Source organism: Procambarus clarkii, chromosome 13, assembly GCF_040958095.1.
Source record: "Procambarus clarkii isolate CNS0578487 chromosome 13, FALCON_Pclarkii_2.0, whole genome shotgun sequence".
NCBI classification, from domain to species: Eukaryota; Metazoa; Arthropoda; class Malacostraca; order Decapoda; family Cambaridae; genus Procambarus; species Procambarus clarkii.
Window position 1 is genome coordinate 18406035 of NC_091162.1, and position 137833 is coordinate 18543867.

At 40.9% G+C, this 137833-nt stretch overlaps 4 protein-coding genes across 5 annotated transcripts in view; 1 reads left to right on the forward strand and 3 right to left on the reverse strand.

The window, feature by feature from the left end:
- The window catches only part of LOC123757227 (ankyrin repeat and SOCS box protein 14), a 32061-nt gene extending 10368 nt beyond the window's left edge, over positions 1-21693 (reverse strand). Inside the window, exons 1-10 of the mRNA XM_045740718.2 lie at positions 21418-21693; positions 19411-19525; positions 17799-17960; positions 17247-17356; positions 14595-14764; positions 13858-14037; positions 12286-12432; positions 10533-10641; positions 6445-6556; positions 2161-2311 (exon numbers count right to left, since the gene is read on the reverse strand). Of these exons, the coding sequence (XP_045596674.2) occupies positions 2161-2311; positions 6445-6556; positions 10533-10641; positions 12286-12432; positions 13858-14037; positions 14595-14764; positions 17247-17356; positions 17799-17960; positions 19411-19525; positions 21418-21498 (1337 nt within the window). The 5' untranslated portion in view covers positions 21499-21693. The remainder of the gene's footprint in view (positions 1-2160; positions 2312-6444; positions 6557-10532; positions 10642-12285; positions 12433-13857; positions 14038-14594; positions 14765-17246; positions 17357-17798; positions 17961-19410; positions 19526-21417) is intronic.
- A 7929-nt stretch (positions 21694-29622) lies between these two features.
- LOC123757226 (uncharacterized) lies at positions 29623-50122 on the reverse strand. The gene is made up of 5 exons (XM_045740717.2): positions 49929-50122; positions 48622-48704; positions 36099-36231; positions 32782-32937; positions 29623-30717 (listed from the first exon to the last, which is right to left on the reverse strand). Exons 1-5 carry the CDS (start codon positions 49995-49997, stop codon positions 30613-30615), a joined length of 546 nt encoding a protein of 181 aa, XP_045596673.1. The 5' UTR covers positions 49998-50122; the 3' UTR covers positions 29623-30612.
- Positions 50123-54489: 4367 nt separating this feature from the next.
- Positions 54490-100122, reverse strand: LOC123757225 (uncharacterized). 2 transcript variants are annotated; one of them, XM_045740716.2, is made up of 10 exons: positions 99465-100122; positions 96309-96421; positions 92100-92277; positions 90443-90593; positions 78983-79065; positions 74153-74354; positions 69887-70006; positions 66624-66915; positions 63138-66086; positions 54490-58027 (listed from the first exon to the last, which is right to left on the reverse strand). In XM_045740716.2, exons 1-10 carry the CDS (start codon positions 99764-99766, stop codon positions 57969-57971), a joined length of 4449 nt encoding a protein of 1482 aa, XP_045596672.2. In that variant the 5' UTR covers positions 99767-100122; the 3' UTR covers positions 54490-57968. The 2 variants fall into 2 exon arrangements, with proteins under 2 accessions (XP_045596672.2, XP_069179856.1); XM_069323755.1 differs by lacking the exon at positions 99465-100122 and adding an exon at positions 99325-99401.
- A 12145-nt stretch (positions 100123-112267) lies between these two features.
- Tim8 (translocase of inner membrane 8) lies at positions 112268-121304 on the forward strand. The gene is made up of 3 exons (XM_045740715.2): positions 112268-112566; positions 113882-113982; positions 120654-121304. Exons 1-3 carry the CDS (start codon positions 112401-112403, stop codon positions 120822-120824), a joined length of 438 nt encoding a protein of 145 aa, XP_045596671.1. The 5' UTR covers positions 112268-112400; the 3' UTR covers positions 120825-121304.
- The last annotated feature ends 16529 nt before the right edge of the window (positions 121305-137833 follow it).

Consider the following 137833-nt stretch of genomic DNA (forward strand, 5'->3'; position numbering starts at 1 on the left):
TGCAAATGCCTGCGATGAGTCACAATAATGTGGCTGAAGATATGATGACCAAACCATGCACCAGAAAATGAGGAGACGACAACATTTCAACCCGTTCTGGACCAATATCAAGTCGATTGTGATGGGAGCGAGGTGGTTGTTGTTTAAGATTCAGCTACTGGGAACTAAAAGTTCCAAGTAGCACGGGCTATGGTGAGCCCGTGATGGACTTACCTGGCACAGGAGCGGGGCTGAAAACCAGGGAGCGAGGGAGGCACAGGCATTAAGTAAGGCAAGAGTAAGGTGAAGAGCAGGTAAGAGGAGGTAATTCCTAGAAGGAGGTAAGAGCAAGGTGAAAGGTAAGAATAAGAAGAAAGGTATGGATGGGATGAGTGTAATATGGGATGATGGAAGAATGGGAACGTAAGAATAAGAGAAGAAAGAAAAAGAGAAAAAGGGGGGGTAGGCATATGTAAGGTCACGTCTGTTATAAAGGTTATAGCATTTCAGTGTGTAATGTATAAGAGAAGAGCCAACAGCAACAAAGCCAGGACTAAGGTTCATGTTGCGTATGTGGTGTATCGGAGCCGATTCGACAAGACGGTGTCTGGGAAGAGTAGAGGCAGGAAAGATTATTTTAGAAGGAGGGGAAGGGAACCATAAGGAGAAAGCACCAAGTCATTACAACTAAACATTTTAAAAGAAGACCAATCAATAGGATGATTAAAATCCCTAACATGACAGAAGAGAGCATTGTGTCTACACAATGCTGTAAAGAGTTAAACGTTTCTCATATACATTCTACTAAAATAAATCTCTGGTAATGTTCTTATCTAGCAATTACTGTAATTTTAATACATGCTATCCTAATTAAACCTGTTAATTTTCCAATACTGTACTACAGTATGTCTTTAACCTTTCATGGAATTAATTTTCAAAACCTTATTACCTACTAAACTAGATCTTTTCATATATATAAATAGCTATATCTAAAACATTTGCAGAACATGACATCCCCTCCCCCCATCCCCCTTCTCCCCGTGTCCTCCCCCCCCCCTTCTCCCCGTGTCCTCCCCCCCCCCTTCTCCCCGTGTCCTCCCCCCCCCTTCTCCCCGTGTCCTCCCCCCCCCTTCTCCCCGTGTCCTTCCCCCCCCCCTTCACATACATGGATTGAATACTGATAAGCTCCTAATTGCTTATCTTATTATAAACTCCACACACACACACACAACACCGACAAGCTCTTATTTCCTGCATTAACAGTACAAAAATAAGAGCCAATCCTCATGTTTAGACAGTAGTTATAGTAACCATGTGGACTATCATATATATATTGAAATAGTGGACAATTACAAAGTAGAGTATGGTACTGTTGAATTTGAACAAACTGGAAACGGTTTTGTATTTGCGTTGCTAACAATAAAACCTAACCTACCATAACCTAACCATCCTATGCCTGATACACGTTACATTAGGTCTAATATAGTGCATAAATGTGCTATACTAGGCCTAGGAAAATAGTAGTTAGGTTTTAAGTTTTAGATTTCCACTTTTATAAAGTGAATAATACTAAATTCTACTATCTGATTGTCCATTACATCAATATATATGTACGATTGTCCACCTAGTTCAATCAGAAGGACTATGTCAGAAGGACACAGCTGCTCTGGAGAAGGTGCAACACCGGGCAACAAAAGTAATTCCAGAGCTAAGTCAATTCTCATATCAGGAATACTTGAAGGCCACAGGGCTAACAAGACTGTAAACCGGGCACAACAGGTGGATCTCACTGAACTTTTAAAATACTGAACAAGTTAAAAGATGTTGATCCAGATAATGTCTTCAGAAGGTCAGATGTAACACAAACAAGGAGCAACGGATTCAAGCTCAACAAGCCACAATGTAGGACTGAGAACAAGAGATGCTTTTTCACCTACAGGGGTTATTAACCCATGGAACCACCAACCTACCAAAACCATAACTGCAAAAACTGTGTTGAATTTCAAAATATACCTGGAAAAGATCATCAAGGCAAATGAGGGGGACCTTCAACAAGCCGCCAGCTTCCTGTCCTCGTTGAGGCCACCAGGGTTAGTAGCCCTCAGGTAAATCAGGTAAAAAGCCCTCAGGTCTAAACAGGACAAGTTGTAAAATAAATAAAATATAAATAAGGTACTGTACCTTATTTTGTACATAACATCTGCCCCATGATCTAGTAAATACTGGACGATCTCCGAGCCCAGACAACCCTCACTGTAGGAGATGCGCTGATGCTTGACAGCTGCCGCTAGGGGCGGGAGGCACTCGCTGTTCACTGCATTGACACAGCTCCCTATATTACAAAAAATAAGGAGAAATGAGAACATTAGTAAACCAATACATATATGAACAACAGTATAGACAACCGAGCAGCTCTCGTTCCCTAAAGCTGTTCAGACTGAATTTACAATACTGTAACTACAACAATAATATGTCCCCCAAATAAATTTGATGGAAAAAAACATGACACCAAAGGGAACCACAATACATTATTTTATTTAGTTCATTCCTCATTAACATCACTATTTGTGCAATTTTTAACAATTCACAATCAGGACTAAAACCCACAGCAAAAGTTTCCTGCTATGCTACTGATTTAGTTTAGCTTGCACCTGTCAAAGATATACTGTACTGAAAATCAATGCAGTATTCTATGTGGAAATATGCTGCTACATACAGCCTAACTTTCAGTCCAAGTAAATATACTTGGCATTATTTAACACAAGTTTTGGATTTTCCGGGCTTGAAATTTCAAAGGTACTACATGGCTGGAATATGCATAGACAATTTTTTTACATGCCCGATGTTATTTTTCTGTGTGGAGCCCCTTCAGTTCCCTGGAGCTATCAGACTGATATGCGATATATTAGTCTGGGACATCAGTCAATTGGAGTTCAGTCTACCGGGGACCACGAGCCAGAACCTGGCCCCCCCCCCCCTTAGAGAGGCAGCGGGAGCAATGGCTCATGGAAACCCCCTTATACTTAGAATGCCCCTATGTCTGCCATCAACTGGGGTCAGCACCCAGAAAGGTAAGCATAACAAAACAAACCCCACATGGTAAGAAAATTGCAACTGAAGACCGAACAGAGGCAGAACTCCCCCAACCTAAAGAACAAGCAAATGTCACACCCCACTGCCGAGTCGCTTGTCCGCGCAGCCCTTCCTTCTCCTTCCCAGGAGAGGGAAAGCCCTGGACCTCCCCATGCCAGCTACTCAATACATCATCAAAACATCATGGCTGAGCATCAAAAACGTTGACTGAGCATCATGACGTTGGCTGAGCATCAAGACAATGCAAAAACTGCCGACCGGAGGGAGGGAAGTGTGCCAAGGAGCCTCTGAGGGCTCACCCAGAAAATGGCATTTAATTACATTCAACGCTGGTTTTCTATGGGGGAGCCCCTTCAGCTCCCTGGAGCTACCTAACCAAAGACAAGAAAAAGAGTGACTTACTCGGAAGGCGGCCGCCACTTGCTCCTCAACTCGAAGTCGAGACAACTGGCCGAGTTCCTGCGACCCAAAGCCACACACACAAACAACCAAGACCAGGAATGTTGACAAAATAACAAGCGACCAGGACCCTGTTAGATCTCCAAAATCCCCGAGCCCGAATGTCAGCCCAAGACATGATGCCAAAGACGGCAGTTAAAGCAGCAAACTTATGAACGTCATGGGCACGATGATAGTCTGCAGGCTGACTAGACCTAATAACCTGGTGGATGAGCTGGAAGGCCCGAGCCCTAGAACATGGAACGATGGAAACTGGATCAACTCAAAGCACGTCCCAGGCCACCGAAGCCGAGGCACGCAAATAACACCGAAGAGCTGCAACCGGACACAACACATGATGCACCCCCGCCTTACCAATCATCAATGACCCAAGGGCCCCTGAAAGCTGCCATCTTCTTCGCCAGAAAAGATGGAGACAGCTGCAACTGAACGAACTAACCACCAGGTATGAAGGAGTAGAAACCAAAGCCAGAGGAGAGCATGAAGCTCACCAACTCAACCCCCAGAGGCCAATGCCAACAGAAAAAGAGCCTTGGAAAAACAATCTTGAACCGAATGGGCCACCACAAGCCGAGAAGAGAAAAAAGGAAGCACCCTGTCCAAGGACCAGGACGGCTCAGGCAGCGCATGAGCAGGCCGGAGGTGAAACAAAGCATGAGAAAGCTTATGGAACAGGCTCTGCCAGCGCTGCACGACATGAGGTGACAGTATTAGGCATCAAATGACGGTCCTGAAAAAGCCAAGAAAGAAAATACAAGACAACCCAATCAGAAATAGAAGACAACCAATGTACAGTAGAGACAGAAAATGGCGAAAAGAATTGCCAAATCATTGACCCAGCAGGCAGCATGACAGAGGCAAAACAGGTAACTGTCATCCTGAGACATGGTCACAGAGCAGCCTTACCAAAGCTCAAAAGTTTGAGTTTTTTGAACTCAAAAGACGCATCCATTGGTCAAATGAGTACCAATGGGGATTTCCAGGGCTTGTAGGCTGACTGCTACAGGAAGCCCAGGTAAGGTACTGCAAAACCAGTTAGGCCCAAACTAACAAGGGAAAACTGCTAAAGCTGAACCCTTGCAACGTATGCAATCACGAGGGCCTAGAGGAGATTATCTTAAGAGGTTATCTCGAGATGATTTCGGGGCTTAGCGTCCCTGCGGCCCGGACCTCAACTAGGCCTCCTTTTTGTTACACACCCCTAGTAAACAGGCCGTAGCAGCTGTCTAACTCCCCGGTACCTATTTACTGCTAGGTGAACAGGAGCATCAGAGTGAAAGAAACTCTGCCCATTTATTTCCGCCTCCACCGGGGAGGCCAAAGAGGGCCACCAAAATAACAGAAGTGGACCAATAGCCGAACAAGGCAGACCCCCCCCTCCAGGCAAGGAAAACAAAGAAAATAAAACCCCGCAAAAGTACTACGTCCCCAGAAGGAACAGAAACTTGCCGCCGTGTAGGTAGGCAACCTGCGCAGTACATTGCGCCCCACCAGCAAACGATACCACCTCCTACCCCAAGGCCTAACAAAGGCCATGAAAACCCCAGCTGGCCCCAAGAGCGGTGTAATTACCAAGCAGCAAAGACCCCTATGGAAGTGTTTCCCGAAAGCTCTATGGAAGAGAAGCTAGAACTCAAGGATAGTACCTACACGGCACATAGGGAAGATAGCCCTAAGCGTATGCAACCACAGTACAGTACTCTCAAATTTCTCCTGGCTGCCGCACCACAAACAGCAGAACACACAGGGGGAACACTTCGGGACCAAAGAGCCAAAGCTCAACCCCTGCAAGCACAACTAGGTGAGTAGACCACTAAGGTACACAACTGCCAAGAATCTGAGGCCAGAGTCAACGACCACCCCAGATCGCATCAGCCAACAAACTGGAGGTGTTGAGAAGCCAGCGTGGAGAGTCTGGGGCTCTCCCCCTCGGACAAGCGGCGTGGCGGTGGGGTGTGACGTTTGCTTGTGTTTTAGGTTGGGAGAGTTTAACCTCTCTGTTCGGTCTTCGGTTGCAATTTTCTTACCATGTGGGATCTGTATTGTTATGCTTACCTTTATGGGTGCTAACCCCAGTCGATGGCAGACATGGAATACCCCCAAATATAGGGAGATTTCCAAAGGCCATTGCTCACTTTGCCTCTCTGAGGGGGCCAGGTTCTGGCTTGTGGTCCCCGGTAGGCTGAACTCCAATTGACTGATGCCCCAAACTAATATATCGCATATCAGTCTGACAGCTCCAGGGAATCAAAGGGGCTCCACACAGAAAAATAACATCGGGCATGAAAAAAAATTGTCTATGCATATTCTAGCCATCAGCCATCCTGTCTATGTATCAACATGTTGTATATTGGATGATAAAGTAGTAATTCTAGAAGAGATTCTGGTTTAGTCTGTCTTAGCCTCCTTGTGATTCAATTACCATGTTCCAAGGTTTCAGTACACACTTGAGAGATGGGTGTCAAGTTATCTGTGAAATACAATGTTTCCACCATGGTTGATACCTGGTTAACCTGGTTGATGGGGTTCTGGGAGTTCTTCTACTCCCCAACTACTTCTACTCCTTCTACTCTAGGCTGGTGGTTAACTTTCTGAACTGATACAATTCCAAATGTATACTATCCAAATTTCATTTCTTTTCACTACAGGTATTATGCGATAATCCTAAGCCATGAATATTTTACAATACTGAACATTTGAGAAAGTCAGTCCACAGGGAAAGGAGGGAGAATGAAAGAAATTTAATAAAAAGACAATCCATAGTAGATTATCACACAGGCCTGTGTAAGAAAGAAAGAAAGAAAGAAAGAAAGAAAGAAAGAAAAAAAAAAAAAAAAAAAAAAAAAAAAAAAAAAAAAAAAAAAAAAAAAAAGGCAACTCAATTGTTAAACTTTGACTACCATTACTACCAACCTCTGTCGATCATAAACTTTGCTGTGTCCACTCTCTCTCTTGTTAATGGCTTGGAAAGGAGAAAACCAAGTGGGGTATCAACTCTTGTTCCCAAATGTAGCACCAGAGGTACCTACAAAGAATTGTATACAAAAATTATGTTAGGAATTACTTTTTCCCATAGCCAAAACATCATCTCCTACTTTCTCATGGGCATATTATTCATCGTGGAAGTGCATAAAATCAGAGCTTAAGTATTTTTTAATGCATGGTCCACATACCTGCCTGGATTACCCAGTAGGAGTATGAATCTCTGTACACGCACACACACACATACAAATCTCCAATAAGCAGCCCGTAGCAGCTGTGTAATCTTATGTACCTATTTACTGCTAGGTGAACAGGCCCATCAGGTGAAATAAACTCTGCCTTGCCAGAAGAGAGCACGAAGCACCTCGACCCGACCCCTAGAGGTCAACGCCAACAAGAAAAAGAGCTCTGAAAACAATCCAGAACCGAAAGGGGCCACAACAAACCGAGAAGAGAAAAGAGCACCCAATCCAAAAACCCAGACGGCTCAAGCGGCGCAAGAGCAGGCCGGAGGTAAACCACGCCAGAGGCAGTTCGCAAATTAGTACAGAGGGAACACCAAAACCGAAGCAACCCAGAGGGGCTACGCCAGTGCCGCACAAGACAAGGCAACAGTATGTGGCAAGATGACAGCCCGGAATCTCCACAAGAGAAGGACAAGACGACGCCAACAAAATGTAACAAACCTATGAAGGGACAAAAAGAAAAAGGAAGGACCGCGAAAAAAACTACACCGCTGCCGAAACGAAGCACGCAGGTGGAACACCATCAACGAAGCCACCTGAACCCTAACAGATGGTGAGAGTCTTGAGGCAGAACCAAACCAGCCCCACCAAAGGCCGACCAAGAATGGGAAGAGGCGGAGCCGCAGGAAAACCTTGGGTGCGAACACCGAGCAAGCAGAGCCGGAAACCCAAGCTGGCAAGAAACGAGATGGAACGTCTGCCGTACAAAAAACTTCCCAATGCTAGCGAGCTTGTCAGGTGATCGGAGACACTGTGGTTCCAACGCGAGACTCATGAGAAGTGACCCCCCGAGATCAGGAACGCGCCAACTGGCAGGGTAAGCCAGGAAACCAGGAACCCAAACCCGGCAAGCTGGGAAAGAACCAACCCTGCGAGCAGACACGCACCATCCGGGAGGAACTCCCTGGGACCCCAGAAGGACCAACAAGTCCGACAATGAATGACAACTAGAAGGTGCCAACTAAAATGCCGAACTGCAGACGCCGCAAACAGCAAGGACAATTATGTTACAAAAAACCAGGGCCCAGGCCTAGGCCAACGAGGAAGCGAGCACCACGAGCCGAAATGTAAAGCGAAAAACAGGGACGCCGCATCCTGCAGGAGCGGCGAACGCAACCCCAGCAGGGCAGAACGAAGCACGCGATGCCGAGGAAGGCATTAGGAGAACTAACCAGGAGGTGAACAGCACGAAAACAAAAATGCACCGCCCGAAGAGAACACAAAGAAAAAGGCCGGAGCCAGGGCCTGAAACCCAGCACCTCCAGGCCCAACAAAAGAAACTGCAGGGGCAGGAGAGGAAGAATGGAAGCCACATCCTCCAGCATACAGGGCAACCCAGATGCTGGAAGTACCAAACAAGGAGAAGATGAAAATTCAGGACCATAACCGAACACAGGGGCGGGTCAAAAGCAGGGAATTGAACATGGACAAAGACCAACCTAGCATGAACATGAGTAGAGCCAAGAAGCACATACGAAAAAACACCAATGTGTAGTAGAGAATTTGAAAAACAGAAAACGCAAGAAAAAGACCAGAAAGACATTCCTAGCTGCTTGTGCTTTGACTAAGTATGTAGAAGCAAAATGAGAAACGAAGAAGACAGGCAGCAATCGGGAACGAAATGGACATGACCCACTACACAGAGAATCCAATGCAAACGGAAGGACTCAGCTAGGCACTGCACGATGGTCAAGGAACGAGTCATGAGGCAATAAAGGACCCAGGCACGGAAAGACTAAAGAATGACCCCAAAAAAATGGGGCCGTGCCCCACCGTGTAACGAACAACACAGACAGACAAGGAAGGTCACGGGAAGAAGCACACAACGAGTCAAACAAAACGCCACAACCAATCCCCAACACTCATCCAAAAACCACAAACCAGCACTTGGCTGAAAGACGCCAGACTGCATAAGCTCACCTGCAGAGTATAGGCACTATCGTGTCACGACACATCGTAGCCGAGAATATTCCAGGAGCATTGCTAATGGAATAAGGCCAGAGCCGCAGGTGCAGGAGAAGAGTATGGTAGAGACGGATGCGGCGCCACACATCCATATGCAGAGAAAAGAACTAGGCGTCCCCCATATAGTAGTAATCCAGAACACCCCCAGTATCTCTCAGACTGGAGAGATAAGAGGAGCGAGAGCGGCGAATCACCTGAGAGAAAAAGTATGTGGGACACCAACACTTGTGTACACCGTCCATAAACAAAAACTCCCACGGCGCATGCGCAGGACGCATAAGGTCCGACCACACAACCCGCCCGGCGGGGAGGGCATCAACTTGGAGTATATAAGGAACATTATCAATGCCGAGACAGAGCATGGAGAGAAAATTTAAGTACAAAAGAATGAGATATTACCGAAAACTAAGAAGAAGCACGAAAGAGGACCAACGAGTCCAAGAAAGGACTGGAGGTAAGCCTCACAGGAAGACGACAGACGTTCCAATAACACGGGAAGTATAGAAGACCTTCCCGAACCTTCGAGATCCTACAGAAGCAAACACAAAATCACAAAGGCTCAAAAAGGCACAGTCGCACCCGAGACCAAAAGTCATGCAGGATGCTGATACGAGGAGAACATGACCTCGACATGACGGAGAATCCATGTCCCAGAGAAGAAGGGCGAGAAAATGGAGAAGAGTACTCACCGACAGGACGGAACCGACAGACCCGAAGGGACAAGGAACCGAACCCAGGGAGGGGTCGACGCCCAACTACTCGTACGCAGAGGGGGAAAGGAAAAGCCCCACTCCCCGTAACTGCAAGCCTTGCCCAAAGGGTAGAAAAAGCCAGGCGGGGTCCAACGGGACCCAAGGCCCCCAAGTCAGCCCCTCCCCAGTCCCGGGAACCTCCATGGCAGGACCCGGGACTGAGCTGTACCCCCAAAGCCCCAGCCTCACAAGAAAAAGCCGGGGCAGCCAGAGAAATACTAAGGAAGGGAGCCGACTGGTAGACCCATACGTCACGGCTGGAGGAACAGGCTCGAATGCCTCCATCGCTATCCCAGAAGGGGGAAATCCCCGAGACCATCCGAGTTTCAAGACCATTGAGACCCCGTCCCGACCCTGAACCCACAGACAGTGCAGATCCGGATGCAGGGAGGAAGGGTGGGGAGGGGAAGGGGGGGGGGGACAGACTCAACCACAACAGGGAAAAGACAAGGGGGCGTGGACGGAAACAAAACTGAAGCGACCAACACCCCCATGCCCCAGGCACAACAACCAAACCAGGCAGCCTTGGGGCTTCCAGGGAGCCCCAGGCAGTGCAGTGACGTGGCGACGTCATGCTCGTTAGCGCGTTTTTATTTTGGGAGTTTTGTCCACTAGTTCAGCTCTCAGTAGCAATTTCTTAACCAGAATAGGGGTTTGTTTTGGGATGCTTACCTTTATGGGTGATTGACCCGGTCAATGGCAGACAGAAAGCTTCCAACGACATGGGGTTTCTATAGGCCAGTGCTCCTCGTGCCTCTCTGAGGAGGGCCAGGTTCTGGCTCGTGGTCCCCGGTAGGCCTAAAGAACTCCATACACACATGACTGATGCCAAAGTCTGACATTAGCAATACTGTATCCGTCTGGATAGCTCCGAGGAGTCGACGGGACTTCCCCAGAAAATAACAAATTCAGCCCAAAAGTACCAAAAGGATGTAACCAATTTAAGTTTACCAATCATCAAATGAAATTTTCCAATTTTGTTGTATTGCTAGGATGGATGCTCTGCTCAGACAAGTATATTACACCATACTAGATTACAAATTAAGAGGTAGCTAACCTGACGAAAGAGATTGACATCAACTTCATCAAGTGCAGCATTGCTACACTCCTGTAGGAACCTGTCCGGTGGCACTCCAGCCTCTACCAGAGTCCTCAAGCTGTTGAACCTGATGAATTATATCTTGATTAATGCTCACCTCAAATAAATAACTTTTTACATAACTGTTAACCACCTGAGAGTGGCTATCAAAACAATTGACATCTCACCTATGCATTCAAGAAAATTGTTCTTACAAAATACTGTAAACCTGTACATACAGTAAACCTGTACATACAGTAAACCTGTACATAAGTACATACAGTAAAACCTGTAAATACTGTAATATATTTTGCATAAAAAAAGGCCAAGTCCTTTCTGTCTTATACACAATCAGAGAAATCTCAGACTGAGTTTTAATGTATTTACAATTACACTTTGCAATCTTTTATAATTGTAATATTCATCTCTTGTTCCTCTAGACCTCATGTTATGGGCAATATTACATGGGGAAACAATTATTAAAATACCTATGCACAAATTATTTATATAACTGCTGCATTTTGATGTCCTTCTGTTACATCAATGATTTTGTCACAGTGATCAACAACTGCACTTGTATGCACTTGTTGCTGTAACTAATGTATATGATGCCTCATAATTTTAGGATTCATTTACACAAATATTTGTGTAAATAAACAGAATTTTACTATTTACTCTTATTATTATGGAACTAAATATTAATGAAGCAGGAAAGAAATAAGAATAGTAATTGGAGTGCGAGTTAACTCTCCCATGGGTTAACAATCGCAGGATTGAAAGCTGTCAAACATGGCATCAAATCCCGATTCAACATCATACCTTACTGGCCTCACAAAAGATCCACTGTAATTTCTCCATTTTAAGTTCATCTAAATCATCTTGTAGCAATTTTGAGTCTTCTAATAGATTTCCTACCATAAAATATTCATCAGTACATCAATATTCCATAAAATATTAGACCAGTAGTGCGAGTATACGGTATACAGGTGATTTCAGGTTAATAGTGTGGTTCATCCACTTTCAACTTTTTTGTAGGGCTGGTATTCAATCCCTGATGGTCCAAGTGGATTGGCACCATTCCTTCATTGTGATGACCAGTCATTATCAAGTCGCGTGTTGTCAACATAACTTGATAATGGTCCAGGACGGACCGAAACGTCGTTTTTTCATCTTCTGATGGGTGGTTTGGTCCTCATATCTTCAGGCCCATTATTGTGACTCATCTTCTGCATTCCTTCCTCGAGTCCTTGTACCCCTTTCCAAGTACGTACTGTCTAGCAATACTGGTTTAGCACGGAAAACAAAACAGAACTAGGCAATGAATTAAATATGTTATCCTAAGGCTAGTGATGCTCAATCCACTTAACATGACTTTTGACTATTTGCCTGCTTACTTTCCCACCTCCCTCTCTCTAAGTGTTCATATGAGTGGTGAAGCTGACTGATCCCAGCATGCTATCCCCTACTGATATCATTTGTAATTATTTACTTTATACCTTTGGAGTATAAGATGTAGGATTATTGACAGTTGTGAGTGATAGTGTATCTGTTCAAAAACCACGTAAACCTATTCCACAAAGCTCACTATATGGAGTGTTACCTATCCAACATAACATTAAGAGAGAGTTGCCATAACTGTATACTAAAGTTAGGCATCTCTATTCCCAGTCACACAAAAAATAAGCATACAGTATCTCTCCCACACCACAACCAGAGGACACAATTACTGTACCTATTCCACTCTACAGCCAAGTGGTAGAGGCTATACTTGAGAGTTTCTGTTGACTTGGGAACAAGAAGCTCCATGGAGGTGAGCCCGAGGAGCTTTTCTAAAAGATCGCTGCACCCTCGGTCAGCACTGGTCTCTCTCTCTTCTTCACTGCAACAATAATTTGGTTACAAATTATAACTGATAATAGTACTTATTCACTGCAAATTTAGCAAGATATACGTAATATATAAGAGAAATATTACAACGGGTAAACAAATATTTCCATTTACCTTAATATCCTACTTGTCAAAACTACAGTATACACTGTATATAAATATTATTGTATACACAGAATGCCTAAATAAGCTTAAATCTTACAACTGCACATAGCACACATTTTCCCTGTAAATATATATGCATGGCAATCACACTATTGTTAAAGTTCAATGGCTCCTAGTATGGCTGCCCTGCACATTCTAACACTGGATAATGTGCCAGACATGGCCCTAAATCTGCTTATTAAGGCCCTTGAAGGAAAGCAAGAGACTTGGGACTTTTTTTCAAGATGGGAGGACGGTTACTGGAGGCCTGAGGAAGCAAATGTGAGCCCCTTGTGTGTGTGTGTATGGGGGTTTTAAATTTTATGATAGGCCTAATTTTATGATAGGCCTAAAACAACGCTGGTTGTGGTGTGCATATTAATGAAACCGCCCTTGTTATGATGAGCAGTTGCAAGGTTAAGGACAAGGAGTTGGAGCTCCACAAAAAAATAAAACAGTCAGATGACCTTCAGGAGTACCTTGATGACAAGCAGCAGAGAGACAAGGTTAAGTCAACTGTATGGGAAGCATGGATAAACCATCCAGCATGAAGGCTCACTTAGAAGGTGTTGGTAAATTCAATACAAATCTTACAATATTGTCACAATCAAGTGTTAGTCATGATGAAATGTAACAAATTTAAATTTCTTCCCATTTGGCTGAGCACCTTCTTTGTGGACATGTTGCCTTTTGTCATCGTTGAACACAATTCTTGGAGAACTCTGTCATCCCCCGTGTCGATAGCCAACACTTAATATCTAGGCAGGCATTTACCAGATGTATCAAAATGAAGTACATTTTGATTGGCACATCCATATACAGTACTTTGGTTGATGAAAATTTTCAAAAAGTAATATTGCAGAGACTTACTTTCAGGCTAAAACTCCACAAAAGCAACATATTTTAAATCTGTAATTCCAAACTTTTTTGTTTGTTTTTTAACTTTTTAATTTTGTTTCCACTCGAAATAAATATTTTAAGGTTAGACAAGAAAAGGCAGCATGTGAAGGATGTCCTCAATTCTGGTTTCTACTATGGCAGACATTTCGAGTGCCCACAGGTACGTAGTTTAAATTTTATTTAAGTTACTTATTACTTCAATCAAAAAGTGAATGAGTATTTTAAACAAATCCTTTCAATGCTGTTAAAATATAAATTAGAATACAGATACAGTACTACATTCCAATTCAAAAAATATTTCCAGTATTGCTAAGCAAATCTACAAGGAAGGGGAAAAAAATTAATTTAATTCTAGACAAAAGGTAGAACTAACCTAAAACTGCACAACTGCTGTTCACTGTAATCCACACAAAATTCAATGGCAAAATGTAGTGCCAACACACCGTCATTTTTCATTATATTTACATCAGCACCAAGCTCTAGCAGCTTGTTTACCCCTTCCTTCCAATTGCTCTGAACAGCCAGCATGAGTGGTGTTGTGCCGTCCTGCATTCTAAAAGAAGGATAGTACAAAATACATTAATTGTTGGGTATTTAAAAATTTGTATCTGCTATGATACTCAAGTCCTGAAATAACATGGACTACTTTACATCAATCAATTAGTTTTCCAATTTAAGCAATTTTTCTACAATAAATGTTAAAGACAAATGAGAGTACATAATAAAGATTTCACATAGCACGAGTTTACTCAGGACATCCATGTTTAACAAATCTACTCTCATTCTTTTCTAGCAAATTTGAAAGTCAATGATGGAAAAGATTGCAACATTATATACAAGTATTTAGAGTTTAGTAAAGCCTTTGATGCTGTCCCTCACGAGAGGTGGATTAAGAAAGTCAAGGTGCATAGTAAAGGGAGAGATATTAAATTAGATTACGGCATATTTATCTCAAAGGAAACCGACAATCACCATAAAAGCAGTCTTGTTTCAGATAAGTGCCATCCATGGCTCTAACCCGAGACTTATATTGTTTAGTATGTTAAAATTTATTTATTAGGAGTCAGACTTCTCCACAAATAACCTACAATTAAAGATAAAATTAATTACCTTGCATTTACATTACTGCCTTTTTCCAAAAGCAGCTCAAGAACTTTTAGGGCATTTACATCTTTATTCTGATTGTATGTGAGCACGTGTAAAGCTGTCCGCTGAGAGTCGTCAAACTTGTTTACATCTGCACCTTTCTCCAAAAGCAACTCAACAATGTCCAATAAGCCCTGAGTAATGAAGAAGGTATATTATTATAAATTATATGCAGAAGATGATGAATTTTGCCAATGGGAAAGAAGATTAATGGACATTAACCAATGAAGTGCAACTATCTTAAAAATTGCCACCCTACCCTTGAGCAAAAAATCAGCTTTGAATGTAATGAAACGCCATTTTCTGGGGCGAGTCTCGGAGGCTCCCTGGAGCTATCCAGGCTGAATGGATATGTACAACTTTCTGGCATGAGTCAAAGTGCTTGGAATTCTTGCCTACCGGGGACCACGAGCCAGAACCTGGCCCCCCCCTCAGAGAGGCACGAGGAGCAATGGCCTATAGAAACCACCTAGTTGGGAGCATTTTGTGTCTGCCATCGACTGGGATAGGCACCCAGAAAGGTAGGTGCCCCAAAACAAACCCCTATTCTGGTGAAAATATTGATACCAAAAGCTGAACAAGTGAACAGAACTCCCTAAACAAAATTATCAAACTAGCATGACGTCATCACGTCGCCGCACCACCGTCTGTGCAACCCCCCCCTCCTCTCCCCTCCCTGGGAGGGGGAAGCGGGAGCCCCAGAACAACACCCAAGACAGCAAGGGGAACAGAACAGAAGGAACAGCAACACGGAATGCAAGCTGGAACGCCCCCCACCAGCGCCACCCAAGACGAGGCGACAGAACACGGCACCAGACGACGGTCTCGGAACAATCCCAAAAGGAAAGACAAGACAACCTTATCAGAGACCGTAGAACCCTTCGCAGTGATAGGAAACCGGAAGGACCGCGAGGAAACTACACACTGCCGCCGAGACGAAGGACACAGTTGGGAGACCAACAACGAAGTCACCAGTGCCCACACAAGCGACGAGACACTCGAGACAAAAACCCGAGACGCGAAGACTTGAGGGGAAGAACGAACCAGCCTCGTACAGAGCTGGACCGATCCGCAAAAAGAGGCGGAGCCGCAGGAAGACCCTCAGGATTGGAAACCGAGAAAAACAGCGCCCCCAACCAAGGCCGACAAAGAACCAGAAGGAACGGCCGCCAGGAAACTAGGAACCCAATCCCGGCGAAACGGAAAGGAACCAACCCGGGCGAGCAGACACACACACTGTCCGGGAGGAATTTCCCCCCTCCTTCCCCAGGATCCCTGAAAGACCAACAAGGCCAAACACCAAAGAGCCAGGTCACAGGTAGAGATCAATGAGGAAAATGAGCACCACGAACTAAAGCATGAGACGCGAAGCGAAAAACAGCGACCCCACAACCCAAAGGAGCAGCGCAACCAGCTCCAGCTGGGAAGAACGACACACGCGTCTCCGAGGTATACATGAGGAGAACAACGCCAGACATGTAACGCAGAAAAACAAAAATGTACGTCCAGAAAATGGAACAAGAAAAGCCGTAGTCAGGACCGGAATCCTAGCTACCCGTCGCAAGCCGTTGCAAGAAAAGGAACCAGGAGGGCAAGAACGGATGAACGGAAGGCCACAACCCGCAGGCATTGTAACACAGGTAGGCAAGAACTCCAAGCATATTGACTGATGCCAGAAAGTTATACATATCCATTCAGCCTGGATAGCTCCGGGGAGCCGACAGAACTCCCCCAGAAAATATATAACAAAATAAATAAATTAAATACTGTACATGCAAATTTATTCTCACTTGACCTGTACTTAGGAGAACTGATGGTGTATGTGGAAGGTGGTGAGGAAGGGAATGAGCGAGAAGAGAGTCCCCCATCCATAAAAAGGGGGGGGGGGACTCCCATTATGGACTTGCAGGGGAGTCCCCCATTCATAAAACTTCAAGAAATTGTGCTTCTGGGGTTCTTTTTCTGTTTTTTCCATTTCCCTCTTGAAGATCAAAGGATGCTTTTCTTACAAGAATACAGTGGAACCTCGAGTGACGAGCGGCATTACGCGCATTTCAAGTAACGAGCGAGTCACTCGCTGAAAATGTGTCTCGACTGACAAGCTTTCCCTCGATTAATGAGCATTCCCCCTGGTTCTCGGATACCTCCGACGACAGTTTTGTTGATGTTTCACAAGACGAGTTTTCCACATGACAAGCTCGGTGCCGAAACGGATTAAACTCATGAATCGAGGCGCCACTGTACAAGCATACCAAACACAGTAGTAAGAACAAACACCCAGGCACCACTTTCAGATTTTGCCAAGAGTTCTTTCTTCCATCTCTAACTGTTCTATTTCATTTTCTTTTTGTTTGGCTCTTATCACTAACCTAGTTAGGCGCCATTGTGACTAATTTATGCCAATGAGTACAAAGATATCGAAGGAAACACAAGAAATTTTACAGAGGATTTTAGTGGGGGGTGTGCACTGAACAACAGCTATTGGGAAACTGACCCATGTATATGTTCAAGTGCCATTCAAATGGCCAACTACCAAGGGTTTTTGGTCTCAAAATGTTAAAGTACTGAAAGTATGCTGAGCAAGTAACAGTATCACTGAAAACAACAATCACAAACCTTCGAAGCAGCAACATGAAGTGGCACACCGGAGTCGTAGTCTTCACGATTGGGGTCAGCTCCTCCATCCAGCAGATACCGAACTGTGACCAAATTCTCGTTTGCAACAGCTGAAGTACACAATGTAATCAATTTTTAAGCACAGAAAAAAAATATATTTTTAAAAATATAAGAGACCCTTTTACTTTTTTATAATGAAAAGAATCCATAAAACACACCTCATAATCTGAGGGAAATCAGTATATACATACATACCATTATATTTTTAATATCATGAACCTAATAAATATATTGGAAGATCATGAGAACAAAGGTAATCAATTGACACAGGAAAATATTACCCTTGATAAAATAAATAAAACAGTATGATCAAGTGGACAAAAGCAACACCTTTGCTGAAGAGTAGCAAAGATATGAAAACAAGTATTACAGTGCTGTATTTTGACTGTATTACAGTACTGTATTTTCTTTCTAATTTGATCTTTAATATATTAATTCAAGAGCAGTTATATGCAACATATTATTAATTCAATAGAACTCTTGAAAACACACCTGTGGGCAGTGGCAATGCCCAGTTATCTCCCCCTTTCATGTTGGCATCAGCACCCGCACTAAGCAGCAACTTCACTACTTCGCAGTAGCAGGGCTGTGGCTTACATGCTAACCGAAGGGCACTTGTACCATCATGTGATAGGGCATCAACATCCACATCATCTGAAAATATTTAATGTTTTATAAGTCAATCCTCCTCTTCATAAATTCATAGATGTGATTCAGAGAGAAACTTGCTGGAATGGCCCTCAGGTATATTTAGCAAAAGACTGTCCAGTGCAGCAGCATACTCACTGCATTACCTTGGTTGACCCTTGATGGGGGTTCTAAGAGTTCTTCTACTCCTCCCAAGCCTGGCCCAAGGCCAGGCTTGTGAGAGCTTAGTCCAACACGCTGTTGCACGGAGTGGCCCACAGGCCCACATATCCACCTGCAGATATTCAGACCTTTTGTACGATTACTTGACTCTGATATGCCTAGTTTTGCAGGCAGGTTCCTGAAAGGTGTCCCTGAATCTCCAGGATACCTATTGAAATATCTCGTTTCATCTGAGGTTCAGGGGACTGGTTGGGAATTTTTGTAGTCATGCTTTTTACTTTTTTGGGGGGAGGGGGTCTCCTTGTTCGCTTGAATCTGGCTACTTATATCTTTACCAAGTTAGCACAGATGGTTGTGACCTGGCTACATCTTTTGGGGGATTCGTTTCTTGGCTTATGTCAAGACTAGCTGGTTTGGGTTCCCAGCCAGTTCACGTGTCTGCAAGCAAGGAAGCTGGTCCTTTCCAAGCTTGTCTGTTTCAAGTTACTGGTAATCTGGAGAAAGCCCTGGTTGGTTTCATCTCAGGTTTGGACTTCACTAGGTCTTGTCTGGGATTCCTGGTCAGCTTCCCTTACCCTGCCATCTACAACATCTGCTTCGCCTGTAGATTCCTTTTCATCATCCTTCCTTAAAAAATACTGAAGAAATTGTTCACAACCTTTGTGAGACCAAAGCTGGAATATGCAGCGGTTGTATCATGTACATATTTTAAGAAGTACAACAAACTGATAAAGATGCAAACACATGTAACTAGATGGCTCCCGGAACTGAAAGACAAGAGGTACGTGGAGGCATTAAATATGCCAAAACTAGAAGATAGAAGAAAAAGGAGATATGGTCACTAAAAGAGTAATGGGACAAAATAGTAACGGGAATCAACAAAATTAATAGGGAAGAATTCCTGAGACCTGGAACTTCAAGAACAAAAGGTTATAGATTTAAACTAACTAAACAAAACTGCCAAAGAAATAGAAGAAAATTCATTTTTGCAAACAGTGGTAGATAGTTGGAACAAGTTAAATGAAAAGATGGTGGAGACCGAAACTGTTAGTGGTTTCAAAGCATTACTGTACCGTATATGACAGAGAGTACGGGGAAGACAAGATACCACAAGCTTAGCTCTCATCCTGTAACTACACTTAGGTAATTACACACAGGAAAATTCCACTGGATTATGGACTGTATCCAAAATGATTATTATACCAACACAGAAAAAGAAGTCCATGAGAGAAACTACTTTCTCTGTTCAAAGAAACTATGATTACATTTTAAATTGTTTTGATGTATCACTTACCTGCCAAAAGCAATAAACGAACACAATCAACATGACCACCAGCGGCCGCCTCATGCAGGGGTCGCCACCCTCGGTTGTCATGGCCATTAGTGGGACGACCAGCTTGCAGCAGCTCCTAAAACGTGTAGAGTAATGCATCACATTTTTATTTGAACAGTAAATTTGAAAGATAACTAAAGCCGAAGCCAAGAGGCACATCACATCACATGTCACTAATTAGTAATTACTGTACAAATGGTGACAAAGTATCCTAATAATAGGCACTCTCAACCGGTTGTTAGAATCTGGAGGATATTGATGCAGACCACTTCTTAAGATGCTTTTTCACCAGATGCTTTTTCACCCATGGGTTTTATAAACCTCATGGAATCGCCTACACGCTGAAGTCATAAATAATGTACCAAAATGGCTGAATTTCAAAATCCATCTAGATAAAATCATTGACAAATGTGAGTGCCTTTGACAAGCTGCCAGCTTCCTGTCCTCACTGAGGTAAATTTAGGCAAATTCAGATCCCATGCCCTTAGGCGGGGTTTCAATTGTTAAAATGGAATGCCTGTTATGCTTATCGAGGTTAGCAGATACTAGTCACTATGTACCCAAGACAGTTCGTCAACAAATTATAAAATTTACCAAACCTTATGTACCCTAACCCTGCCTAATCCAACCAAACCTATCCCAACCTATGCTAACACAGCCTGACAATATATATATATAATTTTTACAATTAGACATTCAAGAAAAATGAGGAGACCTTCGACAATCTGCCAGCTTCCTGTCCTCATCAAGGCCACTAGTGTTAGTGACTATCAGGTAAACTCAGGTATCTTGAGCTTTGCAGAAATACCTGTATGATTTGACCATATCCCAGGACATTTTAGCAGCACCAGGTGATGATGTCGGTGTTGTCACCTCAAATCAAATCGGTGTTGTCACCGATGGTCAAATCATATCATGGAATTTTGGTAAAGCTAGTTTTTAATTATCAGAAGCATGTACTGTATATCTTAGGATGAGTAAGCTTAGGTTAGGCTGTGTTAAGCTTGGTTTCTATTGTATTCCATAAGATAAAAGGTTAAGTAGATTTTAAAATCCATCTTGTGTTAGACGTGACTTATATCCGGTCACCAAACCAGTGTCTGGCCTAGCCAAACTACACTTGACCAATCGATTCAACACATAATCCACTATACTGTACCCAATTATTGGGCAAGCATATGGTTTACAAATAATAATAATAATAATAATTGAATTCATAAAATTGCTGTGAAAAATAAAATTCATATTTTATTCACAAAAAGTATGCATACAAAGAACTTAGTACAGAGGTATATTTGAAAGTATAGGGGTTGCACACTAAGTGAACCACAGGGGGGTTGCACACCGAGTGAACCACATGGAGGTTGCACACTGAGTGAACCACAGGGGGGGTTTCACACCGAGTGAACCACAGGGGGGTTGCACACCGAGTGCAACGTGACGTGACTTATATCCGGTCACCAAACCAGTGTCTGGCCTAGCCAAACTACACTTGACCAATCGATTCAACACATAATCCACTATACTGTACCCAATTATTGGGCAAGCATATGGTTTACAAATAATAATAATAATAATAATTGAATTCATAAAATTGCTGTGAAAAATAAAATTCATATTTTATTCACAAAAAGTATGCATACAAAGAACTTAGTACAGAGGTATATTTGAAAGTATAGGGGTTGCACACTAAGTGAACCACAGGGGGGTTGCACACCGAGTGAACCACATGGAGGTTGCACACTGAGTGAACCACAGGGGGGGTTTCACACCGAGTGAACCACAGGGAGGTTGCACACTGAGTGAAGCCACAGGGGTTCCACACTATGTGAAGCCACAGGGGGTTGCACACCGAGTGAAGCCACAGGGGTTGCACACTGATTGAAGCCACAGGGGTTGCACACTGATTGAAGCCACAACCACTTAAGACGTGCCGAGCCATAATAACTTCAATAACCTCAAACTCACCTTGAGTAGCCTGGCGTCCCCGAGACGAGCAGCTAGGCCCACCGAGGTGTTGGTGTCGTCATAGGCCTCGGTAAAGTCCATTATAGCACCCTCAGCCGCCGCCTTCACTTCCCCCTCCCCCCCAGGAGACGGCGAAGACCAGCGGTAATGGTTGTTGTTGTTGAAGATAAGGGTTGTTAGTGTAGGTTACCGTATGAACTACATTGTTCACCCCCGCCTGAGGACAGGCGGCTCCCTCCACACACAAGTGCCACTGTAAACAAGGGACCGCTTTTTCGTACACTTGGATTTCGTACACTACTAATCCGTCCTCTATATTTCGACTAATAGAACTATTCCGTAGTAATAGTAATGTAATGTAAAAAAAAAATGTAAATAATAGTGTAAAATAGTAATAGCACCCTGTAGTAATGTTGAATTTATCTTCTACTACTCTATAGTAGTCAGTGACTACTATAGAGTCACTGACTCTATAGTAGCCTAATGAGCTCGACAGGAAGACGGCGGTTTCGCTGCATGATGCAAGGAGGACGTGTTGCTCCGCATCTTCGTGTTTGCACGTGGCTGCTGCAGCTAGATGTTGTGAATTTGTTCTCGACTGTTGCAGTGATACAGTGCCTTTGTGTATCGAGGAAATGGCTGAGGCGGTCTGCCTAGGTGATGGAAGATCCTGTACTGGGCCTGGAGAGTGTGACAGTGGGGATGGCAGACAGGATGATACTAGGCCGTATCAAGCAGTAGTAAACAGATATAAACGGAGAAATATTCAAAGACAGCGAGACGAAGACAGTGAGGAGGAAATAACAAAGAGACCAAAAAATGAAGACATGCTCAGCAGGACGCGGGAGATGCAGACTAATGGAAGGAAGAGGCTGTTGTTCCCTACAGCATGTCAACTGAATTTCCATCAAAAGCTGGAGTGGACGGTTCGTTTGGCTAAGGAGTTTTTTGAATATGAACCACTATTCAAGGAGGGTCTTCACCGGCCCTATATAACAGTTGGGACAGAGGAGGCCGTGGAACACCTAACGAAGGATGGGTTTGAGAATATTGTGATGGTTACTCCGGAAAAAGGTATGATGTACACCAAGGTCATAGTGTTTAAGTATCCAACTTATTTGGATCCTGATTATCTATTGCTCAACAATGATAGTGTTGTTTGGGCAAAGAGGAACAGTGTTCGTGGTGAAAAACAAAGCCAGGTTGTTGCCTTGGTAAAGGGTGAGGCTCCAGAAAGAATTTTTGTGCAAGGACTAGGCTACAGGAAAGTTGTAAAATACATTGAGGAGCCCATATTATGCATGAAGTGTTCTCGTTGGGGACATATGGCTTGGAAATGCCAGTTTGACTCCAGGTGTCGGTACTGTGGTAAGAAACACGACTCTCGAGAGTGTAGAGTCAAGATTAAAAACGGTGAAAAAATCGTCCCATCTTGTTGCAATTGTCGAGGAAGCCACAATGCTGGTTCCTATCTATGTCGCATGAAGCCTCATCTGAGAGACTCGAGGACGGGTGCTACAAGCAGGATAGATGTATCCTCGAAGGAAGGAAAGATTGTGCAGCAGGAACATGGAGGAAACAGTTGGAAGCCAATGACAGCGCCTATGAACAATGTGTGGGAGAAAGGAACAGAGACAATTAAGGCGAGCCTAGGGAAAGTAGGAAATGCAGCTGAAAAAATTAAACCTTGTGGAAACAAGGTTCAGGTCAATATAGTGAACTCTGAGGTTGGTACTCAAATATTGGAATATCTAAAAAAACTAGAAAAGAGGATTGAGGCATTAGAAAAATTAACTATGGGGGGTAGACGGGGTGAAGATGGTGGTGAAACAGGACGTGAAGTGGAAAGTGAAACAGGACGTGAAATGGAAAGTGAAACAGGACGTGAAATGGAAAGTGAAACAGGACGTGAAATGGAAAGCCAAACAGGACGTGAAATGGAAAGCCAAACAGGACGTGAAATGGAAAGCCAAACAGGACGTGAAATGAAAAGCCAAACAGGACGTGAAATGGAAAGTGAAACAGGACGTGAAATGGAAAGTGAAACAGGACGTGAAATGGAAAGTCAAACAGGACGTGAAATGGAAAGTGAAATAGGACGTGAAATGGAAAGTCAAACAGGACGTGAAATGGAAAGTGAAATAGGACGTGAAGTGGAAAGTGAAACAGGACGTGAAATGTGCGTTGAAGAAAGTAAGGAAGAACATGACGTATTGATGATAGAGGATAGTCAGGAAAATGAACTTTCTAGTAGTGTTAGCGTTCAACCTTCTGTAGTGACAAATGTCGAAACAAAGGTTAAAGTAAAACGGTATAGAGAAATAAGAAAGAAATTAGATATGAATAAGATCACCTTTGATGCTAGTAGCTGTTGTGCAAATGAGGAGAAAGCAGAAATGTTACAGTGTTGGGAGAGTCTGTCTGAGAAAATCTCGTATCTCATGGAATGTGACAGACAGGGCAAAGGTAGTTTTATTAAATCATGGATGAAAGTAGAGTGAGAATATTATCTTGGAGCGTTAATGGGTTAAAATCTAGTGCGGTGGATGTACACTATTATACTCTTAGATAGTACTATATTAACCTGATATGTTACATGGGATTCTTGTATTTGTACTCACTGAATTTGTGCGCCCCTTGAGGGACTTGAAGTATGGGAAGGGGTAGAAATAGCCTAAGCTAATCTTTGATTTTTTTTTTGTTTGTTTTTTTAACTTGTCTCAATAAACCTACTAGCTTGAACTTGGAAGACCATTATGTATTAAAGTGTCAAATTATGGATAACCATAGAAATAAGGAAATAAGTAGTGTACCACTTCAAATTGTTTGGATGTGTGATAATGATATGATAGACAGAATACTTAGGAACTACAAGAATTTTGCCCCAATGATTGTAACACTTACTATATTAATATGCAATGTTAAATGTTGTATTGTGATTTGTGTATCTGTACTCACTGAATTTGTGCGCCCCTTGAGGGACTTGAAGTAGAGGGGGGTAGAAATAGCCTAAGCTACTCTATCCCTTTGAGATGTATTTTTTTCTTGTCTCAATAAACATACTTGAACTTGAACTTGAACTTGACGGCGGTTTCTCGAAGGCCTAGCTAAATTGTCGGGTTCCCAAGTACGCTCCTTTTGTCTTCTACCACCTCCGTTGTGCTTGTATTTATTTTATTTTCAAAACTTTATTCTACAAATTGGGTTACAACGTTGGTTACATATACAGGGTACAAAGTTGTCACAGGCAGTTGAGTTCCTTAAGCTCCTCGGATTATAACGGGAAAGCAGAAGCTATGAATATAGTGCCCGAAACGCTGTGCGTATTAATGGCTTTACAAGAATGTAAAAACATCAATGCTATGTACTCTCATAAACCCAATGTACCTTCTTGTATTCAAATAAATAAATAGTGTGCGTTTCCCCTCTATCACCGCACAGAGGGGCTCGTAAAGCAATGTCGGACTCCTGGTTCAATCTTGAAGCCGAGCGGACGTCTGGGACACCGCTCCTTCGCCTGGGAGCCGCCTGATCACAATCTTGTTTTCGCTTTGCTACTCCCGTTTGGCATCGCTTTTCAGCGGTCCGATTGTACGACGCCTGGCGCACATATCGCCTTGGTTCACAGGATTGTTGATAGATTTTTTCTGACGTATTGTGGCTAGTTCTCCCGGCGGGGTGAAGGGGTTCGGGGGCCGGCTTGGCCGAGAGGTGCCGGGGGTTGGTGGGTCTTGGTGGGCTCCTGGTGTGCCCTCAGTCGTGGTGGGCGGCAGGCTTCTGCTCTGCCGGAGGACACTGGATGACTTTTGCGTTTTAGTTGGGGGCCGAGTTTTGGTTTTGCTACCTGGTGTTCTCTGTGTGGGGCGGGGCCGGTGCTTGTCACCCTGAGGGACTCCTGGGACTCCCCAATCATCTGCCCGTCTGTGCGTTTATTTGCCGTATGGCATATTAGTTTCTAGTGATTGGCGTCACTCGTTTTGCGATTTGGCTTGGCGTTTCACCTTTCCTGGCTTCGTGATTCACCCTAACGGGTGTGCCGGGGCGCAGCCGATCCCACGATCGTCGTCGCCCCTAAATCAACAACAACAACATAAAGGAATGTCTCCTAAATTCAATAGTAATGGAAATATTTTATTTATACGCAATATTACAAGGGGGTTTCATGTACTATAAGTTCCTCTTCTTAAGGAACTTATAGTAGTTAACACTTATTACGCATTTACTTCTATTTACAGGTTCGCCTACTTTTATTTATTTTTACTTTTTACACCTACTACACCTACTTTTTATTAAAAAGGAGGTGACACACCTATATACTACCAAGATACCTTCACATGCAACAGTGTCATTAGTGATAGAGATGACTACTGTGAATTTACTTTTGTTCAATTTTAAATTAAATCCCTTAAAACCCCCCTTGACTATTGGAGCCATTTATAGATTTCCCAATACTAACATAGCTGCATTCACAGATAACTTGAGGAATCTTATCATAAACCACATTATATTTATTTTATTGTGCACCCCACAATAAAGACAATAAATAAAATGTTGTTGTTGTTTATGATAAGATTCCTCAAGTTATCTGTGAATGCAGCTAAACAACAACCTCGACAAAAATCACATAGTTCTGGGGAGGGGGTGACTTCAATATTGACCTAGTTCTGGGGAGGGGGTGACTTCAATATTGACCTAGTTCTGGGGAGGGGGTGACTTCAATATTGACCTAGTTCTGGGGAGGGGGTGACTTCAATATTGACCTAGGGCGACAAAATGGCCCTCAAGTCGACAATTTCCTTGACGGCATGAATTCCTGTATGCTCATCCCCCGTAATCCACCCGATTCACTCAAACATCCGCTACTACCTTGGATCACCTATGGACCAACATAACAGCTCCCCTCACATCTGGTATTATCACTGACAGAACAACTGACCACTATCCTACCTTCCTTGTAGCGAACATGGCCATAACACCACCAGCTAACAAGAAAATTACCTTTAGGTTAAATAGTGAAGTATCAATAGACAATCTCACAAATGCTCTCCTCAATATAAACTGGGAATCTGAATTTAATAATACACAGGATATAAATTCCTTAACTAGCCTCTTTCTTTCCAAAATTCTAAGCCTTTACAATACTTATTGTCCTCTCCTCACCAAGCAAGTAACTGGCAAAAGATTAGATAATCCCTGGCTCACTAATGACATACTCAATGCAATCAACAGGAAACATGAATATGAGAAAAAACTTAGGATTGGCCTAGTTGCAAAGGAAGTAGTTAAGAGGTACGCGTTAGTGCTTACCAGTATAATAAGAAGAGCAAAGCATTCCTATTATGAGAATAAATTCAAAGAAGCAAAAGGCAACATGAAAAGCACATGAAGAGCCATCTCTAACATCCTAGGAGCTAAACAACATTCACATAACAAGATAAAAATCTCCAAGGATGGTTCTACACCTGCAACAGACCTTGAAACAGCAACTAAATTTAATAGCTTCTTTTCATCGATTGGTGCTAACCCTGCCCGAAATATCCCACAGACCCAGACACATGTTTCCACATATCTCTCAGGTAGCTATCCAAACTCTCTTCTCCTCTCACCAATCAGCCCTTCAGATGTTGTGTCCATCATTTACTCACTAAAATCCAAAGCTGGGAACATTAGTGAAATACCATCGATGGTATACAAGAGCGCCTCCCATGCCCTTGCACCACCATAGCTTTGCTGTTCAATAAATCTCTAGTGTCATACCTTCCCTGATATCCTTAAAAAAGCAAGAGTAACGCCAGTTCACGAAGGAGGTAACACGGCAGACATAAATAATTACAGACCCCATATAAAATCTACCTTTATTATCAAAAATATTTGAAAAAATTATTTACAAACAGCTCTACTCCAATCTCGTAAAATTCAAAATACTAAGTCCCTGTCAGTTTGGCTTCCGTTCCCAAAAAAGAGTACCACTGATGCAATTGTTAGTCTGCTTGACTTAATCTACTCAGCCCTTGACAGAAGTGAGTTTCCGATTGGACTCTTCATTGACCTGAGAAAGGTTTTTGATACTGTTAACCATACTACCTCTTACTTAAACTCCAACATTATGGAATCCGTGGCCTTGCCCTGAACTTTATCCGATCCTATCTTAGTGACAGACACCAATATGTAGCCATCAATGATATAACCTCTCCTACTCTACCACTAACCGTAGGGGTGATACAGGGCAGCATCCTAGGACACCCTCCTGTTTCTTATATACATCAGTGATCTGCCTAATGTCTCTAACATGCTTAAACCTATTTTGTTTGCTATTGATACTACTCTCATCTTCTCTGACCCCATCCCACTCATCTTAAATAATGTTGTGAACAATGAATTAAAAAAAAAAGTCCACTTATGGATGTCAACCAACAAACTCACACTAAATATAGAAAAGACTTATTACATCTTATTTGGAAGCAAATCAACAAATGTAATTCAGCTTCAGATGGATAATGTAAACATTAGCAATAAAAATGACGGAAAGTTCCTTGGCTTATACCTAGACAAGAGACTCAACTTCAGCACCTACATTCAACACATAACTAAAAAGGTTTCTAAAACAGTTGGTATACTCTCTAAGATCAGATATTATGTACCCTACTCTGCTCTCCTCTCACTCTATTATGCATTTATCTATCCCTATCTTACTTATGGTATCTGTGCTTGGGGTTCAACCTTTGCAAACTACCTCAAGTCCATCATCACCCAGCAGAAATAACGTGGCTGAAAATATGATGGCCAAACCACACATCAGAATTTTAAGAAACTGCGACGTTTCCATTATCAAGTCCAGGACGGGCCGAAACGTCGTCATTTCTTAATTTTCTTATGTGTGATTTAGTCATTAGGTTACATAATAATAATAATAGTTCATTTTGTCAGAAGCAGGCAGCCCTGTGTATATACACATGTTAGGCTAATATCGAGGTCAATCATATATTCGCACACCGTGCATGCTAACGATATTCAAAAATTTACTGACATCTGTGCCACCATAATAATCAATAAATGTCTAAGTATTTTTTTCAAAATCCGACCTCTCATCTAAAAATATTATATACAGCAAAACTCGTCGGAACGTACAAATATTGTTGTACAAAAGTACAACTCTTATAATATTATTAACTCACTAGAGGCAACGAGAATGATACAACAAAGCCTAGGTCTAATATGGCACGCGTATATACTCAATTATTCCTAAGATTACGTATATTAGGCCTAGGATTTATTATATAGGCCTAGGACAGGTTATTTTAGGTTGTAAAGTTACTGTGCCATTCTTGTGGAATGTTGTTTGGGGTAATTCGATATTATAAAACGTGAACCTTTTTTACAACAGTTCATTTTGTCCGTTCCACAAATATAATTTCTATAGGTACTGTACTATAATTTTTCGACGATGTGTTGATTTATATATTACTCAAAATCTTAGCCAAATATCGCCCAACCACTTGGGTTGGACGGTAGAGCGACGGGTCTCGCTTCATGCAGGTCGGCGTTCAATTCCCGACCGTCCAGGTGGGCACCATTCCTTTCCCCCTGTCCCATCCCAAATCCTGATCCCTTCCAAGTACTATATAGTCGTAATGGCTTGGCGCTTCCGCCTAATAGTTCCCTTCCCTTAGCCAAATATCTTAAATTTATTTTCTTTTAATCCAGTATTTCAGAAGCACAGCAAAAGTTTATCATTGCATTTGTATATATACTTTTTAAATTCATGTGACTAACCTTTCTGCCTCCTCTCACTACATATGACTATGATGTGGATGATAGAAAATCAAAATGTAATGTAACTCTTTGAACACAAGTGTATATTTCTTATTAGCTTGAATACCATGTGTCGGTCCAATTCATGGGAGCTGGTCGGCCGAGCGGACAGCACGCTGGACTTGTGATGTGATCCTGTGGTCTCGAGTTCGATCCCAGGCGCCGGCGAGAAACAATGGGCAGAGTTTCTTTCACCCTATGCCCCTGTTACCTAGCAGTAAAATAGGTACCTGGGTGTTAGCTGTCACGGGCTGCTTCCTGGGGGTGGAGGGCTGGTTGAGGACCGGGCCGCGGGGACACTAAAGCCCCGAAATCATCTCAAGATAACCTCAAGAAGATGAACCAGCTCTCAATATGGGTAAGGGGCTCCATAATAAACCAATGAAACTCGTATTAAATGCAATATTAATGTCTAATTGTATACACTGTCTATAATATGTTTACAAATTGTATTAGTAAAAGCAATAACTATAATTTTCATAAATTGTCAAAATTAGCTCAATACTGATTTGTTATCAGTCTAAACAGAAACCGATGACAAGATATTATTTAAATTAACTAACAATGGAAACTTACACAACTCTAGTTTGCATTTTTAAGTGAAACTATATATATAAAAAAGTAAATTTTTACAAGAATAAGTTTTCACATAAATCAACCTTCAGTGATGTTATTAATATATGACCTATAAAGTTAACAATATTTAATTTGCTTAATAAAGGTTGATCTTGTTAAATGTATTCAATCTATTTAAAAATAGTTAATAGTTGACCTAATTAATTGGGCCAGTTGACCTAGTTAACATTGATTGATCCGATCAACTAGCTGACCTATACTTATCAATCACTTACCCCGGTTTACAATTAAGGGTGTACATTTTTATTTAGTCAACGGTTTATATATAGTTAACGTTAGTTGAATTACTTAACAATGATTAACTTCAAATAATTAGCAATCTTATATCCTGTTATTAATAGCTAATCTAGTATTCTAGTTAATTTTGGATCTTGTTAGCAATAGTTGTCCCTAATTCTCCATGGTTGACCCCAGTTAGCTACGAATGACCTAGTTAACAACTGGTTAATCAATTAACAGCGAATGGCATGATACACACAATGATTAATTTAGTTAAATTCAAATTTAAGATTGGGCTAGATGAAGCCGGAAGAGGTTGCAGGGATTGGGGTCAGACGGGGCTTGGAGAGGGTGGATAGGGCTGGGATGGGTAGTGGTAGAGTTTTTTTTTTTTTTTTTTTTTTTTTTTTTTTTTTTTTTTTTTTTTTTTTTTTTTTTTTAAGCAGGGCTATTCCATGTGGTAGAGAGGTTAGATACTGACTGCATGGGGGTTGGGGCGGTGAGGTTAGACAGCGCTAAGGGCTAGACTCAGGGGCACCAGGGTGGCCTGGTTGAGGCGGCGCAGTTGTCGTTAGGATGGAAGAATGTGTAGGGGCCAACGATGCACTTCCAGCAGCACAGCTTACCCAGATACTGCAAAAAACAATATCTTTCTTATTACAATATAATACAATATGCCGCTTAATGCTTATATTAGAGAGAGAGAGAGAGAGAGAGAGAGAGAGAGAGAGAGAGAGAGAGAGAGAGAGAGAGAGAGAGAGAGAGAGAGAGAGAGAGAGAGAGAGAGAGAGAGAGAGCTCAGGCCTATGCTGTACCCTAACGATTGCATATGGAAAAAATAAGAAACACCAACTGCTACGAGGGTCATTAATCAACAACTTTCAGCAATATCATCCTGGGGGTTGGCGATATCAGGTCACATATGTGGCTGAGAATACATCGGCGATGATGATAACATGATAGCATGATATTGCAACTTGGACATAGACGAATGAGTGGCAGAAACATTGTGTTCACTGATGAACTTGACAGTTTGGAAATGAAGTTTGAGTCCTCTATGACAATGAAGAGCAACGTACGTAGCCTAGCAAGCATGGCAGCCAAGAAATGTACAAGCCTCTTGACAGCTGGAGCTGTACATCCTATATGAAACAAGTTTGCTCTCATCTCCAGTATGTACTGCTCTCCTGGCCGGCCTGCTCCTCATCTATTCGAATAATTTAATAATAATATTAATAATTCATTGTGTCGCGGGACAGGCAGCCAATTTATACATACAGTACATGTTTGGATTATATCGAGGTTTCTCTCCCAGGGTCGAATTACTGATCCTCCTCAGAATGTAACCCCACAACAATTATGCTAACTATAAGTGGTTGCAGTCGAGCTAAGCTCCTGGTCCCGCCTTCTGATCGTTCTTAGATTAATGCAATGACTCATTTATATATAACTGCTGGGTACCTATTTACTGCTAGGTGGACAGGGGCATTAGGTGATAAGAAACGTGCCAAACTATTTCTGTCCTACCTGGGATACGAACCCGGAATTCTCGGTTGAGTCGAGAACGATCCCGACTGTACTACCGGGACCCTCAATTCTGGTCAATGTGGAGAACCACGCGAGAAGGCTCATCTCTATAGTCTTAACCTGGCCTTCAGTACCAGAGAATACTGGCTGGCGGACTTAATGTTATGTACAAGGCCAATATTCTTAAGGTTCCCCATATGGCCCAACTTCGTGGACAACATATAGATGGAACCACGACACAAGGCGCTCAGCAATCAACAGCCTCATGCTGGATATGCCTTTCTCAACATCACTCAGTCAGCGGTCATTCTTCAGAGGCTGACTCACATTTGGAACATGTTCACTCAACATTTAGATATGCGGGAAGTCAAATCAATAGATCATATGAAGACCCTGGTGCTTCGCTTCTATGTCCAAAGGGTTTGGAAAAAGCGGGAAAAAGGAAGACTCAGTTGGTTCCTGGTTCATCCTGTACTTTACACGAAAGTAACTTAGCATTAAATTAATTTATTCCTATTGGAAACCTAATAATATCCGTAACACATACGTGAGTTTCTAGGGGTGAAATGAGCTGTTGGAGGATAACAACTTGCAGTTTCATTAGGAACTTAAGCCCCACTCCTAGTGAACCCTAGTTTTAGTTAAGAAAAATGAGAAAGGGAGACTTACACCCGCTAAGGAACATTCCGTAAGCGATTATTCATGTGGTTGTCTAGTCCCCCCAAAAAAAATATTTAAAAAAATTAAGCCAATTGGCCATCTACAATAGGAAGAGGGACCTTTGACAAGCCACCGGCTCCCTGTCCTCGTCGAGACCACTAGAGAGATGGTGGTCCTCAGGATAATTCAGGTAAAAACTTCTTAGTATCTTTGTAGCCTAATATTAAATAAAATATTCACATTGAAAATAAAACTTACTATAGATCATTTTACACAGACTCAAGACTTACCAAGAACACAAAGCGCGGTTGTGACTTTGCAAAGAACGTAATGTATACATCACCATTGTTACAACGGACTGGTTACAGGACCTACTGCACTTTCTCGCGTTTAAACAAATAAATTAAATGAGAATTTCCATTGAAACAATTTTGCCAATCCTAGTTTCAGTTTGAAAATTAGAGAGAGAAAGTGAGGGGTTAAAGAGTGTGTGTGTGGTAGTGAGCTGACCGTAGAGCCTTCCTTGTCGCAGCCGCTAGCGATGTAGTGAGCGTGGACCTCTCCTGAGACACTAGGTGGCAGGTCCATCCCGAACAGTTCACAGAGCTTGACGGAGGTGTTGCCAGTGATGGGGATTAAATTATCACCGAAGAGTTTCTTGGCATGCTGAAAAATCAAATTACAGAAATGAATTCAAATATAGGAATGCAAGTCTGAAGCAGCTTCCAGTACTCACCAATCATTATGCCGCCCGGGGAATTCTTCAAGTTATTTAATCCTCCTGGTCATATTTACTGAAAGTTTACTTTTAAACGTCATTGAGACTTTAAGCCTATCACGAAATCCAAGCAGACTTTTATACGTCTCGAGCATTTCTCCTGCCAGGCCTCGTACCCTTTCTCCAGCTCCAACAACCACGGAACAACCACCTATAAACGTTACAGGTACGCTGTTCCGGACAAAGGTGTATCTCGTCATTTTGCATGGAGGCAACGTCTTCTCGTGTCGCCTTTGTGTAATTCTTAGTGTAGTGTACCGACGTCTGTCAGACGTTGTTCCGTAATATTTATGCTTCTCTTATATCTGCATAAGTATATAATTTACTCAGCTCTTGACAAAAATGAGTTTCCAATTGGACTCTTCATTGACCTGAGAAAAGCCTTTGATACTGTTAATCACGATTACCTCTTAAGTAAACTCCATCATTATGGAATCCGAGGCCATGCACTGGACTATATCCAATCCTATCTTAGTGATAGACACCAATGTGTAGCCATCAATAATATAATCTCTCCCATTCTACCAATAACTGTTGGAGTGCCACAGGGCAGCATCTTGGGACCCCTTCTTTTTCTTATATACATTAATGATCTGCCTAATGTCTCTAACATTCTGAAACCTATTTTGTTTGCTGATGATACTACCCTCATCTACTCCAACCCCAACCCACATACACTAAATGGTGTTGTTAATAATGAACTAAAAAAAGTCCACTTATGGATGTCAACCAACAAACTAACACTTAACATAGAAAAGACCTACTACATCCTATTTGGAAGCAAATCTACAAATGCAATTCAGCTTCAGATTGACAATGTAAACATTAGCAATAAAAATGATGGAAAGTTTCTTGGCATATTCCTAGACAAGAGACTCAACTTCAGTACCCACATACAACACATAACTAAGAAAGTCTCTAAAACAGTTGGTATACTCTCCAAAATCAGATATTATGTTCCTAACTCTGCTCTCATCTCTCTATATTATGCAGTAATCTATCCCTATCTCAACTATGGTATCTGTGCATGGGGTTCAACCACTGCAAACCACCTCAAGTCCATCATCACCCAGCAAAAATCTGCTATCAGAATAATATAAAATTCTGCTTTCAGACAACACACAGCCCCCTTGTTTAACTCCCTAAACATGCTAAACATAATCTCACTCCACAAATTCTCTTGTGTCAACTACATTTACAAAACCCTGTTCTTAAATGCAAATCCTTGTCTGAAACTCTTCTTGGACAGATGTAATAGGACCCATTATCACCACACCAGAAATAAATATCTCTTTGATATCCCCAGAGTTAAACTTAATCTGTGTAAACACTCTATGCAAATAAAGGGACCCAGTTTATGGAACTCACTCCCTACTGAATTGAAAAGCTGTCCAACTTTTACATCATTCAAAATCAATACTAAAAAAGTACCTAATCTCATCTTCATAGTTTTTCACTTTTTGCCTTAAAATTGCACTGTATCAATTGCTACCCAATCTCCCAACCTTTATGTTCCCAATTTGAACATCTTTACCATTGTGATCATTGCTGTTTTCTTATATGTGCTGCCAATCTGTTGTATGATGTTTATAAATCTTGTTTATCTGTATCTTTTGCTACCCAGTCTCCCAATCTTTATGTACCCAATCTGAACATCTTTACCATTGTGATCATTGCTGTCTTATATGTGCTGTCAATCTGCTGTATGGTGTCTATTAACCTTGTTTAAATTACTAATCAAGCTGTCAATTTAATTAATCAGAGCTTTAATATAACAATGTGCTTTAATATACCTACTTATCTCTCTCATCTCATTTTTCTCTTGTAATGTATCTTTATCATTTATCAATTCTGATTGAAATTACCTACTTAAAATTATCTGCTAGATTAAGGACCTGCCCGAAACGCTGTGCGTACTAGTGGCTTTACAAGAATGTAAATACTGTACTATCCAATGTATTCTCACAAACCCAATGTACCTTCTTGTATATATATAAATAAATAAATAAATAAATAAATAAGTAGGTCTATATAGTCTAAGTCATCCTTCTAATATTTCAGCCCATTCTCCTGTTTTGATAGTACTTATAGGAAGGATGAGGACTATAGTACATATACCGACGTATAACGCAATTAGAAATTACAAATCGGTACTATTGAATTTGAACAAACTGAAAAACTGTTTTCTACTTATGTTGCAAAGACAAACTAAACTAACCTACCCTGACCTTCCTAGGCCTAATACACGCTATCTGAGGCCTAGTATAGTACATGTGTGCTATTCTAGGCCTAGGAATATTAAGTTTGTTTTTTATTTTCAGTTTTTCGGACACTATAAAGTGAATAGTACAAAGTTCTACAATCTAATAGCTTAGAAAGTCAATCTTTGTACTATGATGCAAATAGTTACAAAAACTACTATCTAAACAGGAGAATGGGTTAAATATTTAGCTATATGTTTTTCCAATATATTTCACCACTAACCGTATGCCATATATTATTACTCCTTTCAGAATCAAGTTATTTATGACTGTACACCTGTTCAGTCCAGGCAGCACTGTGAAGATTTATGTAAATATTCACCAATTAAACTTCTAATCAATGTTGGTAATGCATATATATATATTAGTCAGGGTTGGTCGTAGAAACGTCAATGGCGTCGATATTTACCGTGTGTTTCAGTATCTCTCAAGGTCTGTGGTAGAAAGTAAACTAAAAAAAAAAAGTCCCTTTTTAAAGTGATATTAACACACAAAAGTCAATGGTGTCACCCACTTCCGTAATGAATAAAGACATCAATTTAAAGGGGAGGGAGCGATTAATAACATACAATATAATTAAACGTATCGACATGGATGAAAAAAAAATACAAGTTTTTCGAAAAGTTTAGGAAGTTACCGCACCAGGCTATAACAGTTCAGAGGCGGACCTAGGAGAAATAGCCTAAGCTACTCTATCCCTTTGAGATGTATTTTCTTGTTTCAATAAACATAGAATATTTAAGATACATACTTGAATAGGTGAACACAGACAGCCAGTCGGCACTCACCCCCAGGAGGCCAGCAGGACAGTCTCGCCTGGCTGTCTGGCAGGTGGCCCAGGGGATGCCTTTCACCGTGAAGTCGGGCACGTCCTTCGTCACCTTCCCGCTGGTCGTGGTGAGGATCACGTCCACGAAGCACCTGGAGAAGGGGAGCGGGAAAGTGCTCGATAAATTAGGTTTCAGTTTTTATTCTTGCCCTGATAAGCACATATTCCTTCTTAGCAGTTCTTCGCTAACACTAGTAGGAAAGAGCATCGGCTCGTTGGATGTATCTTTAAAGCTGTTAGTCATTTGATTATGATTCCTGTTGTTGGGGACAGGAGGGCTGTACTTCGGCTTATCGAGAACCCCTAAGCCGACCTTCACTAGTATGCAACACAACTGTTGCCAAACTCCCGCCTATACCTACTAAACTGCTAGATTAATTGAGTTTATTTATTTATTTATATATACAGGAATTCTTACATTCTTGCAAAGCCACTTGCACGCATAGCGTTTAACAGAGGCACGAGGTGAAAGGGAACGTGCCCAACTGTTTCTGTCCTGCCCGGGATTAAATCCGGGTCCCTCTGGTGCAGCCGAGGACGTAGACCACTGAGCAATAACTCCCATCCACGTTGTTGTTTAAGATTCAGCTACTGGGAACAAAAAGTTGCAAGTAGCTCGGGCTATGGTGAGCCCGAAGTGGACTTACACGGCACAGGAGCAGGGCTGTAACTGTCTCCAAAGGATACCTGATCAACCAGGCTGTGACTCATACGTCAGGCTGCGAGCAGCCGCGTCCAACAGCCTGGTTGATCAGTCCGGCAACCAGGAGGCCTGGTCGACGACCGGGCCGCGGGGACACTAAGCCCCGGAAGCACCTCAAGGTAAGGTAACCTCAAGGTTACCTTACCTCCATCTCATCAAAGGGCCTGACAGCTGAGTAGACAGCGTTTCGGATTCGTAGTCCTGAAATTCCGAGTTCGATCCCCGGTGGAGGCGGAAACAAATGGGCAGAATTTCTTTCACCCCGATGCCCCCTGTTTCCTAGCAGTAAATAGGTACCTAGGAGTATAGACAGCTGCTACGGGCTGCTTCCTTGGGGAGTGTAACAAAAAGGAGGCCTGGTCGAGGACTGGGCCGCGGGGACGCTAAGCCCCGAAATCATCTCAAGATCTCAAGATAGATCCCCATCGTTCATTTCTTATTTCCTGTTATAACTGTGGTTCCCCCCCCCCCTGTAATTTATCCTTGTGATTTATTTCTTATTTTTGTGATTCATTAACTAATTCATTTCTTATTCACATCTTCGCATCTAGATTCCATGCTTGTATTATTGCTGCTCAACCTAAACATTTTAGCTGTCTTCCTATATTGAAATACTACTCAATATTTGATATATCTGAATCATAACACCTTTGGTTACACAGGTAAATCACATTAACGTGATATATCAATGAGAAAATCCACAGGAGCTGTGATGAGGATTCGAACCTATATGTGCTAGGTGTTCCCAGATGCACACGCTAGACACAACGCCACGACATTGTCAAAAGAATTGCAGCCTTGGGAACTACTGTGCCCTCGAGGGTTCCCAAGGCTTCCGCTGAAGCCGAACCAGGGTCTCACGCAACCCCCCCCCCCCCTCCATGCACTCTGGTTCTGTCGTCCTCGAGACAGTTGAACAATATATATATATATATATATATATATATATATATATATCCCCCCATGCACTCTGGTTCTGTCGTCCTCGAGACAGTTGAACAATATATATATATATATATATATATATATATATATATATATATATATATATATATATATATATATATATATATATATATATATATATATATATATTAAATATTTTCAGTGTTAAAGAGTGACTTTGTTAGTAGCCAGGAGCATGTGGACTTTGGTTGAGTTAAGTATTTTGTATATTAATATAACCAAGTTAGTGGTTCAGAAAATCAGCAGAAGCACTGTTGATAATCAGGGCGACGGATTTTTTTTTTTAGTGAGGGTGGGTGGGGGGGGGGATAATTACAAAAGCCTATTCTTGCACACAACACTAGCGTGTTGGAAGGTGGTACACCAAGCGTGGCTGATGATGTAGCGTGACAGTCAAGGCCACGGAGGTAACAGTCTGTTGCCTGGATTAATTAGGCATATAGAGGCCACCCCAAGGCCAGCTATAAACTTCCCCCCCCCCCCAGGATACAACTAGGCTAACAGATGCGCCAGATGAAAAGTGCGAGACCGTCTCTGTCCTGCCGCGTGAATCGAATCCGGGATTACCAAAAAGCGTTTGACAGTGTTTCGCGCAAGAGGTTTCTGTATACACGTAAATATCAAATATAAGAGCAACTCAGTTACAGCCCCTGCTCCTGTACCAGGTAAGTTCACTACGGGCTTGTAGCGAGTAAATTATGTAAACAATTTACTCGCTCCAAACTCATTAGCTAAATGAGAGAAGCAAACGTTTCATTAGCAATAATGACTTCAATCAGATCTATTCCCTAATTACAGGTAACATTTCTTCCATCCTATTGGAGGAAGCTGAGGTGTAGTCCAATAAAATAAGCAGTCAAGAAGCGAGTTAGCATCACTGTAATTTCCACAGTGATTCAGTTAACTTCAGTGCAGATGCTCAGGGGTTACCACACCTCTTCAACCTCAGGATTGTAGCACTCGGCGTATGCAGTTCTAATCGACCCCAAGACGCTCCAGCATCGACACAGAGCAGACAGCAGACTACGACCCCATCGAGTTTAGACACTCACCACCACATCGAGTTTAGACACTCATAATTCCCAATCGAGCCGCCACGCTCACCCGCATCGAGCTCTGCGACTCCGGCCTCACTCAGCTCTCTGCTCTACTTCAGGTTCCGTCTCAACGTCTACGACACTGCTGTATCCAAGACTACTAAATAAATAAGAAAACCCACTAAACACTGTGTATCTAATCTACCCAACAACGTAACATAATCGTACGTTACATTGGTGACCCCAGAGAATGTCGACAATACCAAGCCCGGACGATCTACATCATGGCCTCTCACTGGACCTCTATTGCTGCTGCCTGCTGCGGACCACTGCCACCTGTCATAGAACACTGCCTGGAATCTCACTAGAGCTATGATTTTCACCGCGATTATCTCTGCATGCTCATCTGCTACACCTTGTTGCATCACGATCGTTACTTATTCATCTGACAGCCTCATCAGTAAATACATCATGCAGGATCTACAGCCTGGCCTGCCGACTCTCCGTCGCTGCCAGGACGCTGCTGGTCCTACAGGGACTCCCACCACAGCTGCTCTTCAACAGATTCATCGACATGTTTACTGCATTCTGATACTCTGCCGACTCAAGCCCTTTCCTTGCGCAGTACATGACCTACAGCTTGCGTTTCCCATTCTTCGTCGCCGCCAGGACACTTCAGCTCTAACAGTTATTCCCTCGTTGTCCTAACTACGTGCCTACATTACCTCCTAAGGTCAAGGTGCCTGAGCCCATCCGGCCCGGATCTAAATGCTCCACCGGCAGAGACCAAGGACGCAACAATCGTGCATATCCTTCTCACCTGCTACACCAAGCTTGTCCACACAATGCTTGCGTGTCTTGGTACCGGATTATATGCTCCACAACGACCCAGGGAACACCAGCCTCTTATTTTTGTTGTATTGCTTTTCTTTCATTCCCTGGCAGGGGGAGTTCTGTAGCCAGTAAATTATGTAAACAATTTACTCGCTCCAAACTCATTAGCTAAATGAGAGAAGCAAACGTTTCATTAGCAATAATGGCTTCAATCAAATCTATTCCCTAATTACAGGTAACATTTCTTCCATCCTATTGGAGGAAGCTGAGGTGTAGTCCAATAAAATAAGCAGTCAAGTAGCGAGTTAGCATCACTGTAATTTCCATAGTGATTCAGTTAACTTTAGTGCAGATGCTCAGGGGTTACCACACCTCGTCAACCTCAGGATTGTAGCACTCGGCGTATGCAGTTCTAATCGACCCCAAGACGCTCCAGCATCGACACAGAGCAGACAGCAGACTACGACCACATCGAGTTTAGACACTCATAATTCCCAATCGAGTCGCCATGCTCACCCGCATCGAGCTACATCCCCCTTTCTCCCCCCCCCCCATTCGAATTTCCCGTTCTTTACTCCCTCTCTCTTTTCCATCTCATCTCCCCCACCTTTTCCCCCCTTTCTCCCGACCATCCCCCTATTTCCCTACCCTTCCCTCCATCCTTGAACAGACTTTTCCATTTATATAAAAGGGGTACCCCTTCCCACCCCCTTCCCCACACTTCACCCCATTGACCTCATCCCCATCTCCTAGCCTCCTCCCCCCCCTCTTCGCCCCTTCCCTTGGTCTCCCCTTCTCAGAGAGTATATATTATTAAGAAGCCTTGAGTCTCAAAATGCTATCATCTTGAGTCTTCAAAATGAGAATCTAGCGAACCGCGCGAATCTCCATCATCAACAACAGGAAATAGCCCTCCCCCGCGAGGACATTAGAAACTTTAAGGCTAGCCAAGATCAACTCCAGTATGACTTGAATGATCTCCGTGAGGAAAACAATCTTCTGAAAACTGATGAAGCCATAAAAAAACAGGAGGAAGCTCTCAACAAAATGACTGCATGTATCAGTACATTATCCGCCCAACGTTCCGTCTCCCAGGAAGAACAAAATCAGCAAAAGCTGCTAGACTCTGTTATTGTGTCGTCCCAAGATATACCTGTGGAACGTGAAGGTGAAAAGTGTGTCGAAATAGCTCAGGCTCTCATAAAAAACGAATTGCAGGTCATTCTAAACAAAACTGACATTACTGCTGCCTACAGAGTAGGCAAAAAGAATCCATCAGGACAAAACCAGCGGAAAATTCGCCTGAAGCTGACTTCCCAGTCCATGAAATCGCATCTTGTCCGGACAGCTGCATCCCAACGGAAGGGATTATACATCAACGAGTGCTTGACAAGGAACAGACAGCAACGCCTCTACCGCCTGCGTCAAATCCGTCATCAAAACCCACATGTGATTCATCAGTGCTTCGTTAGAGATGGATTGATTAAGGTGCGAAAGACTGCAGGGGGTAAAATGTTCACAATTGCTAATGAAGAGAACCTCAACACTTTCCTCTCCCAATGTGGTTTGTCTCACCTTATTATCACTCTCAATGAATCAAGTTAATTAACCCCCTTGTCACCTAGTGGGGCTAGGTATCCTAAGTCTCCTTGTTTCACTTTTTAACTTAATTTTTAATTTACTCTTTACTAGTCATTTACTGGACTTAATTAATTGAGTGCATTAATATTTCCTTAGGTCTTATTAATTATACAGTCATAATTGAACTATTTATAGTTAATAATCATTAGCTTAAATTTGCCTATGTTTATTATTCAACTTTTTTCTTTGATTTCATTTATGTTTCAAGTTAGGTTTCATTTATGTTTACAAGCAGCTTTACTCTTATCTAGCCAAACACAATATACTTAGCTCTTGCCAATATGGCTTCAGACCCAAAAAAACACTAACGATGCACTTATTAGTATGCTTAACTCGATTCATACAGCTCTTGATAAAAATGAGTTCCCTGTTGGGTTATTTATGGACCTGCGTAAGGCTTTTGAGACTGTCTACCACCAAAACCTTCTTCTTAAATTACATCATTATGGAGTCAGAGGACACTCCCTGCAATACCTCAAATCCTACCTTACTGACAGGCTCCAGTATGTTTCTGTGAATAATTCAATTTCTCCCACCCTGCCCATCAACATTGGTGTTCCTCAGGGCAGCATACTTGGCCCTCTCCTCTTTCTCATCTACATTAATGACCTTCCAAATGCCTCCCAACACCTGAAACCAATTCTATTTGCTGACGACACAACCTTCATTTACTCCAGTCCTGACCCTCTTGCTCTAAATGCCACAGTAAATACTGAGCTAAATAAAGTCCATCTTTGGCTAACTGCCAACAAACTCACCCTTAACATTGACAAAACTTTCTATATTCTGTTTGGCAATAAATCCTCTAATCAAATAAATCTCAAAATGAACAATACCCAAATTTGTAATAAATTAGATGGCAAATTCCTTGGCATTCTCATTGGCCACAAGCTGAATTTCCAGGGACACATTCTAAATATATAAAAAAAAGTGTCAAAAACTGTTGGCATTCTTTCTAAGATCAGATATTATGTACCCCGCCCTGCCCTGGTGACTCTCTATTACTCCCTCATCTATCCATATCTCAACTATGGTATTTGTGCTTGGGGCTCTACTACCCAAAATCATTTACGTCCTCTAATTACTCAACACAAAGCTGCTATTAGGACAATATCCAACTCTGGCCCCAGACATCACTCGGTACCCCTACTCAAATCTCTGAATATGTTAGATATTAAGTCACTGCACATTCTCTCATGTGTATTATACATATATAAAACTCTGAACTGTAATGCCAATCCTGACCTCAAAAGCTTCATAGAAGGTTGTAACAGAACCCATGAGCACCACACCAGAAATAATACAGTTTTGATATTCCTAAAGTACGACTTAATCAAACTAGAAATGCTCTTCAAATCAAGGGACCCAGAATGTGGAATGACCTTCCCAACCATGTTAAAGACTGTACCTCTCTCAACCAGTTTAAGATAAAAACGAAGCACTACCTAATAAATTCTCTGTAACCTACCTTACCCCTCTATTGTCAACCTATGTCTGTTTTTTTAAATGACGCTGTTTGTCGACCGAATTGTATTTGTGCTGCTTTTTCAGCCATGTTCCCCCCTTCTTATCTCTTTTTTTTTATTTGTTCTCAACTCATTTTATCCTTTATGCTCAATTAGTATTAAGCTTTAGTCATTTAAGTTTTTCATGCCCGAAACGCTTTGCGTAATAGTGGCTTTAGGCATTGTATGTACTAGCTCTATCTATAAATCCATCACTCTTTGTAAAATCTCTTGTATGTATGTACCTTACCTAAATAAACATTTGATTTGATGTGATTTGAAGCATCGAAACAACTGTATGGGTATCAGATATACATTTTTTTCATTTTTCAATTTTCTTGTATTTGTATCTTTTCTCTTTTTCTTTTTCTTTTTCCTCCCCCCCCCCCCCCCCCCTTCCTCCTTTTCCCTCTGCTTCCACTCTCTTCCCCTTTCTCTCAGAAAACGTATTATTATGATCACTAAAATCTCCGTGGGAATTACACCATATATATCACACTTAGGAAAATGGCCCGGGGGGGTGTCTATAATTGATAATAGCTCTTAAAGCATTTAAAGTTGGGCCTACTACGACCAGCCTGTGTCTGTCCTTTACCCCAGACCATTCCCCCTGCACATTTGGGAACGGCTAACCCCAAGTGTTTGGTTTCCAACTTTGGACAGACAAGCAGGCATGCTCTCTTATAGGTATAGATTTATAGAACCATTATGTTACTCTGTCTGAGCCTTTGTTATATATTAGCAGTGTATAACCTAATTTTAAGGCAATAACAATGCATAGCAATGTATTTTAAGGCAAGTAGCATAACATACATGTTGAAATAGTTCCATCTAGATATATCTGTTTAGAAAAAAGTACTGCTATAACTAGAGAATTTGTGAACACCGAATTTGAACATTTTTACTCCACACATGTGGTTTCCGTCCGCACACCTGCAAGCTGCACACACCTGAGGCAACTGCTGACGGTTCTCCACTAACCAGCCTTCGTCTCTGTACGAGACGCTAGCGTCTCGTACAGTTCAGGCTTGTTCGCATTTGTGTTCCTCACGTGTGCCCCAAAGAATGAGGTGATTTGATAAAATACTATGCCCAAGATTACCATCTGGGTGCCGGCGGGGGGTGGCTCAAATAGCTTCGGCTATCACCTCCTTTGTCCGGTCGTGATGGTCAAGTGGATTAAGGCGTTCTGTACATACCAGTTGCGTTGCTCCTGGCACTATGGGTTCGAGTCACTTCTGGGGTGTGAGTTTTCAGCTATATATATATATATATATATATATATATATATATATATATATATATATATATATATATATATATATATATATATAATTTGAGTATTTTATTAATCAAACAGATGTCAGTGTAAACAATACCCAAAATACAGAGCAGAGCTGAAGGGAAATTTTGAGGTTTAGTTCCTGAGCCCATTATATCAACCTGTGTTACTCTCTTCCACTACTACTGACACCATGGGTAATTGGGTGTGGATTGTATAATAAATTAACTAAACTGCAACAAAATACTCGCCTTGTGTATACTCACGTGGGCATTATTTTTGTTATCCTGTACTTCAAAAGTACAGCAGTATTGTTAGTTTTACTTTGACTATTCAACTGCCAATTTATTTAATAGGAATTAACGTGTTAAGAGGTAGCCAATCCTTACGAACCGGAATTGGGCTGCGTCTATCATTGTTACAGTGTCAGTTTGAAAGTAATTTCTCAACTGCTTGATCTAATTACAGTTGAGTAAATAGTGTTTGAAGGAATGTTCATTTGGTCTTTTACAATATTTGGAGCTCTTTCTTCAGTGTTGCGCCTAATCTTCCAAGCGTATGGATAAACAGTCTCCGTGGTGTAGTGGTAAGACACTCGCCTGGCGTTCCGCGAGCGCTATGTCATGGGTTCGTATCCTGGCCGGGGAGGATTTACTGGGCGCAATTCCTTAACTGTAGCCTCTGTTTAACGCAACAGTAAAATGTGTACTTGGATGAAAAAACGATTCTTCGCGGCAGGGGATCGTATTCCAGGGACTTGCCCGAAACGCTACGCGTACTAGTGGCTCTACAAGAATGTAACAACTCTTGTATATATCTCAAAAAAAAAAAAAAAATCTAATCACAGTCTGGTTTAACGTAGATCATCCTTGGTAGTGTACTGAAGGTGCTTGTGCCTTGTACCCGGTAACCTCTCTACATCAGGCAGTTGATGGCCGGGGTTGTGTGTTGTTCTAGCAGGCATCGTTGTTTCCAAACTAGTTTGATAGCTCTTTGTATCCCTCTGCATCAGGCAGTTGATGGGGTTGTGTTTCAGAGAGCTGTGTGTTGTTCTAGCAGGCATCGTTGTTTCCAAACTAGTTTGATATCTGGTGCTGGCTGGAATATTGACTTCTACATTATCTGGACGTGTTCCCTCTCAAACTAATTTATTAGCAATTTCGATTTCATAGCTCATTTACATGATTTGTGACCCAGGTACAATTACAACTTTCGTTCCTTGTATATAAAGATTCTGGAGGAGGAGGAGGACTGTATAGTTTATAAGTTTACACTGTTTGTACCGTTAGGGTTCCTTAGGGCTTGAATTGCTGTTTCCAAGTTAGTGTTTATCCGGGCATTGGGTAAATACTGGTTCGGTAACAGGGTTCTTGGTTTGTGGAACCAATTACTGCGTAACGTGGTGGAGGTGGGGTCCCTCGATTGTTTCAAGCGCGGGTTGGACATGTATATGAGTGGGATTGGGTGGTTATAAATAGGAGCTGCCTCGTATGGGCCAATAGGCCTTCTGCAGTTACCTTTGTTCTTATGTTCTTTATCATTACATTGTTACGATGGTTGTCATATGCATGCCCGTGGGACTGTTTGTTATCGAACATTTCCACCTGCAATGTGGAAATACTGTTTATCACTCTGGCTATTAGAAGATGAACACAGTCTCCGTGGTGTAGTGGTAAGACACTCGCCTGGCGTTCCGCGAGCGCTTTGTCATGGGTTCGTATCCTGGCCGGGGAGGATTTACTGGGCGCAAATCCTTAACTGTAGCCTCTGTTTAACTCAACAGTAAAATGTGTACTTGGTTGTAACAACGATTCTTCGCGGCGGGGATCGTATTCCAGGGACCTGCCCTTGTACAGTGGCTGTACAAGAATGTAACAACTCTTGTATATATATCTCAAAAAAAAAAAAAAAAAAAGATGAAGACAGAAAGCTGCTGGTGCTTGAGTAGTCTGTTGATCTACCGTCTTGTGGGTTATATCACGTGCGGTGTACTCACCTAGTTGTGCTTGCGGGGGTTGAGCTGCGGCTCTATGGTCCCGCCACTCAACTGGTGTACAGATTCTTTAGCTTATTGAGCTCTTATCATATCTACATTTGAAACTGTGAATTATCAGTCTCCACCACGTCACTGCATAATGCATTTCATTTGTTAACTACTCTGACACTGAAAAAATTTTCTGCCTCTGTGGCTCATTTGGGTACTAAGTTTTCACCTGTGTCCCCTTGTTCGCGTTCCACCCATTCTAAATAGTTTGTCTTTGTCCACCCTGTCAATTTCGCTGAGAATTTTGTAGGTGGTTATCATGTCACCCCATACTTTTCTGTCTTCCAGGGACGTGAGGTCCAGCTCCCGTAGCCTTTCCTCGTAGCTCATTCCTTTCAGCTCTGGGGCTAGTCTGGTGGCATACCTCTGAATCTTCTCTAACTTTGTCTCGTACACCCTCCGTCACTATGTGATGGAGTGAGAAAAGATTCATGAATTCAGAGAGAATTCTATAACCAATGTTCCAGCGATGTGTAAATATTTAATTCAAAATGATCTGCTACCAGAAATTTTAGCCAAATATCCCCAGTTTCTTAACTGTAGGTAGTAACTGAGTGATTGTAACCTATCCACCGCTGCCCACTGGATGGGGGGCGGTGTGCAGGACAAACATATCAATTGTAACACTAGCTCTCCACATATGTCAGTTGATTAATTTAGAAACTGTACTTGAGGTCGATCTCGAACCCATTGATGATGTGACGACTTATATTGAATTTTGTAACTAACTCATCAAGATTGTAACTTGCTTAGCTAAATGAATTGTGGGGTTCAGTCCCTGAGCCCATTATGTGCCTCTGTAACCCTTTCCACTGCCGCCCACAAGATAGGTATGGGGTGCATAATAAATGAACTAAACTAAAAAACTTTAAATATAACTGGGTATGGATTCCAGGCTGGAGCTGCATACTCCAGGATTGGTCTAACATAAGTGGTATACAAGGTTCTGAATGATTTCTTACGCAAGTTTCTAAAGGCAGTTCTTATGTTGGCCAACCTACCATATGTCGCTGATGATATCCTTTTGATGTGGGCCTCTGGGGACAGGTTCGGTGTGATATCAACCCTCAGATCTTTCTCTCTATTTGACTCTTGCAGGATTTCGCCTCCCAGATGGTACCTCGTGTTCAGCCTCCTGCTCCCGTCACCTAATTTCATTACTTTACACTTTCCTGAGTTAAACTTTAGTAGCCATTTTCTAGATCATTCCTCCAGTTCATCCTGTAGTCTCTGTATATCTTCATCTGTCTTGATTTTTCTCAAAATTTTTGTATCATCAGCAAACATTGAGAGGAATGAGTCTATACCTTCTGGAAGATCGTTTACATATATCAAAAACAAGATGGGAAAACAAGATATTTACATATATCAAAAACAAATGCGAACAAGCCTGAATGAAACAAGCCCATTCAGGCTTGTTCGCATTTGTGTTCTTCACGTATGCCCCAAAGAATGAGGTGATTTGATAAAATAGTATGCCCAAGATTACCATCAGAGTGCCGGCGGGATGATGGGGAATTAGCTTCGGCTACCATCATCTTTTGTCCGGTCGTGATGGTTGAGTGGTTAAGGTGTCCTGTACACCAGTTGTACTGGTGTACCACAGTACACTACTCTGCACCACAGAGTTTGTGTTTGTGTAATTTACGCGCAGTGGGTAGTGTTGTGTCTGAATTATGCGCAATGCGTAGTGTTGTATTTGTGTACTAACGCGCAGTGCGTGGTGTTGAGTATGTGTACTCACGCCCAGGGCATGGTGTTGAGTATGGGTACTCACACCCAGGGCATGGTGTAGGGTATGTGTACTCACACCCAGGGCATGGTGTTGAGTATGTGTACTCACACCCAGGGCATGGTGTTGAGTATGGGTACTCACACCCAGGGCATGGTGTTGAGTATGGGTACTCACACCCAGGGCATGGTGTTGAGTATGTGTACTCACACCCAGGGCATGGTGTTGAGTATGTGTACTCACACCCAGGGCATGGTGTTGAGTACGGGTACTCACACCCAGGGCATGGTGTTGAGTACGGGTACTCACACCCAGGGCATGGTGTTGAGTATGGGTACTCACACCCAGGGCATGGTGTTGAGTACGGGTACTCACACCCAGGGCATGGTGTTGAGTATGTGTACTCACGTGCGGGGCATGGTGTTGAGTATGGGTACTCACACCCAGGGCATGGTGTTGAGTACGGGTACTCACACCCAGGGCATGGTGTTGAGTATGTGTACTCACGTGCGGGGCATGGTGTTGAGTATGGGTACTCACACCCAGGGCATGGTGTTGAGTACGGGTACTCACACCCAGGGCATGGTGTTGAGTATGTGTACTCACGTGCGGGGCATGGTGTTGAGTATGGGTACTCACACCCAGGGCATGGTGTTGAGTATGTGTACTCACACCCAGGGCATGGTGATGAGTATGGGTACTCACACCCAGGGCATGGTGTTGAGTACGTGTACTCACGTGCGGGGTTCCGCTGCTGCACGAAGCGCCATCGTCATCAGAACTGGTAACAACAGCAGCATTTTCAAACACCTTGGCCCGGCCTGTTGGTGTACAAGTTAGTTAAGAATATTAAGAGTTATTTCCTGTTCAACTTTTATAGTCAATATTCTTGTTCTCCGCGAATTCTAAATGTTCTTCACAACACTGTTCTTAAAGAAATCTGAACTTTATTCAGTACCAAAAGTACCGAGACTATACTGAACGTTCCTGGTGAGAGATGGAACAAGACCGGGCCAGATTCACGAAAGCAGTTACGCAAGTACTTAAGAACGTGTATATCTTTCCTCAATCTTTGACGGCTTTGGTTACATTTATTAAACAGTTAACAAGCATGAAAACTTCCCATTCAACTGTTGTTATTGTTATAAACATCTTCCTGGTGCTTCGGAGCTCATTAACTGTTTGATAATTGTAAACAAAGCCGCCAAAGATTGAGAAAAGATGTACAGATTCGTAAGTGCTTTCGTGAATCTGGCCCCTGAACTTTTCTCTATTTAGGCGAAAATTAAATTTGATCTTTTCTGCCACTCTTTCCCAATCTCCTCTCCTCTACATCCTCTTTCCATCTTTCTTATAACTAATGATTATTTGATGTATAGTAACTCGATTTATTATATTTATTAAGTAATATACTGTAACAGAGAGATGTCCAGTATTGATGGTCATAGAGGGTAATGAGTAAAGCCTAATTTCCGTAAATTAGTATAATGAAAATTTTTATATTTAAGAGGTATTTTCCACTTCCTCAGTTCTTGCTTAAGTGAAGGCCACGGTCAGGACACGACAAGGATTTACGAAACCTGTACATCTTTCCTTAATCTTGGCGGTTTTCTTTACATTTATTTTAAACAGGTTACCAGCTTTCAAATTTGACAGTGCAAGGTTAGTATTGTTATGAACAACCTTGGTAGTTCTTCGCTGTTCATAAATGCGTTTAATAATGTACCTTAATATACTTTCTATAACATACATCAAAATTTTGATTTTCGCTTCATTATGTGAGTAAAGTGATACCTGCCGTTAAAACAATTATCACACAGTAGTATGCTAACCATTCCATAGTATAGTATATAATTATTTATTAACTATAGATAATTATTTTTAGATAAAAAAAATATTTTTAGATAATTATTAACATTCGTTAAAAACTTTTGTTGCAAATTAGTTTTATTACTTATTTTCTACTTAAATGCTAATTTTTTTTTACCTTGATTTTTTCTTTTGGTGTGTGACACACTGAACATACACACACAAGACTGACTTACTGGAATCATGTTGTCAGAGTAAGAGACGCGTGGTGCTCCCTCACTGGTGGCTGGACGTGTACTGAGCATGTCTTGCTGGCCGCCGCCGGCTACACTACTCGCCCTCTGGAACACGACATATAACAACCTCTCGACTCCTGGTTCAACCTTGAAGCCGAGCGGACGTCTGGACACCTCTTCCACCTGGGAGCCGCCTGATCACGTCTTGTTTTCGCGTTTTGGCTTTGTTACTGCCGTTTGTCATCCCTCTTTAACGGTCCGATTGTACGACGCCTGGCGCACATATCGCCTTGGGTCACGAGATTGTTGATAGATTTTTTTGACGTGTTGTGGCTGGTTCTCCAGGCGGGGTGACGGTGTTCGGGGGCCGGCTTGGCCGAGAGGTGCCGGGGGTTGGCGGGTCTTGGAGCCTGTGCCCTCAGTCGTGGTGGGCGGCAGGCTTCTGCTCTGCCGGAGGACACTGGATGACTTTTTGCGTTTTAGTTGGGGGCCGAGTTTTGGTTTTGCTACCTGGTGTTCTGTGTGTGGGGCGGGGCCGGTGCTTGTCACCCTGCGGGACTCCTGTGGGGCTCCCCAATCATCTGCCTGACTGTGCGTTTATTTGTTTATTTGCGGTATGGCATATTAGTTTCTAGTGATTGGCGTCACTCGTTTTGCTATTTGGCTTGGCGTTCCACCTTTCCTTGTTTCGGGATTAACGGGTGCGCCGGGGCGCATCAGATCCCACGATTGTCGTCGCCCTTAAATCAACAACAACGGCATAACAACCTCTCCACAAAATTTTTTGATAATTAAAGAAATAAAAAAGATCATAATTTGTGATACTGGGAAATTTATAAAAATAACAAATTAGTAATACAAAGCATGGGAAGGAAAACGACAATGACTAAACAAGAATGTTTTGATTAATGTTTGTTTTGTTACAAAAATTAACTTGGGTCTAGTAAAATTATAATACATTAATTACTAATTTATTTAGGTCTAGTTTTGCCTATGTAGAGCAGAGTTAATGAATATTAAGCATCTTTAGATTATGTCAGTCACCAAAATTATGCTCATAAACGAGCCTTGAATTATTTAAATTTTCGAATTGTGCATTGTATTATATTTCAGACGAGAGTTCCATAAATCACTGAAGTCCAGGACAACATGAGAGGAAGACCCGCCATGAAGACCTGTTGGACTTGACTCAGGGTCTTGTAGTTCAGTTGGCTTCGTTCTCGTCTCGTAATCCAGAATCCCATGTTCGATTCCTGTGCGCTACTGAAATAACTGGCCACGTTTCCTTGCACCTACTGCTTCTGTTCACCTAGTAGTAAATAGGAACCCCGACGAATTAGGTAATTTTTGTGGGGTTGCATCCTGGGGAAGGTCAGTAGTCTGACATTGGGGGAATATATCAGCCTCGAATAAGGCCTAAAGGACATATGCCTCAAATATATACACACACACAGGCTTCTTGTCCCTGACAAAAAGGAATGTTGAAGGTTGGATTGGCTTGGATAGACACAACCACAGTGATAGTGTGATTGTTCTACATTCCATTTTAAGCTGACATTGGGGCAGAGAGCAAGCCACAGCAACACTGTACAAAGACCTATTCTGGCTGAATTAAGTCAAGAAAACAAAACAAAAATTGTAGCCCGCTGGAGATAATACACGTAACAAATAGAGAGTCTGTGTTGTCTAAAATCATGAATCAAACAGGGCTGCAACCAGGGAAACCGGTAGCCTTAAACAGGGCTGCAACCAGGGAAACCGGTAGCCTTAAACAGGGCTGCAACCAGGGAAACCGGTAGCCTTAAACAGGGCTGCAACCAGGGAAACCGGTAGCCTTAAACAGGGCTGCAACCAGGGAAACCGGTAGCCTTAAACAGGGCTGCAACCAGGGAAACCGGTAGCCTTAAACAGGGCTGCAACCAGGGAAACCGGTAGCCCAGAGACTACGGGCTCACCACAGCCCGTGCTGCACGGGGTTTTACCTCTTGTGTTATCTTGAGATGATTTTGGGGCTTTAGTGTCCCTCTAGGTAACAGGGGCATAGGGTGAAAGAAACTCTGCCCATTGTTTCTCGCCCGCGCCCGGGATCGAACCCGGGACTACAGGATCACAAGTCCAGCGTGCTGTCCGCTCGGCCGACCGGCTCTTTAGCTGAATCTAGAACAACGGTAGCCCCGAAAAGCCGAAACCGAAACCCAGTACCCATTCCAAAATACAAGGGAAACAATCAGGAAATGCAGGCCTCCCCCCCCCCCAAGTCTCTGTCACAATCGGCAGCTAACCCCATTATTTAATACAAACATAAGAATAAAAAGAAACTGTAAAAAGACCCATTGGCCCATACGAGGCACCTCCCATTTATATCCACTCATTCATGTCTAACTTACACTTGGAGCAAATGTAGTAATCCCACATCTATCACTTTACCCAGCAATTTCCAAACCAGTATTTACCCAGGTCTTTCCTAAATCTAAACTTATCCAATTTCTATCCACCATTTCATGTTCTATTATGTGCTTATTGATTTTAAACCTTATTTATATCTCTTCTTTTTCACTTATATCCGTTCATATTCTTCAATTGTCACCCTTTACTTGTTATCTAAAGAGCTTAAACTCTGCATTTTTAATCTCTTCATAGGGAAGATGTACGAAACCTGAACATCTTTCTTCAATCATGGTGGCTTTGCTTATAAATATAAAAACAGTTTTCGAGCTTCAAAACGTCACAACCGAAGGTTATTATTATTATAAACAGCCTCATTGTGCTTCACAACTCAAAATCGTTTAATAAATGAAAACGAAGCTACTATGATTGATGAAAGATAAACAGGTTGCGTAAATGTTTGGCGAATCCTGGCCCCTAGTTTCTAATGTCTGGGATTATCTTTGTTGCCAAATTACCTCATTTAAAAACCACCTTAGTAAAGTCCAGGAATGTAGTACAGGTATACCATATAAATTGATTAGGTCAAATAGCAATCGGCCAAAATGCACTGGCACTGCGCTACACTACCAAATAAATTAACCAACCAACCGTAGTTGTGTCAGAAAGAAAACACACGTTACACAAAACATCTTTTTATTAATATTCATGATTGACTCTCCATAAACATCCTAACAAACCAACTATTTATCATTTGAAAACCTTTGTTAAAAAAATACTACTCAACAATGACCCCTGACTATCACAGATAAAAACTTGAAGAGGGACTTCAGACTGGGACTTGGAAAAAGCACAGTAAACTGAAAAAGGCATCTTTAATGTGAGTTTTGTGTGTGTGTGTGTGTGTGTTCCGTATGTTATTTTGTGTTTTGCGCGCGTGTGTGTAGAATGTTCTTAATTTTGCCATTGTAACAAATGACCAAAGAATAGCAATATTTAAATAAACAAGTGTACTGTAATCTATACATTTCAGCCATGTTTGGGGAAAATTTTGGTTTTTGGAGGTTCACAATGTTTGCTGCTGATTAAGATATTGAAAACAAAGAACAGATAAGTACCAAACACATACAAAACCAAATACTCTAGTGATGCTCCTTGTTTGAGAGGAAGTTACTTTGTTGGTGGCTGAGCGGCAGCAACCAACTTGTCACAAGTACAAAATTACACATCATTAAGGGCGAATTCAACCAATAAAATTAAACTACTGTACTTGAATCCATACAGATACATTTAAAATTTCCTTGTATAAATCTTAAAAAAAAAAAAGCATATATTTATGTATATGTACAGATTAATATAAAAAAATTAAGCTATTGTTTATACAGCACCAAAGAACATTCAATGTAAAATATCGGAACACTTGCACACACGCATAAACGTACTGGAAAGTTTGATTACTATCTTATATATATATCCTACGCCCAGGTGCCTTTGTTGCCCCCCTTCAAGATCATACAACATCAATGGAGACTCAAACATATTGGGTCTTTGCTTTGGGACTGATTATTAAGCTTTCAGTTATAAGCTAATATTTGGAACAAATTCACCCCTATGAAAATAGCTATAAAATATGTAACACTGCCAACCCAACAAGTCTCCAACAGATTATCTTTAGTGACTATCAGGTGGCATCATTACATTCACCTTGAGAAACACTTGTGCACAGGTCTCTGAAGATTTCTCAAAACAAAGCCCACTGATACAGGTATAATACAAAGAAACCTTGCCCATATCACGCAGTGAGTAAACGTATCTGGCCATAAATACACCCACTAGCAAGCTCGCTCAAAACAACCTGTACCTCCGAGTGACAAAATTACAATTGTTTGGTACCATGCAATAAACTATTTCCATTTACACAAACATGTACCTAAACCAATACATTAAATGGCAAAAGGTAAAACACTGGACTTGATACTTTCAGTTTAATTGTATTTGCAAAGACCACGTTACAAATGGTATCATATGCAGGTCCACATATTTTAGCTACAGAAAGTCAAGTGGGTCAAATTTTTTTTATTTTTTAATGTGATAAAATACTATAGAATTGTCCAACTGTAAAATATGCACATATTCATAATACAAATACAGATCAGGATAATGCTATAGTGCATTATTTTTCTATCATTTGTCTTCGAACATTTTGTAATTCAGTGAACGATTAAAAATGAGCTCAAATATACATTATATGCACATTTACAAACTCGTTCATCTTGGTCAAAAACCATTGTGTGATCAGTCATATTAGATTCAACAATATGATGAATTGAAAACGTATTATTTATATCCATCCCAGGCTATGTACAGTACTGTATAATATTGGTTGAGAAGTTTGTGGTCACAAGGTGGAAGCAAGCAAGTCACATGGTACCAAAACAATCATTAAATCACACTTCATTTGCCTTAATAATCTTGCTAAAAATGTGAGAAAAGGAATAATTATAAATTTTAAATACAAACATTAGAGGCCAGTAAAAAAAAAAATTAACCTTTTTGTTTAAAGTGCTCTCCTATTGTTTTGGGTAAGGCAGGATTGGGCAGTCAAAGCATTAGCATTAGGTGACTAGCTCTGTGCTGTGTGAAGCTTGAAACACTAATCCCACTTTTCCCAAAAATCTCATTTAATAAACATACATTCTTCCGACTCCAAAATAATATTCCTCCTGCTCTCTGGTTAAAACTTTGTCATTGTCCCAAGATGTAATCTTGGCTAATCCCGTTACACTTAGTGGTGCTTTATACATAATGTACATAAATTAATCTTCAACAAATACAAATATGATACTCACTGCATGATGTTAAGACCAAGTGGCACAAAATAATAGAGCAAGATATACAATCAATTTTTCCCTACTTACTATATATTTAAGTGTAAAGAACCATATGGAATCAAGACAGTCAATGAAATTTCCTTGCTATAATGATCCAGCTAGTTCATTGTTACACTGTTTATATTTGCTACATGTTAACTGGACAAACATTGATATCATTCAGCACAGCCATTGAACAATTAACATTATTAGTTAGACATTTTCTTAAAATATATAACCAAACGAGGGGTCCAGTTTTCATATAGTTTATAATTATTAGTGACAGAACTCCGAAGATCTACTAAAGGTATGAAAGCTTCCACGCACCAATGATGAAATATTTAGCAAGAAATAGTCTTCTTGTATACTTTACAAGGCCAAATAATTTCTGTCCTAACTTTGACATACGAATCAGTTGCCCAGATCATCACATCCTGAGAGCCTTCTAAGTTTACTTTATGATGACATGTCTTCTTATACACAAGATCTCCAAATAAGACAGGAACGCCTTGGCTCACTTTACACTAGTTCACAGTACTGTATGACTATGAGGGGCGAAGGCACGTGTATCTTAAGCACGGAAAATTCCATAATACTTCATTTAATAAGTATAAATAAATTTCAAAAGCTTAACTACTACTGTAACCACATTGGCCTTATATAGATTAAGGGTATTTGATCATGGGGAGGAGAGAGCATATTAAATCATTTGACAGCCTGGAGTTTCATATGTTACACTTTAAAGTTCAGACGTTAACATAAATATAATACACATGAAGGTTCTGGATTCTAAAGTGCATTATTTGATGGAAACACTATAAATAACATTCACTGTCTATGTTAGGTAGTAGGAAATTGATCCTGGTAGTATGAACCGAGATTAAGTATAACAAAAAATTTAAAGATATACGATGACTTGACCTATTACCCATGGAACAACTCTACAATGATTCATTTCTTTGGCTACTCTTTAAATGCCAAAATCTTATTATGTGGCAAACATTCACAAACTCTACAATACCTTGCAGACTTTTTTTTTTCCAATCATTAACTTTCAACCTACTCTCTAATTTTCGTTGTTTTGTTTACAGTGTCTTTTTTACATCATATTGTGTATACTTCCTAAGGCAATTATATTTTTGATGTTGCAGTATAACATACCACTCCACTGACGTCCATAGCACGGCATAGGAAACGAGAGCATGTGATGGCTGGAAGAAAGGAATAAATAGCCGCAGAAAATGAAGAGGATAAAAGGGATGGAGAGAATAAAAATTGACATTTTATATCATATAACAATCTTAAATCCAATACAATATTGATAACCTCAGAGGAAATTTACACTGTCATATGACTGCTTCATTGTCCAAGCGTCCAATCTAACATGTCGAGTTTTGTGGTTAAAGATTGCAGGCACTGCTGTTGAGCCATGGATACACAAAGCTGTGAGGAGATTTGCAGGAGAAAAAAAAATAAAATAAGAGAAAGATTTTGCATGTTTCACTGTCACATGGTAATAACAACACACAAACAGCTTTTTAACTAATCTTGTGCTTCCATTGCATACACTTATTTGTTTCCATTATTAATGTTATTTATATACATAAGTCTTACTTGTGTTATTTACAGAATATAGTAATATGACAGAATATGACTTACATGTCATTAATAAATATCATACAAACAATACCATGATGATAATTCAGAAAAAAAAACACGTACAAGTTTCTCAGTGAGAATGTACAAGCATTTCTTTTTCATGTCTGACCACAGTATCATAAACAACTCCTACATAAAATGAAAGATAGCTGCAGGATAAAAACCTGAAAGCAATTTACCACAGTTTTGTGCATTATTTCAAAATTTAGCTTAAAATGACCACAGATTTTTTGAAAGAACTGTTCAAGCTCATAAATGAGCAAAGCAATAACTAAATGGCTCCACCTTTGTAAAACTAAAAAAATATAACAATTCCAATAATCCAAAGTTAATGTTCTTGGCTTGAAGTAAAACGAGAAAAATATTCTACTTTATGTGCAACAACTCGATTTCAAATGGTATATGTTTGTGTGCGCTCACTTTATAGAGTTCAGTACTGTATTAAGGTACAGATATCTAGAGAATAATGCAAGGGAGAATACTGCAGATGAAAAGACACTAAGTGGAAATACATTTAATGAGGGAGCACAACCAAGACAGGTCTAGAAATGAAATATTTGCATGGGGATAGGGAGGGGGGGGGGGGGAAGAGCTATTGTCACATGTAGATCATCTTGCCTGACCCCCTTTCTGTACAGAAAAAGATGTCATATCTGGATAAAAAAATTTCTTAACCCTTAAATGGTTCTAATCAGCTCCAATTAGCTGATTGGAGCTAATTAAATGGCTCCAGTTAGCTTAGCCATTTATAGGGTAGTAAGACAGCTGACCATAAGATGATATATTTTATACTAAAAGCCAAGATCACAATTATTTCAAAATATGTACCTAAGATTGATCAGCAAACAATTTTCATGGCACCAACCTGTAGTAATGATCTGCATCACCTTACAGTATGACTGTAGATTACACATTAAATACAGATCTTAATATATGTCTTAATTTAAAAGGTGCTAATAGCTATGTACAGAATATCAACATCTGATTGGCATCTTATACAATGGCACCAACCAGAAGTTCATGGGTTTAAGAAGCTATATAATCGAAGATAAATAAGCCCTTTTTTTTTCTTTCTAATCTTATAATCATTCTGATCTAGAGTTTCAATGTAGAAAGTTTGCACTCATTAACGATGATGCCGCCTCGGAGCACGAGCTCTGGGTCTCCTAGTATTTGCGGTGTTACCTGAAATAAAAAGCATATTGATAATTACTACCCTACAATGATTAAAACTTATTGACATAATATTGAAAACAAAATAAAGTTATGGTTAACAGAAAAATACATTTACAGTGGTTTTGAAAATTAGCTAAGAAAAAACACTAAAGATTATTTTATAAAACTAGCGTTGAATGTAATGAAACGCCATTTTCTGGGTGAGTCCCGGAGGCTCCCCGGAGCTATCCAGGCTGATAGGGATAGTCCTAACTTTTGGCATCAGTCTATGTGAGTGGAGTTCTAGGCCTACTGGGGACCACGGCCAGAACCTGGCCCCCTCAGAGAGGCACAAGGAACAATGGCCCATTGAAATGCACATGTGATGTTGGAGCATTCTATATCTGCTATCGACTGGGACAGGCACCCAGAAAGGTAAGCCGCCTCAAAACAAACCCCTATTCTGGTGAAACCAACAAAAATAACAAAACAAGTAGACAGAACTTCCTCAATTAACCCATTAACTGTGTAACACATCATATGATGTGTTCAGTGACTTGCAGTAACTTGCGCTCCACATCATATGATGTATTGGAGTACTACGCAAGATTTAAACGGCCCACAGATACACGGGGTTCACCACACCTTCATCAGGGCTCTTGTAAACAGACACCATTAAAAAAAAAATCGTGGGCCAAATTCCTGGGTGTGAGGGGCCTCAGTATTGAGTGAGCTACCAAGCCTGACGCATGCAGCATGAGCTCACAGTACTGCTGTTCAGCTTGTGACCACAGCATCGCCTAAAAATGCCATAATATACATTTTCATGTTATTATTTAGCGATGGTATTATTACAGAAGACCCCTGACTGTGATAAAAATGACCAGGATTCTGATAATAGCATGATTGTTGTGATAATTAGCGCTGTAGATTTGTTCACATCTATATAAATAAAAATGGAAATGTTCGTTTGTGTATAACCGCTAATCTCAGAAAGTTCTTCACCGATTGCTTTGAAACTTTCACACAACGTTCCATTCGCATCTGGCCAGGTTTTTATATACATACTACTGTATATAGATGTCACGTCTGTGACGGTAAAAGTAAGTAAGTAATTATCAAAAGAAGGCACCAAACCGGGAAGGCTATGTAGCACCATCAAATACGCAAAATAATCAGAGGGCGCTAAATATCACCAAGGATGCCAATACGAGAACAAAAACGCATAAGGCGAACGATATCAAAAGTATCCGAGTCACCAAGAATTCTATCGAGGGACAGGTGACCGCGAGGGGCGGTCGGAAAGCAAGACACACGCTCGTCCTGGAAGTCAGGACATTCAAGAAGGACATGCACGACCGTAAGAGGGACAATGCAACTAGGACAATAAGGAGCAGGGCGGCGCTCCAACAAGTGACCATGGGTTAAGCGAGTATGGCCAATACGCAATCTCGCCAGAGCAGTTTCCCACCGCCGGTTACGGTGGAAGGAGGACGGCCACGAGGAAACACAACATTTAAGAGTACGTAGCTTGTTACCAGTAAGAGACAACCAAGAAGCCTGCCAACGGGTAAGGACTGAGGAATGGATAACCGGGTAAAAGTCGGAATACGGAACGCCTTTACGAGAGATGGGACAAGAGCGGACAGCTTCCTTGGCGGCAGCATCCGCACGCTCATTTAAAGACACACCAATATGGCTGGGAACCCAACAAAACTCAACCGACTTAAATTTACTGTGAACAAGAAACAGCCAATGCTGGATCTCGACAACTACTGGATGAACCGGATTAAAGGACCCGAGAGCCATGAGGGCACTACGAGAGTCAACAACAACTACAAAGGAGGACTGACAACGAGAAAGCAGGAGACGAAGAGCAGAGAGAATAGCATAGAGTTCCGCTGTAAAGATGCTAGTCTCCGGAGGTAAACAACACATATAAGTGCGATCAGGAAAAACAACAGAGTAGCCAACACCGTCCGCCGACTTAGACCCATCGGTGAAGACAGAAACGGAGCGGGAGTGAGAAGAAAAGTGCTCAAGGAAAGTATAAGTATAGATGCCACACCTGTGACAGGTAAAAGTATGTTTTTCTTGAAAAACAGCCCCATCTATTGCATGTAAGAGCAACACATATGCTATACTAAATATGTTACAATTCCATTTTAATGTTTCTGATTGCATTGATAAATTAAATTTTCATAGATTTTGATTTATTTTCATTTTGATTTAATTATTTTGTGTGAATTCCGTTGGAATTGAGCTGTGTTGTTTACCATACCGGTCATTTCGTGAGTATAGTTTATTTTTTAATTTTTTCATATTTTCATTCTTTTTAACTTTTTCTTATAGTTCAGTGATGGGAACATCAAGTGATCTGATATTCCCATCAGACCATTTGGGAAGGTATCGGACGAGGGAGTGGGGAATGGTGGGGATGACGAGGGGACGGAAGTGAGAGATGGTGGGTAGGACGAGGGGGTAATGGTGGGGAAAAACGAGGGGACGGGGGAGTTTGGGATGGTGGGGACAAGGGGATAGGGGAATGGAGAATGGTGGGGAGGACAAAGGGACAGGGGAGTGGGGCATGGTGGGGAGGACGAGGGGACGGTGGAGTGAGGAAAGGTGGGGAGGATGAGGGGATGGAGGAGTAGGGAATGGTTGGGAGGCCGAGGAGACTGGTGAGGGGGGAATGGTGGGGAGGACTGGGGGACAAGGAAGGCTCAGCAACACACACGCGTTGCTGAGCCACAGCAATGTGTGACTGGGTAATGCTAGTTTTCTATAAAAAATATAAAATAAAATGAAATAAAAGAAATTTAAAAAATTTGAAAAAATAAAAAATGTCTAAAAGGTTCACTTTAATGTCTAAAAGGAACAAAAGGTGGATGTCATGTAGTCTGCTCCATTTTCAAAAAAAAAAAAATAAAAAAAAAAATAAAAATAAAAAAAAATAAAAATTTGAAAACAAAAAAAATTCTAAAAGTTCATTCAGTGGATGTCAAGTAGGATGCTCCATTTTCTATAAAAAAAAATAAAAAAAAAAATAAAAAATTGAAAAAATTTGAAAAAAGAAAAAATCATTGCCTGATGTTATAATGGAAGGGGACTCTCCATCCAAACATTAACACCTCTCCTCCTCCTCAGTCTTCCATACGCCAACAAGAGTCATCAATAAAGATAAGCAATAACTTGTACATACGTTAATATAGTACTAAAGATTTGGGTGAATTAGGTATAAAATTTACTTTGAAGTCAGATAAATTTTTTGGAGTGTGGAATGGATTAATTTAATTCCCATTATTTCTCATGGGAAAATTAGTTTCGACTTACGATACGTCTCTGGGAACGGATTACCATCGTAAGTGGAGGCCCCACTGTACAATGACGAAGAGTCAAAAAGAAACAGAAGGACCACCAGGAAACTTCACACTGCTGCAGGTGGGACACCATCAATGAAGCCACATGATCACAATACAAATAGTGATAAACTCGAGTCAAAAATACCAAACACGAAGACTCGAGGAGAAGAGTGAACCAGTCTCGTAACAGACTGGGCTGATCTTCTGAAAGAGGCGGAGCCGCGGAAAAACCTCCGGGTTCGGACACGGGGCAAGCAGAGCCTGAAACCACAGCTGGGCCGGCCACCACGGGGCCAAGAGGACTACTCGTCCCTGGTAAATCTCCTAGCGAGCCAGGACCTGGAGCAACAGCTGAACTGGAGGGAAGAGGTACAGGAACCCCCACCTCGACCAGTCCTGCCAATAGGCATCGATCCCGACAGCCTCGCAGTCTGGGAAGGGCACCACATACCGGAAGACGCCTCGACCTCGCCGACGCATAGAGGTCCACCTTTGGGCACCCAAACTTTAGACAGAGCGAACTGAATGAGTCGCCATCGACAGGGGAATGAACCGGGATAGGGAGTCCCTCAGGACGTTGGACACCCGCCCGGATGTGAACCGCCAGGAGAGCCAAACCCTGAGAACTCAGCAGATGAGTCACCCGAAGTGACCAACCCCAGAGCCAAGGACTACATCAAACCCCCATCAGCCGAGAAACTGAGGCATGGATCGCCTGTGTGGGGTTCTGGGGCTTCCCCTTTCCCCTCCCGGGGGGGGGGGCTGCGCAGACATGCAGCACAACTCGTGTGACGTCATGCTCATTTTCAATTGGGGAGGTCTGTCCACTTATTTCCTTATGGTTTTACCAGAATAGGGGTTTGTTTTGAGGTGCTTACCTTTCTGGGTGCTTGTCCCGGTTGATGGCAGATATAGAATGCTCCAATATCACATATGCATTTCTATGGGCCATTGCTCCTCGTGCCACTCTGAGGGGGTCAGGTTCTGGCCGTTGTCCCCGGTAGGCCTAGAACTCCACCCACATCGACTGATGCCCAAAAGTTAGGACTATCCCTACCAGCCTGGATAGCTCCGGGGAGCCGTAGGGGCTCCCCCCAGAAAAGTTGTTGTTCAATTACTTGAGGGCAAGGTTATTGATCAGAAAACAGTGTCTTCATTTTAGCATTTTGTTGGTACAAGCTATACGAAAGACTGGGAATGTATTTTTGAATGGGAAGGTGTGATGGTGAATGGACTTGGCAGGTGGTGTGTTTTAGTGGCAAATACTTGCCTTTGTATTGTATTGTATGTATCATTAAAACATGATATATATATAAGAAATTCTTTGAAGCAGGATGGTGAAATTGAACTTGCATCCTAGGTCATCTCATACATTCATTAAAAACCAAGCTTGAAATAGATGTGAGGCAAGTGTGGGGTTTGCAAGAGACAGTCCAGAGTTGTTTTTTTTTTACCTACTGCATGCCATCTCATTTTCTCCAGATGTCGACAAACGACAGCAGCTACCAGATCCAAACTTGTCTTCCTTTCTATAGCATATGGACGACTATAATAGAATGTATAAGCTTTTTTTCCTAGCTACCTATACTTGGATCCTGTTTTGAAAATTTGGATACAATCCCATTAAGTGACCTGAAATGCTTTCCACAGCAAAGGGGTGAATAATCTTCTCTTGCACTCATTAAACAAATATTCCACTATCACTATTCTGACACTGAAAATGCCTTTAACAGTTGCCAATGTATGAAAGGACAAATGAAAAATGTATTGCCACCAACCTGCATTGAACGATGGAGGATTTGTTGTACCAAACTGAAATACTGGACCACCTGGAGCACCAGTAGCAGACGCTCCAGAACCAAATGCTGTGGGGCTTGTAGCTCCACCAAATGATAGTGGACTGGCAGCCCCTCCAAAGGTTGGGGGACTTGTAGCTCCTCCAAAGGTTGGGGGACTTGTAGCAAATGATGGAGTACTATTAGCCCCTTGACCAAACTGGAAAGCTGATCCTTTATCAGCAACATTTTTATCATTACCAAAGGTTGGTGTTCCAAATGAGGACGTTTGTGATGAACCAAATCCGCCAGTTGTGCTTGAACTACCAAAGCTTGGAGCCTGGACTGGCTTATTAGTGGCTGCAAATATTGGCGCAGCACCCTGCATTCCTGTGGCTGCAAATGATGGTGTCGCAGCTCCTGGTACACCAAAAGGATTACCGCCACTATTGTTCGTCTTGTTGACATTAGGTGTAGATCCAAAGCTGGGAGTAAATGATGAATTTGGGGAACTTGCCCCAAAAGCATTAGATGATCCAAATGGAGATGCAGGGTTAACTGTTGAAGTTCCAAAACTTGGGGTTGATGTTGCAAATGTTGAAGTACTTGTTGTTTGAGCACCAAAGCCTTGATTTGGCACAGTTCCAAAAGATTGGGCATTAGGAGTACTTCCTCCAAAGCTAAATGGAGAGGCAGAGCTAGCACCAAAACTGGGGGTCTTACCAGTACTGTTGCCAAACAGATATGGGCCACTGGATTTTATATTATTTGAGGGAGATGTAGCTGATTGGGCAAACTGAAATCCAGCAGATGGTGTAGAAGTTGGAGGACCAAACGTGAAACCTGTTGATGGTGCAGATGTCGTGGTTGCAGCTGGCACTGAAGAAAAGTTGAAACTAGATGGCGCTGCAACTTTAGCAGATGTATCTGTAGTGGCACCAAATGTTGGAGTTGTTGTGTTAGTTTTTGGAGGGCCAAAAGTAAATGATGGAGTAGAAGTTGCAGCTATTGGTACAACTGAAGCTGCTGTGTTTGTTCCACTTGTATCAAAAGCAAACAAGGGAGAAGTAGCTGTTGAGCTTTGTGTGCTTGCTACAGAAGGGGCAAATGGCTGAGGAGGTACAACTGTAGTAGTTGGTGCAGCTGCTCTGCCAAACTGAAAGAGAGGGGCTGATGTTCCTGAAGCTACTTGTGTAGTTGCAGACCCAAATGCAAAGGGTGAAGTAGTTGCAGTTGTGGTTGATGGAGATGCCATGGTCTGTCCAAAGGTAAATGAAGAAGCCTGAGTTGTCACAGCTGCAACAGTAGCAGGACCAGCAGTAGCAGTAGTAGTACTAGTGGTAGTTGTCGTTGTTGAACTAAATGTAGGATGAGCAGCAACACCTGATGTTGTACCAAAAGGTGATGAGCCTGAAACGGATGTAGATAAACTAAAGGCTGTTGGTGCTGTAGCAGTTGTTGTTCCCATTTGACTGCCAAAATTTAAGGTGCTTCCATAACTTGTTGATGACAAAGATGGGGTTACTTGCGTGGTTCCAATAGATCCAAATGGCAGTGTTGCCGAGGAGGAAGTCTGGGAGTTACTAAATGAAAACCCAAGAGAAGGAACTGCACTCCCAGTAGTTAAATCATTTGAAAAAGTGGACTTCTTAGAATCTAAAAAGAGGAAAGGAGCCTGCTGAATATTAAAGGCATTAATGCCACTACCAAAAGCAAATACTCCAGCTGTAGAGTTGGATGAGGATTCAGCAGCAGATCCTATGGTGGAAGTATTCACTGGTGCAGATCCAACTTGTGTTGTGATTGTTGATGCATAAGGAGGAGGAGCAGCACTGTTACTGTAGAAGCCACTTGACATAACACTTCCTGTTGAAGTAATACTACTACTACTTGAGACAACACCAAAATTATGCCGAAGACTGTCGGCAGGCATACTCGTATAACCAGATTCAGACATTGCTGCTGAAGCATCATTTTCAACTGTGTTTGATAAATTTTTTATTAAATTTGTTGTACATGGTGCACTGAAACTAAATGTATTTGCAACAGAGCTTACAGCTTGGGGGTATTTTAGTGACAACGTCGTTGGAGAAAAAGCAGAGGAATACATTGACAAAGGCGAGGCTGAAGTTTGGGGTGATGAAAATGTTTGGGGTGGTGGCCCTGCACTTCCTGGGCTAACAGCTCTAGCAGATGGAGGAGTAAGTGGTGAAGTTCTAGGAAACTGGCTTGGCTCAGAAACAGTTGCAGATGTTGTCGTTGTAGATGCTTTGTTTTCTAAAGGAGAATTTCCGCATAAAGACAAGGTAGGAACTGTCCCATTCTTTGCCGATGAGGTTGCTTTCAAGAACTCTACTAGTGATGAAGATGTAGGTGCATCTGAAGATACTTTTTTGGAGTGAGAAAATAAATTAGTTACATTTTCTTTATTATTCTTATTGGCATTTTCTGCATTAGCTTTTTCCTTATCCTTAACATCATCTGCATTATCGTTGGCAGCCAAAGGAAGCTTTAGCATTGCAGTAATTGTCACATCACTTTCCTTATCACTTTCTCTTATTTTTACATTATCTTTATTGCCAGAGTTGTCATCTTTGCTGGTTGTTACCGAGATCCTAGACGGTTTGAGAGAGACGGTAAAGCAAGCAGAAACATCATTATTAGTTCCTTCAGAGGAGGAGGTTTGAGCAACAGTGTTGGATGTTGAAGTGTTCTCTTCAGTTGCATTATTCTTCAGTGATGAATTAGATGATAAAACTGTTCCAAGCCCTCCAGTCACTGTGGTAGCAATTGAAGGTTCTGAGGTTACAGAGGAACTCGTAAGGTTTGAATTCCATGTAAGTGATGGAGCTAAACTTGCAGAAGTTGATGCAGGTACGACCAGTGTAAAAGCAGAGCCTGAAGCACTTGGAGTTGACTCGCCGGATTTGGATGTTTGAGGCTCTTCACCCTCTGCAAACAACAACTTATATTATCTTTTTGAAACAAGCTTGATCAAATTAAACTACATCTTAAATTTATTGTCTATATACAGTAATTGTGAATTTGTTCAATGTAAACAAGACTTTTTGTGTACAAATGAATAAAAATTTGACCTTTGCAATTCAGTATGAAAATTGCTACTTTTAAAGCTGTGAAAATTTTAATTTATACAATACAGTAGAACCCTGCTTGAATAAAACTGACCAAGAGAAGTCCAAATGCAACTGCATGATTTAATTCTAGTGCAAATACTTGGTAAAAAAAATAGTTGTAACATTAGTGATAAGCATAGTGGTGTAGTCGTTAGACCAGCCTGTCATGCCACAAATGTATTGTTTCAAAGTTATTTTGGCATCAAAATATGCACAAATAGTTATTCTTTTATTTGCATTAATACAAGTCATAATAAAAAACATGAATAATAACTTATGATTGAATTGTTCTATTCAAACAGGATGTAACTGCATAGGATACAAGTAGAGGCATAAACCAACACACAAATAACACCTTTAACATGGAAGAGCATCCCCAACATCTTCTTTAGTCTCTGTTGACCCTTTGCCTTTTCAGCTTTATATGCCTCTAAGGATATTACATGCGTGGGTCTGGGTGGGGTAGGGTTCCTTGGGGTTGAGGTGCGGGAGGTGTTGGCCGTGCCTCCATTTCCTACAGCTCCACTACTATTGGAACTATCGCCACGAGTGCTCTGAGGAGTGTGAGACCCTGAACGGTCCGAAGGGTCTCCATCGGATGGTCCTGGGCTGATGATACACGACTCTCCTCCGGTAGCCTCACTTGTCTGCAGGTGTCAGAAAGCCATTAATTGTGAGCTGGCTGGTGGTATGAAAGCTGCATCAATGAAGTGATGACTCTCTTTACCCTACAGAATACATATACACAAGATGTGGTAGAATATATGACTGAAATGAGTGGTGATGCATTGTAAGAGGTTAAGGAATTTTAAAACCTGGCATCAACTACATGCAAACATGGACCAATGAGGATGATACATGAAAAAAGTGAGACTAGAGCCATAGGCAGGATTAAGAAATGAAGAAATTATACTATGGATGTGAAAAAGGACTCGGTGACAATATATATACCTTCAAACCCTGACCTATGGAGGTGAAACAGCCATGCACTTAGACATGTGTCTAATTCAGGCTTATATAATTACCAATCTAAACTTGTTTACATTTAATTAAATTTAGTATTACGTGGTAAACCTTGTTGTCGTGTAACTTTTGCCAGACTTGTGTGTACAATGAACTTCCTGCATGCCACGTAATGTCATGGGTTCGTATCCTGGCCGGGGAGGATTTACTGGGCGCAATTCCTTAACTGTAGCCTCTGTTTAACGCAACAGTAAAATGTGTACTTGGATGAAAAAACGATTCTTCGCGGCAGGGGATCGTATTCCAGGGACCATAGGTTTAAGGACTTGCCCGAAACGCTACGCGTACTAGTGGCTGTACAAGAATGTAACAACTCTTGTATATATCTCAAAAAAAAAAATGTACTGTGCCATTTTTGTAGATAAATAAAAACAGAAACCAATGACAAACCTCTTAAAAATGTTCATGAGCAGTATTAAATAAATGTAACTAATCTCCTAAAAAGTCAAATTCCATTATATGAAATGAATGCTAAAGATAATCAAAATTATGAGTCCCAACATTGGCACATGTGAAAGCAACAAACTTAGGAATAACTTTCAAGAAAATGAATAAGAATTAAATCACAGCATTATACACCACCTAGGAAGTACAGTACAGTATGCAGCACCAGTATGAAACACACACACACACACACACACACACACAAGGCTGTACAAGAATGTAACAACTCTTGTATATATCTCAAAAAAAAAAATGTACTGTGCCATTTTTGTAGATAAATAAAAACAGAAACCAATGACAAACCTCTTAAAAATGTTCATGAGCAGTATTAAATAAATGTAACTAATCTCCTAAAAAGTCAAATTCCATTATATGAAATGAATGCTAAAGATAATCAAAATTATGAGTCCCAACATTGGCACATGTGAAAGCAACAAACTTAGGAATAACTTTCAAGAAAATGAATAAGAATTAAATCACAGCATTATACACCACCTAGGAAGTACAGTACAGTATGCAGCACCAGTATGAAACACACACACACACACACACACACACACACACACACACACACACACACACACACACACACACACACACACACAGTCGTGCCAAAAAACTTAAACATTTCTAAATTTGCCCAGATATAGTACCATAACCAAGACAGCGCCTTTATATGCTTAACATTTATAAGGATAAACTGAAGGAATTCAATCTTACAACACTGAAAAGAGAAGAACTAGAAGAAGCTTGATCACAATATACAACACAGTAAATAAAAAAATTAAATAAAATGAAATGTTTTTTCAGGTAAAAGTACATACCTGTACATACAAAATGAGTTACAAACAAAATGTCCAACCCGTTCTCGCACTTTCATATAGTCAATATTGACTTATTAAATACGAGCCTATGTGACATACTAATTTATTGTGAATATTTTAGTTTACCTTGAAAAGGTTCATAGAAAACACCGACCTTACCTAACCTTCTTAGTATGTTAAGATAAGCATCTTATTGCTTCGTAATTACAATTATTACTTAACCTATTATAGGTATAGGTTAAGTAATAATTGTAATTACGAAGCAATAAGCACTTTCTTACAGTCAATATTGACTGTAAGAAAGTGCGAGAATGGGTTGAAATGTTGGATTTCTAGATAGAGCTAATACACACTATGCCTAAAGCCACTAATACGCACAGCATTTCGGGCAAATTATAATTATAAAACAATGTGCACAACACAGATACAGAATACTGTACAGAGAAGTAGAACGAGATGACAATTGGGAACTGAAAGCACAGACAAGTCAAAGGGACTCGGAAAAGTATTCCTTTAATGAACAAGTAGTGAACTACTGGAATGAACTACACGAGGGTGGGGAAGCACAAGAGGCGGGAGTTGTTGCACTAGACAAAATGGAGAGTTCAAAGCCAAAGTATTAGGAGCAGAAGCTTGGTCCAGAAAAAAAAAAAAAATACTTTAAAATTGTGTATGGTGAGGATGAATACATGTATATACCAAATTAAAATCAATTGAGATATTGAATAGAAAAAAAGTAAATAAAAAAAAATTCCCCTTAACCCTTGAAGTGTGGCTATGTGTTGACCTTCATGGTGGTGACAGCAATTGTTAATAATTTGCTTGTCTCGCTCTGAATACTGAGATGCAACTGTGTCAACGATCTGGCCCTGCAGTCACAGTAGGCAACCACTCAACCTCTTTAGTAACAGAATAGTAGATGGAAATATGCACATCCTGCTGCCTCTAGTCTCTCTATGATAAAGAGACATTGCCAGACACAAAATGCTCAATGTTGATCAATAACCACACAGCTCCAGCCCAGCATAAAGGTCACATAGTACATAATATGTGTTTACTTTCTTACTTGCATAGAGCTCCTAAATAATTTGGGGAAACATATTATTTTTGGAGCTGCAAACCAGCTCTGTGAAGACTGTGGCATGAAAACATACAATAAATATTTGCCAAACACACAAATCCTGTGAAACCTCTTGACACACAACTGTCAATCAAGGCCGACACTGTCACAGTCATCATACAAGAGACAAATCAAGAAATGAATGGGAATGACATTTTAACTATCTAATATTTCTTGTAGATTTTTTAACAAATTTTCTTTCCTTACCTGGTGGTGCAACGATTGCTCAGAGTTTTTAGACCGTGCTGACCCAACACTCGGATTGCTTTCAGAATCTGTGTCTTGTCTGGAATCATACATGGAGAATGGGGTGTCTCGTCCATTTGCCTGGAAATTTTTATATTTTTTTAAAATAAATCATAAGAAAATATAGAATGCAAGCTTGTGTTTCACATAAGTGAAGCAGAAGACAAGCAGAAGCTCCCACAAAATTATTTTATTTAACTTAACAATTTCTTTAGAATCAAGCACCATATCGCAAAACATAGTTCATACAAATTTAATTAATAAAGCTACTGTATATATATTTTACCTTTAAATAATGTTCCAAAAAGCATTCTTATCATGCTGAATGTTTTAAGACTACTGCATCAGAAAAGAGCACAAAATAGTGAGAACAATATTGTATAGAAAAATACCACTAGAGCAGAATTTATTGGCAATGCCATTTCATTGTAGAGATTTATCAAGTCTACAATGTTGTTGTTGATTTAGGGGCGACAACGATCGTGGGATCAGATGCGCCCCGGCATACCCGTTAGGGGTGAATCACGTAAAGGTGAAACGCCAAGCAAAAACGCAACACGAGTGACGCCATCACTAGAAACTAATATGCCATACGGCAAATAAACGCACAGTCAGGCAGATGATTAGGGAGCCCCAGGAGTCCCTCAGGGTGACAAGCAGCGGCCCCGCCCCACACAGAGAACACCAGGTAGCAAAACCAAAACTCGGCCCCCAACTAAAACACAAAAAGTCATCCAGTGTCCTCCGGCAGAGCAGAAGCCAGTCGCCCACCACAGCTGAGGGCACACCAGGAGCCCACCAAGACCCACCAACCTCCAGCACCTCTCGGCCAAGCCGCCCCCCGAACACTGTCACCCCGCCGGGAGAACCAGCCAGAACACGCAAAAAAAAAAAAAAAAAAAAAAAAATCTATCAACAATCACGTGACCCTAGGCGATATGTGCACCAGGTGTCGTACAATCTGATCGCTGAAGAGGGATGCCAAACGGCAGTATCAAAGCCAAAATGCAAAAACAGGACGTGATCCGGCGGCTCCCAGGCAGAGGAGGTATCCAGACGTACGCTCGGCGTCAAGGTTGAACAATTACACAGTGGACCCTTCATTTAATGAACCTTGTTTTGGTGAATCTCTCATTTGCAATGCATACTTTCCAGGTTGAATTTACTCATCTGATTCAACAAACAAGGGTTTGGTAAAGTGGTAGCTGTGCAGATTTACTTAGAATGTTGGGCCAGCACTCACAGACTGGTGGGAAAGCTGCCCCATCATATAATAGGTTTAAATAACAATTTTGCTCAGTGAAATTAGACCATTGTAAGTCATATTAGGGCATCAATGGTAACTTTCTTAGTATACCTCTAATAAGGATTTAAATTTTGTTCACAGAGATGAAATATTACAAGAAACAGCTGGAGCCTTGTGAAAACTCTTGAAGACACTGTACCACAACCAAATTCTATGGTTCATTTTCATTTCCAGCTGCAACGGTTTTCCTTTACTAAAAATGTGGGCTTTCTTCCTTTAAAAATGAGGTTTCAAGCCTATGCATGGGAGATATACTGGATGTGAGGATTTTTTTTTACAGTCTCTTTGTAGTTGTCCTTCATATGATTGGTTGACATTAAAATTTTACTCAGTGAAATCAGCCCATAGTGCATGGGAAATATCAGGGAATGAAATGGTAACACTCTTAATAAAGCTCCAACCACATTTTTAATGATTTTCGTAGATGGACAACATTACAAGAATGAGTTGGGGGGCTTTGAGAAAAAACAAATTCTATGGGGTTTTTTCCCCATTTTGAGATGCCCTGATATTCATTCACAAAAATAAGGGCCCCTTCCTTTGAAAATGAGGTTTCAAGCTTGACCCATTGGAAATGATGTTAGATGTGGTAAAATCTCTTTACATAAAGGTTCTCTTGGTATTTGTCCTTCATATGATTGGTTAAAATTAATTACTGTATTCTCATAAAGGAATAAGTGACCATTTTGTACTTTGTATGATGGCACATTATACCCAAAAGCAAAGGGAAACTATGGAAACTATAATTAAAGATGTAATACATATTTAGGGAAAATATTTTAAGAAATTTAATATACGAGATATCATGCATAGTGGTGGACTTGTTAGTATTCTTTTTCAAGAACTGGGTAAAGAAGAATAATGGCAATGTTCAGTTTCTGCTGTTTTGGGCACTAATAATAATTTATAATAGTGTCTTAGTTTGCATTTCCAATTTATTTTCATCTATATCATTATCAAAATTCTGAATGTAGTGTTTTAGCCAGTGACTGTAATCTGGTGGACACCAGGTTGTGAGAAACACGACTATGCATTTTCTTTCAATTACATGCCATCTCCTATACATTTATGTTCTCTCGTATATGTCCAAAGATTTCTTGGGGGGAAGGGGGAGGGGGGTAATGCACTGGAATACACACTACCATCTCTGTATACACAGAGGAAGGGAAATGCACTAGAATGCACACCATCTCTGTATACATATTTTTCAGATCCTGGTCTCCATCACGGTGTCATAATGACCCTTGACAGATAATGAGCAAATTCCTACACTTCACCAGAATAACAAAATCTACAATGTTGAGTTCAAATTATACGAGATTTTGCTTATTTATATAATGAGGACGTTCGCGTTCCAACGACGCTGAAATGCATCGTCCATACTCCGACAGTAAACGTTCTGATGACTCTAAAGCACATCATCCTATTGCTGACATAATTAGGTCCCGATATATTTCCTGGTATAATATTATTGTTTGCTATTCTCCATCTTAGTACTTGGCAAGTTGAAGTCATCTAGGAAGATAATATCAGGTATCGGGTTCTCCAAATTATCAAGGCTATCAATTCTCCAAATTATCTCTACTTTTGTTTATCTTTTCTATGAATTCCTCAGTCGTTGCATCTGGCGGTTTGTATATTAGAATAATAACTAAGTTTATTTTCTCTATTTTTACTCCCAGTACCTCTATCACCTCATTTGTCACGTTAAGGAGCTCCGAGCATACGAGGCCTTCCCTAATATACAGACTCACTCCTCCATGTGACCTAATTACCCTATCACACCTGTATAGGTTATACTCTGGAATCCAGATCTTGGTGTCCAAGAATTCCCCTGCATGGGTTTCTGTGAAAGCTCCAAATACTTTATTTGACTCCGTGAGGAGGCCATTTATGAATTGAACTTTGTTGTTTGTTTTCATTTTTAGTCCTTGTATATTGGCAAAGATGAATGAGGTTACTCTATTAGGGATAGTTCGACTGGGAGACTTTTCGTCAAACCCATTGAGCGTGGACATATTGAGCTTGTTCTGACCAGTACTGATTGTTCTAGGGCAGTTGCCTGTCATAGTTGTAGTTCCTCTTTGGTGTGTAATTGTATCTGTAATTCTGGTATGCAAGTGGGTCTGGCATCCAGTTCCATACATTCTCTATGCTCCTCCTTTTGAAATCTCTTTCGGTTTGGTATAAAAAATTTATCGAGTTTCCTCCAAATGCATTATCTTTCTCTAAATCCCTTTAGAGAATTCTATTGCGAACAATTTGATACCAAGATGAACAATGTATCATGAAAATTGACGTGAGAAAACTGAAAACGAGTATACACATTTTAGTGTGGATGTGCAAGCATGGGAAACGCCAGGCCCACCTACGGGTGGGCTGGGGCATGCAAGCCGAGGACACGAAAATGTTAAAATGTATTTGAACATTTTGTTTCTAAAACATTTGAGCAAAGTTTGATGTTGAGCTGGAGCAGGTAGTGTGTGTTAAATACAAGGAATTGAAAAGACAAAGTACAGTATAAATGATGGAATGCTAGATATACTACCCTATTAAAGTAACTAAAGCATTATGAAATTATTAAGAAAGGCAAAAATGTTTAAATACAATACACCTTATAATACTCTCCCAGCTCAGTTAAACATGCATTATAGTTTTAAAATTATTCCAATTTGTTGTTTGGATAATAATATGCTTTATAAAAATAAAACAAAAACCAAATTGTTATTCAAATACAAAATTATTAGATGTCATGGAATGGAAAATTTTGCATGGCCCTCACATTTTAAACACCCCTCCCCACCCCCACACACACACACACACAGCGGAGAGATGGGATCAAAGAGCCAAAGTTCAACCAGAAGAGTACACACACACCCATTAACCCTCCGCCCTCCCACACAGTACACGTAGAAACATACCCGAAGCATTCCAAGTTCCACAATATGTTTGGAAGATGAAAATGATGCCATCATTGGATCTAGGACACATCGCTTCTTGTTCTCTGGACTCAGCTGTCGTGAGTTTCCCTGAGCACTGGGACTCAAGTCTAGTGCACGTTTCTCCCCACCTCCACCTGTGGTGCCGTTACTGCTGCAGTTCTGACCCTCTTCCATGTAATCCCTATAAGAGAGTTGCAACATTATAGTACGTACATTCCATAATCAAAATTATCATTCAACAGGGATCAGGTTAATTTTACTGTCTACAATACCAAACTAAATTGACCAGACCACACACTAGAAGGTGAAGGGACGATGACGTTTCGGTCCGTCCTGGACCATTCTCAAGTCGATTCTCACAATCGACTTGAGAATGGTCCAGGACGGACCGAAAACATTAGTGTCCCTTCACCTTCTAGTGTGTGGTCTGGTCAACTTACTTTAGCCACGTTATTGTGACTCTTTGCCTGCATACCAAACTAAACATTATGTAAGACTATAACGGCAATTAACTTAACTTAAGGGGGCCTCAGGTTCCAATTTGCCCTAAAAATGCAACAAATGAAAACTCTTTCGATTTCAATCAAACTTTTTTGACAAGTTCTATATGAAAAGTGTTTCATCTGGTCCAAGTTTCAGCATCGTAGAATAAATAGGAAGGGAGAAAAAAAATATTGAAGTAGTTGTGAAAATTATGCCAAAATGGTCAAAATCGATTATCAATCAAAAGTGTCAACTGAAATCATAGCTATGACTCTTTGCTATCACAATGGCATATATTAAACAAATATTATAATTAGTTTAATTGAAAAAAAATTTAAGATTTTTTTTTTTTTTTTTCGGGCGATTTGCATCAAACTTACAGACCTGACTGTACGTAAGCCTATCTGTAAGGACGCCAATTTTGGAGAAAATTGGTTGATGTCAACCTCAGCCACAGATTTTAGAACCTTAGACTTTATTCATTTCTGGTTTTTTTTTTCAATTGACACAAATGTTTACAAAACTGATTCATTTTTTATTCAATTTACATGAAACTTACACAGTATATGTGGAGGGCATGTCTCTACATTGGAGAGCTTTCATTTTTCTCTAAGTTCATTTATTGATTTTATAATAGCAATAAACATACTATATTTGCAAAAAAAATTTTGGGAACTTTGAACATTTGTAATAGGAAAAATAAAGATGTTTTGGAAATTCTATATCTCAAGGTCCTTTATTATATGCTAATGTGTCAGAAAAGTGTCACAGAATAATTATATCTGAAACGTGTGTTCTGAAGTGTGAACTTGAAAATGTGTAAAAAACGTTGAAAAAAAAAAAATCTCCCTTTCTATTTATGCTGCAGTACTGAAACTTGGGACAATTTCAGCACTTTTCATATACAACTAGTAAAATAATATTGGTTGACATTGAACAACTTTGAAATGACCAAGGTGACGCCCCCTTAATGGAGCATGCAAACAACTCACCTTTGCAATGACAGGAATCATATACTGTAGAAAACAAAAACAAATCATTATTCTGATTATATATTGATATCTAATCAATCATATGAGACTACTTATGAAGATAATTGTTATTAGAGAAGGCTTCAGGAGAGTGATGAGGTTGAATGGGGTTGGACAAGCTCAGTTAAATAGTTAAATGCTGTCAAGAGCTTTAATGTTATTACCTACTTGTAGTTACAGGTAGAGCACAATATACTCACACCGTCCCAGTTACAGGTAGAGCACAATATACTCACACCGTCCCAGTTACAGGTAGAGCGCAATATACTCACACCGTCCCAGTTACAGGTAGAGCACAATATACTCACACCGTCCCAGTTACAGGTAGAGCACAATATACTCACACCGTCCCAGTTACAGGTAGAGCGCAATATACTCACACCGTCCCAGTTACAGGTAGAGCACAATATACTCACACCGTCCCAGTTACAGGTAGAGCACAATATACTCACACCGTCCCAGTTACAGGTAGAGCACAATATACTCACACCGTCCCAGTTACAGGTAGAGCACAATATACTCACACCGTCCCAGTTACAGGTAGAGCACAATATACTCACACCGTCCCAGTTACAGGTAGAGCACAATATACTCACACCATCCCAGTTACAGGTAGAGCACAATATACTCACACCGTCCCAGTTACAGGTAGAGCACAATATACTCACACCGTCCCAGTTACAGGTAGAGCACAATATACTCACACCGTCCCAGTTACAGGTAGAGCACAATATACTCACACCGTCCCAGTTACAGGTAGAGCGCAATATACTCACACCGTCCCAGTTACAGGTAGAGCACAATATACTCACACCGTCCCAGTTACAGGTAGAGCACAATATACTCACACCGTCCCAGTTACAGGTAGAGCACAATATACTCACACCGTCCCAGTTACAGGTAGAGCACAATATACTCACACCGTCCCAGTTACAGGTAGAGCACAATATACTCACACCGTCCCAGTTACAGGTAGAGCACAATATACTCACACCGTCCCAGTTACAGGTAGAGCACAATATACTCACACCGTCCCAGTTACAGGTAGAGCACAATATACTCACACCGTCCCAGTTACAGGTAGAGCACAATATACTCACACTGTCCCAGTTACAGGTAGAGCACAATATACTCACACCGTCCCAGTTACAGGTAGAGCACAATATACTCACACCGTCCCAGTTACAGGTAGAGCACAATATACTCACACCGTCCCAGTTACAGGTAGAGCACAATATACTCACACTGTCCCAGTTACAGGTAGAGCACAATATACTCACACCGTCCCAGTTACAGGTAGAGCACAATATACTCACACCGTCCCAGTTACAGGTAGAGCACAATATACTCACACTGTCCCAGTTACAGGTAGAGCACAATATACTCACACCGTCCCAACTTTCTGGAGTTCATTCTACTTCCATTACGATGCTTGCCTTTGTAACTGTTTTATTATATTTCCTTGTGGGCACTCACCTAATAGTTTTATCCCCACTTGATTAAGGGGCTGGGAGACCCCAAAAAAATTGAATTTAATGAAAATTACTTAAAAATTTTATACAAATCTCCAATTATTTGGCAACAGTGTTGTGAAAATTTCATCCCAATATGTTAAGAAATGGATTTTAAATGATTAAAAAAAAAATATGATTATAAGGAGAACACCTATTATTAACTGGAACTGAAGGATAATGCAGTGATAAAGAGATGCAAGCACCTGTCCGACGCACAAAAGCAAAAGAAGAAGAATACAGTAGCCCCTTCGTTACGAATTTAATTTGTTCCCATCAATGGTTCGTAACCCAAAAATTTGTAAACCAAAACGAATTTTCCCATAAGAAATAATGTAAATTGAATTAATCCGTTTCACTCTCCCAAAAATAATAACTTCGAGGTAAATTTTATACCTAATTCACCCAAATCTTTAGTTAAAGTGTGTACAAGTTATTGCGTACCTTTATTGGCGACTCTTGTTGGCGTATGGAAGATGGTGAGGAGGTGGGGGGGGGAGAGGTGTTAGTGTTTGGAAGGGGAGTCCCCTTCCATTATAACATCAGGCAGTGATGAATTCTCTGGGTCACTTACTCTCCTACATTTTGTCTGCATACCACTAGGACCTGCTTTTGGCTCACTGTTTGTTTTTCTTACTAAAAACCTTTCCATGGAGACTTATTTTTCCCTATGTTGTAACACTTGTCTGTAGCGAGGCATCACAGTGTCATTAAAAAGGTTAAGGCAACGGCCTACTACAGCTTGCTCTGGGCGAGTCGTTTCAATAAAAGTTTGCATTTCTTCTCATAGTCTACACCACTTCTTAATTGTTGAGGAAGGGACATTCTGTACTGCCTCCCCTGAAGAAATTTCCTCAGCTGCCTCTTGTTGCTGCTCCTTGTGAAAGGCTAGGAGTTCTTCGGTGGTCAGTTCTTCGCTGTGTTCCTCTACCAACTTAACACACAACGCTCAAAACTCTCACTCAAACGCTATTTTCGGTCTCTTTAGGTTGTATTGAAGAATAGGGACCAAATGAGGGCATTATCACTTATTTAAAAATATACTCATTATCCTTATTAACCCATTATCCTTATCCCTATATTTTTTTTTAGGGGTATATTTTTTCTTGAATTTATTTCAATACATATTGATCTATAACTTTCACATATTCGAGTATGAATTCTAAGCAACATTGATTAAAACTTACAAGATATGACATAAATTCGAACTACTATATTTATTATTGAGAAGTTTGCCTTCATTTTTCTCCATGAACAAGATTTTCAACTTTGAGACAAGCCGTTAAATTCAGTTTGAGCGATTCTCACCATTTTTATGTATGTGCAATCTTCTTAGTTCTAAGGTTTCTTCAATTGTGTTTATTCATAAACCTATAACTTTGGGACTTATAAATTTTTGCATCTAAATTTTGCGCATATTTTGAAGGCCAAAGTTACTTTTTTTTTTTTTTACAGTAACTATACTCTCAAACTCAATTTTTAATTGAGGAAAATGAACGTTATATGCCATTCTGAGCCCATAATGAATAAAATAAAAATGGGTGAAATATTTAATTCATCAGCATAACTTGAAATTGTGACTTTTCAATTTTTTTAAATATATATTTTTTCCCCATGTTCATGTTATGATATTGAACCATTATTAAAAGTTGAAGCACTTACCACACAGATTATGCAAAAAAAAAGTTTCAGAGTTTGTTCAGTGTTTCATAATAAAGTGTTTGAGGAAGGTTGAGAAATCGGTCTCCTGGGCCCCTTAAGGTTTCAAAAGAGAGACAGCTTACCTAGAATAGTTGATAGGCATGGAGGATGAAACAACCGTGCCTGTAGTGCTGCACTTCTGCCTCTTGCTCAAGTCCTCGGGCTCCTGTAAACACATTCAAATTAATATTACATTTTTTACACTTTATGCCACTCATGACAACTTATGCCATGTCTAGCCAGCTAATAAACAATCAAGTGTGTGTGTGTGTGTGTGTGTGTGTGTGTGTGTGTGTGTGTGTGTGTGTGTGTGTGTGTGTGTGTGTGTGTGTGTGTGTCAGTCATCAGCCCGTCCTCCTGAAATGATAATACTTATAGTAACTATTTGATTGAAAGTAACAACCACCAAAAAAGTTCACCTTTTGTACTTATAATTTTATAGTCTGGAAAAAATAAGATAAAGGCCAAAGTTAAACATTCCTAGGCAATATCTGTACAATATACTGTTCATCCTAAATGTGAATTAGGCCTTGGATGGCTAGGAGAGGTTAAGGTAAATTCTATATTTATGCATGTTAAAAGGTTTTCCCATTTTGCCAAATTCAACAATACCAAACATGAATTTTTGGGCTGCCCACCACTAGCATTGTAACTGTGTGGCCACGTCTGTGGTAGAAAATAAATAATAATAATAATAATAATAATAATAATAATAATAATAATAATAATAATAATAATAATAATAAATTACTTACTGATACTGTACTTTCAACAAAACTGTTACTGAAAATACTATTGTTTCAGGAAGATGGGCTACCATTTATAATCACTGTACTAAATTTGGATAAAATTACAATTCTCACTACCTGTATTTATATAGTAAGCCATATTTATACTTATTGAGGTGGTAATATTATTGTATAATATTTACATTGTAATTATAACATTACAGTATGTACATAATTACATTATATTCTGTACATGTATTTAGATAACCTAAGTTACATACATGCACATTAATTTCTTTTACCTGATTTTCTGTCTCATGACATAAGGCTGTATCAGCTCAATAAAGAGAAGAGAAACAAAAGAATTAAAATCAAGCCCTCAATGTAATGAAATGCCCTTTCGTGTGTGATTTCAAACTTTCTGGCACATTGGCTCTGGTATCAAATATCCACAAAACTGCCCCGAAATCATCTCAAGATAACCAGGGCCCACCAAACACCAGGACCAGAATCTAATGTACTCAAACTGAGTAAAACCACCCAGCAGATATAAGCAAAGCAAAACCAACAAAGTACAGTGGTACCTCGCATAACGAATTTAATCCGTTCCATATTCGTCATGCGAAACGGACGTCATACAAAACGAGTGTCCTCCATGTAACCAGTGTGATGCACTGTGTTTATTGTGAAATTCCCCCAGTGTGCATGACATCAAATGTTCCCCAAAATATAATTTTTCTTTGTAAAATGATAAATTACCGTCCCTGAACATGTCTATGTAAAGATAATTACCAAATTCCACTTACTTTGGCTGTGAGGGCGTGGACAAGGTGCGCTGTGACGTCATCAGGGGCTGGTCGCCCGTGTGTGAAGCTCCCAGACACGGTCGCGCAGGCCATTCAAGCACTGCGAGTTGCCACAAATATATTTTCAAATATTTTTCCTATGCATTTCCAATGCGGTTTTATTTGTTTCTTTTATCGTATATGATGCATATTTGTGTCCTTTACAATATGTATACAGTAGAATGTTCATAATTTTCCATGAAACTGTGATACATGTGTCAGTAATGTGTCCACAATAAATGTTTATTGTCACAATATTACGTGGTAAAAATTCACTAATATTACAATATGTACAGTTTCACATACTATTTACACAGTAACACACTGTATTACACACTCAGTACTTTGGAGGTGCATAATAGTCAACGAAGTAGTCCATGGTACACAGCGCGACTTTGCTCTCCTTGCACCAGCTACAGATAGATTTTTGTTTCCTGTTTCATCGTTCTGTGTGCTTGCAAATAACGCACTCGTGTGCACCCTTGGCTTTAGTACTTGTAGGTGGTATGTAGCCAAGCTTGTAAAGCATAAAGTAGTATTGAAACGATTATAGGAAAAGCTCAATTTGTAAGGTAGTCTTGAAAAGATCGCTTTGTAAGGTCCCACACAGGAAGAGATTCAGCTAGCCTCAAAGAGTGTCCATCAGTCAGGAAGAGATTCAGCTAGCCTCAAAGAGTGTCCATCAGTCAGGAAAAGATTCAGGTATTCTTAAAAATATCAATGAACACCACCACCATGGAAGCCGCTAACACTGTTCATCTATGCTACTTGTATCAGATGCATCATCACTGAACGCAGAAAACGATTCATCTATGTATCATCTATATACATTAGAGATGGCAAGGGTGGGGCTCAGAGCTATACCTGGATACGCTCGCTGTATCATCCTCATAGGTGCTGTATCACTGGCATCCGACCGTTGTGTTAAGCCCTTATTGCGCCTAGCTTCACCAATGTTATGACCCTTATGTTCTTCAAACAATAGGGTCTGAATTGCACTGACTGAGTACAGTCTTTCAACACCGTGTGGGACAGGTGTTTGAGAGCCAGAGGCACGTGTGCTACAAATGGTTGCTCACGCACTACTAACCCAGCCAGCAGCCCTTGTCTTTCATATTCGTTATAGCAAAAGGTTCGTTCAGTGTTTGTTGGGTAGGCTGCTCCATTATGACAATCTTTCTTTGTTTCAAATGTGTTCCATTTGTTTTGTATTTATCACTTACGTCTCAATAATGGAGCAGCCTACCCGACAAACACTGAACGAACCTTTATGACATTTGTCCATTTTCCAAATTGTTTCAACAGTTCTTTTATTTTTCGTTTTTTTTTTTTTTTTTAAGAAACATGGAGCAGTCGACCTGTAGACCACCAAACGAACCTTTTTGACATTTGTACTGGTTTTCAAAATTCTTCATTTTTTTTATTATTTACGTTTTTTTGTATGTAAGAAACATGGAGCAGCCTACCTGCCGACCACCGAACGAACCTTTTGCTATAAGACAAATGAAAAATAAATATTGAACACATTTGAAGAAAGGAAAATGTCATAATGGTTTATTCAGTGTATGTAAGGTAGGCTTCTCCATTATTGAGACGTAAATGACAAATAAAAAACAAATGGAACACATTTGAAACAAAGAAAGATTGTTATAATGGAGCAGCCTACCTGCCGAACACCGAACGAACTTTTTTGACATTTGTTGTATATCAGATATTTCAATTCTTTTTTCCTACAAAAACGTCAATGCTTTGCAACATCTCAGCAGTCACCCTTTTATATCCCAGCATCATTAGCATCTTTAAACAAGAACAACATAATTTATGTGCATCGTCGGAGGCGTCTAAGAATGTGCAAGCAGCAGCGGGACCCCACCATGTGGTGTTGACGTTACTCAAACCAGCGTTCGTCATACGGGACGATTTGACGCCGATCGGGCCGTTCGTTACCCAAAATATTCGTCTTTTGGGGCAATCGTTATGCGAGGTACCACTGTATCTTGATTAAGTAGAGAAAAGGAGGAAACAAGGGAAGCTGTAATTTCCCTAATGTCTACTATAAACTTGTATCCAACCACATCACCAAATGGCACCTCAGGTCATTTAGGGGTTCAGTACACTGTCGTACTACGATACCCTGAGCCGAAATATTTAACATGGTACATTAGCAAAGAAAGCAGTAATAACAGCATACTTGCGCACATCATGTGTATACGGATACACGAGACTGGCCAAATCAAACCACCTGACAGATAACCTGGTCCTGGGACAAGGAACCAAGAAAATTGGAATAACAAAGAGAGCAGCAGCAGCAGCATAGAGAGCGAGTTACACTAAAATAATGCTGGACAAAAGTGACAGTGGGAACAATGCACAACCAGCTGGTCAAACTGAACATCTCCCTTCAGAGGATCCCTATCAAGTCCTAAGGAATGCTAATCCCAATTAGCTTAAAAACCAGAGGTGGCCCTCACAGAGGCAGCTCGTCCTCACATATAAAGATCAAGCTTGTTAATCCAGCTGCCAAACCCCCTGTTTACAAATGAAAAGCGGTTTAATTAAGCACGACTCGCAACTGATGATGTCTGAACACTTCCAGAACAAGTGTTTCGCTTACGTCCTCTGTTCGAACCACAATTCTATAAAATGCTTCACCCACGTACTTCAAATACAAATACTTGCCAACAGAACCCAAACACCTAACCTAACCTATACCTAACTATAAACAAAATTTTTTGGTATAATAATATTAATTTATATATGAGAACAACTCAATATTTAACACTTTCGTCCGGCGGCGATGCAGTCTGTGTCAATAAATAAATTGACCGATGTCCATTGGTGATGCATGTTGCCTCAAAATTTAAAATATGTCAAAATTATATTTTTATTCTATCATTGTGTGACTAATCTTAAAATGTGGGCCTTTAGATTGGGAACAATTTAATACCATAATGAACGACGTAGCACGACAGTAGAAGTCAGAACACTGGAAAGATTATAAATAATCGTGGTGATGCACATCCCAAATTAAAATATTTGTTAAAATTCCATTTAATTATGGAATTATTTAATTGATTATTATGGTACTAGTTTTAAAATATGTGCCCTTAGATTTCAAACAATTTGATACCAAAATAAACGACGTAGCTCAAAAATTGAGATCAGAACACTGGAAAGAGTACTTGTTAGTGTGGGTGCACGTGCCCAGGAAACGCCAGGCCTACCTTGGGGTGGGTTGAGGCGCACGTGCACCAGGTGTGCAAAGTGTTAATACACAGCATGTTAAAATTGATGAATGCATCTGTGGAGGACGGTCGCTACTTTCAACAGCCTAGTGTGAGGACAGGTTGACAGAGGAGTAGAGGAGTGGTTGGTATCAGGGATGTGTGAGACAAGGAGGTAGGTTGAACCCTTGGGTGACCCGAGCTGCTGTCTGGTGGCATGCCTAAATACTAGTAGAGGGTTTATTGACATTAGGCAAGTTACCACTTCCACTACTTCCAGCTTCTCTCTCTCTCTGATCAAAGATACATAATTTGTTTTGCTTCGCCTGTCCTGTCAGAGTGGTTTTACTTGGTTCTGAGGTACAAAGGTACTGTATATCTCATATCCCTATCCTCCCCCCCCTCCCTCCCTCTCTCCATTGCCTCATTTGAGCACACAGGAATCTGGTCCTGGTGTTGGGTAAAGCTTGCACAAGTCCAAAGGCCTGGAAGTTTTGTGGATGTGTCTATGGTACCAGAACCAACACACACTGCGAAGCTACCGAGAGACGGTCAGGAAAAGATGTCGGTTTCACTCTTAACTTTCTACTGTATGTACCCTTTTTCTCTACTCCTTGTAAACTCATCAGACTAACTGCATTCTTAATCAGAAATGCATCTATCAATGTACTTGGCTTTCCTCTATGCTTATCTTTAAATTTACTTCATTATACTGTACTCTATTATCTATTTGTTCAATAAGACCGTCTCGATTAAACCCTTCTCAATCTTAGGATATACTGAATTTTAAACTCCACATCTTTCATGATTTCTTATTCTATTACAGACAAAGTGAAGAGTAGAGTGGCTATAAGCAGAATCAAAGACCATTATGAATTTCAGAGGCCCATGGCTTTTCAACTTTCTTCCACTAAATGTAAGAAATACTTCTGAAACAAAGGTTGAAGTTTTAGAAGGTAACTAGACAGGTTCCTGTAGATGCCATACCAATCAAGTTGTGATGGTTAGGTCATCAAATTGTGTTGGTTTTGCTTCAGGGAACTGCCTTAATGATGAAATCATCACCAGAAAAGCCTGACTCCAGGCCAGGCTAAAAAAAGGTATGAATGACTAATGGTATGACAATGGCTACAAGTTCACTACAGATATCCTCCTAACACCACAATCATTGCTCAATTTAATGTCAATTAAATTAAATTCTTCAAATTTAATTTTTCACATAGGCAGAAATAACCATTTTTCTACAGCTGCTGTCCAAGGGTTAATTGCTCGATAAATTCATTCCAAAAAGACATTCATCTAAATCACTACACTCCTGAATTTACTACAAGGTTTCTCAAACTCATATAGTCATACAAGCTGTCTATTCACACAAATTTTTCACCAATGGCATTGTAACGGGGGGTGGGGGGAAATAGCTCTATCTTGTCCATTATTCCACCCCCCAGTTAACTAACGAGGCCGGGGGAAACAGCTCTCTCTAGTCCGTTATCCCGTCCTCAGTTAGCTAACTATTCTAGAGCACCTCCAGAGTTCCTAAGGCAGCCTCTCTCGTTCAACACCTTGTAAACCTAGGTATTTGACTACCTAGGTGCTAAGACTACAAGACGTCGTAACTGGATCAGTTACCCGAAACTCTAGAGAGAACTCTAGAATACAGAATCATTGCCACAAACGTATAAGAGAAAACGAAAGGAAAGAAATGAATAGTGAAGTAATTAGTGAGGGCTTGGGGGTGAGAGGGAGAGAGGTGGGAGGAGCGAGGAGGGTCATTAGTTGAAAGTGAGAGTTTAGAGAGGGGGTAGAGAGAGAGGTGTAGATAGGTAGAAGTAGAAGAGTAGATAGTAGAAGTAGAAGAGTAGATAGTAGAAGACGAAATGCTGCCACCATCCATTCATGATCATTACATACAAGACAAGGAATGGAACTTGCCTGTATCAAAATATTCTCAAAAGATGTTATTACCATGTATCAACTCCAAACATGTACTCATTAAATCATGAAACCAGTAATCACAGAGGCTTTCTCACCTCAACTCAAAACTCTAAGGAACACAGTGAAAGACCATTTAAATAATAAATTCAACAATTATATTTTTCATGATAAGTATCATAACTTAAGCAATCCAATTAAAATGTTAACGATTAATATTCAAAGTGAGTCATCCTCCAAGAATTCGAGAACCCTACAACTTGACTGCCCCTGATCATCACACAACATATGTAAACACGACCAAGTCACCTTAATGTTCACTCACCGAGGACTGAGTCTAAGTTGAATAGAGAGGGGGGGGGGTCTGTAGTTGACAGAGACTCCCGCCCTGCCGGCCGACAGCCTCCCTGCTCTGCTCGTCTGCTGTTCTCTTGATTAATGCTCCTTTCTGGATAGCTCTCCGAGTTTATATTGGGGAACCTAGTAGCTAACTCCGCCCACAAATAGATAGCCTCCGGCACTACCAAGCCACTCCTTAAACGTCGGCTTGTTTGAAGGCTACCAGACTACAATTAAGAGCTTAGCGGAAGCAAGGTGAAATTCTCATGATCTGACCTCAGGTCACTTGAGGTCATTAACGCTTTGAGGTGTGAGATCTCAGGCAGACAACTGGCGCCTCTCAGATCCTTGTCTGTGACTCATGTACTCTATATATATTTTAAATAAACTAACTCAAACACTTTTACAGTGTTACATCTCCCCTTCTCCCCGAAATAAAGTTTTTGCAACACTGCTAAAGCAAGCTAGCTGTGTGCAACAACTTTATTAACGAAAAAAAAAAAAATACATCCTAGCTAAACAAATATACATCATCCTACTCTAAAAAATGAAATATATAGACAGACGTCCATTGTCTCTGGCTGGGCGACGTCACTGCTTGGTCTTGTAGATAATCCTGTACCACATTTCTTCAACACAACTGCCTCCGTCGCTTCTCCGTCATTAACGCACAACAACACTTGGTCAACCCGAAAGCCGTTACTACTTGAACTGCGCACAGGACCGTGGAATTCGGTTGTCCCAGCTGATCTGTAATTGGCCCTACGTCAGTCACCATGAGAGACGTATATTGGGGTTCTTCACAGCTATAGGGACTACAAGTTTCGAGACCTTCATATAGTTGCCAACAGTAGAAATCCCATCCTACTCTTCTTCCTCCCTGTTGCTCCAGCACGCCTCCTTCAGAGAGCTACTTCTGACAGCCACATCAAGTCCGCACGACACAGGATGAATCACTCAACAGAGCAACATGCTTGTAGGAGGGGCGGCCAGTTAAGGCAAACGATCCTGTCTTGCAATTACGCTCCATGCAATGATGCTGATACCAGCAAGGGACACGAGGCATCGTGTCTCACTCAGCTTGTCTTATCTTCTTTCTTCTCTCTTCTTTCTTCTCTCTTCCTTCTTCTCTCTTCTTTCTTCTCTCTTCTTTCTTCTCTCTTCCTCCTCCCATGGGTCTTAGACAAGCGACCTGGGGTCCATTGGGGGTCTGTCCGTCCTGGGGTCCATCCTGGGTAGACCGATGTTGGTGGGACAGACTGGAGTCGTTGTTGTTCCTCTTCCATCTTTACTGGGTCGTCTGGGGTCGTCTGCAGAACGACCTGGGGTCCACTGGGGTCCGTCCGTCTTGGGGTCCACTGGGGTCCGTCCGTCTTGGGGTCCCCTGGGGTCCGTCCGTCTTGGGGTCCACTGGGTAGACCAATGTTGACCGACCGAGAGGGCTGTATCTCGGGGGTCCCCTGGGGTGATGGTGGTGGTGGTGATAAACGCCCCTGAGTGTGGTACACAGCAGCCGTCTCCCTCTTCTGTATGTGCGTCTCTCCTCTCTTCTGGCTCCCACCTGTGAAATGAACAGAAAGGCGACAATACGTGTTCCCAAGATGTTTGTGTGACCCTGTAGTTTGTATAGGGTTACACAGTCCTATCATACCGCTCTCCTCCTGGCAACAACTACACTTCAATTTTTAATAATCCAATTAACTCTGAATGATATTGACTTGGTGGAACATAAAACAGTAACAGAGTAAAGTTAGAGAAGAGAGAATAAGGTCATCACTACTTTTAACTTGTCACAAAAAAAAAATCAAAACTAATAGACAAAACACTAGCCTAAACTTAACTGTACCGTTCCTAATCTTAAGTACATAATTAACCATTACTCCCACCCTTAACCTACAGCCACCTACGTGACCCAGAGTGTCTCCCTAGCTTCTCCGCCGGTCAACAACCCCAAACTGTTGCCACCCCTGTGACCAGACTATCTAACGTCGAGCGTCCCCAACGTGAAGTCTACTGACATACTAAGGCTCCCCCTAGCATGCTGTACAAGACCAGTACACCTCGGGTTATTGCGTTCAAATGGAGTAAAACAGTCGATCGCAATAATCTGAGCAGAACCACTAAAAACTACTTAAAATCTATTTAAGAACTACACCTGCCACTCCCCACTGACCTGGAGACCAGCGGTGGCTGGGTGTCCCCCTGGGACATGCGAGGTCACCTGTCACACTCAGCTGACCTGCACTACCAACACCGCTAAGTTCCCAAATCGCCAAATCTTATTACTAACATTAATCACTACACACGCAAGTTCTGGTGAACATTCCCTGAACTTCACAAAACTCACAAAATCACTAAACACAACACCAGAGAATCACAATCTCCTAACCTGAAAAAGAAACTCGCTAAATCGCGAATAATAAACACCTGTCAAGATCTCCCTGATAGCGCCTGAGCGGCAAAAAGACACGTGGGACTGAACAATGTTCAAAAGAACACCAACATAAACATTGTTCAACACCGCTGCCACCATTGTAAACGGGGGGTGGGGGGAAATAGCTCTATCTTGTCCATTATTCCACCCCCCAGTTAACTAACGAGGCCGGGGGAAACAGCTCTCTCTAGTCCGTTATCCCGTCCTCAGTTAGCTAACTATTCTAGAGCACCTCCAGAGTTCCTAAGGCAGCCTCTCTCGTTCAACACCTTGTAAACCTAGGTATTTGACTACCTAGGTGCTAAGACTACAAGACGTCGTAACTGGATCAGTTACCCGAAACTCTAGAGAGAACTCTAGAATACAGAATCATTGCCACAAACGTATAAGAGAAAACGAAAGGAAAGAAATGAATAGTGAAGTAATTAGTGAGGGCTTGGGGGTGAGAGGGAGAGAGGTGGGAGGAGCGAGGAGGGTCATTAGTTGAAAGTGAGAGTTTAGAGAGGGGGTAGAGAGAGAGGTGTAGATAGGTAGAAGTAGAAGAGTAGATAGTAGAAGTAGAAGAGTAGATAGTAGAAGACGAAATGCTGCCACCATCCATTCATGATCATTACATACAAGACAAGGAATGGAACTTGCCTGTATCAAAATATTCTCAAAAGATGTTATTACCATGTATCAACTCCAAACATGTACTCATTAAATCATGAAACCAGTAATCACAGAGGCTTTCTCACCTCAACTCAAAACTCTAAGGAACACAGTGAAAGACCATTTAAATAATAAATTCAACAATTATATTTTTCATGATAAGTATCATAACTTAAGCAATCCAATTAAAATGTTAACGATTAATATTCAAAGTGAGTCATCCTCCAAGAATTCGAGAACCCTACAACTTGACTGCCCCTGATCATCACACAACATATGTAAACACGACCAAGTCACCTTAATGTTCACTCACCGAGGACTGAGTCTAAGTTGAATAGAGAGGGGGGGGGGTCTGTAGTTGACAGAGACTCCCGCCCTGCCGGCCGACAGCCTCCCTGCTCTGCTCGTCTGCTGTTCTCTTGATTAATGCTCCTTTCTGGATAGCTCTCCGAGTTTATATTGGGGAACCTAGTAGCTAACTCCGCCCACAAATAGATAGCCTCCGGCACTACCAAGCCACTCCTTAAACGTCGGCTTGTTTGAAGGCTACCAGACTACAATTAAGAGCTTAGCGGAAGCAAGGTGAAATTCTCATGATCTGACCTCAGGTCACTTGAGGTCATTAACGCTTTGAGGTGTGAGATCTCAGGCAGACAACTGGCGCCTCTCAGATCCTTGTCTGTGACTCATGTACTCTATATATATTTTAAATAAACTAACTCAAACACTTTTACAGTGTTACAGCATTCCATCACAATTTTGTGAAAAACATTAAGTCAATCACTTTCATTAATGATCAAGTTTTCACAACCCATCCAGCATTACAAAGCTGCAGCCATTATAAAGGCTGATGTAAACACAATGTATTAGTATGAAGCTCACCACATATAAGAAGCAAGCCTGAGAGGCTGATGGTCTTAAGCAGCAACAGCGACTAACCATGTCTGCCCCATGGACCTAACCATTTCAAGTTACAAACGAAAAATGCTCCACCCTACAAGGATATCACTTACAGTTTGCTTGTGCTCCACCAATGTATCAAGAGGGGGGGAGGGGGTAAAAGTTGGCAAGCCGGTCTTTTTTATTTATTTTTTTATTTATTTGAGTTCTAATACAGAGGTTCCATTATTCACGTATTTTTAAGAGGAACACTGCCATGAAATAAATATATGCTCATCTTTAAATATACCTTATAAACAATGGCCAAGAAAGACATTCTACCTTTATTTTTTAACATAATAAAGTATAAAATTCATCTGCTAGTGTCATTTAGAAGTAATGTACTGTACATACAGTAAATTTAGAGATCAGATCAATATACTATACACACACAAGTTAACTGTACAATCCTTGGATCATAATTCATACAGTACTGGCAAAAACTACTTACTGCATAACAAGATCCTCTCTTGATCCCCTTGCCAACCTGAGCCTGCTGAAGTGCAGCAACAACTGCCTGAACACTGGTCGGGTCACGTACACATTCACTAGACGTACTTGTTGGTTCCAGTACTGATGCTACCGACCGAATATCTGGCATCCTTTCAAAGAAAATACAACATTACAGTACAAGTAAATATTCTGCAACAGTACAGAAAATATCACACAATACTAGAGCGTTTGAACAAAAATAGTTGGAAATTTATTTTAACCGAAGAAAGATTTTCCAAATGCTAATTAAATTTTTTGCCTTTGGAGAAGCAATTCTAATCCTGTACTAAAACATTGCCAATTTACCAATAAAAACACACAACCATTTGCTACATAATTTTGTTCTTTATAGAAAGGCAGCAAATAAAACCATCTTTGTTGCGGTGAAATCTGCCTAATTTATCATTATGTAGGTACAGGCAGTCTTTAACTTATGAATGGGATGCATTTCAAAGACTCTCAAGTTGGTCATTTGTAACTCGAACCAGACTTCCCATAGACATAATGCTATGAGGGGAAAGTTCCTGGACCACCAAAAAAATCAACATACAGAAGATATTTTTTTTTTTTTTCAAATAATATAAGTAACAATGCTGTAGGAACACCTTCGTTTACACCTGACCCCATTGTTCGATCTATTTGTATTCACCTGGCCCGCTATTAGTATAAAATATAATGTTCTGGACTGTAACATCACTTGAGAATGAACCATGTAGGTTCAAAACGTCGTGCGAATTTATAATAAGTGTAATATATTCTTCAGTTATTCAATTCTTTTCTTCACCTTGAAAAACAACATGACTTTTGGTGAACTTCTCTTCCAGCTGAACCCTGATGCAAGAGCATTAGTAAGAGGGATAGAAGCCCTAAATCAGAAAATAGTAAATACAGATTATGCTGTCATATTCAATGAGACATGCATAAAAGAAAACCTGCTGCCAGTATACATCAAATAAATGTATGCACATTTCATTCGCCTGGGCACTAGGATTCTCAAACACCTAACCACCAGTACGGGACACAGTCGCTCCATCAAATGCTACAAGGCTAGCCAAAAAAGGGAAGGCATCCAAGGCAACTAACTGCTACCCAATGGAACTTGCCTTTCCTGGGCTGCCACTTGAGCACAGGAGAGTTAGGGGATCCATGCCCTGAGTCATATAAACTTTCACACAAAACCATTTACAGGTATGACTCGGGCATGAATCACCTAATTCTCCTGTACTCGAGTTGCAGCCAGGAGAAGGCAAGTTCCACTGGGTAGCAGTTAGTTGCCTTGGAATCCTTCCCTTTTGAGACTAGCTCAACAGAGCAGTTAATAGAGCAACTGTCTCCCGTGCAGGAGGTCAAGTGGTCGAGGCTCCTAGTACCCAGGAGAATGACTCTTTACATCCACGGCAGTGTGGTAAACAGTTTATATCCACATTTGTTGGAGTGACTCCATGTGGGGATCTACAGTGCTATGGGTAATTCAAGTCCCTTGATCTGTTAAAAGACTTCAAGGTTTAGCTTTAATGAAGTGTCTATTCTGTTGTGTGTGTGTCATGTACAGTATAGAATAACTGATTAAATTTGGTTTATATGATGTATAATAAAAGATGCTGCTCTACACTTACCTTGGAGTTGTAGAAGTGAGAAAATCTGAAGAAAGGGACGAGGAGAATGTTGATGATGAGGAACGGCCTAATGGAAGAAGTGGTGCAGTGGGAGTTCTTCGAGGTGTTAAAACTGCTTTTGTACGGCCATTTAAGCAGACATTTGGAAGGACCCCAGCTCTAACAAATCTCTCTTGTGCTGCATAAAAAAAAAAAAAGTAATTATTGTATATTCCATAGCATATGTAAATTCTACAGGAGAACAATAACTCGAACATTACAGATACAGTGGAACCTTAGTTGATGCCTGCCCCTAGAAGACGATTGTTTGGAAAACGATGTCAAATTCGTCATAAAATTATGAATTGGTACACGACGGTTTACTTGGGAGATGACGTCTGTTCGCACGCGTATGGGTCGAACGAGCGCGTGGTGCTGGAGGTGCGCCAAGGCACTGTTTGGTGCGCCAGTGTGCATCCCGTGTAGTGGCGACTGCGGCTGCGCGTGAATTCTTTGTGAAGAATAGTGTTTGCCTGCTTCTTTGCTTTTAATTTAACATAAAGTTCTTATTATATATCATGCCATGGAAAAAGAATGTCAGTGGTAAAATTCAAGTTAAGAAAACAATTGTGAGGATGACCATAGAGGAAAAACAAGAAATCATTCATAAACATGAAAATGGTATGAGGGTGGTTGAACTAGCTAGGCAGTACAAGAAATCCATGTCAACGATATCCACCGTAATTGCTAAGACAAAGAACATTATGAGTGCTAAGTGGCAAAAGGCGTAACAACAATCCCGAAACAAAGGACACAAACACTTGAAGATGTAGAAAAGTGGCTATCAATTTGGATAAACAACAAGCAGTTAGCAGGTGATAGTGTTTCAGAGGCTATCATTTGTGAAAAAGCAAGGATGGTGCATGAAGATCTGATAAGAAAAAAAACCCTGGAACATGTGATGCAAATGCGAAAGAGTTTAAGGCAAACAGGGGATGGTTAGAGAACTTTAAAAAAATAAGTGGCATTCATAGTGTTGTGAGGCATGAGGAGGGTGCCAGCTCAGACAATCCAGCGACTGAAAGATTTTGTAGCGGGATATCTACCACAACAAGTGGTTAATTGTGACAAAACAGGGCTATTCTGGAAAAAAGGAGAAGTCATTGCCTGGACACAAGCCTATAAAAGGTAGGCTAACTCTTGTACTGTGTGGTAATGTGAGTGGCAATTTGAAAATTAAACTCTTGCTTGTGTATCATTCTGAAAATCCAAGAGTTTTCAAAAATATAATGTACAGAAAAACAAAGTGTGTGTGATGTGGAGGGCTAATAGTAAGGCATGGTGACAAGGCCATTTTTTTACCGAGTGGGTGAATGAAGTGGTTTGCCCTTCCATCAAAAAATATCTGCAAGAGAACAGTTTGCCACTCAAAGCCCTGCTTCTCGACAATGCTCCTGCTCATCCTCCAGGCTTGGAGGATTCATTGTTGGAGGAATTTAGTTTTGTTACAGTAAAGTTCCTTCCTCCCAACACCACTCCTCTAATTCAGCCTATGGACCAGAAAATCATTTCCAATTTTAAGAAACTTTATAGTAGGGCACTTTTTCAGAGATGTGTCGAAGTGACGGATGTCACAAACCTCACCCTCAGAGAGCTCTGGAAAAAACAATTTTAACATTTTTTGTGCTTTAAAACTCATAGACAGCCTGGCAAGAAGTGATTAAGAACCATGATCTCTGGCTGGAGAAAATTGTGGCCCGTGTGTGTTGCAGAATGAGACTTTGAGGGGTATGAGCCTGAACCTGAAGTGCCTCTTGTTGAGGAAATTGTTTCTCTGGGCCGGCAATTGGACTTGGAGATAAATGGTACTAATGTGGAGGAGTTGGCGGAGGAACACAGCGAAGAACTGACCACTGACGAACTCCTAGCCCTTCACAAGGAGCAGCAACATGAGATGGCTGAGGAAATTTTCTTAAGGGAAGGAGGAGGGAGTAGAGTATCCTCAACAATTAAGAAATGATGTACAATATGGGAAGAAATGCAAACTTTTGTCAAAAAGGCTCATCCAAATCAAGCTGTAGCAGCCTGTTGTGTTAACCTTTTTAATGACAATGTGATGTCTCACCGTGTTACAACGATGGGAAAAACAAGTGTTGCTAGGCAGGTTTTTAGTGAGAAAAAGAAGCTGAGCCACAAACAGGTCCTAATGGTATGCAGGCAAAAAGTATGAGAGTGTACCCCAGAAAAGTCATCACTGCCTGATGATATAATGGACGGGGGACTCCCCATCCAAACACTAACACCTCTCCTCCACTCCTCCTCACCATCTTCCATGCGCCAACAAGAGTCCTCATCCAAGGGAAGATATACATACTGTACTGTAGCGTTATTCGGTATAAAATGTATTTTTAATATTTTTGGGAGTGGAACGGATTAATTCAATTTGCATTATTTCTTAAGGAAACGGTCATTTTGGTTGAAAAATATTTGGTTGACGACGCATCTCTGAAAACAGATTAGGATCGTAAACGAAGGTACCACTGTATCCGTGATATAGCCAAGTACTGTACCTCTAACACTTGAACTTATTATTTTAAGGGTTACAAAAAATGAACAAAAATGACAACAGCACACATCTCTAAGAGTACTGAATATTAGTCATTAGAGTTTAACATACTCAAATATGATGAAAATACTTTGAGTATTTAGGTTCCAAGGGTTGTCATAGCCAGGGGAGGTAATGGGGGGGACGAGCTCCCATGACCTATAAAACGCTCCCGTACGACATGCGTCTCAAATAGCCTCTGACAACTAAGCCCAACTCCTGGCCTGCACGGGTGGCTTAGTCTCTATGTCCGGCAGAACTGCTTTTAGTGATAGAAGAAGGGGCGAGGACGTGCCTCTGGCCCCTTAAAACCAGCTGCTCCGGGTAGATGGGACTCGCTAGCCTGGGAAGGCAACTCATCTAGGGGAAGGAAAACCCTGATTCTAAACCTCCGCTGCCTTGCGGCCATACCCATTTTTTGGGAAAGACTTCAGGAGTCAACCTCGAGGAAAAATACGGAGTTGGAGCCCCTAAGACAGTTCGTTGTCAATTTCGACCTCGCTCTGGCAGCTCCTGCAACAGTGCTGGAATCGTGTGTATTGGCATTTGCCTTTCCATCAGATAATTTCAGCAACGTGGAGAGGAGGGACCTGCTGCATGGGTAACAGCTTCTCCTCCATATCGACCTACCCAGGCTTTGCGCCCTGGAGAGCAACCAGAGAGCAACTCCATAGTCTGCAGAGACTGAAGGATGCCTACTGTCTACTACTTTGAGTATTTATTAGTCAACCCATTTACAAGTCAAAATTCACTACTCAGATTCACTTAAACCAGTGTTTCTTAACCTTTTGTACCATTTAAATAATTCCAGGTTGTACTTTAGATAAACACACAGACACACACATATTTCATTGTCAACTGAAAGTAGATGATTTCTGTCTTTGCTCTTGATACTGGTTTTATGAGAAAAATTAAACACAAAAATTACTTAAAAATACATTTGCATATGATTAGAATTAGCTTATTTATCACAACATATCTCTTGCGGAACCTCCTAGTTACCTTGGGATTCCATGGAACCCTAGATGAAAAACACTGTTCTAAAGACACCATTTATACACTAAGCTAACAGTGTTCCTTAATCCTCTTTTGTTTTGTCATTGTTTTCCTTCCCAACTGAAGCAACCATAACAAATAATTGTCAAATATGACTGGTATGAAGGTCAGTTGTATTTTTCTTGTTATTTTGTATTTTAACCCTTTGCATGCTTAATGCTGTAGCATAACCAAGTGTTATACAGTATTTATATTTGTTACAGGTTAAAATTGTCATTACTGTACAGTATTTTCATTACTTTGTGGTTTTAAGATGGGTAATAAAATTATCTAAACATTATATACAGTACTGCACTACACAGCATGTTTGTCTATCTGCATGTCTGTGTCATTCTAGCACACACACTTCCACCCATGTATGTAAACACATGCAAAATATTCTTACTAGGAGGCCTGGTCGACGACCGGGCCGCAGGGACGCTAAGCCCCGGAAGCACCTCAAGGTAACCTCAAGGTAAGGTACATCCTAGGCCAAAATTTCCTTTTTTTTTTTTTTTATTCTATCAACTTCCTCATACAGTCGCTCATACTCCTGATTTGCAAAACAAGATACAGATCTCTCAACTAACCTGTTGGATACTGCCTTCGATTTTCTGATGGGCTTCTGGCATTCATGGTCTGGGATTGAGCCTCCCTTACTACACGGCTGGCAAAGCCAGGACTCACCACTTCTGCAGCGAAGCTGAAATTAAACAAAAGAAGAAAGGTGTAGGTTAATGAGAAAATTTAAGGTTAATTGGAAACACTACAAAGTTTATACTTTCGGCCTCACCAACTATGGTAAGTACAGTAGTCTTCTAACTAATTATTTATAAGAAAAACTACATTAATCCAAATACAGTACAACTTGATTCAACATACCCCCGATTCGGCGAATTTCTGGCTAGGTCGCACACTTTTCTGGCTGGATCTACTCACCTGGTTCTGCATACTCTGGTTCACCAAAGTGGGAAATGTGCAGATTTGCTTACAATGTTGGGACAGAGTTCACAGACTGGTGGAAAACTTTCCCATTCTATCTCAGGTTACAATTAATAATTCCTTCATATGACAAGTTAGATCACAAAAGTGGAAAACACAACAAGTGAACCATATGAACCAAACACCAGCCAGAATGGTCCACACAAGTGAAGCATATTAACCAAACAGCAGCCAGAGTGGTTCACACAAGTAAACGACGGTGTTTCCATGATTTTAAATGTGTTAACATCATCTTATATACATTTTCCGTGATGAAATAAGATGAGTGAGGGTGGACAGATAAGGGAATACTGTACAGTGAGGTTTCACTCACTTTCGTCTGTGTCATCATAGTTCAGTGACTTTGAAAGTTTCAGATTAATAAATCATTTCTAAAACCAGTGTTTTAATAGCTCTTTATTATCCTAGGTAAACTAAACTAAATAAAACCAAAAATATACTGTAAGATGATAGGCATCTGCTATTTGAGAAATTATTTATATTATTGGCACAATTACTCCAGCGCAAGTGGACGGATCTATATCTATATCCGTGTACACACAGCACCATGCGTGTTTCGTTTGATTTCGTCACCATAGTTCAGTGACCTATATATACTAAATATATAACCCAAAAATATATAATTTGATATAAATCCAATATTTGAGAGAAATTTATGTTACTGGATCTGGCTTAAACACCAGCCTACTGTAGGGTGTATAGACTTAGTCTGCGTTAATACAGTAGGCACACAGTGCCGTTAGCTTTATCTGCGAGTGAAGCAGTTGAAGCAAACACAGCAGCAACGAGCACCAGCAAACCTGACGCAAACATCTAAGAACATCGTGCGAGGAGTGTACAGATAGAACAAGCCTTAAATTTAAGAACATGGTGTTAAAGTATTAAAATTAAGGTTGTAGTAATTTTAGTGTACAATAATTTTCATACTGTATTGTAGTACTCAACATACAGCAGAACTACTTAATCAATACAGTGCTAACGACATAATACAGTATAGTACGTATTTGCTATACAGTATTCACAACTCCATCAGAAATTATGATGGACATGACTCCAACAGTAAGGTAAATAAAAACTAACACAGTATTTGTTAGTAGAGTAGTAATATATAGTACAGTATATGTGATAAACCATTTATATTGTTTACAAGAAAAGAAAAAAAAAGACTGATGCAAATGCCTCCTGAAGGTCACCTGTTGCAACAAAGCCAACCCTGCAACGAACCGGGGTTGGTCCTATATAGTGCGTTGAATCGAGATTGTACTGTACCTCGGTTACATCTAAAGAAGTTAGATAAATTACTGTACTGTGTATCACATCATACGTACTCAAAGCCGATTATACAAAATGATAGGCATATCTTGCTAACTGGGTTTTGTTATAAATTATATGCAATACTGTACATGGAGATGCGGTATACTCAACTCTTCCCTACACATGTTCCCTGCTCCTTTTCATTGTATCTGGCCTCCTAAAACAAACTCTGTTTTCATTTAAATGAACACTAAATGCTCAAATGCAACATTTTGGTGTCAGACTATTCCTGAATCATAACTGCAGAACATGACAATCAGAAACAACGAGTACATAGGTGGTATGGTCAGTTGTGACAGGATCAGGGGGAAGCGGATCTCACCAAAAGACAATAAACAACATGAAACTGTTGTCCTCTACCAAGTAACACTGGCAAAGTCCTTAAATTTTCATAATATTTCTATAAATTAGTTTTCTCTTAATTTAGTCTATACAAGACCATACACAATGAGGTAACTATCTTTCAAGTCTTTCCACCATGGAGACATGAATTACTGAAGTTGTAATTTTGATAATCATAGATGCGGTAACTAAATAATCAAGCAGCAGCCATATGGTGCTGCCTGATCAATGACTTTGGTATACAGTAGCGAGACATTACACTTCCCAGCACTGTATGTGGATGTTTAACATAGAAATTTGGTCACTGCCAAAATGAGGAAAGGACCTTACCTGGAGTATACCTGGAGAGGGTTTTGGGAGTATGTAGTTCTATTCCCCGAGCCCAGCCTGAGGCCAGGCTCAACCTTAAGGTCTTGTAGCCCCAGCCAGCCAGCTGAAGCCAGCCAGCTGAAGCCAGCCAGCTCCAGCCCGTGTTAGTCCCAGCCAGCCTTAGCTCCAGCCAGCCAGCCCCAGCCAGCCATCTAAATCAGCCAGCCCCAGCCAGCCTTAGCTCTAGCCAGACAGCCCCAGCCAGCCTTAGCCCCAGCCAGTCAGATGAAGCTAGACAACCACAGCCAGTCAGCTGAAGTCAGACAGCCATAGTCCACCAGTAGCAGCTGTAGCCAGCCAGGTGTAGCCATAGCCAGCCATTATTGTTAATAATTTTAATGAATACCTAATGAACAGTATGAGGTTAGGGTAGATTTTTTTAACTCTGGAAGTTCTATTTATGTTACATAAAACTAGCAACCACCAGTTTTCCTACACAACTGTGAACATAACACGAAAAAAAATATACGCCACAATCGGTCCAACATAACCAGACCATATTTTCAAAAATGAAGCACAGACTTTACCACAAGCAAAAATTAATGTGATAACTCCACCAAATCTTAGATACAATCTTACCTTAAATCATTCCAAGGAACGTTCTGTTTAGGAGCTGGGGACGGGGTCCGACCAAAATACATATTAAAAAATGAAGCACAGACTTTACCGCAAGCAAAAATTAATGTGATAACTCCACAAAATCTTATATGCAATCTTACCTTAAATCATTCCAAGGAACATTCTGTTTAGGAGCCGTGGCCGGAGACGGGGTCCTATCCAGCATCAACCTCTGCTGCAGAGCCGTCGGAGGGGTGTGTGCCGGGGTCACATTCCTCGGGGTGAGGGTGTGACCCCACGGAGAGGTCACCCCAGGAGACTCCTTAGGCATGGTCAGTGATGGGTACTGAGTTTGGTAATTGATTAAAGAATTCTCTTTAGAGGAGTCCTCATCACTGACGTTGTCTGTACTCACGTCCAGGCCAGCCTTGCTGGCCAGGTAGTCACACGCAGAGCGGAACATGGCGGCGGTCTTATTTCCCTGGGTACTATACACCGCTAATTATCAACTCATGGCAGTTAATTATCATCTCATGACAGGAAACATTAGTCTCTACTCAGACGTGACTTGACGAGCCTCCACCTGTCAACTTCACCTTTTTTATACAAAATAATCGCACTTTAACATATTGTCTCGGTATTTTTCATTCACTGCGTTCTTCGACTCTTCAAGAAACTAACACAAATGTTTCGATATGCACATGTCACCTCACCGCAACTCACGGATCAAAAATATCACTGGCATGTTCAAAATTGTTTACCTCGGCGGCGTGGTGCTGGAGTCGGCCACCAGGCGGCGGCGGCGGCGGGGGACCAGGCGAGCCTCGCCAAGCGCACCTCGCTAACGTCTCTCTTACATCTCTTGCATCACCTTATGCCATTAATATATCAAAATTATTATAATACGGTTAGATTCTCTAATACAAAATTAATCTACTTTTTAAATGATTCAAAATAATACCATAGTTCCTGGAAATAAAATTGATGGAAAACTATCGACTCCTTTGGTAGAAGTGGTGGCCTAGATATTTATATATATTATATATAAATAAAATATAATAAGGTCATTCGAAAAATTAATATACTGGATATATATATATTATTAACATTATACAATGTTCATCATAATACTTTTATCCAAAAATTCTTATATGTGAGCAGCTATATTTTTTATACCAAATGCTACAATTCGGGTTTCATAGTTTGCCGTGTTTAGTAATAATAATTAATGAACATAATAAGAATAGAAACAAAAATATTAATGCATTTTAGTACTCGGTTACAAGAGCAACATTCACTGATGTTACTTTAATTTAATTTGTTGAATACTGACTTCTTGGACGCTGTGGCGTGAGCAGTGGTGGTGAACGACCGGTATTTTCACATTACTCATGCATCCTCACACACATATACATCTTCCACCGGAAACGTTTATACTGGCGGATATATTATATATGCTGATTGTTCTTTATGTCACCCTCCTACGACCATCCTGTGGGCGGAGGTTGAAATCTTACAGTTTAGGGGCCTATTATGTAACCCAAATATACCGACCTCTTTTTTTTCAGGGATATTCCTGCGCGGGCCCTAAGCCTCTGGCTGGCCCACTGGGCGGGCCCTAAGCCTCTGGCTGGCCCACTGCGCAGGCCCTAAGCCTCTGGCTGGCCCACTAAATGTTGCTTGTTTCTGTTTTACTTGGGCGGAGTATGAGTATTTATGACTCGTATGGTCGCTTCAGTAAGATTTGTCCAATGTGTTTACCGGCCTCTAATTGGTGCTGGAAAGATTCGATTTTTTTCGTAGTTGTTAACAAGCTTTGGCGCACAGCGGTATATGTTGCTACCGTATTCTGCATGAGGGATTATAGGGTATTAAGAGCTAGCTGTATGTTACCCATTATTCTTGTCTCACAGGAGTCAAAAACGGGATTTTTTTGTGTTTTTATTAACACGCTTTTGTAGTTATACACAGCAATGTGCTGCTACCTTATTCTATATGTAAGATTACACAGTGAAAGATAACACTATACTAAATCTGATTTCTTTGTGATAACTGTTCCCTAGTTCACTCCGGATTTCTATGTCATTAATCTGTGTTTCCCTGTTAGTTAGCACTAAATCTAAAATATTATTTTCCCTCGTTGGTTCCTTAATGTGTTGGGTAAGAAAACAATCGTCAATTAATTCTATAAAATCTTGCTCTGGTTAGGCCCCATTTAGATTATGCAGTTCAGTTTTGGTCGCCGTATTATAGAATGGATATAAATTCACTTGAACGTGTCCAGTGTAGGATGACTAAGTTAATTCCCCAAATTAGAAATCTTTCATATGAAGAAAGATTAACAAAGCTTAAGTTGCATTCACTGGAAAGGCGAAGAGTTAGGGGTGACATGATAGAAGTTTACAAGTGGATGAATGGACATAACAAAGGGGATATTAATAGGGTATTAAAAGTATCAAAAGTAAGAACACGAAACAATGGGTATAAATTGGATAAGTTTAGATTTAGGAAAGACTTGGGTAAATACTGGTTCAGTAACAGGGTTGTTGATCTGTGGAACCAATTGCCGCGTAACATGGTGGAGGTGGGATCCCTCGATTGTTTCAAGAGCGGGTTGGACATGTATATGAGTGGGATTGGGTAGTTATAAATAGGAGCTGCCTCGTATGGGCCAATAGGCCTTCTGCAGTTACCTTTATTCTTATGTTTTTATGTTCTTAATATCCTAATTGACATATTACGAACCTTTGTGCAATGATTTTTCTGTTTTAAATTCTTACTAATCATAACTCCCAGATCCCTTTCGTAATCCAACCTCGGAGTCTCAACACCATCCAGCTCGTATCTTGCTACTCTATCATCATTTCCCAGCCTCAAAACCTTACATTTGTCAGCATTAAACTCCACCAGCCAATCTTTTGTCCATTTCCAAACCCTATTTAAACCGCCTTGAAGTGATAGTGAGTCTTTTTTCGTGTTTATTTCCGTCCCTCCCGATATTTTTATCCTCGGCAAATTTGCAAATGCTGCTACTCGAACCTGAATCAAAATCATTTTTATATATTAAGAATAACAGAGGTCCTAGGACAGAGCCTTGAGGACCTCCACTTAAAACATTTTCCCACTTTGACTTAACACCATTTATACCAATTCTCTGTTTCCTCTGGTATAGGTATAAGAACATAAGAACAAAGGTAACTGCAGAAGACCTATTGGCCCACACGAGGCAGCTCCTATTTATAACTATCCAATCCCACTCATATACATGTCCAAAATCGAGTATCCCCTAATCGAGTATAATATAGAACCCCCAATACCATGAGCCTCTATCTTTTTAATCAGTCTTTCATATAACACTGTATCAGAAGCTTTGCTAAAGTCAAGGTACACAACATCACAAACCTTACCACTATCAACTGCCTAAACTGATAAGTTTAGATAAAGAAAACACATGGGTCGATACTGGTTGGGTTACATGGTTGTTGATTTGTGGATGAAATTGCCGCGTAACCCAATAGACGTAGGATCTTTTGATTGATTCATGAGTAGTTTAGACATATATATGAGTTGATAGTGGATAAGTTTAGATTTAGGAAAGACTTGGGTAAATACTGGTTCAGTAACAGGGTTGTTGATTTGTGGAACCAATTGCCGGGTAACGTGGTGGAGGTGGGGTCCCTCGATTGTTTCAAGCATGGGTTGGACATGTATATGAATGGGATTGGGTAGTTATAAATAGGAGCTGCCTCGTATGGGCCAATAGGCCTTCTGCAGTTGCCTATGTTCTTATGTTCTTATATGAGTGAGATTGGGTGGATATAAATGGACCTCTGTTGTTTGTGGGACCTCTGTTGTTTATAATATATATAAATGATTTAGATTCAGGTTTGAGTAGCAACATTTGCAAATTTGCCGATGATACGAAAATCGGTAGGGAAATTAATTCGGAGGAGGACTCACTATCACTTCAAGTTGATCTAGATAGGGTTTTGAAATGGTCAAAGGATTGGCAGATGCAGTTTAATGCTGATAAATGTAAAGTTCTGAGGTTAGGTAATGATGATAGAGTTACAAGATACGAGCTAGATGGTGTTGTGATTGCGAAAGGGATCTGGGAGTTATGATTAGTAAGAATTTAAAACAAAAGGATCAATGCATAAATGTTCGTAACAAGGCAAATCGGACACTTGGATTTATTAATCGCAGCGTTAGTAACAAGACACCTGGTGTGGTTCTCAAGCTATATCTTGCTCTAGTTAGGCCCCATTTAGATTATGCAGTTCAGTTTTGGTCGCCATATTATAGAATGGATATAAATTCACTTGAACGTGTCCAGCGTAGGATGACTAAGTTAATTCCCCAAATTAGAAATCTTTCATATGAAGAAAGATTAACAAAGCTTAAGTTACATTCACTGGAAAGGCGAAGAGTTAGGGGTGACATGATAGAGGTTTACAAGTGGATGAATGGACATAACCGGGGGGATATTAATAGGGTATTAAAAGTATCAACACAGGACAGAACACGAAATAATGGATATAAATTGGATAAGTTTAGATTTAGGAAAGACTTGGGTAAATACTGGTTCAGTAACAGGGTTGTTGATTTGTGGAACCAATTGCCGCGTAACATTGTGGAGGTGGGGTCCCTCGATTGTTTCAAGCACGGGTTGGACAAGTATATGAGTGGGATTGGGTGGTTATAGAATAGGAGCTGCCTCGTATGGGCCAATAGGCCTTCTGCAGTTACCTTTGTTCTTCTTAAATAGCAACTACCTCGTACAGGCCAATAGGCCTTCTGCAGTTATCTTCATTCCGATGTTCGTATCCTCACTCTCATATTCTGCATTATAAAAGATAATCTTTCACTTAGGCAACCCTCCTTTGCCATTTCTTTGATAAGCAAAGGCACTGAATCACTTTAGAAGTTGAGCACAAGTTTCCAATATTCAGAAACGCTCACAACACGACTAAATGTCTAACCTATGCTTGAAACAATCATGGGATTCTAAGGCTATTTTGTTACCCGGTGATTGATTCCACAAATCAACAACCCTGTTATCGAAACTGCATTTACCCATGTTTTCCTAAATCTAAATATATCCAATTTATACTCATTCTTTCGTGTTCTATCTTGCGTTGATACTTGATTGAGAATTGACCCAATTAATATCCACCTTTGTTAATATCCACCTAACCTAATCCCATGGCTTTATAAGGCAATGACGCGTGGATTTACTGGAGTAGAGAGCCAGAGTCACAGACGGACGAAGTCAGAGTCACGGACGGACGAAGATGACAAACGTCAGAAAGTTGCACAGACGAACTTCATTTCGGGGAAAGTTCCTCTTGCCGGTTATATTCATTTTAATTTCGGTTCTTATCTACATGTGCTACGATTTGTCTTCCGGAATTGGTAACATACGAAAATTGAAGAATACAAAAAGTGAAGACCCAGTATCAGCCAAAATGGAAAATTTGAATAAGGATAAAATGGATTTAACAGAAAAAGCACTTGATTTTATTTCTCGTGCCTTACAAGACCTTGATGAGACCAATGAGAGCGATATGGCGGAACTTTTGGTAGATGGCATTTTTTTGGGCCTTGAAATTGACGAAGCTAATAAGAAAATGGAATCCGTTTTGGATCCTCTACTCTATAAGCATCATAGTTTAGAAGAAATAAAACTTATCAACGAGAAACTTCAAAAACTAACTGATGTTGGAAAACTATCTCAAATGAATTTCAAGAAGGATCTATATGAATTATTTAAGTATCAAAAGGATGTTAAGGAAAAAGTGTAAACTAACATAATCTAGACTCAGGAATTCATAGAGATATCTAAGCACTCATACTTAGCAACCATTCTTGAGTCTACTATCTCTTACAGAAACAAGTTATAATGAACGTTGTATACCTTGACTTTAGCAAAGCTTTTGATACAGTGCCACATGAAAGACTGATTAAAAAAATAGAGTCTCATGGTATTGGGGGTGCTATATTAAGCTGGATTAGGGCATGGCTATACCAAAGGAAACAGAGAGTTAGTATAAATGGAATCAAGTCAGAGTGGGAAAATGTTGTAAGTGGAGTGCCTCAAGGCTCTGTCCTGGGACCTCTGTTGTTTATAATATATATAAATGATTTAGATTCAGGTTTGAGTAGCAACATTTGCAAATTTGCCGATGATACGAAAATCGGTAGGGAAATTAATTCGGAGGAGGACTCACTATCACTTCAAGTTGATCTAGATAGGGTTTTGAAATGGTCAAAGGATTGGCAGATGCAGTTTAATGCTGATAAATGTAAAGTTCTGAGGTTAGGTAATGATGATAGAGTTACAAGATACGAGCTAGATGGTGTTGTGATTGCGAAGTCGGATTGCGAAAGGGATCTGGGAGTTATGATTAGTAAGAATTTAAAACAAAAGGATCAATGCATAAATGTTCGTAATAAGGCAAATCGGACACTTGGATTTATTAATCGCAGCGTTAGTAACAAGACACCTGGTGTGGTTCTCAAGCTATATCTTGCTCTAGTTAGGCCCCATTTAGATTATGCAGTTCAGTTTTGGTCGCCATATTATAGAATGGATATAAATTCACTTGAACGTGTCCAGCGTAGGATGACTAAGTTAATTCCCCAAATTAGAAATCTTTCATATGAAGAAAGATTAACAAAGCTTAAGTTGCATTCACTGGAAAGGCGAAGAGTTAGGGGTGACATGATAGAGGTTTACAAGTGGATGAATGGACATAACCGGGGGGATATTAATAGGGTATTAAAAGTATCAACACAGGACAGAACACGAAACAATGGATATAAATTGGATAAGTTTAGATTTAGGAAAGACTTGGGTAAATACTGGTTCAGTAACAGGGTTGTTGATTTGTGGAACCAATTGCCGCGTAACATTGTGGAGGTGGGGTCCCTCGATTGTTTCAAGCACGGGTTGGACAAGTATATGAGTGGGATTGGGTGGTTATAGAATAGGAGCTGCCTCGTATGGGCCAATAGGCCTTCTGCAGTTACCTTTGTTCTTATGTTCTTATGTTCTTATGAACCTCATAATGTCATCAAAATGATGTTTAGGGAAGTGTAAACTAAGAAAACATAATAAATCTCAGGAATTTCAAATAATAAATCAAAGGAATTCGAATTTGTCTTCATATATCCAAAATATATTCAGGCACTAATATTTAGTATTCATTCTTGTGTCTACTATCTTTTGCAGAAACAAGTTATAATGAACCATAATATATGTTTGATCTAAATGTATTATTGGATAGACAAATAAAATCAATTTAACCTCAGTATTATTAATTATTTTAAATTCCTAATATTCTAGATGAGTTGCAAACTTGCTAACGCATCTCCTATTTATATCAATACTACATAAAAGACACTACACAAGGCCAGTATCACGGGAGACATCTCCCGTCACGCAGGGTGCAGTCGCACCTCCACAGATCTCCAGTATCAGCTCTTGATACTGGTAATGGCTCAAAAGGGTCACCACTTACGGGCTATTCATGCCCGTGCCACCTTTTGGGTGGCTTAATCTTCAATCAATCAGCCAGTTATTGACCATACTTTTCCACTCCTATATCGTGCTTAGGCTCCTATGGGGGCGCGTAAGGAATGCAAAGAGGAGCTTTGCGAGACATTAGAACATAAGAACAAGGGCAACTGCAGAAGGCCTATTGGCCCATACGAGGCAGCTCCTATCTATAATCACCCAATCCCACTCATATACATGTCCAATCCGCGCTTGAAATAATCGAGGGACCCCACCTCCACCACGTTACGCGGTAATTGGTTCCACAAATCAACAACCCTGTTACTGAACCAGTATTTACCCAAGTCTTTCCTAAATCTAAAGACTCCACATCCTCCTCCACAGGATCATCCATCCATCCACATCATCTTCCATAGCTACTGACCCATCACAATATACACATGTAGAGTGTTTTCTCTAGGTAATTTTCTAATTATACAATAATATGTTGCCCTCAGCTCTCCTATCTCATACATACTTTTTTTTCTTTTGCAAGGGAATAATTACTACATCTACATTACAATCCTCGCATGGTGGTGTGAATTGTCTCTTAGGCACAGCAATACATTCTGTAATAACATCATTCTTTATAACATTAGAGCATAAGGTACTCATATATGCTCTCTTCTTTATCATACATTCTTAGATTGATTGATAAAGATTAAGCCACCTAAGAGGTGGCAGGAGCATGAATAGCCCGTAATACATTGTTCATTACTCCCGACCTTTTGAACTGAGAGGATTAATTCATTAGCTCCCCCTCCTCTCATTAATCTAATGGCAGAGAATACATTTATCTCTGAAATTCTATCCCCAATAATCTTCAGATTCAACTCCATTCTCATTATCTCAATCATAGCATTTCTTGGACATCCTAAGATAATTCTCATGGCTTCATTTTGTACCTTCTCCAACTTGCCCATCCTACCTTTACCAAAACAAGAAATGACAGGTGCAGCATAATCAATAAGAGATCTTACAGTACTCAAGTATATCATTCGTAGCACAGGGACTCCCTTTTCACACCACCATCTGGTCACCATTTGGTCCGGGAGACATCTCCCGTCACGCAGGGTGCAGTCGCACCTCCACAGATCTCCAGTATCAGCTCTTGATACTAGTAATGGCTCAAAAGGGCCACCACTTACGGGCTATTCATGCCCGTGCCACCTTTTGGGTGGCTTAATCTTCATCAATCAATCAATTCCTCTTTAACACGGGAGACATCTCCCGTCACGCAGGGTGCAGTCGCACCTCCACAGATCTCCAGTATCAGCTCTTGATACTGGTAATGGCTCAAAAGGGTCACCACTTACGGGCTATTCATGCCCGTGCCACCTTTTGGGTGGCTTAATCTTCAATCAATCAGCCAGTTATTGACCATACTTTTCCACTCCTATATCGTGCTTAGGCTCCTATGGGGGCGCGTAAGGAATGCAAAGAGGAGCTTTGCGAGACATTAGAACATAAGAACAAGGGCAACTGCAGAAGGCCTATTGGCCCATACGAGGCAGCTCCTATCTATAATCACCCAATCCCACTCATATACATGTCCAATCCGCGCTTGAAATAATCGAGGGACCCCACCTCCACCACGTTACGCGGTAATTGGTTCCACAAATCAACAACCCTGTTACTGAACCAGTATTTACCCAAGTCTTTCCTAAATCTAATGACTCCACATCCTCCTCCACAGGATCATCCATCCATCCACATCATCTTCCATAGCTACTGACCCATCACAATATACACATGTAGAGTGTTTTCTCTAGGTAATTTTCTAATTATACAATAATATGTTGCCCTCAGCTCTCCTATCTCATACATACTTTTTTTTCTTTTGCAAGGGAATAATTACTACATCTACATTACAATCCTCGCATGGTGGTGTGAATTGTCTCTTAGGCACAGCAATACATTCTGTAATAACATCATTCTTTATAACATTAGAGCATAAGGTACTCATATATGCTCTCTTCTTTATCATACATTCTTAGATTGATTGATAAAGATTAAGCCACCTAAGAGGTGGCAGGAGCATGAATAGCCCGTAATACATTGTTCATTACTCCCGACCTTTTGAACTGAGAGGATTAATTCATTAGCTCCCCCTCCTCTCATTAATCTAATGGCAGAGAATACATTTATCTCTGAAATTCTATCCCCAATAATCTTCAGATTCAACTCCATTCTCATTATCTCAATCATAGCATTTCTTGGACATCCTAAGATAATTCTCATGGCTTCATTTTGTACCTTCTCCAACTTGCCCATCCTACCTTTACCAAAACAAGAAATGACAGGTGCAGCATAATCAATAAGAGATCTTACAGTACTCAAGTATATCATTCGTAGCACAGGGACTCCCTTTTCACACCACCATCTGGTCACCATTTGGTCCGGGAGACATCTCCCGTCACGCAGGGTGCAGTCGCACCTCCACAGATCTCCAGTATCAGCTCTTGATACTAGTAATGGCTCAAAAGGGCCACCACTTACGGGCTATTCATGCCCGTGCCACCTTTTGGGTGGCTTAATCTTCATCAATCAATCAATTCCTCTTTAACACGGGAGACATCTCCCGTCACGCAGGGTGCAGTCGCACCTCCACAGATCTCCAGTATCAGCTCTTGATACTGGTAATGGCTCAAAAGGGCCACCACTTACGGGCTATTCATGCCCGTGCCACCTTTTGGGTGGCTTAATCTTCATCATCATCGACTCCCTTTCCACAACATGCCAAGGCTTTCAGAGGTTGTAATCTCTTCCGACATTGATCCAACAGTCTGTTCATCTCAGCTTCCAAACTCTTATGGGTATAGCAAACATATATGCCTAAATATTTATATATATTAACTCTATATTTTTACCGTTTATTTTCAATATAATCGGCCTCCGACTTTGACAAACCTTTGACTTCAAGGAAAAGAAGGCAATTATTCAACTGTATAAATCTCTGGTGTGTCCCCATTTGGATTATTGCACTCAGACACGGAGACCTCATCTTCAGAAAGACACAGCTGCTTTAGAGAAAGTTCAACACCGGGCGACAAAAATCTTTCCAGAACTAAGTGGGAACGGTTGAGGGCCACAGGGGTAACGACAATGCAAACAGACAGTTTACAGTTTGCTTACAGTCAGACATGATAGGCTGAGCTCATCGAACCATTTAAAAAACTGAACAATTTGGGGAATATTGATCCAGACAACTTCTTCAAAAGGTCAGATGCAATTCGAACAAGGAGCAACGGTTTTAACCTCAACAAGCCATAATGTAGGACTGAAAACAGTTGCTTTTTCACCCGCAGAGTTATAAACCCACGGAACCGCCTACCTGCCAAAACTGTAAATGCCAAACACTGCTAAATACCAATTTCTAGCTTTATAAAATCATCAGGCCAAATGTGGGGGACCTTTGACAAGCCGCCAGCTCCCTGTTCTCGTCAAGGGCATTAGAGAGATAGTGGCCCTTAGGTAAAATTTCTATGTAGTAGATAATTTTTTTATGAAATATTAACACATTTCTTGAACATTTGTTATAGAGCTATCGCTAAATTAACGTAACTTTTGTACACCATCACGGGAGCACGACTGGTACGCCAACAAGAGGACACAGGTAGAAACTTAGTACCCAAATGAGCCACAGGGTCGATCGATAGAAAGAACCTTTTTCAGTGTCTGAGTTATCATTTATTATACACCCCCATACCCATATTGTGGGCGGTAATGGAAAGGGTTACAGAAGCAGGGACTGATCCCCACAATTCATTTAGCTAAGCAAGTTACAATTTTGATGAGCTAGTTACAAATACCTACATACTCTCTACAATACCTCAAATCCTACCTTACTGACAGGCTCCAATATGTTTCTGTGAATAATACAATTTCTCCCACCCTACCCATCAACATTGGTGTTCCCCAGGACAGCATACTTGGCCCTCTCCTCTTTCTCATCTACATTAATGACCTTCCAAATGCCTCCCAACACCTCAAACCAATTCTATTTGCTGACGACACAACCTTCATTTACTCCAGTCCTGATCCCCTTGCTCTAAATGCCACAGTAAATACTGAGCTTAATAAAGTCCATCTGTGGCTAACTGCCAACAAACTCACCCTTAACATTGACAAAACCTTCTATATTCTGTTTGGCAATAAATCCTCTAATCAAATAAATCTCAAAATAAACAATACCCAAATTTGTAACAAATTAGATGGCAAATTCCTTGGCATTCTCATTGACCACAAGCTTAATTTCCAGGGACACATTCTAAACATATCAAAAAAAGTTTCAAAAACTGTGGGCATTCTTTCTAAGATCAGATATTATGTACCACGCCCTGCCCTGGTGACTCTCTATTACTCCCTTATCTATCCATATCTCAACTATGGTATTTGTGCTTGGGGCTCTACTACCCAAAATCACTTACGTCCTCTAATTACTCAACACAAAGCTGCTATTAGGACAATATCCAATTCTGGCCCCAGACATCACTCGGTACCCCTACTTAAATCTCTGAATATGTTAGACATTAAGTCACTGCACATTCTCTCATGTGTATTATACATATATAAAACGCTAAACTATAATGCCAATCCTGATCTCAAAAGCTTCATAGAAGGTTGTATCAGAACCCATGAGCATCACACCAGAAATAAATACAGTTTTGATATTCCTAGAGTACGACTTAATCAAACTAGAAATGCTCTACAAATCAAGGGGCCCAGAATGTGGAATGACCTTCCCAACCATGTTAAAGACTGTACCTCTCTCAACCAGTTTAAGTTAAAAGCGAAGCTATACCTAATAAATTCCCTGTAACCTACCTTACCCTTCTATTGTCAACCATTGTCTGTTTTTTTTCTTTAAAGAGCGCTGTTTGTCGACATAATTGTATTTGTGCTGCTTTTTCTTCTATGTTTTCATTCTACTCATTATGCTCAATTAGTATTAAGCTTGTCATTTAAGTTTATCATGCCCGAAACGCTTTGCGTAATAGTGGCTTTAGGCATTGTATGTACTAGCTATACCTATAAGTCAAACAATCCTTGTAAATATTTATTGTATGTATGTACCTTACCTAAATAAAATTGTATTGTATTGTATTGTATAAATTTCAAGGCACCAATGCCCGAGGGTTTAGCTTCGGCTCTTTGCAAGTACGCGCCTAGTTGTGCGTGCCGGGGTTGACCTTTGGCTCTTTACACTTGCAACTGCAAGTGTACTTTGCTTTGTGAACTGCATAGTGAACTGCACATTGCTTTAGATCTCTAAGGATTTGTTCCGCGACATATCTGCTCATAATAACACGATAAAATAAAAAAAGGTTTTGTTGAGCACCATCTATTGGAGGTGTTTGTAACTAAGATTGGTGGCGAGTGGCGTGTGAGGGACTTGAGGCCGGAGTGTCTCATCCCACTCACACTCACCCCCTACTGGTGTAAACAACGCCACTCACTCAACCCATTGCCAGGGGTGAAGAACCGGTTACGCCGGTTGAGCGAGGACGGTGCACCAGAGAGAGACAAGCGAGTAATCATGGGCTGGTTCTTCGGTGATGGTTCCTCAGAGTCGACCTCGGAGTCGCCCTCCACCGCCCCCTTCGACTCCAACTTCTCCTCCTCGTCCTCGGACTCCGGGTTTTCCTCCAGTTTTGACTCTGGGTCGTCAAATTTTGGTGACTCGTTTAGTTCACCGGGCGCTGGTATGTTAATTAAGGCGTTACACCTCAATACGTTATGAACTTAAAGGTCAGGGAAACACGATCACAATGTAAAATTACTTACAACAAGTATTGATGTGTTGATATTTTAATTTCAATACAATTAAAAAAATTTTTTTTTAAAGGTTTCAAAATATTTATTACATTACAAATTAAATATAAGTAATTTTTTACTTGAACTGAGTTGCTACTTCCTCCTAAATTTGATATTGCACATTGAGAGCATTAGTGCAATGACCACCACAGCAGATTCCGGTCCGGACACTTGGTAGGCCTGTACAAGTCTAAGAGGCCTAGTGTATGTGTGGTACCTGAGCCTATGCACCAGAGAGCCAAAGCCACACAGAAAAGGGCATTTAAATAATTAGGCATAATTTTTTTTTATATATACAAGAGATCTTTTAGGCTTTTAACTTCTTATTGGAGCACATTATATTAGCATTCCTGGTATTTTTTCAGTACAATAATACAATGATGGAGGTGCTATATAGTAGTGTTGCTTTGTGGGAGCAGGATATGGTCAACATTATTAGGTAACCTTATTTAGGGTCCTGGAAGTACAGCCGAGTTTGTTCTTGACTCGCAATCGAGAATTCCGCGTTCGAATCCCGGGTGGGCCAAAAATGGTTGGGTGCGTTTTCTATCGCCTAATGCCCCTGTCTACCTAGCAGCAAATAAGGTACCCCAGAAGTTAGTATGCTTGTTGTGGGGTTGCTTCCTGAGGAGGGTCAATAATTCAACCCTGGGAGGTAGGGGGAGGACCTTCATATAAGTCTAACATGTACTGTATGTATAAATTGGCTGCCTGTTCCCCAACACAATGAATTATTATTGTTAATTTGTAGATGAATTTAAGGTTATTTAAGATGATTTTGGGGCTTTAGTGTCCCCGCGGCCCGGTCCTCGACCAGGCCTCCACCCCCCAGGAAGCAGCCCGTGACAGCTGACTAACACCCAGGTACCTATTTTACTGCTAGGTAACAGGGGCATAGGGTGAAAGAAACTACCCATTGTTTCTCGCCGGCGCCCAGGATCGAACCCAGGACCACAGAATCACAAGTCCAGCGTGCTGTCCGCTCAGCCGACAGGCTCCCAGGTCAACAAGGAATATAAATATAATATAATGTAATAATGTAATTTTGGCTAATTTATACATGCCTGTACTTTACTATGGACATGTTTTGTTAAAGAATGGTGGACTTTTATTGTAGAATGGTGTATTTGCCAAAGAGAAAATATTTAACAAATTTGCCCTCATTATCTAGACTACTAGTTTTATAAAGTTATTAATTTGCAGGTTTTGACAGTGGCAGTGGTGGAAGCATCGGTGGGGGGAAGGATGCAGAACTGCAGTCCTTTCTCATGCTTGAACAACAGAAGGCACAAATGCAGTCAATGGTGAGTGCAGTAGAGGAGTGCTCATTTATATGTAACCATTTTGGATAGTATTTTGACCTTTGCAGAAGACTATGAAGCCGTATTTTCTTTGTGATATCCTAAATGCTCTCTTAATTTGTGTATGAGAACAGAGGGTTGGCTTTTAGAGCCCTGCCTCTTAGCTACTGTACAGTGCCTGGTGTGTGTATATACCTTCCAACAACCTAGTACTCTTGTACATCCTTTTTAAAGGCCCTGTGAATGGTTGCTTCTACCACTTCCAATACGCTTCACTTGTTAATGACTTGCTGCATATGAGTACTTCCTTGCATTTCTCTGTCAAAACTTATTCCAATTTTGCACCTGTGCCCTCTTCTGTTGTCTCACCTGGAAAAGACTTGTTTCCATTTTGACTATTCCCCACAGTGAAACATATGTGTTGGGATTATGTCACCTCTGGTCCTTCTCTTTTCAGGTGTTGCTAGGTAAGTTCTCATGCCTGTTCTTATAGCTCATCATCTCTTTGTCACTGGTACTTGTCTCGTGGCATATATTCAATAATTTAATTAGTTTTGTCAAGGATAGGAAGCCCATATATATATTTTAGGGTTGTATCTTCCCATTATTGAACTACTGACCCTCCCTTGGATGCAACCCTCAACAGTTGTCTAATTCCAGGGTGCCTATTTACTGCTAGGTGAACAGAGGTATTAGTTAAAATGAAATGTTCCAAACCATTTCTATCCCCCACCTGGATCCCTGATTGTGTGTTAAGAACAAAGCTATGAGACTGCTCATTTTTTCTTGTGCTTCACTGTCTGGATTCAGTGTTGTAGCTGCATATTCTAGGATTTGCCTAATGCATGCTGTTTCTAGCATTTTGAAGGATTATGTTGGCTAATTTTGCATATGCTGTTGAAAGTTTTGTTATGTACCTCTGGTGTTAAGGCTGGTGTTATGTTCATTCCCAAGAACCCAATCAGACAGGGAAAGGGTGGACAGCTGGAAGAGAATACCAAGCCCTGGTTGATACCTGGTTGATGGGGTTCTGAGAGTTCTTCTACTCCCCAAGCCCGGCCTGAGGCCTGGCTTGACTTGTGAGAGTTTGGTCCACCAGGCTGTTGCTTGCAGCGGCCCGCAGGTCCACATATCCACCACAGCCCGGTTGGTCCGGCACTCCTTGGAGAAAATGATCTAGTTTTCTCTTGAAGATGTCCATGGTTGTTTCGGCAATATTTCTTATGCTTGCTGGGAGGATGTTGAACAACCGTGGACCTCTGATGTTTATACAGTGTTCTCTGATTGTGCCTATGGCACCCCTGCTCTTCACTGTTTCTATTCTGCATTTTCTTCCATATCGTTCACTCCAGTATGTTATTTTTTTTTACTATGTAGATTTGGTACTTGGCCCTCCAGTATCTTCCACGTGTATATTATTTGATATCTCTCGCCTTCTTTCTAGTGAGTACATTTGGAGAGCTTTGAGACGATCCCAATAATTTAGGTGCTTTATTGCATCAATGTATGCCGTACATGTTCTCTGTATTCCCTCTATTTCAGCAATCTCTCCTGCTCTGAAGGGGGAAGTGAGTACTGAGCAGTACTCAAGACGGTACAGTACAAGTGATTTGTATAGTACAACCATTGTGATGGGATCCCTAGATTTGAAAGTTCTCGTAATCCAGTTGATCATTTTTCTGGCTGATGCAATATTTGCTTGGTTAAGCCATGGTTAGAGCTGGCAATAGAGAGGCCAGTTTACTCAGAGAGTACTTGAGTTTAGTTTAGTTCATTTATCATGCACCCCATACCCATCCTGTGAGAATGACACTTGTTAGAGGAAAGACTATTGGCTCTCAAAAGTGATGAATCACAACTTCGGAAGCTGCAACCAGCATGGTTCAGCCCCATGAGGTAAACAGATCTATTTTACGTAACCTGTAGTAACTATTGGACTGTTACGCAAACAGGCAGGTATGCCAGGTGCAAGGGAAGTGTCAAAAAGTATCTTGCTCAATCCCAACCATTTAGCCTGGCAAGGGAGAGCATTTGAAGCTCCAGATAAGGAGTAATCACCAATGTGACCTAAGGACAAATTTGGTTAAATCATAAGCTGTCAAAATGCACAAGAGTTGAGCCAAAATGTAATGTATACAGAATCTCATGGGTTTGTGTATACATCAACAACAACTCGCCATCCACATGCCATGCAGTGGAGAGCAAGTTGCTTGAAAACAGTTTCAAGAGTAGCCAATCCATACAAAAGGAACTTGGAACCTTTGAAGTAGGTATCTGGTGGAGCAAGGGAGGCACAAGCCAAATACCAGGGATAAGTAACCCTGGCAAACAGCCAGAGCAAAAATAAAACCATGCACAAAAAAGTCTTGTAGCATAGTGAAAAAATAAAGCAATGCCCCTCGTAGAGCTACTGTTCCAGGGAAAGTCAACACCTAGTAGTGGGGCTACCCCAAGCAGACTATATATGAATGAATGATATGGGTGGCTAGCCATCACCCCACAGCAATGATCGTTTGCGTTACAGTATTTACCTCAGGGTTACTATATTATTTCAGTCACTTGTTTTGTTGCATTTATCCTGTCTGGTGTTTTCTTTTCATGGCTTTGGGTTAGTCTCTAAACTCCAGACTTCCCTCACCTTACAGAAAGAACCAGTGTCTTTTCCTGGCTCCCAGTAGGTTAGGATGGGCTTTGGAATACTGGTGCAATTTCTTAAGGTTTGGTAGTAGCAGCGCTCTGAGCTCTGGAAGCTACTGAGTGGGCTCTTCCAGATATATAAATGTGTTGACAATTTTAAGGTTGTGTTGCTTTGCATGGACAATAAAGGTGAATGCAGACCCAACATTGAGCGAGCCGTTAATCCTCGCACAGGAATCCCACATTGAACCTTCACAAAAAAAAATGCATGAAAAACATTGAATATATCGATTCCCTTACAAGTCATTTTTAGAGCCTTGCAGAGCAGAAGATCTTGTTCAATCATGGTTTCAAATTTGTAATAGACGTAGACCATCAACTGCAAATTGTTGGAAACTTCCATAATTTCATGCAGATGAATAGCAAACTTGTGACTTGGACTGATACTGCAAATAAGTTCTGCCTTTGTCTCCAGCAATTATTTCAATTCAATAACTAATGGTATTATTTGACAATGGTACTGCTGCCACTTTTCATGCTTGGTCTGACCCACACATTATTTTTGTTGATGTGAATAGCATCTAGCTGGACGAGTGCTTCCCTCTATTGGGGGAAGCGCTCATGTGTGTGGCATCTGGCACACACATGATAATGTGTGGCATCATGCCACACACATCCATGTGTGTGGCATCTTTGATTTTGCAGTCAGGTAAACTACTCAGCAGCTTGCTTTTCTCGGTCTTTTGATTAAATGTTTCTTTGGAAGCCTTGTTGGAAAGTTGCTGCTTATTTATAATTCCTTCTAAATGTTGAAAATGTGATGGAGGCATGGACAACAATGTTAGCCGTTTCTGCTTCAGAGGGTCTTGGAGATTTCACTTTTTCAATGACTCATTGCATTGAGTGGCAGAGCACATAATGCATTGGCATTTCATCACTCCGTTGTTTTCAATACTGGTGAAACCGAGCTCAATGCAGTCTGGCACATAAGGATGTTTCACTCATTCTAGGTAAGAAAAAATGAAAATTATGATTTGAATTTGTTGCATTTAAGACTGAGGGAACAACATCATTTGCTATGATACAAGTTTACTACATTGTAGGGTGCTTTACTGGTACAATGCTTTACTGGTGCAGAGGCAGTGATATGACATGGAAAAAATAGAACTGTTAGAGTTGCAGTATAATGAGGTATAGGTATAAATAGGTATCTGTTTTCACTGAAATATGAATGGCACACAGCCAGCATGATACATACCTCACAGTTCACACTACTAAAGAGCTGAATCTCCACCCCCGCAAGCACAACTAGGTGAGTACACTACCACAGCTATCAATACACTACACCAAGCCTAAAGTTTATACTCTGGTAAATTTTAGTGTATATTCTGGGGTGTTGTTACCCAATGAAAAACTAGTTTTATTCGATTCTTGGTAATATACCCAGATTTACAAAGCACTGGTATAGGTGAACAGTCCAAGGAACATTTACAGCATTAGGTAAAATTGAAAGTGTGCGCTGCAATGATTGTCATATTTGACAGTTGAAGGATTATAATGCAATGTTTATTGGTAGGAGAGGGAAGAGACCAAGACGATAGGATGCGGTGTGTGTGAGTAACCAAGGATTGAGTATGGAGAGGTAATAAGTTGAGAGATGGGATACCTTCCTTGAATGCTTATATGGAGTTAAAGTATATCTGTAATAATAATAGGTAATTACAAATAAAATACCAACTAAGTGTAATTTCCTAAGTGGTTACAGGATGAGCTATGCTTGTGGTGTTCTGTCTTCCCAGCACTCTTTGCCATGTAACGCTTTGAAATTACTGATGGTTTTGACCACCACCACCTTCTCGCCTAATTTGTTCCAAATGTCTACCGCTCTATTTGTGAAAGTGAATTTTTCTTATATTTCTTTGGCAGCTTTGTTTAGTTAGTTTAAATCTATGACCTCTTGTTATTGAAGTTCCAGGTCTCAGAAATTTGTCCCTATCAATTTTACCGATTCCCGTTACTATTTTGTACGTAGGGATCACATCGCCCGTTTTTCTTCTTTCTTCTAGGTTTGGCTTTAATGAATCTAACCTCTCCTCATAGTTCTTGTCTTTCAGTTCTGGGAGTCATTTAGTTGCATTTCTGCCCCTTTTCCAGTTTGTTGATGTGCTTCTTAAGATATGGGCACCATACAACGCTGCATATTCCAGCTTTGGTCTAATAAAAGTCGTGAACAATTTCTTTAGTATTTTGTCATCCATGTATTTAAAAGCAATTCTGAAGTTAGAAAGTGTAGCATAGGCTCCTCACACGATGTTCTTTATGTGGTCTTCAGGTGATAGTTTTCTATCTAGAACCACCCCTAGGTCTCGTTCTTTATCGGAATTCTTTACAGATTTCTCACATTATTTATAGGTTGTGTGGGGTCTATGTTCTCCTATTCCACATTCCATAACATAGCATTTATTCAAATTAAATTCCATTTACCAATTGGTGCTCATACTTATTTTGTCCAGGTCTTCTTGAAGGGCATGACAATCATACAAGTTTCTTATCTTCCCTATTATCTTAGCATTGTCATCAAACATGTTCATATAATTCTGTATTCCATCTGGTAGATCGTTTATGTAGACAATGGACATTACTGGTACAAGAACTGAACCCCTGTGGCATTCCACTCGTGACATTTCTCTAGTCCGATACATTGCCTATGATTACTGCCCTTATTTTCTGTCGGAACATTTTTCATCCATTTTAGAAGCCTACCTGTCACTCCTCCAATTTGTTTAAGTTTTCAGAACAACCACTTATGTGGAACTTTGTCAAAAGCCTTTTTTAGGTCCAGATAGGTGTAGTCAACCCAACCATTTCTTTCCTGTAAAATCTGTGGCTCAATCATAGAAACCGAGTAAATTCGTTACACAGGATCTTCCAGATCGAAAACTATACTGTCTGACTGTTGTTGTAATTTTTCTCCAGGTGTTCTACCAATTTAGTTTTAACTATTTTGTCCAATATTTTGATTATTACACTTGTCAATGATACCAGTCTATACAGTAATTGAGCGGGGGTCTTTCCTGCTGCCACTTTTGTAAATTAGAACTATGTTAGCATTTTTCCACACATCTGCTAGAATTCCTGTACACAGGTATGCCTGAAAAATCAGTTGAAGTGGAATGCTGCACATTCTCTTGGAACCCATATTGAAACTACATCTGGGCCAATTTCTTTGTTCTTACTTAGCTCCTTGAGCATATTTCCAGTTCATCTCTAGACACCTCTATGTGCTCTGTTGTTCTCTGGAATTCTTATTGTCTGGTTCTCTGAAGATTTAATTTTCCATGAAAATTGAAATTTTTGAAATAAAATTGAATTGAATGAAAATTGAATGAATAAAAATTAATGGATGAATGAAAATTGAATGAATAAAATTGAAAAATTTAAATAAATGTTTCTCATTTTCAACCTCTGAATATTATATTTTACTCCAATTTGTTGTTGATGAATTTATAGAATAGGCCTGATTCTGTTATACATTTGTCCGCTATACCTTTCTAAAAATTTCTTTCTGCCTCTCTCCTCACTGCCATGTAGTAGTTTCTCACATCTTTGTATCGCTGGTATGTTTTGGGGTTTGGCCTCTTCCTATATTGATTATATTTGAGACTGATTATTGATTGATTCTATATTGATTTGTGTACAAAACAGGTTACAGTGGATACATAATAAGTACAGTGTATATTATATAAAGCCACTAACCATGCACAGCATTTAAAACTGTAACCTCCTACTATGTTTGACCAGTTTATGATGTTTTCACGATAAAAATCCTGTATACGCTACCTATATTTAAACTGGTTGACTACATGACTTGGTCACTGTAACCTATATTTTTTTTCTTATATATGTTCAGTACAGTATACAGTGGCAGAAGTGTGTTCTTGTTCAGACTGTAGTTTTAGGTATGCTTTGTAGTAATGTAGTAATATAACAAGTGGCTTAATTGATATTTATAAATTGAAGAGTGAATATTTTTTCAGATCCACAAGATGAACGACATTTGCTGGGAAACTTGTGTTGGTGCTCCTGGAAGTAAACTGGACTCGCGCACAGAGACTTGTATTTCTAATTGTGTCGACCGCTTCATCGACTCCACTCTCTTCATCACCAATCGCTTCGCCCAACTCCTTTCAAAATCAGGGGCCATGTGAGATTGAGATAATAGTTGGGTGAGGGGGGGGGAGGGTGAACAATGTTATTGTAATATTAAATATCTATTAATTCATTATGCAAATTTTATAATTATGATGTTGAACAAATATATTACACAAGTTAGACCTGAAACAGTGAAGGTATTGTAATGAATTTTTCAGTTAGGTTTTATCCCAATAACCATAAAAAAGCTCAGTTGCTTATTAGATGGTTTTCTAATTGTTCCAGTTGAATATTTTACAAGTGGTTCTTGGGTCCTACTGCACCTTGTTAAATATGTAGTAAGATTGAGAGCCTCAAGGATGCAAGATGTCATTTTCTTCAGATGACATGACAAGATGTAATTTCTCTTGTCTTTAGTACATCCTTCATGTGACCTGTGAAAAATTACTACCTGTTATCTGAAGGTTCTTTTTACTAACGTGGAACTTCAATATGTTGTATAGTATCAAACGAAATATAAACAAACGATTGTTGCAGCGTTCTGTTTTTTCCCTCTTAATTACTATAATGTCTGAATATAACACGCAAAGTGTGGAGGTAAAGATGGGATACTTCAGGGCTCTTGGATGAGAAAGTGTTCCATGCTGTTATAGAGAGGGCAAAATAGCATCTTATTTCTATTTTGCAGCTTGACTCAAATGTAAACAAACCATACAGCAGATGTCATTTTGTCTCTCTGTCCACCTGCCTATTTTTTCCTTGGGCAGCCACCACTAAAGGTTTTCCACATATAGCAGTGGAGGGGTGCATGCCTCTAGGCATATATTACACTCCTTACTTAAGACACCTGCTGGTTTGTTCAGAGAAATTTTGGGAGAGAAGTGCATAGCAGTAGACCAAGTGAAGCTAGCGTTTTCTTGGAGCTCGCTGGGCTGATTATAGAAGACGCACCTTGAGTCCTGAACTAAGAGTTCGGCCATGTCCATGGTCGTGTATAACTAATGTAGGATATGGGATACTTCATTAGTCACAAACTATACCTTTACACTGCCAATACATTAAGTTAATGGAGTAAATTTCCTTTGCTGTCGATGTTTCATTGTTCCACTTAGCCATACAGTGTATACAGTTTCCTGGAACATCGCAATTTTTTAAATTATGAAAAAAATTGCCTTCCCAATTTAAATTCATCACATTTATCCCCATGGCCTTCCTTATATTACTAATAAAGGGATTGGGGAATTTTATTAGCCTAATTATGTATTGATTGCACAAAGAAATTCAAATTCAATGTTTTCCAGTCTTGAAGTTCGAACATACAAACTGGAGACCTTGGAAAAGTTAAAAAAAATGTATTGATACTTAAACAAGAAAAAGTGACTGACTGAATTAGAACATTTGTATCTTAAAAATTTTTGCAATCAATAATTTGTTTTGAAATTTTAAAAATGGAAAAATTGATGGAGCATTGTACAAACTGACAGGACTTGAACAAATAATTGATACCAATGTTACAAAAAGCTCAGTCACTGAACATGTCCATAATCTTATCACAAAAATGGTTCATCGATGAACCCATCAAAGTTAGACTATTAAATATAATTGAGAATAAAGCAAAAACATGTACACTATTTTGTGAGGTACAAAAAAATTGAATAAAAAACAAATCATAATTTAAAAAATTAAATTACTACCCCTCGATGATTCAATGAATCTTGCACATTGAAAAGGATGACTACTGCTAAAGTTCCTACCCAAAATCATTTTATCTTGCACAAAAAGCCATGGATATAGTCTTATTTATTAAGGAAATACTTTACTAGTCTATAATTTGCTTTCTGTAAATCTATTCTTTATTGGTACTGCACCAACAACACCAGCTATGCATACGAGCGCAGCTCTCATCCTGTAACTACATTTAGGTAATTACACATTTATTGGCAAACTTGAAGCACAATTCCCCACAGAATTAATTGTTCATTGTTCACAGTCAAAAATAGCTTTCATTGATTTTGTCACAATCTGCAACAATATGGCATCTTGGGAGATTTTTGGCAAAGCCATTTCCAGTGTTTTAAATAGTATGCGATCTACTTGTCATATGGAGTAGTTTCGTATAATCAAGCAGGTTCAGAGAGACAAGTTCTATACATCATCTTCAATCGAGGCCAATTACAGGACAAGTACGTGCTTGTAAACTATCCCGTTTACAATCTGTTCATTTAAATAAATGTTCAAGTTATTACATGTGGAATAGTTGCAAATCACAACATTATTCCTGCAGAGCTACATTCAAATGATGAATAATTTTTTTTTTTGGTACCACAAACTTGGCCACACATTTACAATGGTAACCAGCATATACACATTTTCTTCTGTCCTCCATGGACAGGGTTAGAGATCATTTAAACACACAATTCAGTGATTTATTGAACAATCAACCACAGGTGATTGTAGTGTTTTTAAAATGCTAATCTTGCCTACAAACATAAATACACAGATTTACGTCTGTCCTACATAAACAGTGTTCGAGATTTTTTTTATTTACATAGCATCATTAATTAGTGTGCGTTTACAAAGGTGAAATGCAATTCTGACCAGCTTTCACATACCCTGTATACAAATATACACACACACATACATATATACACATACCTGCACATATCCACATATATATACATACATACACATATGTGCCTCCTACTTTGACAGGGTAAGATAGCTTTTATAGAAACTAATGTGATATTAAACACTTAACCACTGAAGATGATTAAGATGCTTTTAAAAGCTCAGGTTATAGGTACATACATTGTATAACAGATGTATTACATAGTTAATCTTTGGTACAAGTCCAATATATCAAGTGTTCCAGTATTCATATAGTAATTACAGAGTTCAGCATACCTCACCCCAGGAGGGCAAAATTCAGTCAATATGGGACATTCTATAATATAATGTTCAAGGGAGTGCAAGTTTTCTCTTTCACAAAGTTGACACATGGTGTATTTGACATTTGGGTTTTTAAAAAGCTGCCTGATATGTCTATATCCCAGGCGTATTCTGGCAACTATGACATCACATTGCCGAGTTCTTGCTCTATTAGTTCGATAAACTGTATAAATATCTCCTCACGATATTTATCATAAGGTTTAATGCTACAACTTTCAGGCCTTTGTGAATTTGTTAGGTCAATGAGATTATCATTAGATATTTGTTTGTGTTCTCTTTGTCACTGCTAATGAAACACCTATATTAATTTCTACTACTGGTTTTCTACAGCCTATCTTTGCAAGCATATCAACAGTGTCATGCTTTGAAGTGCCAACATGTGATGGTATCCAAAGGAATTTAATTTTAAATCTTGTTTTCTTTAGCAGCTAAAACATTCATTCGTATATCACTGACTATTTTCTGGGTGTTACTACTATGTGCGTTCAATGCCAGGAAATGTCAGCACTGTGGAGAAATGTCCGACAGACCACTGGAACATTATCTAACACAATGCTGAGTTAGAAACCCATTAAGATTTCAACTTAGATTCAACAGAGCAGAAGAAGTTGTTAAACCACATGGGACAAAATCTTACTGAAGCGACTATACGAGTCATAAATACTCATACTCCGCCCAAGTAAAACAGAAACAAGCAACACTTAGTGGGCCAGCCAGAGGCTTAGGGCCCCTGCAGAAATATCTGGGGGGAAAAAAAATAGCCAGGAGTGCACTCTGCAAGTCACAGTATATAAGTCCACTGCCTTTGTCTTTTAAGATTCAGTGGCAAGGTCTGCAAATTCGGTTTGAGTTGTAATTGCCCAATCATTGATGCGCTTCATTGCTGTATGTATGAGAAAAGATTGTAAGAGCTGATTGGTACAAGTTAGGAAGCTGATCAATGGCTAGCGCCCCCATGTAACTTGGCTGATTGATACAGATGGTGTTTTTTTAAAGTTAAAAGCTTAAAAGAGCTTTGAATTCTATATTTCCCTGTATATTCCTCATGAAAAATATTGGGCCAAGATTGTGATGTAGTAGTAAAGGCTCATGTATTTTTAGATGATGCATTTTGAAATGATGCAATTAATTTTGTTGGGGCCAGGAAACCTGCATATATATAAATACTTTGGGCTTGTGTTGATGCCCCTCCACTAAGGTCAAACTATTAACCCTCCTCAGGATACAACCCTCATAACAGTTGCCCTACTCCTGGGTACCTATTTGATGCTAGGTAAAAGGAAATATGCCAAACCATTTTTGCCCTGCCTGGGAATCGATCCCAGGAGCCCCGATTGTGAGTCGAAAATGAAGCCAAATAGGAGCTAAATATGCAGTACTGAAGGTAATACCTGATAGCATCTTAGCTGAATTGGTGCTAAGACGTTTTCCCAGCTTGGTGCCTTCTTTTGATAATTATAACCTTGCAGCAGCAAGATCTAGATAGTGTTGAAAAGCATCTCTCAAGAGTCTGCTCATTAAATGCAAAGGTTGACACGTGATGATGTGATTTGCTTACTGCACAATCTTGAGTAAATCACTCTGATATTGCATCAATATTAATATCAACTGTAGGAAATATATGGAGTGCCTCCTTTCTTTTAAGTAATGCATTTACCTTTCCAAATGATGATAATTAACTTAAAGTTATAGATCACTGGTGTGAAAAAACAGATGGGATTTTAATACTGTATTTTCTAAATATTACAGATACCAGGGGAATATATGTTGTTCTTTGTGGGTGTCAGAACTACCAAGCTATGGGATGGAAGTGTTAGTGATTAGGGCATTGTGTTCTGTATTTTCCAAATGCAAAGGAATTTGTGGAAATGTTGCCTGAAAATCAATTTTCGAATACTATTATTGTATATTTCAATTGTAAACATACTTTTAAGGAAATATGCCAAATTAGTTTACAGCAAAATCTTGTATAAAGGATGAAATATTTGAACTTGCGTACTGTTTATTATAAATCAAACTAAATATAAAGGCCATGATTTTAGTTGACAATTTTAATATTTTGTAATAGAGGATGGTTTACTGAATTTTCATTTCTATAATACCTAAAATAGACTTGTCCAATAAAGAAATTAAGATTATATATGAGGTAATTTAACACTAAAATGACCAATGTAGGTTAAATATCTTTGTGGATATGAAGCATGTACATCAGATTTTCAATTTTGAAAGAAAGCAGTTATTAAAATAAAGCTCCATTTATGACTTGTCTACCCGAGTTATATTTTGATTGGGGATTTTATTTATCTGTAGGTAAATAATTATCACGAGAGCTAAAATCCTGTATACATAAAAAAAATTGGCAAGGACATAGGGTAGATTTAGTAGTTAAAAAAGTGAATGAATTATGCTATTAACCCCCCCCCCCCCAAAAAAAAAAGTGTTGCCACATGAATCTGCTGCAACCTACTGAGAAACAATTACTTTTTAATGGGGCAATGTGTTAACATTAATTATGCTGACTACAACTGGACTGTCTCCATTTTTTGGATGGTAGAGCGACGGTCTCGCTTCATGCAGGTCAGTGTTCAATCCACTACCGTCCAAGTGGTTGAGCACCATTCCTTTCCCCCCGTCCCATCCCAAATCCTTATCCTGACCCCTTCCAAGTGCTATGTAGTCGTAATGGCTTGGCACTTTCTCCTGATAATTCCACCCACTTCATTTTTTTTTTATCTATCTTGAGTTGATTTCGGGGCTTTTAGTGTCCCCGCGGCCCGGTCCTTGACCAGGCCTCCACCCCCAGGAAGCAGCCCGTGACAGCTGACTAACACCCAGGTACCTATTTACTGCTAGGTAACAGGGGCATTCAGGGTGAAAGAAACTTTGCCCATTTGTTTCTGCCTCGTGCGGGAATCGAGCCCGCGCCACAGAATTACGAGTCCTGCGCGCTATCCACCAGGCTACGAGGCCCCTATCCATATCAGAAATTGTGTAGCAGATGCACTGTGCTACTGCATTTTAATAATAATAATTATTTGTGTTGGGGGACAGGTAGCCAGTGTATATACATGTTAGTATATATATACTAACATGTATATACACTGGCTACCTGCCCCCCCCCAAGGATGCAACCCTACAACAAGCAGACTAACTTCTGGGTTACTCCAAGTTACTGCTAGATGAACACATGGGCTGACATGGTAACATAGGTGGTGAATGCTACATATGGGGTGACAGCTACACATGGGGTGACAGCAACACATGGGGTGACAGCAACACATGGGGTGACAGGGTAACATATGTGCGTGACAGAGCAACACATGGGGGTGACAGGATAACACATGGGGGTGACAGGGGTAACATGGGGTGGCATGGCAACACATGGGGTGACAGGGTAACATATGTGTGGTGACAGAGCAACACATGGGGTGACAGGATAACACATGGGGTGACAGGGTAACATGGGTGGTGGCATGGCAACACATGGGGGGTGACAGGGTAACACATGGGGATGACAAGGTGACATGGGTGGTGGCATGGCAACACATGGGGGTGACAGGGTAACACAGGGGGTGACAGGGTAACATGGGTGGTGGCATGGCAACACATGGGGGTGACAGGGTAACACAGGGGGTGACAGGGTAACATGGGTGGTGGCATGGCAACATAGGAATACACGAAGTTGAAGTGAATGGGCGATGGGCAGTTTCACTTTAATCTGTACTGTTGTGGTGGGGGTACTACTCACTGTAGCGTGTGTGCGTGCGTGTGTGTACTCACCTAATTGTGCTTGCGGGGGTTGAGCTCTGGCTCTTTGGTCCTGCCTCGCAGCCGTTTATTAACAGGTGTACAGGTTCCTGAGCCTATTGGGCTCTATCATATCTACATTTGAAACTGTGTATGGAGTCATCCTCCACCACATCACTTCCTAGTGCATTCCATTTGTCAACCACTCTAGACACTAAAAAAGTTATTTCTAATATCTCTGTGGCTCATTTGGGCACTCAGTTTCCACCTGTGTCCCCTAGTGCGTGTTCCCCTTGTGTTAAATAACCTGTCTTTAACTACCCTATCAATTCCCTTGAGAATCTTGAATGTGGTGATCATGTCCCTCCTAACTCTTCTGTCTTCCAGCCCGCCCGCGTATGCACGCACACACGCACACACATATACACACACACTTGCAGGTCTGGAATCAGAATGATAAACTGATAATGGTAAATGCCTACAGCCCACCAGCAAGCAACACATGGACAAAGGAGGAACTGGATGACAATCGAGAGGACCTCATACTGGCCGTGAGAGAGTTGTAGAAAGGACAGATAGAGATAAATCACGATTGTTGGTACTGTAAGACTTCAACTTGAAATCAATAGATTGGGAGGTCAAACATTATAAAGCAGACCCCTAGCAATGTTCAACTATCCCTAACGATGCACAACAGCTCGTCACCACTTTAGGCAGCGTTGTTAGCCATACAACCTCAAATAGCTAATTATATATATGTAGTTTAACAGGCCTTTAACCTTGTTCAAAGTAGACCAACAAATATTTATGTTGGTTAAATGAATGGCCGTCTGTAGTATAAATACAGATAAGGAGACGAAATCACTTGAAACTTTGCAAAATAAGGCTATGCAAATTATTTTGGAGGTTCCATAGTTTACGAGAAGAGTTAATAATAAGAGATTCAACGTTGAAACTGCCTGCAATACGTGAAAGAATTTTGATCACCACCACAGTTTATACGTGAAGGCATTGTGTAAATATCATATGAAATTTCCAACTAGGCTACTGGTTAAACTATATGAAAATGAGAGGAAAGTTTAATTATGCTCTTTGGCTATACAAGTTTTCCAATATCAAAATGTTAATTATGTGTATACGCTACGTTATTAAATCAGTTAACAATGAAAAGCATTACCGAGAGTGCTCCAGTTATGGGTAAGGATGTGTATCAGTGTTATACCGACGGCTCGGTAGGAATAAGTGGTATATGTAGTATATTTAAACGATCTTCTCTCGCTCATACAGCAGCGAGGCGTGACAGTGACTGGGGGTAATATGACTTAAACACTCATGGCACTTAACACACACAGTTGTAACACCAAGAAAAATAATGATATTCGAATGAATGTTTTATTTGCTAACCAAGATGGATTTTGAGATTAAATTCTTCTAGATATGAGTGCATGTTGACATCTCCAAGCATGATACTGTTGACATGTTTGTAAAGACAGCCTGTAGCAGACCAGAATTATAAATCAATATAGGTGATTCATTAGCAGGGACAAAAAAGAATACTGAAACGAATGTCTGATTAAAATCTTACTGATCTAACAAATACACAAAGACCTGATTGAAACTGCAGTAGTAGTATTAAACATTGATAAATAACACGAGTAGACACAAATATATATAGATATATAACTAAAACAAGAACTCCATTGGCTATAGGATAATTTAGTTGCCAGGATCCGCCTGGGATACTGTCGTATATATATATATATATATATATATATATATATATATATATATATATATATATATATATATATATATATATATATATATATATATATATGTGTGTGTGTGTGTGTGTGTGTGTATGTGTGTGTATCTCCTTTAGGAAAAGGAAAACATGCATTTGCTAGGATTGAGATACGCTGAACCCTCCAAATGTTACCTGAATACTTGATCATTGAAGATATACTGGACGTGTACCTCAGATTTACTTTGCAATGCAAAAAATATACATATATGATGTAATAATTATAACCTGAGCTTGTAAAAGCGCTGTGGTTGATTGTTCCATAACTCACTGTGTACCGTAGCTGTATCCTGAGACCTTGTTCATGTGGGACAGGTGAAAGTGTACACACATGCTTTGAAACGTACCATTGTAAAAAAAAAAACCCGTCAATCACCTAGTTGAGAGCTCAATAACTAATTTCACTATGTAGCGGAAGAGTTCTCTAACCGTGTGATAGACTGAGGTATTGGGGGGAGGGGAAGGGTTGCATGACTCTGATAGACTGGGGAGGGGAAGGGTTGCATGACTCTGATAGACTGGGGAGGGGAAGGGTTGCATGACTCTGATAGACTGGGGAGGGGAAAGGGCTGCATGACTCTGATAGACTTCATGAGGGGTGGAGGAGGGGCTGGGAGATGGGAGGGGGGGGGGGGGGGGGGGTAGGGCGATCCTGGTGGGCCACCGAGCAGCAGGAGAACTTTAAGTCGTACCATCAACAACCCGATCTTCGTACCATAACATCCCGCACCACCACCTACTACTTCCACCACAACCCCCACTACAACCCTCTACCTCCACCACAACAACCCTCTACCTCCACCACAATCCTCTACCTCCACCACTACCATTATCTACTACCACCACCATCACCACCCACTGCCACCTCTATATTTGTACTTAATTATACAAGTATTTGTATATATTTGTGTGTACGTTTATTACATTATTGCACGTATGCCGGAAGAAATGTATACATTCATCATGCAGAATAATCAGTAAAATGTCGATTGTTTCTGATGTGTGTAAACATATTTGAACGCGTCGTACTGAGCATGCTGTAGAGCCGCCCCTCTACACAGCACTACTACTACCACTAACTGCTTCCCACTACCACCATCATCTACCACCTACCAGTCCTGTCATTAATCAGGACTGTCCACTATAAAAATGACTATGCAAGCAATCCTAAAACGATTTTCTAGTCAATAATTAATATTAATTTATTCGAAATATAATTATATAAGTATTTGATAAATATTTATTAGGTATATCGTTTTGAATGTTAAAATATTGTGCCTAATGTCTTGCAGGATTTGTTTCTGATGTGATATTATTCCGTCAACACGCCAAAATATTTCTCCCTCTAATACGCGAAAATATTACTCCGCCTACGCGCCAAAATATTAGCACACCTGCGCGCCAAAATAATACTCCGCTTGCGCGCCAAAATATTACCCCTCCAGCGCGCCAAAATATTACCCCGTCATAATTCTTAGATAATGTTTTCTTGCCGGGGGTAATGACTGATAAAATTACGGCCAGAGATTCTTTAACATTCCCACAAATTTACACTAAAGCTTAACAGAGCAACTATTACATTGCAACATTGTAACACTGCAACTCAGAACTATTTACGGAGGTTAGTATGGTTCATCGCTAAGTAATCTTTTATTGTTTAATTTGTCTTTTGTTTTTCGACATTTCAACGCAAAATATTTATCTTCATACATTAATGAAAGTATGTAAACAAAATAATAATAGAGATTAAGCTTATTACTTTTCTGACTGCATATTGTGAGCTTGAATAGTAAAAACTGTATTAATATTTTGTACACTGAGGTATGCTTAAATTTGTAGAGGTTAGGCAAGGTCTCGACTTTCCCACCAGATGGCAGTGGTGAGACTAAGTATTCAATCTCTCCACCAGATGGCAGAGGCGTAGCAAGTTCTGAATCTCTTCACCAGATGGCAGAGGCGTAGCAAGTTCTGAATCTCTCCACTAGATGGCAGAGGCGCTTGGGACCACCCGTCTTCACTTTGATATTAGAGAATAGAGACTGATATTAGTTTTAAAATAACCTCATTCCGGTGATACCTAAATGAAAGTGCAATTGCGGAACTATTACGAACGTGCTTGGTAGTACAGGTGAGTTCGTTCTCGACTCATAATCGGGAATCCCAGATTCGAATCCCGGACGAGACACAAATACTTGAAAACGTTTCCTATCACCTAATGCCTCTATCCACCTAGCAGTAAATAGGTGCCTAGGCTTGCATCCTGGGGAGGGTCAGCAGATCGATCGACCTAGGGGGAGGGGGCGGGGGGGTTTGGATATAAACATATATAAATAAAGCATATATATAACACTGCAAAGCAGACATGACGGCTGATATCGAAGCTTTTAAAATACTGAACAGTTTGGAGGACATTGATCCAGACTACTTGTGCCAAAGGTCAGACGCCAAGAAGCAAGGGGGCTTCAAGCTCAACGAGCCATAATGTAGGACAGAAAACAGAAGATTTTTCACCCAAATAAACCCATGGGAACCGCCTACCCGCTGAAGCCGTAAATGCCATAACATCGCAGCAGTTCAAAATCCAACTGGATAAAGTTTTAAGGATAAATTGGGGGGGGGGGGCGGGGGGGCACTGACAAGCCACCGGCTTCATGTTCTCGTCGAGACCACTAGTGAGATGAAGACACTGAGGTAAATTCAGGTAAATTTAGGAGACATGTGGTAGAAGACACCGCCATATAGATGTAGCACCACCAGAGGACGTGGCAACAAGCAAGTAGAGCAACAACAGAACAAGTATCAACAACAGAGCACCAACAACAGAGCCAGTATGCACAACAGAAAGTAGTAACGTCAGAAACGTACGTTGGCGTCAGAGACGTCAGAGTATGTGTGGTGAAGATGGTGGCAGAGGAATTAGTAGTTGGTGTGCTTGCCGCTGGCGGCGCTGGCTAGGCGGTGTTAGCGAATAACATGTCTGATGTCGGTGGTGTGGTAGGGGATGTGGTAGAGGGTATGGTAGGAGGTGGTGTGTGGTGCTGCTAGTGTGGAAGATGGCGGTGGTGTGGTAGGCGGTGGTAGTGGTGGTGGTGGTGGTGGGTGGACGTGCGGGGTCCGACAGCCCAGCTTTAAGTTGCGCCCAGCAAGCACTAGCAGTACTCTCGGAGGCTCCCTCTCCCCTCTGCCTCGATGCCACACCACCGCCTCGCTTCCTACACCCAACCAAGCGATCCGAAGTACTGATGTGTGGCCACGGAGGGCCAGGAGTGAACGGGAAGGCCCATATAGTGCATCAGGAGGGGGCCGAAGTTGGACTGGAATGGCCGGGGTTGGGGCGGAGGTGGTCATACAGGAGCAGGAGGGGTCAGACGGGACCATGATGATGGGCCGGACGGGAGCAGGGAAGGACGGAAGGAATAGGTGAAATCAGAAGGGATAGGAGAGGTCACGAGGGAGCAGGAGAGGTCAGAAGGGAGCAGTACAAACCCGAAGGGTACAGTAGGGGGTCAAAGGAGAGTAGGAAACGTCAGAGAAGTCAGGAAAACTCGAAATGGAGAAAAAAAAGAGTTCAGAAGTTAACAGGGGGGGGGGGTTAAAAGGGGCAGTACAGGCCAGAGTTGACCGGAAAGTCTCAGAAAGGAGTACGAAGAGGCCAGTGGGAAGGAAGACGGAGCCAGAAAGGAGCAAGATCGAACCAGGGGTACGTCACCAGGGGGCCGGAAGGGACCTCTGGGAGGCCAGCAGAGGAGTAGGTCAGTATGGCAGGGAGCAGGGTGGGGGGGGGGGGTCAAAAGAGAGTGGTAGGTTTGCGGGCTCAGGGGGTCATAATGGTGATTAGGGACTCTTTGCCAGCAAGTAGCAGGGGGCCAGCAGGGTGCAGGGGGCCAACAGGGTCCAGGGAAGCCAGCAGGGGAGGCCAGCTGTTGGTGGGGACGCGAGTATTGCTGTTACGTTCTCCTGTTTTTCCTCTACACGTCCATCTCCATCAACGGGTTCCCGTTTACAGCAAAATGGAAGCAAAGAGCAAGAGTTAAGACTAGAAGAGAAACAGGGAGAGGGGAAATAAGAGAGGGGAGAGTGGTGTAGGGATGCGGGGGGGGGAATATTGTGGGGGGAGGGGTTTAGGGGGTGTCAGGAGGAGAAGTGGGGGTATTTTGGGGGAAGGAAACTATCACGGGAAAGCGCTAAGCCATTACGACTATATAGCACTTGGAAAGGGGGTCAGGATAAGGATTTGAGATGGGACGTGGGGGAAGGAATGGTGCCCAACCACTTGTGGACGGTCGGGGATTGAACGCCGACCTGCATGAAGCGAGACCGTCGCTCTACCGAACGATGTAGGAAAGAAGTTTGGATGAGCAAGAGATGTGTAAGCGCTCGGTGAGAAAGCAGAGACTTCTGCATCTTGCCCAAGGAATGCACGAAGCCGTTAAAAAAAAAATGTAACCATTTTGCTTAGCCAGAAACTTACGCACGCAAACAACCCGCCTAACTTGCCCAAACCGTAGCGTAAGAAACGACAATATATCAGAAAGAGTAGACCTCCTTTAAGGAGGACTCTTCACCAGTAAGGGCTTCTTAGATAAACAGTCAAGACTCATCCAGGAACAAAACTGGAAGGAATTGAGGTGATCATTGATGGTGGAGGCAGAGCCATATCTTGAGATCTTGAGATGATTTCGAGGCTTTCGAGGTGTCCCCGCGGCCCGGTCCTCGACCAGGCCTCCACCCCCAGGAAGCAGCCCGTGACAGCTGACTAACACCCAGGTACCTATTTTACTGCTAGGTAACAGGGGCATTCAGGGTGAAAGAAACTTTGCCCATTTGTTTCTACCTGGTGCGGGAATCGAACCCGCGCCACAGAATTACGAGTCCTGCGCGTCTTCGGTTCAATTCGCCTTCATCAGAGCATTCTAAAACGCTCTGATGAAGACGAATTGAGCCGAAAACGCGTTTAGCATTCTCTATTACCCACTTGTGGTTTTCCGCATTACAATACATATTTATAAGGCAGCACTTTACCTACAGGGGCGGGAATGTTAACTTATTCTTCAAAACACTTGAACAAAATAATGAGGAGAATGGATCACCGGCGGAGGACTGTAACTGCCACTCACCAGTGCTTATAGGAAATGAAAGAAATTCTTTACGAACACGTTCGACTCTACCACGAAGTCGCTAAGATTCAACAAGAGAGAAGGATGGATGGACTGTATCTTCCTTGACTACCAAAAAGCCTTTGACACTGTCCCTTACAAAATACTGTTGATCATATACACTGGGAAAGCAGACTGGGAAGACTGGAAAGATACTGACATTCATGAAAGAGTACCTGACAAACAGGAAACAGAGGTTCTCTGTTTCTGTTCCTGTTCAGCTCAGCGTGGAACCATGAAATGGTAAAAAGCAAAATAAGTAAATTTAGAACGTGCAAACACTTGCTACAAGACGGCTACCAGTGGAACCAAACCAGAGATAAGAGACATGAGTTACGAGGTCAGGCTTAGTGAACTAAAACTGCCCACATTAAAAGAGAGAGAGGAGGACAGACAGGAGATATGATCACAACATGCAATATACTCAGTGAAATTAAATAAAGTGAATAAAGACTATATATTTTTCATGTGAGGTACAAGAGATGGAAGAGAGACAGGTGGAAGTGGGGAACACAAGAAACAGGAAAAATGGTAAGGAAATACTGGAACACATCGAGAATGGCCAACAAGGGGAGTGATGAACCAGAGGTGATGGAAACAATCACCATTCACGACCATTCAGCAAGCGTAATAGATCGTTTCTTTCTCATATTATAAGAAAAACGGATGCAAACAGATATATATATTTATATTTATCTTTGTAGCCTTCTGAAAGTTGCTTATATGAGCACGTGTCAACCCTTTGTTTATTTACCCTGAACCTAAATATCTGCCAAAGAACACCATTCATCCCTTCTGCAGTTTAGGTGAAACTAATTAACCAGCGAGGATGAGAATTTGGACATACGACGACTAATTCCTGGGGCGACGATATTGCCGGAGCCCGCGCGACTCACCGCGCATGCGCACTTCCACATCACTTGCGCATCATCAAAGGCACATACTTGCATAAGATTTCCCACCATAACATTCATATCTAAATCCCTTAATCAGTTTAAATCCACTTAATTCCTTCTGGGCGTGCCTGCCTCCAAAGGCTGCTGCTTTGCTTTAAAATAAATCATCGCCATGTTTCAGGCAAGTTGAGCAAACAGTGCATAATGTTACGGCTTCGCTCAGTGCAGAGATCATCCTACATTTTCGATCTTCAAAAGGCGTTAAAGCATTAATATAACGAACTAGAAACTTTATTTGTGATATTTTTAAACTTGGAAATTATGGACGTACGTCAATTCCGGGGAATTAAGCAGAGTATTTAGTCGAAAATTGCGTCATTTCATGCAACTGTTGTGAACCGTTGCGGCCGCATGCCTGAGGTGCGATGCTCCAGAGATACGCTGCCAGCGTCTGGTTTTGTCACCAGGAGTGGAACTACGGCTCACCAATTTTTGTTTCTCTTCTCTGATTACCTACATACATACATACCTTCCCGACCTCTCCTCCACCTTCCCAAACCCCTCCTTCTTTGTTATGTTACCTCCACCTCCCCCGCCCCCCCTTACCCCCCCTCTCTTTCTCTATTTTTTTAAACTAATACTACGCTTATAAAAGCTGTCAAATGACGTGCCAAGTGAAACTGCAAGCAAGAGCTGTTATCCTACCTCAACTCATCTGAAGCCTGCTCCTAGAAACTCATTTATTTCAGAGAATGTACTTTCAAACTACCATATAGGGAACTATCATATAACAAAACTGGTGAAACTGCAAGCAGGAGCTGTAATCCTTCCTCAAATCACTTGAAACCTACTCCTAGAGGTCTATTTATTTCATGAGCCTGTTATATGCATCAGTAGGAATAGCCTATATTCATTAACAACATTAGGTAACTATCATATAAGTAAGAAGATGAGCCTGTAGCCAACTGTGTGCCAGAGTCTTCATGTGATCAGTTGACCTGATCTCCCGTGTATCACCCTGTTGAGTGAACAAGTTCCAGATGCGAGTCAGCCTCGGAGTGAATGATCGCTGATGGAGTGATGTTCTTAAGAAAGGCACTTCCAGCATGAGACTGTTGAAGGTTGAGAGCCTAGTACGTGCTACGGGTAGCAACTACTGCTACTCCACGGAGTTGGGCCAGGTGCAGAACTTTGAGAACTCTCTCTCTCTCTCTCTCTCTCTCTCTCTCTCTCTCTCTCTCTCTCTCTCTCTCTCTCTCTCTCTCTCTCAGGCTACGGGAGAGCGAGGTTTAACTCTTGATGCCCCGCCTACTAGCCATGTTGTACCGTTATGTTATAATTTTTAACTTTCCTGATGTTCGAATTCTTTGTCGAAGTTGGCCTTACAGTTGTGGATGGAGGTGGCTTCCATAACTTTTTCTTTCAGTGCATTCCACCTGTACCGTACAGAGTAAGATCATTTTCTTGTATTTCTTCGACTGATTTGCGTTTCCTGTGTCCACCTATTTTTTCTTGTCTTATTTTCTCTATCTTTAAATGCTCTCAGAATCTTGTATGTTGTGATCATATGCTCTATGTTTCTTTCCTACTGCAGGGTTGTGCCCAACCACTTAAATAGGTACAGTGTCGTTCTCGCTTCTTGCAGGTCGGCGTTCGATCCCCGATGGTCTAAGTGGTTGGGCACCACTTTTCCCCCCTATCTCTCCCAAGTGCTAAATAGCACACCTTTTCCTAATAATTACTTTAGCCTTGTAGCTTATACCTGTTAGTTCTGGTACTTATTTGGTTGTTAATTACTGTATTTAATACATTTTTATTTTGTGCTCCACAAGGTTTGGTTTATAGGCCAGGGCTGCGTAATCTAGTTTTGGTCTCACATAGGTTGTATAGATTGACTTGAAAGAGACCTTATTGATGTATATAATGTGGGCAGAGTTTATTTCACCCTGATGCCACTGTTCACCTAGTAGCAAATAGGTACCTGAGAGTTAAACAGCTGCTATGGGATATTTCCTGGGAATGTGTGTATGTGTGTGTACTCACCTAGTTGTGCTTGCGGAGGTTGAGCTTCGGCTCTTTGGTCCCGCCTCTCAACTGTCAATCAACTGGTGTACAGGTTCCTGAGCCTACTGGGCTCTATCATATCTACATTTGAAACTGTGTATGGAGTCAGCCTCCACCACATCACTGCCTAATGCATTCCATTTACTAACTACTCTGACACTGGAAAAGTTTTTTTCTAATATCTCTGTGGCTCATTTGGGTACTCAGCTTCCACCTGTGTCCCCTAGTGCGTGTATCACCCGTGTTAAATAATTCATCCTTATCTACACAGTTAAGTCCCCTGAGAATTTTGCATGTGGTGATTATGTCTCCCCGAGCTTTTCTGCCTTCCAGCGACGTGAGGTGCATTTCACGAAGCCTTTCCTCGTAACTCATGCTTCTTAGTTCTGGGACTAGCCTAGTGGTATATCTCTGAACTCTTTTCAGCTTCGTCTTGTGCTTGACAAGGT

What these genes read in the sequence shown, in the direction of transcription:
- LOC123757226 (XM_045740717.2), bottom strand. Translation starts at nt 49,997, where the DNA reads ATGCTCAGTACACGTCCAGCCACCAGTGAGGGAGCACCACGCGTCTCT. An exon ending in GCAGCAGCGGAACCCCGCAC is followed by an intron (nt 36,232 to 48,621) that starts GTGAGTACACGT and finishes CCCCTTCTCCAG; the next exon opens with GTGCTTCGTGGACGTGATCC. An exon ending in GCGACAAGGAAGGCTCTACG is followed by an intron (nt 30,718 to 32,781) that starts GTCAGCTCACTA and finishes TGTTTTTTGCAG; the next exon opens with TATCTGGGTAAGCTGTGCTG.
- Tim8 (XM_045740715.2), top strand. Translation starts at nt 112,401, where the DNA reads ATGGGCTGGTTCTTCGGTGATGGTTCCTCAGAGTCGACCTCGGAGTCG. An exon ending in GTTTAGTTCACCGGGCGCTG is followed by an intron (nt 112,567 to 113,881) that starts GTATGTTAATTA and finishes ATTAATTTGCAG; the next exon opens with GTTTTGACAGTGGCAGTGGT. An exon ending in AGGCACAAATGCAGTCAATG is followed by an intron (nt 113,983 to 120,653) that starts GTGAGTGCAGTA and finishes ATATTTTTTCAG; the next exon opens with ATCCACAAGATGAACGACAT.
- LOC123757225 (XM_045740716.2), bottom strand. Translation starts at nt 99,766, where the DNA reads ATGTTCCGCTCTGCGTGTGACTACCTGGCCAGCAAGGCTGGCCTGGAC. An exon ending in TCGAAGGCAGTATCCAACAG is followed by an intron (nt 92,278 to 96,308) that starts GTTAGTTGAGAG and finishes TTTTTTATGCAG; the next exon opens with CACAAGAGAGATTTGTTAGA. An exon ending in TCCTCCATCGTTCAATGCAG is followed by an intron (nt 58,028 to 63,137) that starts GTTGGTGGCAAT and finishes TTTTTATTTCAG; the next exon opens with GTAACACCGCAAATACTAGG.